Source organism: Thermobia domestica, chromosome 11 (assembly GCF_964235325.1).
Source record: "Thermobia domestica chromosome 11, izTheDome1.hap1.1, whole genome shotgun sequence".
Taxonomy (NCBI): domain Eukaryota; kingdom Metazoa; phylum Arthropoda; class Insecta; order Zygentoma; family Lepismatidae; genus Thermobia; species Thermobia domestica.
This window is the reverse complement of record NC_137464.1, coordinates 166,171,903-166,316,081: the sequence shown is the minus strand read 5'-3', so window position 1 is coordinate 166,316,081 and position 144,179 is coordinate 166,171,903.

Below are 144,179 nucleotides of genomic sequence, written 5' to 3'. Positions count from 1 at the left end.
ACTGAAACTTCTGTCTCAGCACAGGGAGAAACTGCAGTGATTAAAACTCCTGTAATGATAATATTTTTTGGTGTACATTTTGAAACCTCCTAACCAATTAGAATACGCTCTTTAATCAACATGGTGTATCAAAGATACAGTTTTAGATAGGTATTAATTATGTTCAAAAATTTATTTTAAATAAGTATCACTAACTACAAATAACTTTATTGTATTGCGACTAAAAACTGGAAATTTTGAAATTAAAATTATCCCCCCACTCTTTAAAACTGGAAATTTTATAAAGCTGCGCAACGATTCCACTTACTTTTAATCAGGTGTTTATCTACCGACATTCATTTTGCTAGCTTCAGTAGCTGGTGAAATACTATGTGAAATATTCTCTTCCTCTCGCTAGACGATCACAAATATCACACAACATTTTTTCAAAGAAGTGAAAAATATATAAAATTTACCGATTAAACTTGCAATTTTGAAAACGTTCAGACATTTGTCTGTTTATTTGTAAGGAGTAGTTAATATACCGAGTTTCATCTTCCAATTAGACAGCTCGTGAGCTACTCAATTCTTTGCCTAAATTAACCCATCGACTCGTTACAATATTTATCACATTGAAGTTGACTTACTGAGTGCTCCAGAGCTAAACTTCTCTTCCTATTATAATATCTATTGGACTGTCACCAAACAAGATGTTCCAGTTCCTAAAACTGAATTGAAAGTGACCGTTGCTAATTGGGATTCCAAGTGTTTACGCTTATCCTATCGAAAACTTGGCTTCCTATTTCAGATGTTATTAGTATTATTATTTTACAATGCTACATGGGTAACATACTAAAAAAAGTAAAATTATCAGTTCAGATTTAAGACGTTCATTGAATAGTACTGAATTTTGTCTACATTTATTTGTGAGGGCGTCCAAATGGGCTACAAGGTTTTCGTTTCCATGCATTGTTTCATATTTTAATACATTCTTCTCGAGTAACAAGTTGGGAGTTAGGAAACTGCTACTTTTTCCTTTCATTCGTTATATTCTTTTCACTCCAGAAGAAACTGCTGATAGTAGTGGTGATTACTCGATGTCCAATGTTCATTGATGCTGTAACCATAATGAAAGCTTTCTTTTTTCAACTGAGATATTTACTCTCTCAAAGTATAACTTATAATCAATCTCTCACTGGTTTTATGATTTGTCTACTTTTCACTGCAACATAGAAATCACCAACATATAGGTAAATTTCTATGGATTGTATGAAAATATTGGTGTTACCGACTTACACCAGGCTAGTATGGTTTTGTTACACAACTGAATTAAATAATCTTAATGCAAGTTGAAAGAATAAGTTTTTCTCATTTTTGTAATGGACGTATTTTTCGTTTTTATTTTATCTGTTTCAATAAAATTGCTGTAGGAGAGAAAACGACATACATTGGAATTGAAAGTAATATTTATTTATCAACTCAACAATTAAAATATTATTGCACCAGAATAAAACACAATGTTTTCCAGAGTCCTTACGTTTGGCACAAACGATATATACTGAGTACTTTTGAAAGATGGGTTAGAGCCCGCAGAGCATGTTATTTTCTATATTTCTTACAGCTAAATGGGAAGGGGACTTGTGTTCTAGAACCTTGCCACCATGTAGGTTATGTACTTACCGTTACATTGAAAAGTGTAACTTTCTCCACCTTTTTCTCTGTTCTGCCATTCAACATTTGTTCGTATGTTCTGATTAATGATGTCCATAAAACAAGATTTGAGCCTGTCTCGTTTCGTGAGCATAACTAACTTTGATGTTCTGTCAGTAAATGCTCTAATCTCCACATGCATCAACGGATATGAAGAGAATCTTTTAAAAATGTACTACGCTTTTCACAGTTTACAATTTACGTTTAAATATGAATACGTTAAAGCAATATCTGGTTACACGGGTTAGAAGTACCTTTATCACTAGTAATCTTTACTGGATTGGTTTGAATCAAAATTACTCAAAGATTATTCAGATTTTCACCATTATTTTCTTAGAGCATAGGTTTTCTCCGGATGGTAAAAATCATATATTTTTTTCGGGATAATTTTTGTTACTTTTTATCTAAATAGACTTTTCGATACTCGTTCGAAACGGGATTTCTACTAATTATTCTCTGCATGAAACGTACTTTCGTGCTGTGTAGTGATACAACGAAGCAGCTCCTCAAATGGATCTAGTTCCTTGGTTTCGACACCGAAATAGCATCATTCATTGGTGGCAGTTCATTTTTCCCTTAATTTAGATTTAAAGTAGCTATTTCCATTTAAAAAAAAAATATTTAAATTTTAATTTAAATCAATCCATAATTTTTTTTCTTATATTTTAGGTAGACAATATTAACATATAAAGAAAGGCATTCATCATGGATGGACGTCGCAAGCCTATACATGAATTGTCCGAAAGGTGGCTACGAAAACTTGCGCAAACGGACACGAATCTTGAAAATGATTACGACGAAACGCATAGAGCAACTACGTCGAGCAACAACAACACAGCGAACAAGTAGGTGAGGAAGACACCAGATATATTACTTAAAGACTCCTCCGAAAGTTGTCGAGTAACAACCTAGCTCAAAAGTATAGCTGGCTTGGAGCGAAGGGAAAAACTGTTCTATCTACTTTAAGAATAGGACAAATCATACTTGGTATTTTCTATGTGTATTTTTTTCTTGATAATAAATGTTTAACCTATAGACATTATAGTAGTTCTGCGAACGATAGTCCTCGCTTATTTCGCACATAGAGTTTCAATACTGGTCTGGCATATTGGATTGGGGATAGCCAATTTCTCATTTCGTATGTGTTTTTCCTAATTCATCTCAAATTTGTTTTCTCTAGCTCCAGTTTTGTGGGCTGAAAATTTACGCAAGTCAGCACTACTAACTCAATTTGCACTTTTAAGGGGTGTTTTCCCCTGAGACGATTTCCGTTGTTTTTAAATCACGTTTGTAGACTTCGTATTTTACTTAACAGTAGAAGAGTTGCAAACATGTAATATGAAGAAAGCTGAGAATCGAACTCGTCAAACACTATTGATAGGAAGAGGAAGAAAAATAAAATTTGACATTTTTTCATATGCTTGATTTATTTACCGTTTATTTTTAGCTATTAGATATCTATTTTTTCATAATTTTTTACCCTACATTAACTTTTAGGTAGAGTGGGCAATGACGATATATCAGACAAAATATATGAAAACTTGACGCACTGCAACGTAGTAAAATGAATAAAAGTAGTTTCGTTCACTTCATATTACCTTCGTCAGTTGTATTAAAAATGGATATACAGGTCTGGAGTGAGATATGGTTACGAAATGAAAGGAATAAAATCAGGAAGAGAGATGTTCAGCATTTCAGATCACTACAGCACCTAACTTCATACTGTGGTGGCCTCAAGTAATGAAAAATACTCTTCCTGATTTTATTCCTTTCATTTCTTAACCACGTCTCATTCCGGATTGTGCATGTTTCTTTTTTAAAACTACAACTGACGGTGATGTGAAGTCAATGAAACTACTTTTATTCATTTTAATACAATGTGGTATATATTTAATCTTACATTTATTTTGTCTTACATTCGTTGTTTTTTCATAGGTGTTCGTGTGCACGCTTGCGAAGCTACGGATGCTCAAATTGTAGAACCGATCCAGCTCTGGCAAGTAAAGGCGAGACAAGGAGCAATGAAGGAAAAGGAGTACATATAAAATTCCACTATTAGATTGAACATATGCACCTAACACTTCTTATCCCACAATAAAATTTTGATGGCTGAAAACAGTTATCTTAATGTGTAGGAGTAGGGAAGATAAAATACTTTAAATCTGAAGAAAGCAAAAAAGTGTGTAATATATATCCTTATGTATATAAGTGCGCCGTGATTTCAATGTATGAACATGGCCGTTGACAACAAGATAGGAGTTACTTGCTATTTTTTGTGCCTAAGTTAAAAGGTTGTCCTATCATGGTTTCTTAAGAGTAATTCCCTTTTAACCATGTTGTTTCTTAAACATTTACATAAATTTTTACATTTACATAAATTGTTACATTTACACTTACTTTATTTCAAGAGCCCAAAGACATAGACTTAGTAAATTTATAGAACGGCCATCTCAAGGTGTGATTTTTTTTAAATCTTTGGTCAATATATAATCTATGCCCCCCTTAGCTGTACTCAGTCCCGAATTGCTATATGTTTTATTTGTGGTAGACAGCGTGGGACTGTGTTGCATGTAATGTAGAGAGTTACAGAGACATGTTCACAGATTTTTTTTGCCAGCATTAGACGTAGGCAAGATTTGAGCACAGCAGCATGGCTCTACGTGCCACCGAAGCCGTCTCACAATCACTCTTTTGCAGAGTAATTTCAATAATCGTATCAGCAGTTTTCGTGATTTCCCCTCGGTGAAACTACGATTTGATACCTTTTTGGGGGGGTTGGCAGGGTGACATTAAAGATCCGTTTTTCCTGACAATCCAGAACGTATTCAGATACTTAAGCATAATATTGAGCAAGCTGTTTGTGAAATCACGCCACAAACCATCTAACAAACATATACTGCAAATTCAAGTTGACAAGATTCGCTATTGCCAAGCAATCTTAGGCAGGTATTTGAATGAAATTATCGCCCATACCTAATCCGAAGGATACAATTTACAATAAAGCTACAAACGATCAATCATGCTGAACAGTGTTTCTTTGCGACTTTTAAATAGAAACCAGCCGATGGTTTATCCTTTCCGTTGAAATAATTAAGATTTGAGAAATGATTTTTTTTAGATCTTAAAGAATTAGAATAAAAATATAAATATTATTTAGTGTAGCTTCTCGCACACGGTTTAGATTTTGGTATTCATTTCATACTTCACTAGGAATAAAATCTCAAACTACTTTTACAGAACATAGTAATTATTTATTCACGTAATAAGATCATTGTAATATTACAACTTAAAAAAAGTAATGTCAAATTTTTAAAAAGCACTAGATATTTCTTATTCTTGCAAGGATTTTGTCTCCTTTCTATAAACTTCATTTATTATGTACTTATTTTGAAGCTCAGTTAAGAGGAATTTGAACTATGAAAAGCTCAACATTACAGGAAATGTTTTCACTAGATACTTAATATCCTGTTACAAGTTCAATTCAATTCAAATTTGTTTATTCTTCTGATATTACACACAATTTAAGAATGCTATGAGAGGAGAAGGATGTATCTTTTTCCATTTTGAATAGAAAACGAAATTTATGTTTAAATAGTGTGAACTTACAAGCTAATCATTATTATTTGATGTATTACTTCTTTCCTTTTCTTAAAGAGGCATCAATCCCAAGAAAAAATGTGAAGAGGAAAGCGTGGGGATGCTACTATAAATCCGTAGGCCAACCTGAAGATTAGTGGGGCAAAAGACGAATTCTCTAAGCAACAGTGTACGGTTATGTTGATTCCAGTGAATTATAGAGAAGAGATTTTGGAGAACCATCTAAAGTAGCGAGTGATCATTATTGCACATGAGTAATATATTATTGTGCAAAATGATTAAGTTTGTGCTAGAGTGCTCATGTTTGATAGAACGTGTTGAAACAAAATGGTTACCAATATTTGAGGTGCACGTACTTTACTATTTGAAAAAGTGAAAATCTGCATTACTTCCTTTACTAGTTTCTTACAGAAGATTCTTGCGATCATCAGATTATTTGTAAGTTGCAAAATGAGTATGTGACAACTAATATTGTTTGTTAACTCTTAAACTTGTAAAATATCTCAAGAAAATAAGAAAAAGATCTCTTCGTTAGCTATTTTCAATAACTAATATATAGTTAGCAAATATTATAAGTACATAGTTACATAGGCCGAGAAAAAATGTAAATAAACGTAAGTACTCACATGCTAGTAAGTAATTTTTCAATTTTATTTTATTTTTGTACGTATCAAAAATTAAACAAAAAAGTACATATTACTCATAGTCTATTCAATACAGTATGTAATCTATATAGCTTTCTTAATATTATTTTCCAGGATAGTTGTGATCATCCATGGTTAGCACAATTTATAAATGGATAAATAAAGAAATCAAGAATTTCGGTCTAGTAACTTTCTCAAAGCCTAGGTTCCTTTCCTACATGTTATTTTCAGAAAATTAATTTTATGGAATGTTTTTACTTCGAGCAGAACAGTGGCAAGATTCAGAAATGAATATGCAATAAAATCTTTGAACATAGTAGAAGGGTGCATGTTATTACTTGAAACATTCACGTACAAGGAATATTTTTTTCTACATTAAAAAGGAAATATGCTACAGAAGCACTAACCAACCTTAGTTTCGCGAGTATTGTTTTACGAAATAGTTATGTTCTTGCACTCATAATGTGGAGCAGTATTCTGGAAGTATCTCTTAAAGAGTACTTTAGAAAAGAATTTACCCTCACACTGCTTCTGCTCAAAGTAGAGTTCCCATTTGTGAGAACGTAAATTATTTTAAAGTTGCGTATCGATACTTAAAGTAAGAACATGAAGTATTTTAAGCGTACATCAATATGAATGTAAACTATACGTAAAATATGTGAAGTTAAGCGTAAAATTATACTAAATTTACATAAATGTCGAAATTTCGGCAGGTCCGGATCCTCCAAAATCCTCTTTCGTAGCCACGGGGTCGCGGTGGCTCAGTGGTAGAGCGTTCACCTCCGGTGCTTGGAGTCCCTGGTTGGATCCCAGCTTGCGCCGTGTGGATTTTGTGGTGGACAAACACTGTGCTTTGGGTTTCTTCCGTTTCCTCCCACTTTCTTCATTTCTCATCATCACCGTCACAAGTGTGCAACGGAAAACTGAAAGATATCTTTTCCTTTCGTACACCACTTCCTGTGGTATATATTATACTTGACATATACGACACACACACACATTACCCTAAGGCAGTGCTGTTCAACCTTATTTTCTCACGTACCCCTAGTCAGAATTCATCATCCAATTGTGTACCCCTGAAGCTGTTTAAAAGAAATTAATTCGAAATGACCTTATTAAACCTAATACACACGTTCTGTTGATTAAAAATGGAGACAAATAGAGTACCAACAAATGGTCAATCAGTGTTCCAATCAAAAGACTATTTACAGGAGGATAAAGTGCACATCCCCAAAAAATTAACATGGGAAATTTCAAAATATGCTTATTTTAGGATTACGTATCCCCAGAGGTACGCGTACCTCCGGTTGAATAGCACTGCCCTATGGAACATTACTCACATGCCTAGTACACTCCTGGTACATGCCAGTAAATGTGTGAAGTACACAGCCAGTACGTGATATGCACATAGTAGATACATTCCTCGATATGTGTCATGCACATACTTTAGGGCGGAAGTAACCTTATTTCATACATGTGAATTTCACATGATTTCTCTATTCACGTACCTATCGTGTACATTCCAATGTACCTCGAGGAACATTATTTACACATGACTAGTATGTACTTATGTTGGGTGGAAATTACGTCATATATAATAACCAATTACTATTAACTAATAATTTATACTATATAAATATATACATTCGAAAGACAGTACGTAATCGTATGTATGAATTACGAAAAACATGCTACATACGATATGAAGGTTGTTATGTTGAAAATAATAAAGATAGAAGAAAAATATTAACATATGTAAATAATTAGGTTTGATAGGTTACAAAGGAGAGGAAGTTATCCTTATTTTCTACGCCAATTGAATTGTTAACCAGCGAGCTTCTCCAACTTATGAGCCTCCAGAAAGACCTGAAAGAAAGAAAACAAATAATTAAAGATATACAAACGTAAATAAGTTACAAATTATGACATTTAACTAAAACTAATAAAATTACTGTCCTATAACTTAAACTTAAAACCAAACGCCTTAAAAAAAAAAGAAAGAAAGAAAGAAAAAAGAATGTCACCGCTGAGACTGTTCCTATTGTATCATAACTGTAGTGTTATACAATGGAATCAAATTATAAGTAGTATCGATTTAAACTATGAAATATTCACTGACTTTATCTGAAAATTTATGACGTTATTTAGTTGTTACTTACGTTGCAAACGTAAACACGGATTACTATTATCTATTTGTATTTTAAACCTAGTACAAAAATATACTTACCTCAACATCTAAGGGACTAAACTTCATTTTGCTTGATATCTCATTGAATTTAACAAAACACCTGCACAACCTTCTTTTGTTTATTACGTTATGTCTCTTCTCGATTGTTTATACATGGCATTGTGAGTATGGAACTCGGGCAGGAGTATATTGTCATGCGAATGGTCCAAGCCAATTTTTCTTATCTCAGTTTCTTCCAAATCCAGTAACGACGTACCCACTGGACTGGAAAGAGATTCAATCTTTTAGCGAATGTTGATTTCTTCAGAATGACTGTACCATACACATAAGACGACATTATTGTGCGTACAATTGAATTTCCCTTTCCAGGAATTCTGGTTTCGTTTGTTCTGTCCGACTATTGCAACATAAATATAATGAATAAACATAAAGCATCCCTATTACTAATTGAAGCTTTACATGACATCTCCACCAACTATTATAGTATTAGTCTAGGGGCCAGACATACGTTCTGTTGTAAGGTTCGCGTATAGAGAATTTGACTTCTGGCATGTGTTCTGGGATGTTAAAGGACAAGAATTGGCTTGGTAACATCATCATTATCATGTGAGTTTTTTAAAATATAGCTGCCAATCATAGTGCCCGCTAGTAACTTGAGAAAAATTGCAGACCTTGATTTCCACAGCTCTTGTGGAGCTCCTGATTAACGTAGCGCAATGAATCGTACACCGTTGTAACGCTGAAGGAATGAAGGTTCCTATTCCACAATGATAACAATTATATTTATCTAGTCCATTCTGCTCACGAGGCAGACTAAAAAATTCGAATTTTTTATATTATTCTGGAAAAAAAATTAAGAATAACCTCTTCTGGCAACACTGTTATTTTGCATACAGCGGCTACACAAAATTAATAAATGCATTAAACATCTGTGCACATTATACGCAGGGATCGGGTAGATTTTTTAAAAGACAAAGGTGCAAAGAATGGGATATCCGATTATAGTACGACATAGTATCGGTTCAGTCTCGGTTCAGACGTGCAGAAAAGTCTGTTGCGGGCCCGCAACAGAGTTTTCTGTTGCGGACCCGCGCGAGCCGGAAATACATTGGTTCTTATCATTCATGCCACACGTGCAGACTTTCCCGCACGACTCTGCTGCGGGCCCGCAGCGGGCGAAAATTGAGCTGCGGGGACTGCTGGCTCGCAGCGTGTCCGCACAGGTGTTGCGGGCCGGAAAACCATTGCTGGCAATGAGTCAAGCCACACGTGCAGACTTTCCCGCGCCCGCAGAAATGGAAAGCGAAGAACTGGACATAGAACTGTTCATTAACGAAATACAAAAATATCACGAAATATGGAATTTAAAGTGCGAAATGTATAGAGACAGATATAAAAAACGGGATGCATGGAATGAGGTGTGTGAAACCTTATGTGAGAAATTTAATGAAAAAACAGAAGAAGAAAAAACAGCATTGGTATGTATTATTATTACTTTTCAATGTAAAAATCTAATAAAGTAGTGTTTACATTTGATTTTTGTTTGGCGTCCCTTTCCAGCAGAGAGGCTATGAATACTTTTTTGTGATAACAATAGACAACAAATACGCTTGGAGAAAAAGCCTTTATTGTTAATGCAGTTTCTTTGAGATTTCTTGTCACTCCTCCGGAATAAACCGACTGTTTATAACCTACGTTGCATTATACTTTAGGTCGAGGCAAGGGCGCCCATCAGGGGGGGCAAGGTGGGGCGTTGCCCCCCTTAAGAGGAAATTGTATTTGGGAATATCGAAAACCCAATAGAATTTTTACATTAGTTGTAGCAAAAAATGAAACTATATTTGAAAAGTCGCTTATATTTGCCCCCTTGAAAACCACAACGTGGGCGCTCTTGGGTCGAGGTCACGTATTATATAGCTTCTGTGTTCAAAAGGGACGCCGAAGTCCAAAACAACCATCAACATAATAGCAGAACAGAAAAGAAAGAAAAAAACATCGTTTTTTGGCTGGCAATTGTTGTCTTTATTTGTTAATGTACTAAATTTAAACAAAATAGACTTAACACGAAAATGGTTGGACATCAGGGTACTCGTGTGGTTAAAAAAATAAAAAAAAAACATGCTCGAGATGTAACAGAAATATTTATGTTTCTCGTGCATTTGATAATATTGTGCACGTCGTTGTTATTCTAGAGATAACAACTGAATGTTTTCTTACATAAAGAACAACTTGAACAAAGTTATCTTGCCATGGAACTCTACCTATGTCGCTTACAAAATAATCAGCCCATCTGTTTCTGCTTCCGTTTGCTGTCTTGCCTTCTTTTGGTGTGCCACACGTATTGGGGATTTCCTCAAAATCTTCTATCGTTAAATGTCACAATTATAAAAATGTTTCCTGTTTCTCACCTTAGAAATGGATTATTCGGAAACACTAAATCCATTATTTTTATTTAAGAGTTTACATTAAGAATTTCACATCTCCAATCTAAGCGAGTCCTATACTTTCTCAATATATAACGGGAAATGTCACTACTATAGGAATGAAATGAAATCCTTGATTTTTACGTCGCACGATTATACCGGGTAGGCTAAAGGAAATAATGATGATGATGATAAATGAATGAAATGGTGGAATGAATAAAGTGGGAGGAAACGGGAGAACTCCGAAAAAACTCACGCACACGGTGCTTCTCGCACCACAAAGTCCACTTGACGCAAGCTGGTATCGAACCAGAGGTGAACACACTATCACTGAGCCACCGGATCCCACTACTATAGAAATCCCCCATCTCTCCTTCAAGAGAAAATTTTCAAAGACGCTGAAACCTGTGCTCCATTATTTTTAATATGAGTTTACATGCCGAATTTTACATCTCTAACTGAAGCGAATCCTCACATTCGGTAATTTGTGAATAAATAAAGGGAAATTTTACTATTATTGAAACGCTCCCTCTTGAGCGGGATATTCGGGAAGTCTCAAATAAATGTCTCATTTTTAATTTAAAGCCACCAACTATGTCAAAAAATCGAAATTAGTAACGCAATTGTTAAACTACGCCAGTGGCCGCTAATAACGTCTGAAAATGTCTATGAATAGTTCTCCGAATGTTTAACTTTCTATGCTCTTACAAACGATAATTAGTTAACATAATTAACTTACCTTAATGTAACCGCCAGAGCTCCTCCGTGGCTAAGCGGTTAGCGTACCCGCCTTTGGCGTGGGAGGCGCGGGTTCGATTCTCGTCGGGAGCTCATGTGGTTCGAATTCCACGTTAATCAATAGGTCCACGTCTCATATAGCCTTGCTGATGAACGGGCCGTTAAACTCAAAATCAACTCATTAATGTAACAGCCAACATTTCAATTGGTGGTATCGCAAGTCTCATGAAAGTATCTTCTGCTTTAATTTTATCACTTCTTTTCGATAAGAGTTCATCAAATGAAGTGATGCTCATGCGAAAATAATTAAAGGTCTTTTCTTCGTCATTGCGCAAATCAATAGACATGGAAGAAAATTCACCTTTAAGCAGTCGTGAGCTTACGTACGGATGAACCCAGTATCGTCTCTGTTTCTTCCTTAGGATTTTACTGGCTAATTATACAAAAACAGCACGTTTTTTTCTTTCAATTTCCATCTTCATTCAACTGCAGCTGAAAATAAAATGAGCTGTTTTCTATGTCTATGTGAAGTGGTTGGGCTGAGACGCCCGCACGAGTCTGTTGCGGGCCCGCAGCAGACTTTTCTGCACGTCTGAACTGGTTGATCTTTGACGCCCGCACGAGTCTGCTGCGAGTCTGTTGCGGGCCCGCAACAGAAAACTCTGTTGCGGACCCGCGCGAGCCGGAAATACATTGGTTCTTATCATTCATGCCACACGTGCAGACTTTCCCGCACGACTCTGCTGCGGACCCGCAGCGGGCAAAAATTGAGTTGCGGGGACTGCTAGCTCGCAGCGAGTCCGCACAAGTGTTGCGGGTCGGAAAACCATTGCTAGCAATGAGGCAAGCCACACACGTGCAGACTTTCCCGCGCCCGCAGAAATGGAAAGCGAAGAACTGAATGAAGAACTATTCATTAACGAAATACAAAAATATCACGAGATATGGAATTTAAAGTGCGAAATGTATAGAGATAGAAATAAAAAAAACAGGATGCATGGAATAAGGTGTGTGAAACCTTATGTGAGAAATTTAACGAAAAAACAGAAGAAGAAAAAAACAGCATAGGTATGTATTATTATTACTTTTCAATGTAAAAATCTAATATTCATGTAGCGTTTACAATTGATTTTCGTTTAGCGTCCCTTTCCAGCAGAGACGCTATGAATACTTTTTTGTGATAACAATAGACAACAAATACGCTTGGAGAAGAAGTCTTTATTGTTAATGCAGTTTCTTTGATGAGATTTCTTGTCACTCACTCCGGAATGAACCGACTGTTTATAACGTACGTTGCATTATACTTTAGGTCGAGGCAAGGGCGCCCATCAGGGGGGCAAGGTGGGGCATTCGCCCCCCTGAGAGGAAATTGTACTTGGGAATATCGAAAACCCAATTGAATTTTTATATTAGTTGTAGCAAAAAATGAAACTATATTTGAAAAGTCGCTTATATTTGCCCCCCATTGCAAACAACAACATGGGTGCTCTTGGGTCGAGGTCACGTATTATACGTATAGCTTCTGTCTCAAAAGGGACGCTGAAGTCTAAAACAACCATCAACATAATAGCAGAACAGAAAAGAAAGAAAAAACATCGTTTTTCGGCTGACAATTGTTGTCTTTATTTGTGAATGTACATTTTTTTTTTAAATAGAGTTAACAAGAAAATTGTTTAAGATCACGGTACTCATGTGGTTAAAAAATAAAAAGCATGCTCGAGATGTAACAAATATTTTTGTTTCTCGTTCAATTGATAATATTGTGCACGTCGTTGCTATTCTAGAGATAACAACTGAATGTTTTCTTACATAAAGAACAACTTAAACAAAGTTATCTTGCCATGGAACTCTACCTATGTCGCTTACAAAATAATCAGCCCATCTGTTTCTGCTTCCGTTTGCTACATTGCCTCCTTTTGGTGTGCTACACGTATTGGGGATTTCCTCAAAACCTTCTATCGTTAAATGTCACAATTATAAAAATGTTTCCTTTTCTCACCTTAGAAATGGATTATTCGGAAACACTAAATGCATTATTTTTATTTAAGAGTTTACATTAAGAATTTCACATCTCCAATATAAGCGAGTCCTATACTTTCTCAATATATAACGGGAAATGTCACTACTATAGGAATGAAATGAAATCCTTGAGTTTTACGTCGCACGCTTATACCGGGTAGGCTAAAGGAAATAATGATGATGATGATACATGAATGAAAGGGTGGAATGAATAAAGTGGGAGGAAACGGGGGGACCCCGAGAAAACTCACGCGCACGGTGCTTCTGGCACCACAAAGCCCACTTGACGCAAGCTGGGATCGAACCAGAGGTGGACACACTATCACTGAGCCACTGGATCCCACTACTATAGAAATCCCCCATCTCCCCTTCAAGAGAAAATTTTCAAAGACGCTGAAACCTGTGCTCCATTATTTTTAATATGAGTTTATACGCCGAATTTTACATCTCTAACTGAAGCGAATCCTCACATTCGATAATTTGTGAATAAATAAAGGGAATTTTACCATTATTGAAACGCTCCCTCTTGAACGGGATATTCGGGAAGTCTCAAATAAATGTCTCATTTTTAATTTAAAGCCACCAACTATGTCAAAAAATCGAAATTAGTCACGCAGTTCTTAAACTATGCCAGTGGCCGCTAATAACGTCTGAAAATGTCTATGAATAGCTCTCCGAATGTTTAATTCTCTGTGCTCTTACAAACGACAATTAGTTAACATAATTAACTTGCCTTAATGTAACAGCCAGAGCTCCTCCGTGGCTAAGCGGTTAGCGTACCCGCCTTTGGCGTGGGAGGCGCGGGTTCGATTCTCGTCGGGAGTTCATATGGTTCGGATTCCACGTTAATCAGTAGGTCCACGTATCATATAGCCTCGCTGCTGAACGGGACGTTAAACTCAAAATCAACTCATTAATGTAACAGCCAACATTACAATTGGTGGTATCGCAAGTCTCATGAAAGTATCTTCTGCTTTAATTTTATGAGTTATTTTCGATAAGAGTTCATCAAATGAAGTGATGCTCATGCGAAAATAATTAAAGGTCTTTTCTTCGTCATTGCGCAAATCAATAAACATGGAACAAAATTCACCTTTAAGTAGTCGTGAGCTTACGTACGGATGAACCCAGTATCGTGTCCGTTTCTTCCTAAGGATTTTACTGGCTAAGTATACAAAAAACAGCACGTTTTCTTCTTTCAATTTCCATCTTCATTCAACTGCAGCTGAAAATAAAATAAGCTGTTTTCTATGTCTATGTGAAGTGGTTGGGCTGAGACGCCCGCACGAGTCTGCTGCGAGTCTGTTGTGGGCCTGCAACAGAGTTTTCTGCACGTCTGAACCGGGCCTTAAGGTTTCCCAAAACTATGACCTTAAATACTGGTAGGTGACCACTTTATCTTGCCGCCTCCCCTTGATGGAGTGCACAGATGGAAGTGAAAGCGGGCGTGAGAGCTTACTCCGTTCTTCCCGGAAGTGTCAAGACAATCTGCTAGAAAATGTTTATCTAAGCTATCTATCTATCTGTCTATATATATCTATCTGTCTATACGGTCTAAGGAAACCGTAAAACGAAACCACAGGAAAATATTGACAAGTAGTAACTGAAGTGGTAAAGCGTTGGCTTATCTTTCAGGAGGTCGTTGGTTTGATTCCCGCTGCCGACTATCCTGACTGGAGTTTTCCTGGGTTTTCCTCTGTTTTACCAGGCAAATGTTGAGGTGGTATCTGCTAAACAGGCCCTGGCCGATACCTTCCCAAATCCTTTCCATCGTTGGTTGTTGTTGTTAGGTATCCAGTATACAGTAGCCTCTGAACTGTATCTGGTGATTGTTAAATAAATAAAGATTCGCGTGATGTTGGACAGTGGATAAGTTATACAACTCATCGTGTTCTGTGCAGTATAAAGGACGTGAGTGCACCTGTAAGTAAGTGTTTTATATGTTATAGCAAATGTAACAGATGTAATAGAAAACTTTACTGAATATGTGAAAGAGACAGACCATCCCAGTTCTTAGTCGCATCTAGCTATTTTCAAGATGAAGTATATATTCGAACAAGTATATTAACAGATTAGAGTAACGTGTTTGCTAGTGATGTTATTTATCAGTCTCATTGTATGAGTTCTTATTTACTAAAATATAGGAGGGCGGTTGAGAATAAGTAGACGGAACAGGAGAGTGATATTGTTACAGCTGCATTTCAAAAATTACTATGAAAATTGGCATTCCCTTCTAAAAGTTATGCTGATTTTTGCACCTTCATGAATGCAGAATATCTGCCATCAGTCTGTTAGCAACAAGCAGCTCAGAACTTTACTGATTAACCTCTTCGGTGAAGGAATAATGTTCTGTATCCAAAGGAAAGAATTAAATCACAGTTTGTCTTCTCTTCTCATGTTCAATTATCAAACATTGTAGAAAAAATAAGTGCAGAGAGGTCTAAACAGACAGCTGAGAAATTCGCAGAAATAATCAAGCAATGGGATTTTGAACTTGAGAACACATTTTGTGATACAAGCTATTTAGAGTCATCATTGAAGAAGTTTCAAGAAAATCTACCAAAAGAGTGGGAGGAGTTTATTTCTAATCTTAACTATGGATCATCGTTAGCGATACCTAGATGTGATGTTAGTTTTCCAAGTTAATTACTACACACTTCATGGTGGAAGTAAGATAACACCACTACATGTGAGTACAACTGAAGCAATCTATGAAACTTGCAGTTATAAGACTCTGATAGCATGTTTTAATCACTTAGGACTTTGCATAAGCTACGACAACTTGCAGCGACAAGATCATTTACAAAGGTAACCAAGAGAATTCTGTCGCTTTTTCACCCAGCATCTTAGAACATTGATATGTCACCTAAGACGTTACTTGAAGATCAAAATTCTCCTGTAAACACAACTACCAATACACTTGATTACTTCAACTTTCGAGGAAGATATAAAACTTTCACTGAAGTGTTAGAATGTCAGAAGTTAGTGCAATTTCAAAAACCGCTGACTCGTGGTTACACTCCACAAGACCTTACCGCTGGTGAAATGATACCATTATATGATATACGTAATACACCGTCAGAACTTGATCGTATCTGGTTGTTCAGTCGTTTCCTCCAGCTAACAAACTTTCCTGACAGTGACCTCCCGGTCGTAACTAGTGTTCCTTCTTGCAGTGCTTTCCACTCGTTATTGTGTGACAAAGTTCTTACGAAAACGAAATCAACGTGTGCACCAGTTTTACCATATGCTGCTACAGATTTATCTTCTGCAAACACAACCATGTTGAACTTTCAAGATGCGCTGTCCCAAACAATTGATGCTCAGAGATATATTGATATAGCACGTGAACGAGGATATTCTGTCGATCAACTGCTCTGCTGAGAGCTACTTCTTTTTTCTTGACAAAAGATGGAATTCTCCAGAAAACAAATCAGAAATAGTTCATGAACTCGAAAGAGAATTGCTTGCAGACAGAATCCCACAGCAACTTTGTTTGATTTCATTCTTCACGCAAGAGTAGTTCCATCATCAATTGGCAAATCATTGAAAACTTTTGGAACTCTTGTGAAGCAGATATTACAGCGATTTTGTCAAATATCGAGCTTCTTCGAGGATGAATATTGTAATGGCTGTCTAGAAAGATGGAAGCATTAAATCATCAGAAAGAAATAGAACGATGACATGTAATCCAATTGAGGTCACCATATTTGGCATGAAAACTCCTCTCCCGAAACATATGAATACATTCTGGGTTTCTTCTCGAAACAAATACAAATTACAAAAGGTTTTTTTTGACTGTATTCAAAAGGAGCATGGTCAGTTAAACAGTGTTATCGCTTACCTTGGAGGTTTTGAAGTTAATAGAAGGAAAAGCATACGCTTATGCAAGTTTGGCACTAAAAATGCTGCTTTGAAACTTCCTAAAGAACATCTTCTATCACATTTTGGAAAGGAAGAATTAAGTTGCTTTTTAAGTTTAACGTCCCGTTTAGCAGCGAGGCTATATGAGACGCGGACCACCTGATTAACGTGGAATCCGAACCACATGAGCTTCCTCCGGGAATTGAAACCGGGTCTCCCACACCAATGGAAAGGAAGACTTAAATAACACCATGATTCAGGATACCAAAAGATTTGCCGTTTCCCTGTAAATGCAAAAAATGTACCCGAGAAACTGTATATGCTTACTATGCAAAAATTGTTTGTTGTTCCAACTTTTGTGGCTGCAGCAGCAGTACTAGTTACGAAAACAATCCAATGTAAAGTACAGGATAACGATTTTTGTCAGAGAGCTTTTCATTAAATTTTTGCAACCATTTGGATGCAATATGATCATTACTTTTGGTGATTTACGTACGTACGCTTTTAATAAAACAAAGATTTGATAATTACTATATGCAACTGTTTATTTTTTTGTCAATTCCTCTTCGTCTTTACTTGACTAGTAAGACTACCAGCATTATATTTAAATATTCTTTTCATTTTTATAATGCCCTTTTAAAGTTTACCAGCTTTAGAAAGTGCATAACTTTTCTGAGGAAGGACATTGAACGTTCTGATGTCCAAAGAGAAACACACATAGCTTTGGAACGTTCTAAACCAGCTGTTGGTAGACCACGGATAATTTAGGTCTTCAAATGTTTGCAAAGGAACCGAGCTACTGTTGATATGCACCACATTCATCTGTGCACTCCATCAAAAAGAGGCGACAAGTAAAAATGGTTACCTACCAGTATTTGAGGTCATATTTTTGGGACAGCTTATGTCGTACTATAATCGGATATCCCATTCTTTGCACCTTTGTCTTTTTTAAAAATCTATCTGATCCCAGCGTATAATGTACACAGATGCTTGACGTATTTATTAGTGTTGTGTAGCCACTGTATGCATAATAGTGTTGCCAGCTTAGGTTATTCTTAAGTTTTTTTCAGAATAATGTAAAAAAAATGAAGATTTTAGTCTGACTCTTGAGCAGAATGGACTTGATAGATATAAATATTATAATTTTGGAATATACATTTCTTCAGCTTTACAACGGTGTGTGGTTCATTACGCTACGCTAATCAAGAGCTGCACAAAAGCTGTGGAAATCAAAGTTTGCAATTTGTCTCAAGTTACTAGCGGGCGCCATGATTGGCGACCATATTGAAAAAAGATCACATGATAATGGTGATGTGACGAAGCGAAATCTTGTCTTTAACATCCCAGAACACATTCTAGAAGTCAAATTCTCTATACGCGAATCTTCCAACAGGACCATGTCTGCGCCTAAACTATATCTCCATCACAAGAAATAGTACCTTCTTTACACTGCACAGTGGGCCAGAATCAGAATCTGACTGGAAAAAAGTAGTTTTGGCAACTATGTCTAATCTACATTCGAACAGCACAGTTGTGTTAAGTAATAAACAAGGTTTCTTGCTGCGTATCAGTAAACACGGATAACAGCATATAGTGGCGGCAGCAGTACTTCAAATTTGATAGTTCATTATCTGTTTTATAGCGCGCTGAATTGGGGTAGTATGAACGTAAGGTTTGTGGTTTAATTGCGCATGTGAAAAGGCAAGGAACAATCGCAAAATAAGCTATGAGTAAAGGTACGTATATGTACTTGCTGTTTGACTAAAGTTTTGATGATTGGTTTACGTAGCTTTTCTGTAGAAGCATTTCTAGAGAGTCGAATTATTCACGTATTGAAGAACTGCTATTGGAAATTGAAATTGAACTTTAAAAATGTACGTTCATGTCTGTAGCGAGATTTTTCGACATGCTGTAGTATGATATATGTATTTCGAAATACAGTTGTGATCTGGTGCCCATTCTTGCCCGATTTTTATATTTATCTTATTTTCAAAGATAGGTGTAGAGAGCTGGACATGTTCGTGGTGGCATGCAAGGACCTGTACGAGGTGCCACGTTCTAAGCCATCAAACGAAGCACTTTATAATTATGTTACGAACAAATATGGAATGGAAAGCCTTTCTGCGGATGTTCTTTCCAATGTGAAAGTGACTTTAAGTGCCTTCAAAGTGATTTCGAGAAGCGTTGGAAGCTGTGTAATAGAATGACTGATAGATTTTTATCCCAATATAATGATTTTTTGGAAGGACATATTAAGTTCACTGGTAAAATTTTTAATGCTTTCAAAACGATCTCTTGAAGCCAAGAGCATAGGCCTTTGACAAGCAAAGCAGGCAGACCTAGTAAACTCTTCGAAGATCCGGAAACAAAGTCGAAGAAAAAACGTGTACAACCACTCGTTACAAAGCATTCTGAGTAAGAGCTGGTGTTGGCTACCCAATGTTCATTGAGATCTGCTGGAAAAAGAGATGCCGCGATTGTATTAGGAGAAAGCACTCAAACGACACCTAAAGGAGCAACGAAAGACAAAAAGGCTTATCATTTGCCAAAACTCTCTCAAACACTTATTCTCTGGATGAAGTTGTGGCACTTATAGATAACAACTTAACAAAAAGACAGTATGCACATTTGAGACTAGGTGCAAAGGCAAAACATTGTGACATATATCCGTCGCATAAAGTGGTGTGGGAAGCAAAATTAAAGTGTTATCCCAGAGAAAAGAATATTATAGTAACTAACACGTCAGCCGAAGATAATTTACAAGCAATAGTAAATCAGACAATTGAGCGCATCGTGATTTTACATGAAGATTATATTAAACAGTGCATCAAAGATGGAGACATAATGAAATTAGTGTGTGAGTGGGGTTGCGATGGAAGCAGTTGTCATAATGTACATAAGCAGAAAGTTCAAACAGAAGATAAATTGAACTAGTGGCTCAGATATTTTTGCTATCTCCTTCGTTCCCTTGTCAACATCAGATGAGGAGGTTGACAAACAATTTTATGGCAAAATCCCAAACCATCGTCTCCTAGATTTTGTCGATCCATTAAATTATTGTACCAAAAAAGAGAACTGAACTGTCGAGAAAAGAGGTATGTTCAATGGAAACGCAAATACGTAATTTAAAGCCTACTAATGTACGAATTCAGGAGAAGGAAGTAAATGATATCCCTAAACTTGTGTTCACAATGGTGAATAGGAAGATGTGAAACTCTATTACAGAAACTTCCTCTCAAACGTACTATATATGTGGATCTACTCCTAAGACTATGAACAATATTGAATTACGAACAAAAGCAATAGATATTGGCAGATGTGGATTTGGAATCATCCCCTTACATGCTTGGATCCGATTTTTCGAATACCTAATTCACACATACAGCGATACTATAATTAATCTGTACCCATTTTATCAACATTGATCAGAGGCGCAATAATTAAACAGATAACTTAGATATAATTAAAAGAAAGAACGTTGTTATTGATTCGTTGTCATGAGTAAGATTATTGTTTTATGATGGATAGGACATGTTGGTATTATCAAGATCATTATTTGCTATGATTGCTGCTGACATTTTATGTACGTATACTACAGAGGAATAAATCGAAGATTTTTGGATGCAATTCATGTTTATGGTCAGTAAATTAGTAGTTGATATGTTTACTATAATAACGTAATAACTTAAAAGATACGTAAAGCGAATCAGGGCTAAAACGAAGTGATATCGTTTTATCTGGTGCCGAAGACACGGGACCATACTATTTAGTTCCGAAGAATAGTAAGAACTGAGTTTATGTGCATAAGTACATATACCTTTTTATGAGTTTCACTATTTTAAGAAGCGGGAAGAGAATACAAAGAATTGTTAATATGCAGGATTCTGAGATTGAAGAAGTACCCAGTGTTTCAAACGAAACCATATCTGGAAATGCAACAGCTGTGTCTGAACATTCCTATTCTAACCTTATTGATATGTTTAGTCGACTACTTGATGAAAAACTAGAACAGAAATTTGATCAACAAGATAAAAAGCTAGAACAGAAATTTGATCAACAAGATGAAAAGCTAGAAAAGCTAGAACAGAAATTTGATCAACAAGATGAAAAGCTAGAACAGAAATTTGATCAACAACAAAAATTGTACGATGATAAGTTAGAACAGATACTAGTGCAGCATAAATCTCTTGCAGATAAAGTACAAGGTGTGCAAGAAAATTTTGATCGCTTGCAATACAGTTTGAAAGAAAATTTGCAAGTATTAGCTAATGAAGTTACCGTCAAAATTACAAATGATATGACGCGAGAACTTGATACTAGGTTTCAACAATTTAGTAACAAATGGCAAGATAGACAGGATCAACTAGCTCTAGAAACAGAGTCGATAAAGAAAGCCGTTGAAGCGGTGGAATCGACGACAGCCCAACAAAAAAATCAGATAGTGAATATTACTGCCCAGGTTAATTCACATAGCATACTGATATCCAACTTACAAGAGGGAGTCAGATCGTTACAAGAGAGGGAATGTGGCTACAATGATCTTATGTATAAGGAGGCTTTGGGTACTCCCAATCAACAGGAAATATTGCATCATCAACAGGAAGCATTGCATCACCGCCCGAGAACTCCATTAATAGAAACTGACGGGATATTTTCTTCTAAGAGTTCTGTTGATGATGGTTTAGTTGTGGAAGATCACAGTAGGCGATTCCAAAGTCCAGATCGCAAAAGAAGAAGGCAGATACATGAGAGCGAAAGGGTTCCAGACCATTATCAACGCCAACAAAATCATAATCATAGTAAAATAAACGTTAAGGTCAGTGAAATTAAGGCCATGACTAAATTCAGCGGTAAGTGTGACGAAACCGCAAGCTCGTTCTTAGAGAAGTTTGAAGCAGAGTGTGAAATTATGGGTGTGGATCAATCTAAATTTATGAAGTTGTTACCACATCTGTTACTTCCCCCTTGCTCCTTGTGGTTTAAAGCTATTCGCGATCATGTCAAATCCTACGAAGAATTTAAACGGGCCCTGTTGGCTAATTACGAAAATGATTTCTTGTTAGCTAACCGTGATGCGATGGTGCGAACCCGACACTATTCACCTCGGGTCGATAAATCTCTTACAGATTTTACGATTAATGCCTATAATGAACTTAAACTTGTCAATCCGTTTCAGCCCGAATCCAGAATAATCGCTTCCGTACGCATTTTATTGCCATATAAATTACAACAGATACTGTTGTCTGCTCAATGCGTAAACTTCAATCATCTGATAATTTTAGTTCAGAACTTCGAGAATCAATTCCCGAACCCTAGCGGAAGTAATCGTAATCCACCCAATCCAATTCCTGTCAGAAACCTGAATATAACTAGTGAAAATATCGAAAACCTTCGCAGCGATGAGAGGTCACGTGATAATACTGGCATTGGAATTAGTGAAAGATCCGTTATACGTACTGGAACTGGGGCTAATGGAAGATTCAATTCTAGCGGCAGAAATGGAACGAATTATGGTAATCCGAGGAACAGTTGGACGAACGGAAGAAACTTTCGTGGAAGACGTAATTACAGTAACAATGTCATGCATACCAGTGTGACTCAAAACAGATTCAATTGGAGATCTCGAGATGGCAGGAACTGTCGGAATAGGACCGAAGTAATAAATGAAACGGGAAATGGATCAAGAGAGAATAACCAAGATTGTGGTGTTCAATGTACTTTAATTGACTCATTTGTTAATCATAATTTAAACTAAAACCCGCTGATATGGTTGGGGTTAATCCCATATCAGCTGAAGGTTCTCACGATTATTCATCTCAATGTTCATCTAATAGTTTACTTGCGAACGACGGTAATTTATTTAAGGATAACTATGATGATAAATATAAATTTGATGTAGTAAATAGACGTTGTGTATATCAATATTTACCCATTGCAAATTGTTACTGGGAAACCGATGATGACTTTGATGATGCATATAATTATGACAATGATTTTGTATTTTTGAAGTCGTTCTGTACGGCAAGAATTCCTGTGAAAGTTAATGGAATTTCTCTAAACGCTTTACTTGATACGGGAGCTAACGCGTCGTTGTTGTCTTTTTCATTTTGGAGTAAGATTGCTAAAGAATATTCAAATCCCAGATTGGAAAAGCTTGAAAATTTGATACTAGTTGATTATACAGGGAAACATAAAAAGCGAGTTATGGGCAGAACTCATATTGTCTTATCTGTGCAAGAACGGGATATTAATCTTCCTATTCTAGTAATAAATGAGTTAAATGAAAACCTTTTGATTGGACTCGACTTCATAACACAATTTCGTGTAATTTTAAACTTTGAGAACCAAACATTTACCTTACCTGGGTTAACTGACAGAATAACACAAAAATTAATTTCTCATATGGAAGAAAGCTCACTTCAATGCAATATGGTAAATAATTTAGTTGATGAAGGTGAGGGGACGTATCCGTTCGATCTTTATGTCCAAAAAATTTCACATGATTTGGAAATTAAAGACCCAGATATAACTTCACAATTTGTACAGATTTTGCATAAACACCGAAAGGTATTTTCTAACCGCCCAGGTTGTTGTAAAGATTTCCTATATTCACTTGAGGTACATAACAAAAACCCAATTGTCACTAAACCCTATATAATTCCCTACAGGTTCAGGGAAAATGTAAGGAAACAAATCTCAGAAATGTTGCGTGACGGGATAATTAGTCCGTCCCAAAGTGTCCACTTAAACCCCATTCATGTTGTACCGAAAAAGGATGGACGCCTGAGAATTGTTTTAGATATGCGTAAATTGAATTCGTGTATAAAATTACAACAAGTCAGATACCCACCTGTAGAAGAAATTTTAAGTACATTACAAGGGAACGTTATTTTTGGGAATCTCGATTTGGTCATGGCGTATAACCAAATCCTGCTAGATAAGGAATCACGACCCTACACGGCCTTTTCCTTCGAAGGACATCTATACGAATATAATCGAGTAGTTTTTGGTCTGATCAATGGAAGTGCAGCGTTAGCATCATGCTTAAATCGAGTTCTGGGTCAAGATCTGAGGAGTAATGTAATAGTGTATGCTGACGACATATTAATTATGGGAAAAGATTATCAAAATTATTTGAAATATCTGGATATTGTGTTAAAACGTTTAGAAGTGTCTGGGTTTACTTTAAATCTGGAAAAATCAAAGTTTTTCAAAACGTCAATAGAATTTCTTGGTTATCAGATCGATTCAGAGGGTTTGTGTTTCAGCGAGTCCAAAGTTCAGGCTATTAACGATCTGCCTCCGCCAACCAATGTAAAACAAACTCGTCAAATTCTAGGATTGTTCAATTGGTTTCGAAAATCGATTCCCCGTTTTGCTGAAATTGCACAACCTTTATTCACTATTACCAAAAAGGGAATACCATGGCAGTGGGGTGTGTTGCAGGAACGAAGTTTCAACCAACTGAAGGACTGTGTAATGCGAAATATTCGTTTAAATCATCCGAATTATGATATGCCTTTTTTTGTGCAGTGTGATGGTTCTCTAGCGGGAATATCTGGAATTCTTTGGCAACCCAATCCTTCAATGGAAAGTCCCGCTGTCATACATTGTGTGAGTCGGACACTCAAGAAAGCAGAAAAGGGGTATACTACTACTGAAATCGAACTGTTAGCAATACGTTTTTCGATCCAAAAGTTTGCTCCATATATTAGTGGGTGCCATTTTACGATAATCACCGATCACAGTTCGTTACGATATCTTCGCAGTATACGAGGGTACAACAATAGATTATTAAGATGGTCGCTAGAACTCCAGTCCTTCGATTTCGAAGTACAGCATATAAAAGGGATAAATAATGGTCCCGTGGATGCATTGTCAAGAATATTCCCTGGTGAAGAACAGCGCATCTTAAGTATAAACGTCTTTAAGATTCTTCAGGATGAAATTGTTCATGTAGATTTAGAAGACTTGATAAAGAATCAAAGAGATCATGAGGATTATATGAAAATTATCAACCATCTGTCGTCATGTGCCCCAGGTTGTAATTGCCCTAAAGGGTGGAATACCACGTTCGTGCTTTCAAATGATGTGTTGTTGATTAAAGACTTTAAATTTAAAAATCGCAAGAAAATCTGCGTTCCTCCTGCATTAATTCCTAAGATACTGAAGGCGTATCACGACGATTTTGGGCATTTTGGTTATCGAAAGGTTTTTGACCTAATCAATAAATCCTTTTATTGGAAATCCATTAGACGTACTATTAAAACATATATTAGTGATTGTGAAGAGTGTATGCGTATTAAACATAATAACCGTGCTGTCAATAAGCCGATGCTTTCAATACTACCTGATAGACCTCACTACTTCCTGTCGATAGATTTATATGGTCCTTTACCAAGGGCATCTTCTGGAGAATCTTACTTGCTTACAGTGATGGATATATTTTCCCGTTATGTTGTGGCTTATCCTTTTAGAAAAGCGACGTCTTCAGCCATTATATACCGTATATTGAACGTATACATACCTCATTGTGGAACAGTAGAACATATTTTATGCGACAATGGTCCACAGTTTCGTAGCGACTCATTTATAAGATCAATGGCTAATGCGGGTATCAAAGTCCATTTTGTTACCCCATACCATCCGAGCAGTTCCGTGGTGGAGAATATCCATCGCCATTTTGGCACACTTTTCAGACACTTGTGTAAAGACAAACATTCGGATTGGGTAAAATATGTTACTCAAGTTACTTATTTCTTAAATTATTCTATCTCTGATTCGCTCGGAGTGGCACCGGCAAATATACATAACGGAACAGATATAATATACTCCATTGAACATCATTTTGATATAAAGTTAAGAGATTCGGAGGATTTGGAACCCTCACATTTGATAAGTATGGTACAAACTCGTCGATCTCGAAAATTCCAACGGCGCAATGAAAAAGTAAAGGAAGAACACGAGAATAAGTACCAGATCAGAACTGGCGACATGGTGTTTCTGAAGCTCCATCCGCAAAGCAATGCTAGTTTAAAGCGAATTTATAAGTTTTGTGATGTCTATGCTGGTCCTTACCTATGTGTTAAGGAAATCAATCCTAAAGTGTTTGAATTAGTTGATGCTAAAACAGGCAAATCTATAGGGTTGCGCAATATTGACGAACTAAAGGTATGGCAACCTTCGAAAATCACGAAAAACAAATGGTTGAAACTAGTTGAAGCTTTAGTTAAACCTGATATGTTAACTAAATTAAACTTAGATAACAATTCTTAATTTTATTATCTCAGATATTACGAGTTGTGTTGTGAATACTTCATTTGGACTTTATGTTTGTGCAACATGTTATGATGTGATTAATTTATTTTATCTTTGTATTAACTTTGAGTGTTATGTTTACCTTTATTTTACTTTACATGTTCAAAACAGATTTGATTATGTTAAATTGAAATCCATGACATTGATCTTAAATTGAAGCTTTTAAATGTAATTATTGCCTTCTGATCTTGTTGTTGTTTTGATAAGATGACGATCTTAATTATAAATAATGTTGTTTGTATATGGATGTTATCGCTCAATGTAAAAGAGGAACAATTAACTAGTAACTCTGCGTAAGTCATCAATTACCTATAATTTTGGATAGACCCATAAATGATATTTGTAATGAATCGACGTTTATGATATGTAATTAGTAATAAAAGAAAAATATTGTTATAAATGAATTGATATATATATATGGAGAAAGAAGAGAAAAGAAAAATATTTATATTGATGTAATAATGATTAGTACGAGGGCTATTCAAAAAGTAAGTGTTCTGAAAATATCCAGGGTTCTTTCCTTCTCCGTGAATACTGTTACGGAATTCCCGTTCTGGGCGACATTTACAGCGATACTATAATTAATCTGTACCCATTTTATCAACATTGATCAGAGGCGCAATAATTAAACAGATAACTTAGATATAATTAAAAGAAAGAACGTTGTTATTGATTCGTTGTCATGAGTAAGATTATTGTTTTATGATGGATAGGACATGTTGGTATTATCAAGATCATTATTTGCTATGATTGCTGCTGACATTTTATGTACGTATACTACAGAGGAATAAATCGAAGATTTTTGGATGCAATTCATGTTTATGGTCAGTAAATTAGTAGTTGATATGTTTACTATAATAACGTAATAACTTAAAAGATACGTAAAGCGAATCAGGGCTAAAACGAAGTGATATCGTTTTACACAGCTATTCGGTTGAACATTCACAAATGACATTTTAGGGATCCCAAAGACAAAGTCAAATTGTCTGCACGGAAGGAGCAAATTATTCAAGCGTTCCGAACTAAAATGGAGTTAATTGTATATCAGCTTAAACCTGGAGGAGTACGAAATTCTAATTATGGAAATACAGCGTTTCTTCCAAGATCCATCAAAATCCACTGAGATTACAGGAATTTATGAAGAAATAATTCGGCAATTTGGTATTATATTGCGAACTAAATCATGTGGTTTTCCAATTAATGTAGAAAGATTTGATGGATTCGCATTAGAAACTCCTAAACAGTATCTTAGTCTATATCCATGGTTCTTCAAGCCGGTTTCTGTTCATAAAATTCTAATTCATGGAGGAAGAACTATTGAGGTAGTCATTTTGCCTATAGGAATGGTCTCCGAGGAAGCTCAAGAAACAACACATAAGCACATTAGAGCAAATAGGGCAGCTCATGTAAGAAAAACTTCTCGAAAAGAGATCATTCGCGATGTATTGCACATGCTCCTCCTCAAGTCCGATCTTATAATATCAAGTCAATCTCCTTTCCGAAGCAAAAACTCATTCGCCCCTGATGTCAGGAAGTTGCTTACAGAACCTGCTGTTAAATGTGCAGCATCTCAGGAAGATGAAACAGAACATGACCAAGATTGCGATAGTGAAAATTGTAAAGATGATGGTGATGATGATGTCGATAATAATAATAATAATAATAATAATAATAATAATAATAATAATAATAATAATAATATTAATAATAACGATGCAGACGGCGACAACGAAGACTACAGTGATGAGTTCTAGGCCCCTGAAAGAAGATTAGGTGCTTTATCTCTCCAATCGTTGCAGGTAAAGTACATTATTGTTCTATTTGGTTAATTTATTTTTGTCGTTTTCTATATTTTAGCTTTTGGTTCATTACTTCTCTCTCACGTATTGTTTTTCAGTTCTTTTAAATATATTGTGATCACTCATGGCACCAACTAATAATAATACTGGTATAGTGACCATATATTACATGCATAGTAGGATTACTAATTTTTTGCAGTCAGATTATGCATCTGGCCCACTGTGCACTGGTATGTAGCAATCTCCATAGGCTCGTAGTAGTGTCCATATACAGTAATTAAAATGTATAAGTTATGATTTCTAAAGAGAATCACGGAAATAACTGGATCCACAGTTGGAAACCACTGGTTTAAGCAATGGGATTGAATACATATGGGTTCGAAGATCGAACCTTTTACGGAAATTGATATAATAGTCACTCATCTACACACAATCACTAACAGTGAAGAAACTTTATTAGAAATTTTGAATACAAAACTTAGGAAACTAACCATACACCCATACGATATAACATTGGCTAAAACTCAAGAAGTTTATTTTTTGTTTATAAATGTACGATATCTTCCACGTTCGTTTTGAACATTTTATTAACGCTAATTTCAGTACTGCTTTCTACAGAATGCTTGAATATACGTGCGATGTAAATCTTGGAAAGAATTTATCTAGATTTTATTTTTCTTTCTTACTGACTTGCTTTCAGTAAATTCTCAATCGGTTCTTTTTTTTTTTTTTTTTTTTTTTTTTTTTTGACTCGCCTGTCACAGAAAGTGTATATGTTGCTTTTCTTTTAAGCCCGGTAGAGATATCGGTCTCGAGCATCTCTTTACTGATTGTTACTGGAGCTGGAAGCAGGTTGGAGAAATGGTTCCAGGTTCTTTGGTCGGTTGGTTGCAGCCACGTGATCCAATCGAACCCCGGTCTGTGGGCAGAAGCTGCGTCCCAAGGCAAGTTCTATTTTCTTCTCTCTTTTACGTCTCTGCCTTCTGTTTTCTTTTCGTTGTATTGTTCTACCAGTGCTAGAAATACTACCACCAGCCCAGTAACAGTGACAAGAAGGATTGGTCTGTTTCCTTTCGAAATTGCCTAAAGGAGAGCAATGTTGCCAAGTTTTTACGCAGTGTATTTTCTTACTTTGGGCTAAAGAGCTTCTTTTACTTACAAATCCAAATAGTTATATCGCGTTATTTATACGTCGCAAACAAATGCAAATATAGTTCTATTATAAGATCTTATGTGATACTATTTATTATAAAATTATGGAAAATCTTATTTAAAAAAAATCAACCCACATGTGTCTGTACAATCGACGATGATAAAATTTTCTGTTGAATCTACCATTGTGTGGGCTACTTTGGACACCTATATATTGTACACTGGTTTTAATGTAATTGCATACAATTGAACGTGTTGAAACACAGACCATTTCCAGTTGATTTATTCGTTAATTGATTTGGACGTTAGTGTCCTATTCAGTACTGAGGCTGCACGAGATGTGAACATACAGTTTACAGTAAGATATACTTGAGTTTTCCAGTTTCCTTCCAACTTTTTATTTCACCATTTCATTCATTATTATCACCTACTCTTTATTAGCCTCTGCACACAATCGTTAAACTTTAAATTAAAAATTTCATTTTATTTTTCACCATGAGAACAAGCCTTATTGCACCAAAGGCGCATACGCTAACATTATAGCAATTGTGACCATTTCCATACGATTTTGACATGGTAGACTACAGTAAGTCCGGTAGAGACTGACCACTCTTTTCTGCCTCCAATAACTCGAATAATTATGCATGTAGAGCATGTTTCTCTGCACGAAATCCAAGAAAGGATTTTTGTAATCATAACCAAAGATTTTTAGGATCAAAATATATATTTCTACCGAAATGCAAGCTTGAGAAAATGGCTCACTAATCCATCTATCCTGTAGTACTGTGGGTTAGATGGACCGTATGCAGAACCTAAACACTAAAGAAATAAATAGATAATTTGGAACAGTTTTGTCTTTAAATACATTATATTAATAATGTACCTATTATACAGCTACCAAGTTTTTACTGGAATCTAATATTGAATCATATAATTTAATATTGATTACACTAATGTAAGATAGAAATAGAGAAAATCTACAAGATGTTTCATCGTGCAATCTAGAAAAGACACATTTGCAAATTTCAATAATACATAGGTTTCATGTTTTAAGCAGAAAAATGACTGCAAGTAATTACATTGTTTCATGGTGCATCTTGTTTTATATATTTGAAAACTTTGCTACACAAGTCACAAACATTCTTATATTTCGAGCAATCCTCGTGTAAATAGCGTTCGCATATAATACACTGTATCCAGTCGTCTTCTTTTCTTGTTTCATTATAACTTTTGCCCCATCCAACACATCGTTTTCATCATACTCCTCCATATCATTACTATCAACAAATATTATCTATGAATCATCATCGCTGGAAAAAGATCAAGAGATGAACGGAATTCTCTCCTTCTTGTTTCTTGTTCCTTGTATTTTGTGATCGATTAGGTCCACTTAACCTTGCTCTTCTTGTTTCTCAGTAAGTTGATGTGATGCATTTCTACCAAAATGCCAGTGGTTCATTTTTCCCAAAAAGGAGAGATAAGGATAATATACTTGTTGTAGTTTCTGAACGAGGGAAACTTCATTGTTTGCATTCTGGTATGAGAAAATACGCTAGTAAAAATCAAAACTGAGGAAATCTACGTCAAGAAAGTTGAATATTGCTTCGAATGAAGTGTATTAGGAAAAAAAAAAGTTTTGGCTCAAGTAAAATAAAAGAAATCGTCTACTGAAGAAATGTTCCGACTTGTGCTTCAGAAAAACACCGCCATAACACTACATTAATATTCACGCTGCACTCTGGTGGATAGTTTATGAATTATGGCCTTAGATCGTATAATCCTGTGGGTCCATCCCTTCCGGACTGGCCATATATAGAGTATATATGTTACTGCACTTTTATTTCGATTGAAAGTGATTTGTATATAAACAAAATTTTCTATACAATCGATTAAGGTGTTTAAAATTAATTTAAAAATTCGCGCCCAATGCGCAATTCAAACAAATTTTGCCTCAGGGAACATGTATAAAGGGTGTGCTGAATTTTTTTCAAGATACAATCACACCAGTTAACGGAGCGGAGAATAGACTGATCGTATCCTCTGCAGAGTACATGTTGTTAGTAATTTGAGAAGTGAGGTTGTTAGTAAGAATCAGGCTGTGTCAGAATTCCAGCAGCACACAATTATTTTGTGATTAAGTTACTTCTAGAGTGTGTGTGTGTAGTAGGAATGAGAGAGGAGATGGTCCTTCCAGAGAATACACGCTTGCAAAATTCGTGAAATATCCAGTCCCACCAGTAATTTATACGGTGGAAACCAGAAAACAACCTTGCGAAAAAACGGAGATCGTCTGGACAGAAATATTGTACGCCCACTCAGGACTGCGTGCTCTATTGCAATCAAGGCCAGTGTTCCTGCATGTGAGAACGCTAACACTAAACAAACGATTGTTTTGAATATACTTCAGTTTCTGCGTTCTCTCACGTGCAACATCTCTGACCTGTTATTGCTAGGAGTATCCGAGGTGAATTTGAGAGAGAGACTGAAGTGTGGAGGCAAATGGTTGAGGTAATTTTCATCGATGAAAGTAATTTTTGCCTCAGATATAGTGAGATGAACTGGGAAATCTAGTTTCTTTACACTCACCACATAAGACACACACTTCATTCATTAGTATGGAGGAGCGACAATTAACTACTGATGTTACTGACTTTCACTTCATTGTATACTCTCCGTTTCTAGTATTGCAACTAGTCTACACTCCTGCTGTGCTCATTCGTATTCTCAGACCGTATATGGACACTTAGTATGCCTCATCTTTCACCAGGATGGCAAGTCCGAACACTACCACGGGATCCCAGTGTAATATACTTAGCATACGCTTTCTACAAGTGATTACTGTGCCACAGAGCCTAAGCTATGTAACACGTATACCTATATGATATCCTGGAAGGATGATTGATCAGTTCCCCGAAGCCGTCAACAATAATTTTCCATCTACGTGAAGATTTACATCGAGTGTAAGCAGGCTCGGACTGTCCAGGGCAAGATGGCAGGAATCCCTGCCGGGGCCTTCTCTAAATATATATAAATAATGAATATTAATTAACATGGAATGTAAGATCAACACATGTCTGTTGTTTTCGAACATAGTTACTCGTTGTAGTTTGTTCCGTTCCCAGAATTCGGTGGCCCCCAGCATTGAATGTAGTCTTGTGATCCCATTATTGGAATGAAACTAACAGTATTATAAAGTCCTGTTTGGGGCCCTTTGTTTGTTGCCTATTAAGAATATATTTCAACAATATGAAGAATGGGACCCAGTATTGTTCAAATGTGTACTGGAGCCCCATAAATGTCGAAATGAGACTGACTTTTATAAAATACTGCCGGGGCTTTCTGTTAGTCGTTTGACAATTTATTGCAACACCATAAGGAAAACAGAATAGGTCCCCACACTGGGATCGCATTACCCTGTAAATAAAGGTGACAGCAAGAAAGGCTATCCTTCCACCATGGCAAGGGAAGAGGGGCCCTCCAAGTGAGGCTTCTGCCGAAGCCCTATATCCCCAGTTCGAAACTGAGTGTAAGTATCATTTCCCAAATATGCATTTAGCAGTGCACGACCGGATCACTACCTGCTCAAACATCTGTCCTGTAGCCACGTGAGTATTATACGAATGCCATTAAACCGTGTGCGTGGGTTTTCTCGGGGTCCTCCCGTTTCCTCCCACTTTCTTCATTCCACCATTTCATTCATTACTCATCATCACCGTCTCCTTTAGCCTAACCGGCATAACCGTGGGACGTAAAACTTAAAGATTTCATTTCATTTTTTACGAATGCCATTAAAGTAACTATGCTATTATATAACATTTAAGGAGTCTAGGAAAATTCGGTGTAGGAAAATTCGGTGTACAGAAAATACGGTGTACGGAAAACTCGGTGTGGGGAAATTTTGGTTTAAGATAGATTCGGTGTAATATATACTGAATATTACCACTTACGATAATTTACGACACTTCATATTTTCAAAACGAAAACCATATAATGTAACGAATAAAATGTTATTACCTATTTCAAGAAAAGCAAATTTGTTTTTCTGCCTTGAGTCAAATACCTCTTGCATGTCTTTTGCGGGGTATTACTATAAACTACTTTTCATCACACAGTGAAGCTGACACTTTTTGTCAGAAATAAAACAATCACAACTATAAGTTCAGAGAATAGTTATAGGAACAAGCAAAAACACCTTTCCTATAAGGTGCATCATAGAACATATACAAGGTGATTCTTTAAAAACTCAAGGATTTAATTTGGGTCTAGAATTTCTAACTGAAGTCCGATTTTCATGCGATTTGTGGCAAATGATCAAGGAACGTTGGGAGATTTATGGAACTATGTTTACTGGTTTAAATTAATTTGGGGTAATATCGGGTAAGTTTGAGCTTAAGTTTCAACTTAAAACTAATACGCTCATTTATCCTCGAAGTTGAGTTTTTTTAAATAAATCCTACAGTCTACTACAACGAATCTTTCTTTACACCGAACATTCCCCACACCGAGTTTTCCGTACACCGAATTTTCTGTACACCGAATTTTCCTACACCGAAATTTCCTACACCGAATTTTCCTGCTCCCACATTTAAGAGGTCTCTCGTGCGCTGGGAAAAATGAACGTATGTGACGTACGTAAAAACGTAGGTTACATGTGTAAATCCTGTAGTTTTTGGACTTAACGTACAGCAAATGTACAAGTACGACGTAAAAAGGTATATTTTACACTTTCCATATAAGTGTTCCGAATAAACGTACTCTCTGTACGATCGAAAAAAACTGTATATACGTAGTCAAGATCTCAGATACAGATAGACGAATGTAACGACGTATATAACATACGTAAACGTATGTAATATACAAAAGACTGTTAGATGTCAGTCATCCTGCAACAGCATGATGTAACTCCTAAGGGCAGTGCGTATGTAGCATATGGATAATGTATGCTTCACACTGATTTCTGTAGCAAACATAAGGATTCCATATATTTGTACAATATACAACTGTCCTTATAACAGATTTTTCTCAGTGTGGCAATGTAGATAGCATACGCACCTTCGGTGTGAGAGATGTGAAGCTGTAGTTCCAAGTCTCATATGGGTTCACTGCAGAACAGGACGCGAAACTCAAAAATCCAATATAACATTTGAATATCCTGTATATAGCATGTTTGGAATGCCCAACGGTTACCAAATTGATATCACTGCCAACAATACAACTTATCCTTGTATATGAACTTTCCTTCATATTCTTGAACGCCTATTGGGGGGAGGGAGGGCTCTTAGATTTCTTTCCATCAATGAATAAACGATCACGACAGTTTCCGTTTGAAAAAGTGAAATGAAATTTTTGAGTTTTACGTCCCACGGTTATGCCGGTTAGGCTAAAGGAGACGGTGATGATGAGAAATGAATGAAATGGTGGAATGAAGAAAGTGGTAGGAACCGGGAGAACCCCGAGAAAACCCACACACACGGTTTTCCACAAAGTTCACTTGGCGGGAGCAGGGTTTGAACCCGAGACCCCTAGCACCAGAGGTGAATGCTCTACCACTGAGCCACCGCGGCCCCCTAGTTTCCTTTTGAATATGATACCGTATTCTAACACTTATATAACCTCTATAATCTTACATATTTAGTTTTATTTCCGCATAAATTTGATTTATAGAAACGCAAATTTTGTCAGCAACTTCTGGAGGAAAGATTGGTGGTATAGATAGATTGTAACATGGTGAGTGGGCCGTTTAACGTGAGTAAATATGATTTTTGAAAAAAAAAAAAAGAATTCGCAATGTATCGATACATTGTTGGTACACGGTGGCTCAATAGTAGAACGTTCCCTTCAGGTATGAATGGTGCCTAGCTCGATCCTAAATCACGTGATTTCGTAATTGGAATATCATGTCTGTGGATATTTTCAAGATTTTTCGTTATTACCACACTTCACTACATCAATTCTTTTGTTATAATTAACTTGCATCAATTATCCGCTTTCTAGGGCCTAAAGGGCATAATCAAGGGACGTTAAACTAAAAGTTTCATTGTTCCTCTGTACAGTGATATTTTTAGATAATCTTACCAAAACATATTGTCCCGGAATCAGATTGAATTCATGTTTTGTTCAAGTGCATTCTGTGCATCAAACTTCGTTACGTTGTTGTGGAACAAACGTAAGCACAATATTGACTCCTACTTTACGTAGGTTTCAATAAACAAGAAAGGTTTTCTATATTTTTTAAATTTCTATCTAGGAACTAGAGTATCATCTATTTAAAAGCGGGTAGTGATATGTCATTCAGGTATGTTTCTCTTAACCTGTAAACGTATCAATACGTATTGATTGAGTTTACCGAGTAAATTGCTTTCTATCTGTTAATAAGATTTTAGTATTAACGTAAAGGCTAAAACAATTTAGTTAATATACGGTATCAGTGTAATGAATATTTGTTCAATTTTACTTCCATTAACCATATATTTTGTCATAGCCTCAAAGGCATAATTAATTTCCATCGTTCCGATATTTCCAGATAGCTATTTTTGTCTTTCGGCACTTTTCGTGTCTAATTGTAATTTATGCCCATAAAGAGTTTTAAATGCATGGGAACGAGAGACAATCAATTCCGTAGTATAATCATAACATCATTTTAGAAAAAAAGAAAACACTATTATTGACGCATCTACGAAAATCAATTAAAATGAGTCCAAATAATTCCATTCTTTTGGTAAACAATTTGAGGATATTAAAAATGTACTACAGCATAGCTGTGTAATTTATCGAGATCCACTTGTAGTGGAATTTATGGAATTTAAATGAGGTAGGATTAAACACAAGTGTTTATTGAGAATTTCTGATGCAAACTATTACGAAGAGAGCTCCAAGAGAGCTGATGTGAAATACACACACACACAAAAAAAGCAGGTGGAATAATTTCCCATTAAATTACTTCGAGTACTTTCACAACACGTGATATAACAACACTTGACTAACGGTCAAGTATTCGAGTCCTTTGTTGATTCATCCGGTCAAGTTGGCGTTCTATTTGACTATGTTAAGTATCTGGTTACGAATTATACAGAAAACATATCAGTAAATCCATTTTAAGCGCATGCAAGGTCAGGCAATAATATTCTTGAAATACAGTTTTAAATGTTGGTCAATAAATACTTCAAACTGTTACGTTTTATTTATGTTTTTTTTCTACGCAGAAGTTTATTTATTTAATATAAATTGATTAAATGGTTACAAATGTAGGTTGTGATTTTGTTATAAATTTGATCTTGAACCCTGAGATTAGGAAATTCACTACCGACAACAAAATTATTGGCTGATCCAAGGGAGGTATTTAGGGCAACTGCACCCAAATTTTCCAGCACCTTCCGACTTAATTAAGAGTTTTAAATGTTTAAAAGGCACAATTTCTAACGAAATCGATAAATGCATTATCATTCTCTTTGCAAATCAGACAGGACACTATAGAACTTAATATATGGAACTTATATTATAATATAGAACTTATAGTATAAAACTTATAATATAGAACTTACAGAACTTATAATATAGAACTTATATTATAAAACTTAATTAAAAAGGAAAATGAACCTACTTCCTTTCACCTTGTGGCTATTAGTCAGCTATTTACATAACACACGAAATCTGGTACACGCTGTTCTGTGGTTCCTTTGATTCGTACATGATTCCCAACCACATTATTATGTTTGATTCTTCGTCTTCCTCTTTGCAATACTGAATAACACGTTTCTGTTGTAAATCTTGATTTAAAATGTTGATTTGAGATATATAATAGTCTGACATGGTGTCATATGACAAAATACAACTTGATGTTGGGTTGCCAACGCTGTTAATCTAGTTCTATTGCAATGTATGTTAAACAATGTATCCTTTTTGATATTTGTATGGTACGAAATTCCAACATTTTGTACATATTATTTTAAAAGTTACAAGGAAATAGAAAGACAAATTATCCACCCTTTAGGGTGGTCCTTATTTATATGGGCAAAAATAAATTTAGGAATTTCCTTGGACTCACCCCCTAAAATGGTTCCATATGGAACAAAATTAAGCCAGGAGAAATATTAGATCCATTGAATAACTTTAAATGGTGCCCCAAACGACCTAAAATTTTGAATGCGTTTACAATACATAATATATGGGGAAAGGCTGGAATAAACACTTGTAATTTACAAACGACTTAAGGGAATGGAAAGATATCTTGGATAATAGAACTAGAAGAAATGACCAACCTAATTTTGTATAGCATTATTATCGTTGCCATCTCGAAGTCCGCCATCTTGAATTCAGGTCAAAATTTTCAAATAAGAAGAGGGTCATATTACATATCATTTTGAGGTGGCGTTTTCCCAGAAGCACAAATCTCGTATTATTTTTAAGCTGCCAATAATCCTGTAAGAGTTATTACGTGTGAAAAACAAAATGCTTCGATGTAATGTTATTTTATTGTAGTTATGGACCATAGATTTGCAAGAATTTTGGAAGTATTTTACATAAACTGGAAACAAACTGCTAGAGAGAGTTAAATCTTTGTTTCCCCATGAACTACCAATAAGTTTTTCCATCAAGATGATTTATAGACCATTATGAGGGAAAAGAAAAAAGATAACATGGAAGAAATTGAAATATCCCTTACTCATGTAGTACTGTAGCTTTGTGGTAAGTTTTCAATAGGTTTTCAATCTTATATACTACACAGTTCACTTTTGTCACATCTAGGAAAAGATTATCTATGAGAATTCACTATGTGCAAAATATCCTTTTTTCTGATACTCATTTTTCGTAAAAACGATGTTGTAATCTTCTGTTTGTTTCACTCCCCTTTCTGCTGCATCGTTTATTACGGAGATGAATTTAACTATTGCATTTCCTTGAAGATAGTCATTGTTATCTGACCATGAAATCGGATCACACTCAAGAAACCCTTTGGGTATTTTAAAGCTCACGAGAAAAAAATGTTTGTTGTATCAAAATCACTGATTTCTCTTCTCGCAAGAATTTTTATGATATTATTCTTGCGTCAAGACTCTTTGCTGCTTCACGGTCTCTCCTGCAGTTTTAATTCTTTCAACTTTTTTTTGTTTTTCCACTATGTTAACTTCATCATCAAAAAACTCCAATGCTACGTATTCCTCCTTCAAGTACCAGAGATGCCGAGAAAATTTAGAAAGAGCCACTTCAGATAACTCATTATCTATTTGCTATGCTTTCAAAAATTGCAGGTCTTGTAATGGTTAATGGGATACTTGATCACATTTAAATCAAGCTTGGACATATAGTCGTATCAGAAAAATTCATGCATTCCGAAGACCCGTTTCCATTTGCTTCATTAAACGAAAATGTTGGCGAAAGAGAAATATTTTTAAACAGTATATTGCTTTTCCCATCTACCTTGCATAGTGAATTGCTCCAGGCAAACGAAAGAAAACTCTTCGAGGAGGTATGCCATCCAAGAATGTCAGTTCTAAAAATTTACTGTAATCTTCTCTGCGGTGTCCTGCTTCTACAAGTTTGATAGCAAAATTCAATACTTCATTTCTTACATCAGAAATGTTGTTCCTTACGTCATTATCATCATCAATTCTGGAATCAAGTTAGTATAATCTATTTTAGACCAATCGTTCTGAAAATGCTTAAATAGGGGTCCAGATGCAAACGAAACACAACACTTGTCAAATACACATTTTAAAACCAATTCATAAATGTAGTGTCTACAAGGAAGGTTTAGAAGATCATTTTGGAGCATCTGCTCTAGCAGAATGAAAGCACCGTTCACATGATACATATTGCAGGGAATAGTGTGACAACAAACTGCCTGCACGAACTTTACCAAGTTCCATTCTTCAAGCTAATGAACTGTAGTAGAAATAATATGTTCGTTCTCCTCTTCATGATGACATATTGAGAACACCAATTAGCCTCTCATGAGCATCTCCGGTAATAAATATTGATAACCCGTCGATAGTCTCTCTACCAGTCAAATTCGGTAGTAGTTTCCCATCTCATTGCACAACTAACGCACTTGATGCACTCCGAAATTGTTTTTGTGGTCTTATGCAACTTCGCTACGGATTTTCTCTCAGCATCGATGCATATTTATTACTAGTTCCTTTACATTATGGCCTGATGTTTCTGCCGTCGCTGTCAGAATGTGTATTCTCGTTCTGTCAGTGGACTTGTATCGATCAAGAGCAGTAACCTGTCTTGGAGTTTTAAAATTAGTTTTTCCCCTTTTACATCTCTTGCAGGGTCCGGGCGCACACAGGCACATATTTACATTTTATCTTACATATTCAACTGGGTTTTCCTCTTTATTTCTTGAAATGCTTACCTCCGTGTAATTTGGTGTAAAATTCATTAAAATCATTTTCAGAGGTGCATTTTTCTTTTGCGTTCCTCTTTCTAATGAAGCCGCGCATATCCCTTTTGTTCTTTTCGAGCCAAACTCATGTCTTTACATTTAGTTGTGTAAGAGTTATTACTTGTGAAAAAGAGAAGTATTTTCACAGGTAATGATTCTTAGACGACTAAAGCTATCTTTACAATAGTGCAAGATTTGTGTTTCTGGTGCAATGCCACCTGAAAACGATATATCACATGATTCTCTTCCTATTTGAACATTTTGATCTGAATCCAAGAGGGTGGACTTGAAGATGGCCGCTGTGACAATACTATACAACACTAGATGTGTTTCTTCCTCTAGTTCCATTATCCAGGGAATTTTTTGCGTTCCCTTAAGCCGTTTCTAAATTACAAGATTTTATTCCAGATTTTTCCCATATTATGTACTGTAATCGGATTCAAAATTTTAGGTCGCTTGGGGCACCATTTAATATTATTCAATGAAGTTAATTTTTCTCCTTCCTTAATTTGGTTCCATATGGAACCATTTTAGGGAATGAGTCCAAAGAAATTAGGAAATCAAAAATTAAGGACCACCCTAATATATATATATATATATATATATATATATATATATATATATATATGGTGATACAGGAGGAATATCCCATAATTTGAGAGGTGGATTCTATATGTGAAAATATACTGGAAAAGTACTATGACTTTGTGTCCGATTTTCGATACTCACGAAACTGGAGCGGGTTGAAAACTACTGTAATGAAATTTTAAGATTTTTTTAAAATCATATTTCATAAAACATACTGAGAAGTTTTATTCTAATGTTAAATAATCATTTAAGTTATCAATATTATTTTTAAGGTTAAAGTGATTTAAGTAATCAATGTTACTGTTCTAATGTATTTAGAAATGACAAGTGTTAAAAATATGAAAAAACTTCTTTAATTAGGTGATGGAAATCTAAATGAAACAAAAAGGAGCTTTAGGTAAACAGTATTAATGTGTTGTTTGCTAATGAAGTTTTCAGACAATCACGTATCATTGAAAGTCATTAAAGGAAAAAGATAAGAAAAACAAAGTTATTATAGAGAACCTCAGGGTTCAGAATAATGTAAATTATCAAATATAAAAAGGTGCGCGAGAAACCAGGCACTTATTCAGATTTCAAATTTAAATTCAGATACAGATCCAAACTCGGATATGGGTAGGACAACGAAAAACTGGACAACCGCTCTTGATCTTAATGTAAGTTGTATTTTTCATCCCTGTATATTAAATGCTGTCAATTGAGAGTTCTAATTTTCACGTTTTGATTTCCCGTGTAATGACAGAAAGTTGTTTTATTAGCTACTCTTTTATATCATTTCTCTTTAATTTTCATGAAAATAAAGCCTTTTATTTTGTAGAAAATTAAAGAAAAACATTAGTTTGATTAACTTTGATTTAATTTTACCTTACATATAGTTCAATATATGACATTATCATCATACTAGGTATTCTGCCCTTATTGGCAGGTCACTTACCGCAGCTGAGAAGCTTCTATGCTCCACGGTCCTCCGCTAACCTCTTCGTCTTCACGTATGATCTTTCTGTTTTTATATCATCCATTAATTGTAGTCTTCTTCGCCTCCTCTCTCTCTTTCCCACCACCATACCCTCTAGGACGTCTCTCATGATAGAATTTCTTCTTAGGTAATGTCCCAACCAGTTTCTGAGTGCCTGTCGTGGAGTGTTGCACCGATTCACTGTACCAGACAAGCACCCCCAGTATCTAAATCAGACATTTCCTCAACAGTGGATTGACCGTGGCGGACCAATTAACTGGCCTCGCAGATCACCTGACCTAACCCTATTAGACTTCTGTTTATGGGGCTAGTTGAAGGGGAATGTGTACGCTACAAAAGTGGATACACTTGAAGAAATTGTCGCTGGTATCACCGACGCTGTTGTTCGCGTTAAAACACAACTTCCAACGTGCTGAGAAGTGCATTGAGATTGGTAAGACTTTTTGAACACCTCTTTTAGGATGGACCAGTCTCTGTCCCACCATTATTCTGTCCACCACAGCACCTACACGGCATTTAGGTAAGTAATATTCACACTTGTCCTCATAATCCTCATAATCATTATAGATGTGCGTAGTCTTCAACCCGCTCCAGTTCTGTAAGGATTGAAAGTTGGATACAAGTTCATAGGGCTTTTCCGGTTTATTTTCATACACACACACACACACACACACACACATATATATATATATATATATATATATATATATATATATATATATATATATATATATATATATATACTTTTTCGGTTTAGAATAATCACCTCACAAATTATGTGACTTCCTCTTGAGTCACCTGAGAAAAGCATCGTAAAACACATTTATATTTTTTATTTTGAAATGTATTCTTCAAATATTTGACTGATTTTAATCTGATGCAGTGGCTGATTCGGAAGCCTAAAAGAAAGAACACTTCATGTTGAGTCGAAAATCGAATCATTTTTGTAAGAGCCATCAAAGAAAATTATTTTCTTAACATCATGTTGTTTAAATGATGAAACGTCGAAATTTTGAGGGAACTTACCAAACTTCACCAACTTATCCTTGACAGATTTCAACTACAAATATTGGGGTTGATTGGGACACCTTAAAAAGTAGGCACTACGTTTCATCGAATTCAATTTTTTTCACACACTTTATACCAGAAAATAATTTTTAAGCTTAAAAATAACCAGCATTGCTAAATTTCATCCTCTTTTATCCATTATTTTTGATGGATTCTTCCAATATCAAAGAATAATATTATTTTGAAATATTGGAAGAAGGCATATACCGAGTTTCATTACAATTGAAGAAGTTTTAAAATAGTTCTGATGAGACAGACAGACTAAGAAACACAGACACAAATGCTGGATGAGTCAAATAGTAGAAACTTGCTCCGTCTCCTTTAGCCTAACCGGCATAAACGTGGGACGTAAAACTCAAAGATTTACTTTCATTTTTTTTAGAAACTTGCTATGCTTGATTATATTACATGTATATTTAGTTTTGATATAATCCTATTTCTATATTTTATTAATCTTACAAAAATCTAAAACACCCTCACTTTTAGATTAAAATAATAGTTTTTCTTTATATTATTGTCTTATCAAACAAAAAATCTAACAAGAATAAACTAGATCTAAAACTGTAATACTACATTTCATAGTAATTCTTTTGACGAAACAAAAAAGGAAAAAAGAGTACCCTGATGAAGATTCGAATAAGGGCCGCCTGATTAATAGGTAATAATGATACTTACTACGACATATATTCACATGCGTTAGTCTTGCGTTAAACTTTAAACATTCAAGTGAATTTTGTATTTCCAGTGTGCGGAACTTCATACAGTATATAACAGTTTACCCTGTTTGTGACACTATTTCTGTTATATGTTGCGTAATCTGTTTTTGCAAACGTAATATATTTTGTTATTTTACACAGATTCACAGCCTTTAAAGTTCTAATAAGGTCTTTTAAATTATGAAGTGAACAGATTTTCTCATACAGGCATCTTCCATTGCTACAAGGAGCAAAAAATACTATCTCGTGAAAAACTTGCATTTTTATATTGTGACAGATAATACATTTGAATATCACTTTTCAATTCCTTGTTACTAGTTATATTTTCTTCTTTTTTGTTTTATTTTCTTTAGCAGTTCTTTTGCGCATTCACAGCTCATTCATCCACCCATCCTTACTCATCTTTCCATCTTTTATCCTTTTATTTCCGCGTTCGCTTTCATTGCTAAGGTCCGTTTTCTGACGTATTTCATTGTAGCATTAAACCGTTTCTGGGCTGGAACATTTACGTCTGTGTTTATTGCGCACTTTCCCTGATTTAAAACGCTGGAAAATGGCGCCTGCCTGTCCGAATTTATATATATTATATATATCTAGAACGCGCACACATACGCACTCATACTTTCGTACTACAATCCTCATTCGGTTTTACGTGTACAAGTAGAGCACGGAACGACTAACAACGAGTTGGTTTGCGGGCCACAACCGGCTTTGTAACTCCGTTTCGCTCTGCAATTTGCAATGAATAAAAATTATTCTCGGAGAAGTCGTCGTCGTTGGTATAGAAAAAAAAAGGGGGGGATACTGGGATGAGATGAGATGAGATGGTGAATAAAACTGTATGTGTTGATGGGGACATAAGTTTATTCACTGTCACATTTTTTCTTGGTTCTCTTAAATTTTCCGCTCTTCTCTTCTTTTTTTCTTCTTCATTTCTCTGTGAAATGTCTGCTTCTTTTTTCTTTGTTAGCTTGGAAATTGCTAATTTCTTTACAATTACCGTAAATGGCACGTATTATTCTTTTCTTTCTTCTTCTTTTAGTTTAGACGGCGAGAACTGAAATTAACTTTTCTCCTTCTGGGAATATAACCCATTCAGAGCTTGTCTAAAATTAAGGGAATGCTTTCTTTTATCTGCTCACGTTCATTTACACAATTTGAAAAACAATTTCTATTTGGTTTAGTATATACTTACTTGGTCTAATCCGTTTACTTAACGTAGCAAGTAAAAAGTTGAAACTTAGTAGAGTAGAGATGGGATGGTTCAAAATATTACATCGACATGTGTAGCCATTCTCGTTGGTCCAGTGCAGGGGTGGCCAAACTTTTTGCTTTAGCGATCTACCTCAGACTATGAAAAATCGATGGTGATCTGTTACAGTCCTTTTGGCGATTTACCTTTGTGCAATTGTCACTGACACTGTACTTTCATTTCATTTAAATTTACTTTTGTAAGGGAAGTCTTAGTTATACTTCTCCTTTTCTAAATGGAGTAGTATATTTTAAAATTGCTTTTCGTTATTAGAGCAACAGAAACTTTGAAAGACATTCGTTTATTCTTTAACTGAACAAGGGAGTAATGTTGTCAGTCTCCATGGGATTAGGTGTTGGCAACTTACGTGAATTTTGGTTCGTAGAAAGAATGCTATCATGATTTTTTCTTTCAAACAGAAGTTCAGTTAATGATTATTACTCGTTTCTCTCACAGAGAGTGTTAGACTTCATTGAGATTATGTTGAATAGAGAAAGACGTGAAGTAATAACAGAAATTATGATGAACATCGAAGCTGAATTATTGGCTCTGATGCAGAGGCTGAGACGCAGGAACACGTTCTTTCTCTTCGATTCTTTAATGTAAGAGAAGTTAATATGTTTGATAAGAAAATATCAAAGAATATGACAGAAACAACGATTGTTTTTACTATAGGTCGCTCCTAATTAGATTTATGGTGGAAGAGTGCTAGTAGTTCAAATTCTACTTTAAACTGTTGAGCTTGTCCTACATAACTTCACTGTTAACAAACGACGTAAATACAAATCAGTCATTCAATCAACGGAAACCTCTAAGTTATGAAACTGAAGTGAAAAAGAAATGTAAAAAATAACATTACGTTCTTCATTGCACGAAATTTAACTTGCCTACGTCAATCGATGTTTTCTCTTTAGCATAAATACTAAATCTTTGACGGAAGTTGATTATATTTAATTGATTATTATATTCATGCGCAATAGTTCCGATTGTTTTCAAACTTATATAGACAATTTACATATTAGCTTGTTTGGTCTTACTTACATAAATATTTAAGATTTAAAATAGTACTTCACATGAATAATATTTAATATTTTATTTGGTTTTCTGAAGATTTTTCTACAGGCTCTTTCTTTACATCTTAGCCCTATAATTTATTTCCTTCTTTTCAGTCTTCAACCTATATTGGAACAAAAACAGATGCGGCTCATGAGGAAAGTCACATTTAGTCCAGTCAAATTAAACAAAAAAAGAGAGCTAAACCCAGAAAAAAATCATAACAAGCTAAACTTTTACACATTTCTTTGGGAAGGTATATATAAGAATATATACTAAAAGTCCTGAAATATCCGGTGACGGGTTTGGATGCCATATGGAAAAATGCCCGCCAAAGTGTAGTTTTTCAACATAATAACTAATTCTTACTTTAATAGCTATAACTCACGTTGTATTTGCACAATTGATGTTATTTTTACTTCATTCGAATAACAAAGGACTACGCTTAAACATCGGGTATTACATTTAACAGTTTACTTCACATGCGGTAAGTAACGGAGGGATTTCCTTTTAAAACTCCCTAAAATTTCCCTTATTCTAATTAGTTTTCTTATAAATATTTAAGATTTCAAATAGTTTTCTTATACATTACCGAAGAAAAAATCATAACAAGCTGAAAGTTTGCACATACCTTTGAGAAGATGTATAAAAAACATACTAAAATTAAGAAATATCCGGTGACAGGTTTGAACGCCATAGTGGAAAATGACCGCTAAATAGTGGTTTTTAAAGGAAATAACTGGTTCTCACTTTAATAGCTATAACTGACGTTGGATTTCTACTATTGATGTTACTTTTAGTTCATTCGAGTAAGTAAGGACTACGCTTACAGGCACTTGCCAGTCTACCACACACATGAGAAAGTAACGGAGGTATTTTTTAAAGATCTCCAAATTTTCACTTCTTCCGATTACTTTGTCTTAACCAGTAGACAACGCTGTCTTCTGACAGTGAGAGTAGCAATTAAACTTACATTAAATACACCATAATACACAAAATATAACATCCAAGTTCATTGAAATCATAGTGATAGAATCGGAATAACAAATGAAATTTCGTTAAGTACTACTCCTTGACTACGCATACAGCGAATATGGCGTTCTGTGAAGCTACATTCCTCAAATGTTAACTTCTTCAACGTCAGTTTTTACATCTCAAGAGAAGTTTCTTGCGAAGCTGAAGAACAAATCTGGATTTATTGAAATACTTTCTAAGCATCTCACGGATGCTGACACCAGTGTTCTTCAAGCTTCTCTAGATGCAGATACCTAGGTTGAGCGTACACCAATAGCACTCTCTCAAACAGTCACGTCCAGTATCAATAATTGAGAAAAATATTGATCTGCTTGTACTTTTGGCCTTATTAGCACGTGAGGTAATATAAAAATAACCAAGAAAGTTCTCGCCTTTTGTGGAGGTCTGTGTTCAGTTGGTTCTCACACCGCGAGTTGAATGTGAATGGATATAAAGTGAAGATCAGTTGTTGGTGTGGGTATATCCAACACATTACTTGGTTGTGGCAGTTCGGTTACACCTTGAAATTGCGTAAGGACAGAGGGAACATCGGACCTCCACAGAACGTCATAAGAGCATGTATGCTGTACGAGTTCAAACTGGGTTCAAACGCTGCTGCAGCGTGGCGGAAGATATACCAAGTTTTTGGTGAGGGTGTCATGCTTACGCGGACGGTGCAGGGGTGGCTTAACAAGTTTAAGGACGTGACGAAACACTCGAAGACGCACCACGTTTTGGAAGACCAAAACATGCACAAAACCAAGATCTTCAAGCAGCAATTGAGGCGAACAGTGGCCAGGCATGTAAAGAATTGGGACTACAATTCAGTATGAGTAGTGAAACCAATCGGCAGCTCCACCATCAACTTGGGATGCACTACAAGTTGATTCGATGGGTTCCACGTGATTTGACTCCGGGCCAGAAAGCAATGCGAGCAGACACCTATTTTCTTTTTGCTATCTCGTTTGTGGAAGGAGCCACTTCTGGACAAGGTGTTGACATGTGATTGGAAGTAGATCCTGTACAAGGCTCCGCGGCGCCGTCATCATTAGTTAGCATCCATAAACCGGTTCCAAAACAGCCGAAACCAGAAGAAGGTCCAATTGTGTGTTTGGTGGACTGTTCGCAGCATCGTGCATCGGGAACTTCTACCAATTGGTCAAAGGATCAATGCAACTGTGTACTATCTGCAGTTGAACCGTGTTCAAGAAAAACTAAAACCTCTGGAGTAGCACACTTCTGAATTGCAAAGGGGTTCTCCCGTTACAGGACAACGCTAATTCTTATGTGGCTAGGATGACCGGGGACACAATTCTACGCCTTGGATGGGGAACTATTGCATCCGCCATACTTCCTGGACATTACACTGACCGATTATCACCTGTTCAATTCCTTGGACAATCACCTTAGGGAACGCCAGTTCAAACTCCCAGTAGAGGTCCAAAATGCTCTTGATACCTTCTTCGCTTCAAGACCCAATGGACCGTGATGGAATCCATGACCTTCCAGAACGTTGACAGAAGGTCGTTGATGGTGATGGGAAATATTTTTGATCTTCCTGGCACATCTTAGGTAACGTATCAATGTTCGAAGGTGTTGGGTGAAGAAGCAGCAGAAGTTTCTTGGTTATCTTTGTAGATGTTACATTAAACCTGGCAGGGGAAAAGTCCCTTCTGTTGGCTTCGGTTCAAGAAAATTACAAGAAAATCTTGGAAACATGAATACATATTTAACATTTTTACATGCTGTCACAGGTGCGATACATCTCCAGCTCGTTACCGCTAAGGAAAGCAAGAGGCATACCATTTGCTGAAGGAACGCAAAGCCCTACAGAAACCAGACAGCATTTTCAACGATGAGAATGTGATCCCTGAACCCCTCACTGCTCCTAGTGGCTTGTTTCTTCTTACTTTGTACGGTGCTGAAAGGTGCAACGTACCCCGTCCCATATAATATGGAATAGCAGTGACGTTGGGTGGAAGTGAGCCGGAACAATTAAAACTGCTCTACAAAACTCACTACACTGAAATTACAATTGAATTTAAATTGTTTTAGAATAATGATTATATGATTTAATAAAATATAACAAGCTACGAATCTAATTAACTCAATACCTATCGGGTTCATAGGTCAAATGAATATATTAATTGTAATTTTACTGCAAAGAAAAAGCTGTATATGATCGAAAATATTTATATGACAACTTGAATAGATAGATATATATATTACAAACGCTATTCATACAACAGAATTTAATCTATATGTATTATCAAAACATATAATTGAGTCACTTACCAATGAGTAAAACTGCTTGTCCCTTTTACAACACATATATGGGTGTTTCAGTATTCCTCTCTAAATATTATATTTTTACACTTCTTCATAGAATCAAATGTTCTTACGAGAAATAGAGAGAAAATTCTTTTCTATATGTCGTGGAATTTCTATTTAACGAACAAATAAGTAATGCAAACTGGCCAACCATTAATCACATCACTCGAAAAGAATCAATTTCTTCAATACGGAATGTAGCTTCACCCACAAAATGTCTCCTTAGGAATGAAACCTTATAGGAGGAACATAACACAATAATATTTTAACGCAGAATATAATATAAATCACACTCAAAAGTAAGGTTTCTTTTCACGGTGTTAATCCACTTTACGTTAATGTCCCTTCGAACCATAGCTATGCGTATTCTATTTAACAAGGCAAAGCTTCAAAATTCGATGTGTTCCACCTGATACTTTAAGTAGCTATATCAACCCGAATCCGAATCCGCTACCAACAGACATCGTAGTTCCATTTTCTGGCACTACGGCGCTGCGAAACTGAAATAATATCATAAGTCTCGAGTTCTGCTTTTTTTTTTAAATCTTTCTCTCTCATTCTCTCTTCCAAATATCGTTACAAAGGTGAATACTTACCTTATATCAGCTGCGTTATCGAGCATTCATGAAAGTTATTGCGAAATATCCCGTCAGAAGGGAAATTGAGTTGGAAGCTTTGCCACCTAGCACTTCAGCAGCCCATCAGCACTTATTTCGGGTTTACCATCAGGTACAACTCTGGAAGGTTAACAAGCTACCTCCTACTACCTGGGGATCGCAGAGGATTGACATATGATTGGAACCAATCATGACAGTGAAAAATCCAGCTCTGGACTCTCTATTTTAACTTATATATCGTAGCTGCAAGATGGGATGTGAACGCATATTTAAGTGCTGAAAAATAGGATTGATATATATCGCGTTGTGTGTATATTCTAATGGAGTGGTTGCACCTATTCCTATTATGAGGAAATCAATCCCGATGAAATACGAACATTGACACTATTGAAAGGTAATAATCGTAATTAAAAATCCAGACTGCATTTTGAAACACTGTGTACTGTAAGACACTATATTCTTAACGAACCCTTCAATTATGATTACGTTTCATTCCGGATACATGAAAACATCGTAAAAGCCTCTTTAATTGGAACTATTGTAGACTGTGTACAATATCAGATTTTTTAATTTCTTATAGTGTTACTATTAATAAATTAGAGATAATTTGACTCGTAGATGATTTGCCTAAGATTAGGGGTATACTGGCCTCTGATATAACTCTGCTACACCTGTTGTATAAATATTTGTTATTTTTTCTATCATTATGAGCCCAATGAAACTTGGAAGTTCTATTTTGCGTATTATTGCGGAAGTTTTATTTAATGAAACTTTAATTGCTACTTTCAGAGGACGAGAATGTCAACTGATTAAGATAAAGTAATCGGAAGAAGGGAAAGTTTGTGGATTCTTTTTAAAAAATCCAACAGTTACTACCCTTATGTGTAGTAGACTGGTAAGTGTCTGTGAGCGTAGTTCTTTGTTATTCGAATGAAGTAAAAATAACATCAATAGTGCAAATACAACGTGAGTTATAGCTATTACAGTGAGAATGAGTTATTATTTTTAGAATAATGGTTTGGCGGACATTTTCCAATATGGCGGCCAAACAAGTCACCGGATATTTCAGGACTTTTAATATGTTGTTATATGCACCTTCCCAAAGACATGTGCAAAATTTCATCTTGTTGTGATTTTTTTCTGGGCTAATATATAAGAAAACTAATTGAAAGAAGGGAACTTTTGATGATTTTTAAAAGGAAATCCCTTCGTTAGTTCCCGCATGTGAAGTAAACTGGTAAGTGTAATACCTGGTGTGTAAGGCTATTAGTTTGTTATTCGAATGATGTAAAAATAATATCAATAGTGCAGATACAACGCGAGTTATAGCTATTAAAATGAGAACCAGTTATTACCTTTAAAAAGAAACACGGTTTTGCGGTCATTTTTCAATCTGGTGTCCAAACCCGTCACCGGAAAATTCAGGAGTTTTAGTATGTTGTTGTATACATCTTTTGAAAGGTATGTGCAAAATTTTAGCTTATGATTTTTTTCTGTGTTTATATTTAAGAACACTAATCGGAAGAAGAAGAATTTTAGGGGGTTTTAAAAAGAAATCCCACTATTACTTCCCCCATGTGCAGTAAATTGGTAAGTGTAATGCATGGTCTGCAAGTCTAATCCTTTGTTATTCAAATGAAGTAAAAGTAATATCAATAGTGCAGATAGAACATGATTTATAGCTATTAAAGTGAGGACCTGCTGTTACTTTAAAAGAAACGGTTTCGTGGCCACTTTCCAATATGGCGGGCAAACCCGTCACCGCATTTTTCAGATATAAACCTTCCCAAAGATATCTGCAAAATTTCAGCTTGTTATAATTGTTTTTCCGGGTTAATGTACATATTGGCTGGACTAATTGGCAACAATTAAAGTTTTATTGCTTGAAACTAAGAGGATAAATGCTGTCTAATATATATTAAGTACAACAATTAGTACATTGGGGAAGTTATTTTCTTTTAGTTCCTAGTGAACGCTACATTCTTACCAGTGTAACTTACCTCATAAGCTGCCACCAGGGCCGCAACTAGGGGGGGGGAGCAGAGGGGGCACGTGCCCCGGGCGCGTGGTTGGAGGGGGCGCCGGAAAGAAGATATATCAATTGTTTTAAAAATCGCACTCTTTCCCTTAAGAACTTATTCTAGAGCTTAAAAGAAATCAAAAGTTTATATATATATATATATATATATATATATATATATATATATATATATATATATATATATATATATATATATATAGAGAGAGAGAGAGAGAGAGAGAGAGAGAGAGAGAGAGAGGGAGAGAGAGTCTCATCTATATAGGTGTAATGTCATACATTAAAAACCTAATATTGCATGCATTTGTTCCCTTTGGTGACCACAGAGAATCCGCCCCCTTTCCTTTTCCTACCACAAGGAGCTGTTTGTTTGTATAATTCCATTGAGAACAGCTCTGAAGTTTAAAACGCTGTTATCAATAGGGGCGGGGGCGAAAAGTTCCCGATTTTTGTTGCTTGCTGGTGGTTGAAGAGTTTAGCTCAGACGCGCCCCCTGTAATGTTACGCAATTGCTGTAATGTTTTTAAACTAGAGGGCAGTTTTGTGGCGGAAAAGATAATTTACACGCCTCGGTGTATTTAATTGTTTCTTGTAGGCCTACCAAGAGATTTTGCGAGTGAAGGCTGTATGAAGCTTTATCTATTAGTTTTGCTTGAGAGCTCTTCGAGGCATTTTGAATTGTTATCTATCAGTCCAACTTATGCTTTATTATGCTTTATTGTTAATTTCAATCATTTTTACATTAATCGTTTATAATGTATAATATTTACTATACATTAAATAATCTAAATATCTTGATCTATTTATTAATATTTTAGAAAGCAATTTCTTTCATATTTAATGAACTTTCTAGTTAATGCACTGCAAAGAGAGATGCTTTGCTCGAATCAGTTTTTTCTATCACTTGTGTCAGTGCACCTTAGAGGTGCACATATACAGATAGAGAAAGTATACAGAAAGGTGCCCAAAAGGTACAGAAAGTGCTCAAGTTCGAGAAGTACACATAACAATATAGTGTGGAGTTCTTGTGTGCTTCATTGTTGATGGAAAGTTTTCTTCTTTTCTCCACATCAAAGGATTACACCGAAAAATTTACAGAAATAAAAATAAGCTTTTCATTGTTGCATTGTTATGTTCTCAATGATTTTGGATCGTAAATATTGGTTTTAAAGACATTTCTCATCAGAATTGGCATTTTGTAAACTGATCAACACTCAAACTATAATGAAAAAACTTTGACGCTTTGGAACACCCGTGACATCAATAGTCTCGCGGGCTACAGATGTAGCTCATGAAACTTTCAAGCAGAATAACAATGAGTTCCTTTCGATTTTACGTTTGACCACACCCTAAACACGCAGAATGATATTTGATAGAAAGGTATACAGACATGGGCGTCTCTGGCGGGGGGACGGGGGGACGCGTCCCCCCCAATATTTTGAAACACGAAATATTCAATATTTTATTTTAATTTAATTTATTTAGATACTCACTAGTAGTTAGATCATTTCCTTTGATGTCCCCCCCAAATTTTACATGCCAGAGACGCCAATGTATACAGACACCCTTTGAGTTATCATCTCGAATTACTTTGCGGCAAGGAAAATAAAAACGCTGGGCTACAATGGTAGCCCGCGCGCGTATTGGAGGGTTAAAGTACTTAAAAATCGATATAACTGTTTTCATTAAGAATGTTATTTACAGTTGCAATCCATAAGTGATACTTTTCGACTAAACCTTGGGGGGGGGAGGGGGCGCCGAATTGTGTTTGCCCCGGGTGACAGAAGCCCTAGTTGCGGGCCTGGCTGCCACTGAACACAAATGAAGTTATGAGTCTTCAAAGGAACGTCATATCTACTACGTAACACTTCAAATCTTCACTGCATTTATCATTTTTGCTTTGTTATGTTTCGTAAACAAGCCAACAACACCGTGGAGTATAAGTTTGTAAACTTGGCCCTTTAGTACTACTATAATGCTACTTAATATATATGTGGGAAATTTAACTCATGTTCCTTACGCTGATATTTTTCCCTTGCGTAAGAACCGTGGGATGTGATAAGGGCAGCGAGGAGTCCTGATCAAGAATGAATATAAGAAAGAGTAGGGTGAGTCTAACAACTTCTCAAGGGATTCATGGATTGTAAATGAAATATAGGAGTTGATTAGTGTCTGTCTGAGACAGAAGATATCCACGAATGGCAACATTAAAGAAAAAATATATAAAGTTATGCTGGGTTGCGTTCGGAAGGAAGAATTACGTATTGAAAAGTCAAATACCAATTTAAGTATATCATGCCATTTTCAATGAATGTAATCTTCCTTTTTGGACATTTGGATCAGAGACGTGGATACTAACAATATTTAATATTTGTCGCTTCCAGACTATACCGCGAACCGTAAAAAGGTTGTACCTTAGAATTTTCTCACAAATATAGAAAAAGTGCCATATAGATCAGACAGGTATATATATAGCACATATAACATATAGCATAGATAAATATAACACATTACAAATAGTACATCGACTCACTCGTCCGACTCAACCGATTCCCTCACCCTCAGCCACCCCCACCCTAAGCCGCCCTTACCCTCAGTCGACTCCCTTAGCCATCATCACCCTCAGTCGTCGCCCTCACACTCACACTTACTTTCATGTACTAAATAAACAATAAATAAGGGTAAATAAGGTAATAAAAAAGCTCACTGGACATAAGTTCACCGGCAGAAAGCTCACCGGCTGTCTTATATTACCGGGGCGGACAAAAGCTCACCGATAGCAAATATAAGCTCCCTTGAAGGACTTGTAATAAAATTCACCGAATATTGAAATTTAGGTTTTGGCTACTTCCTAAGCGGAAAATGGAGCTACTATCTTATATGACTTATCAGAGGAGTTGCGTTGTATTAAACGTGGACAGACCTTGAGGAACTTCTAACAAAATGCCCTAGATATTAAAATCTAGCATTTGACTACAATTACAAATAGGCATAATAAGTCAGTATAAAGTAGAGCTACTAATGTCGTATAGCAGTTATCAGATATCAGAATAAATTAGGGATGTTGCAAGTTTAACGTGTTAAGCATGGGCGACAGTAGGCCTAATTTTCGCCTTGGAAATTTTGGAACCAAATTTTTCTTATAGGCCGGACAATTTATCACTGCATTAAAATAATTTCATGATTAGGCATTAATACTTACATGGTAGAATTTGCTCACTTAACAGGATTCTTGATTCTGGTTTGTGAATTATTATTTTTTTAAACGAATTCATCATACTCAGATGTATTTAGACCTTGCTTCTTAGTGCTGTCGTCGTGTATCCAGACCAACACTCAAAGAAATCTCTTTCGTATTTACTAACACTAATTTTTTTTCGTTCATAAGTTGTTATTTTGTTCTTAATAAATAAAATAAGAAAGAGATTCATTTGATGAGTATTGGTCTGCAAGTATAATGACCGTTTTAAGACTTGAACTCTGCTACATTCTTAATATTTTATTCTGATGTCTCATAACTCCTATATGACATTAGTCATATAGCCTACTTTCTATTCAAAAGGTAGGCCTACTAGTAATCAAAGCCCAGATTTAAATGCCTGGAGCATTTTAGTACAAGTTCCTCAAAGCCAACCCACGTTTAACACATTAAACCCTGCAACATTCTTATTATTTTAGTCTGATATCTGACAACTGATATATAGCATTACTAGCTCTATTTTCTACTGAATTAGGCCTACTACTAGTCAAAGTCTAGATTATAACACCTCTTCATACCCATCATACGTTTCTCTAAAGGGCTGCCGCGGTGGCTCAGTGGCAGAGCGTTCACCTCTGTTGTTTGGGGTCCCGGGTTCCATCCCAGCTCCCGCCAAGTGAATCTTGTGATGGACAAACACCGTTACGTGGGTTTCCTCGGGGTTCTCCCGTTTCCTCCCACTTTCATCACCGTCTCCTTTAGCCTAAAAGGCATAACCGTTGGACGTAAAACTCAAAGATTTCATTTCATTTCATTTTTTCTGACTTGATATCAGCCATAGTGGGAAAAACAACAAGGAGATACTCTTTCACCAAAATTTCGTTTACCAATATTTCTGTGCTGCAAAATTTCCTGCACCGAAAGTTTCAGCACAGGGGAGGGGGTTGGATTGTTTTCTTCAGTAAAAGAAAGTAGTATTTTTTTTTGTTTGTCCAAATCTGTTTTCAATTTATATTTTAGTATTCAAAATCTACTTCATATTAATATTCAAAGTCTGGTTTTCATTTTTGTCATAATTTCCGTTTGCCATTTTTCCTTTGCTTTTTTAAAAATTTTATCCAGGTTTATTTTCATTTGCAATTCAATTAGTTAACCTATAAATGTATTTAGCTATCATTATTGTACTCTTTATTGCATTAATTATCTTATAATATAATTATATTATTAGTGGTGAGCTTATGTCCGGGCAGCTTTTGTCCGCTTTCGCATTAACAAAGGTGAGCTTATGTCCGGTGAGCTTTTGAGATGGGCTTCACTCAGAAAGGCTTTTTTTTTTTAGAAATCGTGGACGTTTTTTGGGGGGCGGAGGCTTGAAGTTTATACGAATAGGAATTACTAACATTATTTACCAAAAAAAGAAAAAGAAAAGAAAAAGAAGGAAAAAGAAATCCTGCTATTTGGGTGGACTTCAGCCTGAAAGCCCCAAACCCTGTAAATCTGCCAATGATTATGGTTGAGATTATAATCTTGAACACAAAGAGCAACCAAGGGAAATAAATTCACGGAGATTTTTTTTCGTTCCTCATTTGACATTGTTATGGGATATATGGTTAACTATCAGAATGTGGTTCCTGTGCCGGTACCAGAAAATACATAATTTTCTTCAAAATATCGATAATTCATACAAAGTACTGATATCAGTACCAAATTCTAATATCAATATTTGTAGATTGCGTGCAGTTTTGTGCAGGAAATGAAATGTATAAATACTGAAGACAAAACATTGCACAGAAACATTATGTTCGTATGTATAACGTATTTTTTGTATGTGGCGCAAAGTATCCTCACCTATGGGGTTACTTTATACCAAATTTTGTATTTCAAGAAAATTATTACTACTGGCATCCCCTGCCTTCTAATTTTAGGTAAATTTCCTATTTAGGTAGATGCTGGAATAGATTTATTGTTGGAAAATAAATTACGAATGTTGGCAGATCCAGAAAAAAATAGTTTGAGATGGGTTTTACTCAGAAAGGCTTCGTTTTTTTTTTTTTTTAAGAGAAGAAATCGCTTGACTTTTGGGGGGGGGCTTGAAGCTTATGCGCATAGGAATTACTAACATTATTTTTTAAATGAAAGAAATCCTGCAATTTGGGTGGGCTTCAGCGTGAAAGCTCCAAACCCCGTAAATCTTCCAGTGATTACGGTTGAGATTATATTCTTGGACACAAAGAACAACCAAGGTAAATAAGTTCACAGGACGTTCCTCAGTTGACATTTTGTGGGATATATGGTAAACTATCAGAATTTGGTTCCTGTGTCGGTACCAGAAAATACATATTTTTCTTTACAAATAATCGATAATTCATACAAAGTACTTCCATAATTCTAATATCAATATTTGTAGATTGCGTGCAGTTTTGTGTAGGAAGAAGTGAAATACTGAAAGGAAAACATTGCACAGAAACAATATGTTTGCATGTTTAACTTTTTTTTTTTTTTTTTTGTATGTGGTGCAAAGTATCCTCACCTATCGGTTTACTTTGCACCAAAGTTTATATTCCAATAATCACGGTCATACTGAATGTTTACTAATGCACTTGCACTAATGTTTTCCTTTTATATCTAGCTATTATACGTATGTTTAAAATACAATGTTCTAAATCATTACGTTTATAAGCTGCATGTGATTTTCCTTAAAATTCCTTACATCTGGTGCAAAGTAACCACTCACGAAGCAGTACGCATTTCTTAGAAAAGCCGTTTGAATGAACATTCACTTTACGGTACCCGAAGAAAAGCTTTTATCTGTATCTATAACGCCTACAGGTAATATATGACTGGAACCCGGGACGGGCTTCTCGGAGGGCGGCAGTGAAACATTTCTCCGATTGTCTGAAGCTGACGCAAAATATTGTCGCCAGTGGGGAGGGGCGAATAACCTGGGGAGGGGCGAATAACCCTTCGTACTGTAATGACGCAGAAATTTCTTTGAATTTAATGCAGGTGTCTTCTGTGATGCGTAAAAATAATAACTTCTAGACACAAAAGTGACATTTGTATTCAAACTTTAAAAAGTGGGTCAAAAATTTTTCCACATAAGAAATATGTACCACATAGACCTATTGCAAAGGGTATTCTTGCTGGAATTTTTAACGAAATTCACTAAACTAATTTCGTGCAAATAACTAACTCATTTCCTTATATAAATCTTATACATCTACGAAATCGAAAGATGTAAAGGAATCTATTCAAATTTTATCTGAACATATTCATGGTAATATTAAGCGTGGGTTAGCCAATGATTTCAGTAAATAGTAGTAGGTATTATTTTGGAGGTGGGGATGACTACGAATTTTCACTCATCGGTTTTTAACTTAGAAATCGGTAAGCGCACTCAAAACTATGGAACTCATATTTTTCTTTCCAATTGCAGCCTCTTTACTACATGGTGGTGTATCAGAGCGGAATAAGTGTGTTAATTCTTCCTTTATATTTCCTGAGCTCCTAATGATACTCACGTCGGTGTTTCTTCCAGATACACTTCGCGGATGGGGTTGGGACAAAGTCCCCGGAACTAAGATAAATTATAAATTGCGAACATCTGTATCTATAACGTTGTTGTGAACGTTGTTTTAGGAAATAGTGTGCCAGTGCAGCCCTTAACATTTTGATGTCGCCCCCTCAAAATTTTCTTGAAGAAAGACTGATCCTACTAAAATAGGATATTTGTAAGTACTCATTCTCAATGTTGAGCTCCTCCGTGGCTAAGCGGTTAGCATACGCACCTTTGGCGTGGGAGACCCGGGTTCGATTCCCGGCGGGAGCTCATGTGGTTCGGATTCCACGTTAATCAGTAGGTCCACGTCTCATATAGCCTCGCTGCTGAACGGGACGTTAAACTCAAAATCAACTCAACTCATTCTCACTGTCATGTACATTCACAGATAAATTAGATAATTTCCATTTGCACACTCACTTTTATCCAAAATTTTGAATTGTTTTACTCCTCGAAGTTAATTTGCTTACGGCAGATAAAGCTTTGAGATTCCTAATCAACACCAGGCTGAAAATTAGGTGTTTTTTAAAAAAATATTTCTCATCACATGAGGGGAAATCTCAAAGAAGGCAAATCTCATAACTGTTTTACCTTTTAATTTGCAGCCTCTATTATATTTCCTACGTGCGAGAAATGTTTCATCTACTTCCACAATTGTTCGGAATTTTCCTATTTGGATATTTTTAAAAAGCCATTTTTAAAAAGAGCAATTTCTTGACTTGGACTCTTGGAGAAAGGGGACGGAGTGTTCTAGAACTTTGCTGCTTTTAGTTTCGTGCTATACCTAGGTAGAGCCATGTAATTATTACACTGTGATAAAATAATGAATTCAGCCCTTTTTGTTCTAATTTGGTACTATTTTTCAGCCCATTCCAGACCTAGTACTGTGGCAACACTTTTCTCGTGTGAATGTTTTGATTTCTCGTGGCTACAGCAGATCGATGTGGTGATCCACAATTTATTTCGTCTCTTTTTTCCTTTGTTCTTTTATCGTCTATTATATTGTTTACAGGCTTATCAGTTAGCTTGCGAGAAAGTGTTGTAGTCGAAGATTGAAATACAGGTAGAAATGATATTAAACAATAAATAAAATAATTATAATTGAAACAAATTTTTGCGTTGTATTCAGAAAACTAAGGGCTCTTTACTAAATTGCGGTTCTGAAATTAAAATATCGCAATCATTCGTTAATACATACCGTACCGTGCATGTTGGTTCTCAGTCTTCGTACAACTTGGAATCGTTTAACATGAGTTTTACGGGAAGAAAAAGGGACATCATTTCGAGTAAACCGAAGAAACTAATTTTATACGTTTCGAATAAACTTGGGTTCAGGATAAATTTGGCTCCAACTTAGGGCTTTTTAAAAATATTTTGATATGGGTCGTTCAGAGCACAAGGATCCAAGTCCATTTTCAAAAAGGTTCATTTTTACTCAGCAAACATAGTATCTTCGTAGCGAAGAGTCCGAAATAAATGAACCAAAAGCCACGTGAAAAGCTGTAGTGTGGGCTAGAGTTTCATAGGACAACCGGTAGACAAAGGCGTTTCTAGAACGGGGGAACAGGAGGACTAATTTCCTTCTCCCTGCTCATAAATTTAAGATATTGGGTACGCTGCAGATTGAGAATGATTAATAAGTCCAGTTCCAAATGTCATAGTCAATTATGCATAATTACATTAAATAAATGCAGGGTGTGTCAAAAAGAATACACCGACGGAAAACGTCATATATTCGCAACCAAGAATCCGAAAAGACTAGGTGTCAAGGTGGAATCTAGAGCTTTTATATGACTACAGCTAGAGAGGGACGTCCGTTTAGAGGTCATCCGCCCTCCTAACGCCTACCCTGAATTTCAAATTGTGGGAAGTAATGCAGATTTAGAAACCTTTTGCTGAGCAAAGTCCAACAGAACAAAATTAAAGTCCTTACATGGAATAAATACGGAGTTTGATCACTTAAAATCCATTTCCATTGACTGCAAGGGGGTATAGGCTTATATTACTCTTTTGTATTTTTTTTTTCTTTTTGAGCCAAGGATTCCAAAGGAGGCTCTACTTACGAGTTTCGGGCCTGCTTAAAATTCTGGAAATTGTGGCTAAGCAACTTTCCAGTTTTGATCATCTATATTTCCTCCGTATTTATTCGGTGTAAGGATTTCAAACTTGTTCTGTTGGACTTTGCTTATCTAAAAGTTTCTAAATCTGCCTTACTACCCCCAAACTCTGAAGTTGAGAGTGGAGGTGGTCGCGGCTGCCCTCCTGCCCCCACTGGCGCCCCTGTCTAGCGGCCGTCATATGGAACTAGCTCACGTCCTTTCACGTGGTTTCAGTTTCATTTATTTCGTACTTTTGACTGCTAAGATATTACATTTTGAAATAGCGTTCATTTGCTGAGCAAAACTGAACATTATTGAAACTAGACTTGGATTCATTGTGCTCTGAATGTCCCAAATATTGTTTTTCTTCAATACAATTATTGATTTAAACAACAACCAATATACAGAATTGCAGAAAATATTCTAAAGTTAGCACAACATGAAGTGTGCTTGAAGCATCACTTTTCGAAAATGTATTATTTTAAAATAATTTTATTACCATCAATATTCCGAAATAGCAATCAAAGCTTTGCAACTACAATTTCACCCGGCTCCAGGTAATCAATTGAGTAAAAATTATGTACATGTGTGCAAAATTTTAATAATAATACAATTATTTCAACCAAACACCGTAAAAAATGTCATATTAAATCCAATGGTCATTCGAAAGTCCATTGCAAACCACTGGTGTTACACAAATTAAATTAGGTTATGAAAAAATCAAAGGTGCGTTATCAGTTATAGCTTACGGAAATACAAATTCAGCATTTTGAATCCGAAACGGACACTCAAAAGTCATTTCCAAACCCGCTGATGCTACAAAAACGAAATTTGATATGTTAAGGTGCATTATCAGTGTACTACGAAAATATTTAATCTTTTGTCGATAATCATCTTGAACAACAAGTGGCCAATAAAAATTCATTAAAAGAACTATATAAAAGCCAGTTTTAGTCAAACGATTTTATTTCTGTTACCAATGTTGCATTAATCAGTATATACAGAATGAATCTGGTTGAGAGTAAAGAGTAAAAAGTATTAAGAAATAAGTTATTACACGATTTTGAAATATGTTTTAAACTGTTCAAAATGTGTAAAACATGTTTTTTTTTCGTTCTTGTTTTAAAACACCTATAAAACATTTTGCACATCTTTTTCATGTTTTAAACATATGTTTTGTTACTTTTTTTTTAAAAAAAAATATTTTTATCAACCCTGATGCCTACTACACAAAACTCGATAAATTTACTGGTATCTCCTTTTTTGTACTGAAAAATACTATTTTCGAGCATCTATCTCGGAGAGCAGAAACATATTATATTTAAGTTTTATCATTGAATGCCACAGCAGTAGATAGAAATACTCTTTCCAAATTGGATGCTTTGGCCCGGTAAGGGGTGTCACTTCAAACGATTGTCTTCATCATCGAAACTTATAGTTTAATCTGGAGTAGAAACTTATTTTAGGATCTAGTCTCCATGATTTCTACCCGAAATACGAAGATGATTATGTAGAAAATTATTGAGTTTTAATAAGTCCTTCTTCTTCATTTGCGTATTAAGTTTATCTCATTTCTTCTTTCTTATAACATTTCAATGTATTTTTGTCTTCAAAGAAAAGTAAAAACATCAAACTTAAATGTTTAATAATAATCAATTCATAAGAACTAGCAATGCCTTTAAATAATATAAACTTATCTCCAAACGAAATTCTTTTTCTTTGTACAGAAGAAGTGATGTGATCACCAGTGGGAAGTCATCTGATTTAAATTCCAAATTAATATAGAGTTTCACCTTTCATAAACCTCGTTAAACTTAATCAATCAACTTAGCTTTATTAAGCTGAACGATCGTAATTTATGCATCCACTGTAAACGTTTATTTACAGATAATTCTCTTGAAAATGATTTGAATTATATTGACCAAATTTAGCGCGATCATAGTGATCGTTCATGTGGTTTCAAAATTAATTGGATACAAGTCCCATTTAAGGGGTGTATGTCAATTTGATGCGTTGTCGCCATTATTATTTAACTTTGTGCTGGAATACGCCATAAGGAAAATCAAAGATAGCAACCAGGGCCTAGAGTTGAACGGCATTCACCAGGTTATGGCATATGCTGATGATGTAAATTTAATAGGGGATGATAGGAGAACAGTAGAAATAAATGCAGAGATCTTATTAAACGCTTGCAGGGACATGGGTTTATAAGTAAATGCAGAGAAAACTAAATACATGGAAGTGCGTCGGGACCGTAATACGGCAAATTGTGGAGGCGTTAAAATATTAAATAATACTTTTGATAAAGTGGATACTTTCAAATATTTAGGATCAATATTAACAGACGAAAATCATATTCACGAAGAAATTAAATGTCGACTAAAAGCAGGGAATTCGTGTTACTATTCGGTTCAAAATCTCTTGTCGTCGCGAATTCTGTCGAGGAATTTGAAGCTTAAAGTATATAAAACGATAATCATGCCTGTTGTTCTGTATGGTTGTGAACCATGGTCGCTTACTCTGAGGGAAGAACATAGAATGAAAGTATTTGAGAACAGGATCCTGAGAAGAATATTCGGACCCAACAGGAACGAGAATGGGGAATGGCGGAAGCTTCATAACGAGGAACTACATAGTTTATACGGTTTACCCAACATTGTTAGGGTCGTCAAATCTAGGAGGCTTAGGTGGGCAGGTCATGTGCTAGAATGGAAGAAAGTAGAAACGCTTTCAAAGTCTTAACTGGTAGACCCATAGGAAAACGACCATTAGGAAGACCTAGGCGCAGATGGGAGGACAATATTAAGATGGATCTCGCAGAGATAGGAATACAAAGTAGAAACTGGATGCAATTAGCTAAGGATAGAAGTCAGTGGAGAGCTTTTGTGAACGCGACACTGAACCTCCGGGTTCCATAGGCCATAGAGTTAGTTAGTTAGTTAGTTTTATGTCAATTTGACACCGAATAATTTGCACCAAATTTCCTTATACCGGAAAATGTGCCACCTCCATTCTGAACAATTTGCCGAATTTAGGTAATTTTGCCACCAAAATATTAGCATGTAGGTAATTTCATTACCGGAAATTTTTACACAGTAATTTCATCATCGATAAATTTATCACCATAGGCACGTATTACTATATATAGGCACGTTTTAAATAGAGAATGGAAGAAAATAGCCACTGAAATGGGAATGTCAGATAAGTTATTTATTTGAAAATTATACTGTAGCTTAGTATTATACTTACAAGGCAGTGGCGGTCGCAGGGAGGGAGCTTTCGGACTGAAATCCATAAATTGTAGAAGTTTTAAAGAAAAAAAAAACAAGCTACTGTTAATCATATCTATGCTTTAAAACTCCACGCCCCCTCCCCAAATTCCGAGGTTAATAAAAGGAGTTTCTTCTAAATTCGTTATTGATATAAGGTAAAGAAATACATGTAAAGACAGGCACATATCCATAGGGAGGAAACGTCGAATAATGGAATTGCAGTGCCGAAACTTCATTTGCTGCAGTTAATACCCCCTCCACCTCGAAACCTGAACATATACTTGATTTATTTATTAAATTTTACTGGGAAACGATTTCTATCCTGAGTGCTGAAAGAGGGCATTTTCTTCACAGAAAATTGAATAAAAGGTAAAAATCTTTGATTTAGAATATTGATAGAGATGAACAAGAGATGATACTCAAATATTTTTGCGAAAGAAGAGACGAGACTTTAGCATTTTTCATGTCTCGCGTCCCTCTCTATTTATAAACTGTTTGGTCCTTTCAATTTCAAAATGTGGTTTCGCAGTGATTTTTAAGCACTCACGGAATAATTTCACATGTGTCACAGCAATGTTCCTTCTTAAACTGAGAACGTAACAGCGAGGGTGCAACCTCTTCGCTATGTGCGCACTTCATCCATCGCGACATAAACATCGAGGTAGCGACCGCGACCTAAACCTCGACTTCGATCGCGAGATATCTTCGGCATGTCCCTACCCTTAGACCATCCATGGGAAATTGTTCCACCAACTAACGTATAACATAATAGTAACAAATTTTGAGCGAGGCATGTAATTTCAGTAATTTCTGTTAATATTCGGCACGAGACCAAGACTTTCCAGATTGAGCTTGGTCTTGTCTTAGCATGTCTCGAAATTAGTGATGAGCAAATGCAAGACCAAGACCAAGACCCAGGTGGTCTTGGTCTTGGTGTTGCACACCCCGTCTTGGTCTTGGTCTTGCATTCGAACTCTCGGTCTTGATCTTGGTCTTGATCTTGCACACCCAGTCTTGGTCTTGCTCTTGCTGGTCTTGCTTTTGAGACAACTTATGCTCTTCATAGGTAAATTTTACTCTGGATATAAGGGGCAATACATTCTACAATGCGCCAATAGTAACGGAAATACAATGTATGTTTCTAATTGTAATATAGTTTACCTTCTTGTAAGTATGATGAAAGTGTATGTACAACATAGGCGATTGCCTTCTTTTTTTAATGTGTGCCCACAGCACAAACTTTGTATTTTTTAAATATATTTAACAGATCCAATACTCTACTGGTTCCCAAACTGGGCAAGCTACCTTGAGACGCATGAAAGAAAATCAAGACGGCACAGATTACTGAAATACCATGAATTGCAAAATTATTTTTACACTCTAATGGCATCAGATTTTTTTTTTCAACCACGATTAGTCTCTCTTTGTATTCAACAAAGTCCCAATTAAATATTGAGATATTGCTTTACTGATTCCAATATGCACTCTAAAGGGCAGAAACATGGACATTACGCAAAAGCGATTAAAAACATTGTAGGCTTTCGAAACGTGGGCATGGAGGAAAAGGGAGAGAATCATCTGGGTTGAAGGGAGAATGAATGAGAAGGTGTTAGAAATAGTAACAGTAGGTGAGAAAAGAAGAATTTTAGATGTAATTAAGAGGAGGGAGAGGAACTGGTAGGGACATTGGCTGAGGAGGAACGTGCTATGAGGAAAGTGCTAGAGGAGGAAAGAGAAGGAGGGGGCAAAGGAGACTGTAGTTGAAGGAAGGTATTAAAACAAAATTGCTACATCAAAGTGAAGAGACTAGCTGAGAATCGTTGTACATCTAAGCTTCTCAGTTGCAGCAAGGACCTGATAAATAATGACAGAATAGCTATGATGATGGTGGCGGTGATATGTTTACCAATATTGGCCAAAAAGAGAGAAAAAAATAAAAAAAATAAAAATTATAATTAAACTCCTTAATATTTTAGAATAGTTTGAGTGAAAACTGAAAATGACTCAACTGTCTACGCCTTTTAAGTAAACTCAATTTATATAGGGTGCGGCAGCCTTCATAGCGTAATTTGACTTGCGTAGTACAATCACGTACTGCATGAATGCGCGCCAGCTCGTGCCGCATTCGTGTACTAATAGTGTGACAGTGATATGGAGCGGTGGAGTGCACAGCATCGTGCCTTTGCTGTTGAAAGTTATTTCAAGAATAACGACTCTGTTATTGCTACCCAGCGTCTATTTCGGCAACATTTCAACTTGGGACGTCCTGGGAAAGTTCCAGATGGACAGACCATTGTGAGGTGGGTACGTGCATTTCGAACAGCAGGTTCTGTTTGCAATGGCAAATCGGGAAGAAGTGAAAGAACTGTGCGGATACCAGAAGCCGAGACCATTGTGAGGTGGGTACGTGCATTTCGAACAACAGGTTCTGTTTGCAATGGCAAATCGGGAAGAAGTGAAAGAACTGTGCGGATACCAGAAGCCGAGGAAAATGTTCGTGCTGCAATATTTCGTAGCCCAAAAACATCTGCTCGTCGTCATTAGCAACGCTCATTCAGGAGAATATTGCACGAAAGTCTCCATTTTCACCCATATAAGCTGCAGATTGTTCAGGAAATTAGGCCTCGCGATTGGGTTTCACGAGAAACATTCTGCTTAACCATGCGTGATCTCCTTCGCCAAAATGCACAAATGTTGCACACCATCCTGATGACAAATGAAGCTCACTTCGAGTTATGTGGTTCAGTGAATAAACAGAATATGCGTTATTGGATTGACGTAAACCCGCATGAAGTGCACATCAAGTCCTTGCACAGTTCTCGTGTCACAGTGTGGTGTGGAGTTGCTTCCTTTGGGATTATTGGCCCTTACTTCCTTGAGGATAACTGCGGTGTTGCTGTAACTGTCACCAGTGAACGCTACCTAAAGATGCTGAAAGACTTCGTTCATCCCCAATTAGGTGTGGTCGATGTGGATGTGGAACAATTATCGTATCAACAAGACAGAGCGACCTCACATGCACCCAGAATTTGCATGGATTTCTTGCGACAGACATTTCCAGGTAGAGTAATTTCCTTTTTGGTGACATTTCCTGGCCGCCTCGCTCACCTGATCTTTCACGTGCAGACTTTTTCCTTTGGGGCTACCTGAAGCAAGAAGTTTTCCAAACACGTTGTATCACCATTCCTGAGTTGAAGGATCGCATCAGAACTGCCGTCAGCAATGTCCCAGGGAATACGTTCCGCCGAGTTATGGAAAGCTTCCAACACAGCCTGGATGAATGTGTTGTGTAGAGACATTTGACAGGAGTCATATTCAAAAAGTTATCCACGCAATGGACAATGACTTACACATTAGTAAATGGCATACCTTTAACTATTAATTGACATAAAAGGTAATAAATAAATTTCAGTTACTGCCTGATGCTGTGTTTTTAATATCCTACTATGAACGCTGCAGCACCCTTTATAAATACTTTTGACCAGTGGCGTATATAGGTGGGCTATCGGGCTCAAGCCCCCCCAAAATAAGTTTATTATATGCGCAATTTCATTTAAAATTTTGTAGGAACTCAAAAGGAAAAATATAAGTACTTATTCTTGTGTTGTGCATAGGCCCTCGGAACAAAATCCTAAATACGCCACTGCTTTTGACCTATATTAAAAATCCAAAATAACGGCATCAAACTCCAAGTTATTTGAAATAACTGTACAAAATCACTCTTACTTATGAATATGGATTAGTTATTATTGTATAATGTTATATCGTTCAATCCTCGATGTGCAGTATACCAAAGGAAGCTAAAAGTTATACTGATAAACAATTAGGGTCTATTTAATGTATAAGCATCCACCCATGAAATGAAACTTACGGTCATATGCAGTAAGTTTTTTTAATGTCATGAAAATTTTATTTCGATATTAATTTTATGAGCACACATTAAAAATTTCCAACGGGTGCTTGAGCCTCGGAGCTAAGGCTATATATCTATGTAGTCGGCACTTTTGGTGTACGGAATTACCCTGTTCAATATTACATTTCTCTGGAAGGACACCACTAATATGTTTTAAATGAAATGAAATATCTAGTTTAATGTCCCACGTTTATGCACCGAGGCTAAGGGAGACGGCGATGATGAGAAATGAATGAAATGGTGGAATGAAGAAAATAGAGGGAAACGGGAAAACCCCGAGAATTAAAATCCAAGATGTTAAACATCAATGCTTTTGTTTCGAAGCTAACTGATCAGTGCTGAATAAGAAATACTTTTTCAGTTTCGCATTCAGTTCCTTACTGAACGTTTGTGGCATTTCATCAGCGGACTGCTTGAAGCAAAGCAACTGAAGGGTGAAAATCAAATCCCTCTTTTGCTATATTCATCTCAGGACGAGCCGACAAACTTTACTAGCTCGAAGGTCAAAAGTTTAAATTTACTCCAGATAACACACACATGTAGAATAGTGTCAGATTTCCCGATAAGCAATTATCATTGTTTAAAATGCAGGAATGCATCATAATCCAGCACCAATGACTCATTTCTTTGTGTGTGACAAGCTTTGATTACAATGACACCTGTGTAGCTTGAAATAACTAGAGAAAACGCGAACAACCGATTCAGAAAACGACATATTATAGCTATGCTACAGGGGTAGATCTACTCACAGGATTGCATAAATTACTGGGAACATATTCACTAAACTGACATTTTTACTGAAGCCAAGAAATTCAAGTGAAAGATGTAATGATTTTCCCCCTTTTGATATTCTATTTAAAAAAATCAAGTAGTACCGGTACTTGTGCAAGACTCTTGCGCCAGAGTCTTGGTCTTGGTCTTGGTCTTGCACCCCTTGGTCTTGGTCTTGATGTTGCATGCAAGATTCTTGCACAAACTGCATGACCAAGACTCTTGCGCTCATCACTACTCGAAATACAATATACAACTATCTGTATCGTTCACGGTTTTGTTTCGGACTCTCGACTAAGGCTCGATATGTTGAATCTCGGTCTCGTTTCGATTTACTAAAGTCTGTCTCGAACTCGGTGCCGTCTCGAAATTTCAAGACGAGAAACAAGATACTTGGAGTAGTGTCGCTCTCGGTATCATCCCTAGAGTATGTTGTGTGTATGTTCAAGCATAATTCTGGAACGCTAGGAGCAATTTCAATCGAGTTTCATACACATATGACATACGATCAGAAAAGAATATTGTAGGGATAAGACATCTCCAGTCCCCATAGCGGCGGACAGGAGTGACATGTAAAAATAATCGAGAACGACCTATATTTATGTCGAATCCACATTTTTAAGTCTCTAAGCTGATTGGTGAGAACCCAGATGACATTCAAGGTCAAGTTTAGTCTAATAGAACAATAGATCTTCGTACAACCTTATGATAACTTTTACAGATAAAATAGAACTATTGAACCTACCAGAAAATTTTGAAAACAAATAAATTTTTCTTCAAATATACATTTCGAATATTTTGAATAAACCTCTTATTCTTCCGTGTATACAGTTCAAAGACTAAACCATATTCGATTTGCTCATTAAACAAAAAGTATAAAAAAATCAAATTTCTTAATTTAACGTCCCACCATTATGGTCTTTCGGTTGAATGAGATAAATGGTTAATTAAAGTGAATGATGATGAAAAATTAAACTTTCTACTCTCCTACCGGGAATCAAACCTGGAAACACGTACAATAAAGGAAATACGCGCCAGCCACTACCCCAGCAGATTGGACTGCTTACTGCAATTGTTCGGAGCATCCCTTTGAGTACCAAGGTTATATGATACGGCGACCTTCAATTTAAGGTAGAGTCGTAAGCAACGTAATACAATCAAATTTCAAGGCTCTTCTCATCAGGACTTGAACCCTGGACACGGTGTAAGGAAGACGCATATGGATGATTGTAAATATTTTGCCGTAATTTAAAAGTAAATTATGAGTATTCATGTAGTTTTTGGCCAAGAAGAAAAGAAAGGTTGTATGTTGTATGCTGTTGTAGGTTTATTCATTGTTTATAGCAGTTTCAAATTCTAATATATATATATATATATATATGTATATATGTATATATATATCTTCCACTGAACTTTAGCTACATACATTAATTCATACTATCCTTCGATATGGACAAGAAAACCATGTGTAAAAATGCTGCTGCTCTGTGACAATAGATAGCAATTTCCAAGAATTGTCTCACTTCGTTCCATGCAGTGTTCCTTCAACCGTAAAATACAAGAATCATTTGATCTCTTCATCTTTAGAAACGATTGGAGAATTTTGGAAATGTTACGTCTAATTTAGAGCTTAGAAAGTGTCAAGCTCGTTTGAACCCGCGAAAGTCAAGTGAGATCGAGCCACGAAATACATATTGTCAACTGAATGCCAAAACCGAAAATGTGCTACATTTGACTTTGAGTTACAAGCATTTTAATATCCAACTTACCCCGAAAAAACAGTATATGGACTTAGAATATATGTTTTAGGAATTGACAATAACTTCTAATTAATATACTCATATTTCACAAATGTAACTTTGATATGGGAATCTGTGTGCCCCAAATAACATGAAACTGCACTTAAGTGAAAATAGCAAAATTTGCACATCCGCGGTTTAGGCATTGAAACGAATAATGATAACTAAATCTTAATATAAAGTTAGTCTATTTTCAATGTAAATACTACCAACTTTCAAGAAAATAAATTTAAGTTAATTTACAGAAGTGTCACTACATTTGTAGAACAGTAACATACGGAAAGGCTACGACAGGGAAAATGACACTACCATGACTGGTCGCATACCAATTTTAGAAGTTTCCGTTATCATCGTTAATATCTAGTTATAATCCATTAATAGAATCTTCTGTCTGTGTCCATATGTTATATCGCGTACGTCGGGATACCAATCTCTTCCAAAATAATAAATTAATGAACTTACTACTTTTCATTCATTGTATAACTTTCTGCAATATGAAACATGAGCCTTCACGTTAAAGTAGAATCTGAACCACATGAGCTCCCAACGTCAAATCGATCCTGGGTCTCCTGCGCCAAAGACACGTAAGCAAACCCTTTCCTGCATTTCCGTTCCAACTCTCCATCCATGAACTTGAATCATAACTTATGACAATCTATGTTCTGACCAAATTTGGTAGTAATTCCTCAAGGAGTTCTTGAATTATTTCTTTCGAACTGACAAACACACAGAGTAAATATGAAATGATGGTAAACCAAGCTCCTTAAATACGAAATGAAATTTGTTAGTTTAACGTTAAACGGCTATGCCCTTTAGCCTAAAGGAGATGGGCAACTACGGCAAATGAATAATGGTAAAATTAAGTCCTTGTGTTCTCTCGCCGAGAGTTGAACCTGAGACCCTGTGCACCACTGATGCACACGCTAACCACTAGACTAGCGATGAGGAGGGTTAGAAAATAAATAGCAGTAGTTTGAGTTGTATTAGTTAAAGTTAAACTAACCGTTAATTTTATTTTTATATGGGAGTGGCAAAACATGATATGTACTGTACATTTAAACAGGCAACCAAATTTCAAACTTATGAATTGAATTTAAATACTTTAAGTTCAGTGGTGAAAATTATATATATATATATATATATATATATATATATATATATATATATATATATATATATATATATATATATATATAAACAGGTTGTCCAATATACAATGCAACCCGGAGTTTGGGATAGTAGAACTTTTGCACCTGAAGCGATATACAAATAATGATTATACCAAAATGAAGCTTTGTTCATGCACATATTTTTAAACTAGGAAGCAACGATGGAAGTGCACTAGGAACCACACAGTGTTACCAGATGTAGCTGAAGGTGTAAATCAACTTTTTTTTTTTTGCAAAACATGTAAATTGACTCATAACTCATACCTATGAATGTTTTGTCGTTAATTTTCAATTTGTTTAGTTAAATTAGCTTGGAAACAACCGAGCAGAAAAGATAATTTTTCATTTCCACCGATAACTAATCGTATGAGGCCTCTGTAAGGGGGAACTAGGGAAATGTAGTTTTCATAAATTAACACTCTGAATTCGCAAGATTGCTGATGTTTGAGTGCATCAAAAGGTGTCTTAAGGACGTCTCTACATTATGAAATACCTGAAAAGAACGAAAAAGAAACTTTGAAATTACCATGATATAAATTTTACTTACATGCACCCTGCAACACTGCTATTCATTTCTGTGGGGCTACTTAAAGCAAAGTATACGAGAACAATTCTCGAACTATACAAGACCTGGAAACGAACATTACTTCTACTCTTCGTAAAGTTGCTGCCAACATGGTAAAACGTGTGAACCAGTGTTTGAATCAAAACAGGGGGTACTTTCAGCATCTGCTAAAGAACTGATATCTCATTGCGCGGTAGTAGCAGTATTGTCGGATGCATGAAAGTAAAAGTTTTATCATGGTAATTTCAAAGTTTCTTTTTCATTCTTTTTAGGAACTGCATAAGGTCCTAAAAAGAATGCACTGAAACATCAGCTATGTTGCCAATTCAGACTGTTATTTTATGAAAACTACGATGTTCCTAGTTCCTCCTTACAGAGGCCCCATCCGATTAGTTATCGGTGGAAGTAAAAAAATCTCTTTTTCTGCTCTATAGTTTCTAAACTACTCCAACTAAACAAAATGAAAATTAACGACAGAACATCCATACGTATGAGTTATGAGTCAATTTTCATGTTTTGCAAAAAAGTTGATTTACATCTTCGGCTACATCTTGTAACACTGTGTGGTTCCTAGTGTACTTCAATCGTCGCTTCCTAGTTTAAAAGATATGTGCATGAACAAAGCTTTATTTTGGTATTACCATTATTTGTGTATCGCTTCAGGTTCAAAAGTTCTACTATCCCAAGCTTCGGGTTGCATTGTATGGACACTCTGTATATATATATATATATATACATATATATATATATATATATATATATATATATATATATATATATATATATATATATATATATATATATATATATATATATATATATATACGTATATATATATATATATATATATATATATATATATATATGTATATATATATATATATATAGGGGTAAACGTGCTGGGGTTTCCATCCCCCACTTCTAAAAAATTAAAATGGGTAGAGATTGGTAGGAGGACAGCGTGACGTCATGCCGCTACGTACTGTCCCCCTACCTTTTCAGACAAAAAGAGTGTGTTCTCCGCATGAGTAAGAAACTATCCCAAGAAACAGTGTGTGATTCTAACGACTGTAAAAATGTTTATAACCTGTTTTAAGTCAGATATAAGTTAAATGCTATGTTTCTGTTTTGTTACATAAAATACGCTGTTATCTTTTCTATCTATATGACCACCCGAAAAAATCCTAGAGTGTGGGGAAAGTGAAAATGTTCTTTAGGGAGGTAACAGTTTTTGTCACAGGAAATATCCCTTTCACCTTCCCCTTCAATTCGTACACCGGATCAGCCGATGTTTTATGACCTAACTACGTCACTCTGTGCCAACCAGGTTGCTACTCTATTTGAAGTTCACAAGAAAGTGCTATTTCAATCATTTTCCAAAGAAATAACTTTCAAACATATTTCAGGAATTCATTCTGGTGATGGGGATTTTTGCTAACCCTCACTCACCCTCACCCTCAATCAATTCCTTCACCCTCACCCTCCGTCACCCTCAATCGGCTCCCTCACCCTCAGCCACCCTCACCCTCAGCCACCCTCACCCTCAGCCATCCTCACACTCAATCGACACCCTCACCCTCACCTTCAATCGACACCCTCACCCTCAGTCACCCTCACCCTCAATCGACTCCCTCACCCTCAATCGACAACTCAATTTACCTTTACGCAAGGAATATGCAGATTACCTTTTTCATTTCTTTAGCGCCTAAGTACTTTATTTTAGTTGTGTGAGGGCATGTTCGTTAATAATTCGTTAATGTGAGTAATTTTATACATTTTACTTTCATAATGATTTAGGAACTCTTCGCTCATTTGTCAACTTTTTTTTTTCACGAAATGACCCAGAACTCATCACGAGGAAGTGGTTCGAGTTTCATCCACATCCTACTCAACTCTCCTACCAATTAGGGTGAGCTAAATTATGTTGAAACACCGTGTGCGTGGGTCTTCTCAGGGTTCTCCCGTTTCCTCCCACTTTCTTCATTCCACCATTTCATTCCTCTCTCATTATCACCGTCTCCTTTAGCCTAACCGGCATAATCGTGGGACGTGAAACTCACAAATTTCATTTCATTTCATTTCAAATTATGTTGATTTAGTCAAAACTGTTATCTTAAATTCAGATTTTTAAATTAAATTTTGGCATTGTGAGTCTTGAGAGCAAAGTTTCTCTAATGTAGCTATCTCTGGTTTCTAGTCCACACACTTTTCCTATAATCTCCGTAACAATTTGATACCTTTCGACTTCCTTATCTTTATCTTTACAAGGAATATACAGATTTGTTTTGTTTTTACTTCTATAGCGTTTAAATACTTTATTTTAGTTGTGTGAAGGCATGTTTGTTAACAATTCATAATGATTTATTAGCTCTTGGCTCATTTGTCAATGTTTCATTTTTTTTCATGAAATGGCCCAGAACTTATCTCGAGGAAGTGGCTACAATTCGAGTTCAACCCACATCCTACTCAACCCTCCTACCAATTACGGTGTGCTAAATTAGGTTGACTTAGTCACGGACGATGTCTTAAATTCAGATTTTTAATCGCATTTTTTTCATTGTGAGTCTTGAGAGCAAATTTGCTCTAATGTTGCCGTCTCTGTTTTCTTGTCCTTACACTTTTCTTGCAGACTATGTGACAAGTTTGACACATCTTTCAACTTCCTGAGTATGACCTGGAAAATGGAAGACATCAAACTCGTGGAAGACATCTGTCAGCGTGTGTGTGTGTGTGTGATGACAGCTTCCCTTGATGACAGCTTTCACTCTCGCAGGCATACTTTCAATCAGGTACTGGAAGATTTCTTGGGGAATGGCAGCCCATTCTTCACGGAGTGCTGAACTGAGGGGAGGTATTCTATAGGATTCAAATCAGGACTCTGTGCAGGCCAGTCCATTACAGGGATATTATGGTCGTGTAACCACTCCGACACAGGCTGTGCAGTATGAACAGGTGCTCGATCGTGTTGAAAGATGCAATCGCCATCCCCAAATTGCTCTTCAACAGTGGGAAAGAAGAAGGTGCTTAAAACATCAATGTAGGCCTGCGCTGAGAGGATGCCACGTAAAACAAGGGGTGCAAGCCCCCTTAAAGAAAAACACGAATACACCATAACACCACCACCTACAAATTTCACTGTTGCCACTACACACGCTGACAGATGACGTTCATCGGGCATTGGCCATACCCACACTCTGCCATCGGATCGCCACATTGTGTACCGTGATTCCGTGATTCATCACTCCACACAACGTTTTTCCACTGTTCAATCGACCAATGTTTACGCTCATTACGCCAAGCGAGGCGTCGTTTGGCATTGACCTTCGTGATGTGTGGCTTATGAGCAGCCGCTCGACCATGAAATCCAGGTTTTCTCATCTCACACGTAACTGTCATAGTACTTGGAGTGGATCCTGATGCAGTTTGGAATTCCTGTATGATGGTCTGGATAGATATCTGGCTATTACACTTTACGATCCTGTTCAACTGTCGGCGGTCTCTGTCAGTCAACAGACGAGGTCGGCCTGTACGCTTTTCTGCAGTCCTTGTCCCTTCACGTTTCCACTTCACTGCCACATCAGACACAGTACACCTAGATATGTTTAGGGGTGTGGAAATCTCGCGTACAGACTTCTGACACAAGTGACACCCTATCACCTGACCACGTTCGAAGTCCATGAGTTCCGCGGAGCGCCCCATTCTGCTTTCTTACGATGTCTAATGGCTACTGAGGTCACTGATAACAAGTACCTGGCAATAGGTGGCAGCACAATGCACCTAATATGTTTTTGGGGGTGTGCGGATACTTTTAATCACATAGTGTGTATATATAAATACACATTTATTCATGATTTTACCCTGGGAAAATATTTTTCTCACTGAGTTGAGGAGGAGAGATTGCGAAAATTTTTTAAATGGATTGTAAAAATGTAAATTATATTTAATTATGAATGATTACTTTAGTACACAGGTTGATTTATAATTTTAAGCAGGGTGGTTGAGACGGAAAGAGCGAAAGTTTTTTTTTTCTTTATGCTGCAACTTTTATACTTTAAAGGCAAAATGACGTCATTGTTTATAATTCTTAATATAAGTAGGGAGTACAGGATGCTTTTATAAGTGTCAACTAGGTTTCAAACAGGTTCAACTTTCATTTGATTCCCGGGTGGGGGTTGAACCCGGGAGAGGGCACGGCACACTGATTGCATGACTCGTTATGCAAAACTTTCAGTAGGCAGCTAGCTAGACAAACATTGCAGTGACGATTGTTCGGGTATCACCCAGTGGGGATCCAGAAAGGGGGCGCAAGGCTCGCGCTCCTCTCCATGAGGAGTAAAATATATAAATTAGTCCCTAAAAAAGGGCTTGTTCAAAGGCCGAGAATAAAAACTTTTGAAATGTTTCTCAAAAGGAAGATTCTGAATGTATTTTCCACTCATTGCAGATAATGAGTGCGTTTGCAGTTCATTTTAATCCTGGATTCCCTAGTGTTGAACAACATGACTTTCCTCAATGCCGCCTCGAGAAGGGCGGACATAAATACAGGTGTATGTATTATGAAGCACTACAGTCCACATTTTTAGCGAACAAAATATCGAAAAATGTCCCAAGTTTATTTTGCAGACCTGTGTCACATCTCAAAAGTTCGTGGATCCGCCGCCGGTTTCGGCTGTTGCCAATTAACTGCTAATAGTCATAGCGTACCTTTTGAAATGTTTTCAAACGTTGTTTACATAAGGAACAGTTTTCCACCTTCATTTTTCTTCGTCCTTGCACCCTTTTACTGTGCGACCTGGAGCAACTGCTGCACTCGTTCCATTGTAATTACGCCACTGTCCCTCCCCCAAATTACGAGGCTTAATTTGATTTAAACAACATCGGATGTGCCATTGTTTGTCTCAAAGACCCAGAAACCTATGGATTCGTCACCAATATCGTTCATTTTCGATCATTTTTATATATTCCTTCCACCAAACTGCGGGACTCAATTGGGATTTAAACGGCATGGGAAACGTCATTGTTCATTTCAGCGATCCCAAAAAACTATGGATGTGACGCTAATATCGTCAATTTCGGTCATTTTTAAATATATACTCCCCATCCCCTGCCTTGTACCGTCAAAGTGAAATGAAGAAAGTACTCTCAGGCCCGAAGCTTATCCATATTGAAAATTTGATCGATATCGGCCGGGTGATTCAAGAGTTATTAAGTTACAAAGGTAGTCACTTTAATTGTTGTATATTTTTTCCATCTCCTCTCTCCTTTCCTAAGTTGTACCGCCAAAGTAAGGTAAGAAAAAACATTCTAGGTTCGAATCTCATCTAGGTTACAAGTTTGATCGAGATCGGTCTCGTGGTTCAAGATTAATCAAGTTTTATTTATTTTTATATACCCCCTTTTCCCCTCGCTACGTTTTACTGTCAAAGTGAAATGATAGAAACACTCCCATGCCCGAACCTCGTCTATTTTGAAAATTTGATCGAGATCGCTCAGGTTGTTCAATTATTCCTAAGTAAAAACAGTCACCTTCACTGATATATATTATGCAATATATATATATATAGGGCCGGGTTTAGGAGGGCTGCAAAGGTGCACTCTCACCCCCTTGGTTGTAAATATACACCAACTGAAATGAGAAGCTAGCAGTTAAAATAGAAACACTTTCCGAAAATATCTGCAGTCATGTTTCCGTTTGGGATTAAATCAAAGGGAAGTTTTGGAAAAATCAATAGTTTAAGTCAATTTTCTAAAGTATTCACCGAGAACAGACACAGCATTTCCAGGACATCTCCTCATTTACATCAGAGATGGCGAAAGTCATTTAAAGAATTCCAATTCAATTCAAATGTACTGGTAGTTATGTCTTCACCCGCCCTCAGAAAATCCTGGATTCGACAATATATATATAGTCTTTTACAAAAAATAGCACCACTTTGGAAAAACTGTCACATTGTTTATTCCAGCCCTATTTTATACATCTCGTTGGTCACACACTGTTCAACTGATCTTTTAATAGTTCTCTAATGTTTATGTTGTGCTACTATACTACATATACAAACATTATATGAAAACACTCAGTTTTATACACTAAGAAATCCAGTAGCGTAAACCAAGATGTGTGTTTGGTGGGGGGGGGGGGGGAAGGCAAGTGCTGTTATAGGTTTCATATAAAAACATTACAAACAAAAAAATGTATAAACATAAAAATATATATATAAAAATACAAACATCAAAGTACCAAAGTACATTGTCTGACCTCTTTGGGGGGCCTGACCTCTCTGGCCCCCCTTCCCTACGCCACTGAAGGGACCTTATAATCCAAAAATTAAATTTAATGCATATTTTTTACTATCATATTTTTTGTGCAAAGTTTATCACTAAACGGTAGGAAAATTATTGAAAGTAAATGAAAAAACAAAATTGTTTACACCATAATCTTTGTGAAACTTCAGTCTTTTGTTACACCGCCACAGGCAGCTTTTAATGCTTCAAACTAACGGGATATGATGTTCATAAGTGTTTCACTTAATAATATCCAGTTCGAGGCGCCAGATTCGAAACAGTTCGTCAGTGATTAATCTCCTCGCCCAACATATCTTCCTACGTCCTTTTTGTGACATAATATGCCATAGATTCTATATAGGATTAATATCCGGAGAATTTAGTGGCCACCATAATCTTTGGAAATTCATACTTTGAAACCAGTCCGCTACACACCGTGCTCTGTGACATGGCGCATTGTCGTCTTGGAAAATAAATCAACTCAAATTAGGACCTGAGAAATAGTCAACATATGGTCGTAGTAACTTTCAGTTCAGAAGGTCAATGTAATATGCCGCATTAACTTGTTCGTTCTAGATTTATTTCATCCCACTCCATTTGAAGTAAAGCATCCGCACAACATGACACTTTCATCAAATTTTCTTCTATTGGAAACGTACTTTGGCTTCACATTTTCTCCTTTTCTCATTCAAAATTTCATTCCACTGTCATTCCCAACAATTATAAACTTCTCCTCATCCAAGAAAATTACGTGCCACCACTGTTCATCACTCCAGGCACCGTGTCTACTCATGAATACTCTTCTAGCGTTTACATGTTTACCAGTTAAAAGTAGGTTCTTTCTTAGAGTTTTCTTATGTAACCCTTTTTCATTAAATCGTCTGACAACAGTCATCCAACTTATGTTCCTGCATTAGAATAAATAACAACTGCATTTCATGCCTCTGGAACCTTCGTCTGACATAATCAAGCGGAAACCCTTTCAATCCAATGTCGCAGCTGTTTTCATTTTCTGCCACACCGTTCTCATTCAGAAGACATACCAAGCTCTCTTTGCTTCTGTGTTATTCTACCAAAGATAGTATGATGCATACCTAGAATTTTAGAGATTTGTCTATTCGAGTAGCTCTCACTTCGCAATCTCAGAATTCGTATTTGTTTACAAAGGCTTATGACACACACTTTTCTCTTATTTCCAGTTTCTAGGGAATAATTAGATTCTTCAACGTCTTATAATGTAGGTGAAACACTTCTGTTTACAACGTAAACAAAAGAAACATTCAATAATATATAATTATCATTTGCACTTTACACCGCTAGAGAAAAGCAAACAAAACAAGCATTTAAAAAAAAGTCTAAACCACACTTACATCGAGTACAGAGACATCAAACGGAGAGCGTCTCAACTACTGTAACTCAAAATACAGCTCTGATCTTTCCCAAACTTAAAGGCTATTGGAAACAACAAGTAGATACCAGTAGGTCACGGAATGGCTTATTTAAATAGTAAATATAATGAAACCCTTGCACTTGCTCTGAGTGGCGTTATATATATCCCTTTGGAAATAATTATTGGTACATTTAATATTAATGTATAGATGCTGTTCTCTTTATTTTCTAAATTTCTGACTTTCTACACTGTATTTCCGAAATATGTTTAATTCTCTTAGCAATTCCAATAGATTTCAATATGAGTTTTTACAATACATTCTAACTTAATGTTACCTGACCTTACGTTAGTTGAACATGTTATGTTGACCTTATGCTAGATGTTTTAACATGAGTTTTCATTTTACAAAATGTCTTCTTTTTGTATTGTCATGTTAAAAAAATAAGTGAACATCTTTCTTTTGAAGTAGATGTAGGATTAGAAAATAATGGTTAATACTTTGTCAGTTTCAAATTACAATATATGTCAAACTTACGATCAATTAATTTACTGTTACATCAGATGGGTTACCATATATTCAAATGATCTTTGATTATTACAGTCATTAAAAAAGAAAATGCAAAAGAAATCTAATTCGGATTAGTTGCAATTAAATTAATCAATCAATTCAATGCCAAGTGAATCGTTGGATATCAGTTCGTGGACAGTTTATCAAAATCTATCAGAAAGAGTTTAGCCTCCCAAAATGTATCTAAACCAGGGATGCAAATAAGGAACAAAATTTTATTAGCCCAAGAAAATAGCTACTAGCCCACATCCTACAATAGAAATCATTTACTTACATTCGGTATGATATTAAATACTCGCCCGCACAGATTATCATCTCGCCCCGGGCGAGTGGGCGAGTAGTTATTTGTATCCCTGACCTGAACTATTTGAACGTAAAGTTTTGGGCTCGGATATTTGAACACATTATAATATAATATTATTTTCGATAGTTCTATTTGTGGATGGAGTCGATAACCTAGTATACTACAAGCAGTGGCGTATTTAGAGGGGTGACTATCGGACTCAAGTCCCCTCTGAAATACATTTCTTATATGCACGAATTCATTAATGTTTGTCGGCACCCAAAAAGAAAAATATCAGTGCTTATTCACGTGTTGTGCATAGCCCCTCCCGAAACAAAATCCTAAATAAGCCACTGACGACAAGAAATGTTAGTGTTCAAGATGTTTTTAGGTGATTAGTTACATATAGGCTTAGATACACAATTTATGCTTAGAAACAAATCCTTTTCCTTTCTCAGCCCGGAACCACTGGTGAAATTTCCAACAACAATTACAAAGGAAGTTAGTTTCTTTTCAAATTGGTAAAATGTGATATGCTTCTAAATGGGCATATAATATTTTAACTGTTTGTAGTAGGTTCACCATTCACTGTGTCAACACAGAAATAAAGGTATAAATGGAATCTGCCCTTGGTGCAATGAATTCATGTTATCACTTATATTTATAAGGAACCGATATTAGGGTCGAATATGTGAAATTTATTATTTATGTTTTCCTAAAAGGAAAAAAAAAAAAAACGAAGACAAGGAATATTCTCGGGACGTTGTCTCATATTAAGAAATAATTTCACCTTATCTCATGCAATTTTTGTTCTCATGCTTATCGACAGACAGATTTATATATATATATATATATATATATATATATATAACGCTTTCCACGTTTAAGCATGAAATAGGTACGGAGTCAAAGAACCTTGTGAAAAAGGAAGAATTTTACTATTTTTAAGCAGAGCTTGTGAAAGTAACCTGACTTCCAAAAATTGAAAGAATTACTTTTTTGCGGTTTTTAGTAAAAACTTTAGTTATATTTACTCTAATACATAGTTGTTTTTGTTGGATGCTTTCAAGTAATTGCCATCTTTTAAGTTCATATATATTTCCTTGCTTCCCTGTTTCTGCACTTGTTCCAGAAGGAAAAGTTTTACAGCCTCCCTGAGAAAACCTTACGACCCAGCAAAAGAAGATTGAGCTACTTGCAGGCGGACGAAGTGTAGCTTGGCTGGATTGGGTGCGATGCCAAGTGCTCGGCCGCTGCGTCCGTGAGAGGTCAGCTAACCAGGAACGAGAGTAGCTCCAACTACGCCTTCGAGACTTGCTCCAAATTTTCCTCCTCTTTTTCCCCATGTTATTTCTCATGTCCAGGGCACTATCTAACAAGGAAAAGGAAATGACACTTCCGGGAGTCGAACTAAGGCAATTTACTTGGACATCTACAAGGAGAAATAGTATAAGAAAATACTACGCTTCCATTTCTTCTCTTTCTAGAAGTTCAGTTAAATCTCTTTATCAGTACATTTTGAAAGTAATTCTTCTGTTGTATGTTCTGTTTTCATATTAAATGTTTTTTTTTTTTTTGTAACGTTACTACTGTACTATCTTGTTTCCGAGTACTTTAAATTACTTTTTAAAACATGCTTATATTTTACTTAAAACGACAATAACAAGTTCTAGAATTGCTAAAGTAAACATTCATGTAAATAAACAGAAAAACACATCACTGTATATAAAGACATACAGTCGTTTATAAGTCAAATTACAATGCAGTAAAACTTTTCGTCGCAAGGAAACACATATCTTACTGCATTTTATTATTTTATTAGAAAATTGTTTTAATGATTAAATTATTTCACTGGGGACATTTCCATGTGTCACGTTTTGCTTTCGTATGTAATAAACGTCTCTCAATCATCAACTTTCTAGAAATGAAAATTAGTAATTCATTGATTTCTACTTAATGCTAGCTTTCAGCTTGAGTTTATACGAGTTGTGAACCTTCATTTTGTCTTGGGATCTGATGAACATGAGCTCCCATCGGAAACCGAACTAGAGTTTTTCCCCTAAAGGATAAAATTCTATCTAATAGCCATCGCGGAGTGTAGAGGGGAACCTGGAGATACATTGATTACATGAAAGTATAGATGAGTATTATGTACTTCCATTGTTTTACTTAAGGACCAAACACTCAAAAGAATATGTACTAAATGGCGTGTGTAAAACTTTAAATTCATAGTCAGAACATTTTACAGAATACAAACTCGACATTTCGTTTGATTTCTCTCACTATAATTAGTGGACAACAAAGAGTACGTGGTATATGTAAACTCTCTAAAACAAATCTGACATTTTACAGGAACAATCAGACATTCCAAGTTGCCAGTGGGTACATAGCAAATTTTCAGAATACTCGCTATATCCTAACGTACACCATTAGCATTTTTACGACGGAATATCTCACAATTGGGAATATCAGATTTTTAAGAAGATTACAAGATATTTTCTAAGAAATGTCATATACGTATTAAGTTCATGTTTCTTGAATAAGATCATTATTGACCAGCGTACCTCAAACTTTCTCACTTCGAGGATCACTTTAAAATAATGTGCATTTTGTTAGACCACAATCATTTTGTAGTGCAAGTAATAAGATATTTTCATGTATACAACGTTATATATACATACGAGGGTTATTACAAAAGCTTTTTGCTTACCTATGAATGGTTCAGCAGAGACTGGACGAAGGTGTAACTTTTCAATATAGCTAGTTTCCTGACAAGTCATTACATTTTGCCCATCTATGTTCCAGTGCGTTAATGCCGCTGATAAAGAAGTGCTTTGTCGAAAGCGTGTAAACTTTCATCTACGGAATGTTTGACGTCATCATTAGTGTTAAAATGAGTACCTTCCAACTTCTTTTTGAAATTTCGAAAGAGATAAAAATCGTAAGGTGCCAAAGCAGCTGAATAAGGTGCGTGGGGAACTTGTCCGTAGCCGCAATCGTGAGTTGCTGCTATTGGGATGACTGATATGTACACTCATGTCCAAAATGATTGTCGCATATCTATATCTGTCTCCTTGTAAGAATATAGTTTGATAATTATTTTGCAGGGTACTTTTAATACTGATACTACGTGTATAATTGGGAAATGTATATTTGTGGTAAATTTCATAGGAAAAGAATTATAAATACGAAAATTAGAACAAGTAAAACAAAATGTTGCTAAATGGACAAAAAAGTTTTATTTTCGTTTTATTGTTCGTACTTATTGCTCTTTTGACATGAAATTTGCCATATATATATGTCTTTGCCGATTATGCACATACTAACATTATAATAAATACCGGCCTGATTCGTTATCATATTATATTCCTACAACATATTTATAGACATGCGACAATAATTTTGGACATGCGTGTACCTAGCAACATTGTCTTGATGGAGAAGCAAACGTTCTGTCAGTTCCCCACATCACTTCTGCCGAATATTGTCATGCAGATGTAGTTGAAGACCTGCACAGTACTCCCCAATCAGAGTTCGTTCCTTTGGAAGGTAATTCACTATCGCTGTCCCATCCGAATCCCAGAAAACTGTAGCCGTTATTTTTCCAGCTGAGGGTACTGACTTGGACTTCATCGGAGGGGGAATGTCGGGTATTTCCATTGCTTGGAACTTTGTTTGTACTCTAGTTGGTAACGACGGACCCAGGCCTCATCCAGGGTTACAAGGCAAGTACGAAAGACATCTAGATTTGTTCCGAAAAGCTAAAGATTGTTCCTTGAAATGTTGCGTCTAGAGAGCTTTTGATCAGGTGTGAAAGGTTTTTGCTTCCATCAGGCGAAAACCATTTATACAGGAGTTTTAAATTGTTACAAAATCAAGTTTAGTGTTCACATAGAAATTGCAAAACCCAGCTTCATTAGTAACAAAAAATAAATTATAATTAATTTGCTCAACATAATTATTTCGTCCGCATTTTTCATAATGAAGTTAAATAAAATTTAATTTAACTTAATGGATCCAAACTATACGCTCAAGGCTCACCAGGATTTTGCAGTTCACAGTTTAAGAGTGTGTTGTAGAGCTTTCCGTTTTCAAGTACTTGCAAATTAAATAAAATAGCATACACAGAAAGACTTGTTCAAATGTTCTCAAATTTCAAGTGGTCTTAAGATTGTATACTGGGTTATTCGATAACAGAGAGGGGGCGTGATGGCTCAGTGGTAGAGCGTTCAAATCCGGTGCTTGGGGTCCCTCGTTCGATCCCAGTTCGCGCCGTGTGGACTTTGTGGTCGACAAACGCCGTGCTCGTGGGTTTTATCGGGGTTCTCCCGTTTCCTTCCACTTTCTTCATTCCACCATTTCACTCATTTCTCATCCTCACCGTCTCCTTTAGCCTAACCGGCATAACCGTGGGACGTAAAACTTAAAGATTTCATTTCATTTCATTTTCGATGACAGAGAAAGTATCCTCGGGATAAAGCACTGAAATTCACCTTGATATGCGAGTGAAGCCTTGTTTGAACAATCTTGTTTGCTCCTTCTCGTTAGAAAGCATGTACTCTTATTCATAAGCAGAAGTGAGTCAAATGTATGTATGTTTAAAATACACGTATGTATGTTCTTTTATAAATTAAACTATGTGCGGTTGTGATAATAGGGTACTAAATGTTAAAGACAGGCAGATAGACATTTTCTTTGCAAACAATATTGAAGACTGTTTACACCAAAAATTTCTTCTATAACAAACTAGTGTATAATAATTAAAATTTTCTCAAAGTTAGTTTCAGAAAATTAGAGACAGTTAGGTTAGGTTAGGTAATAATTTAAATTCACATTCCGTACTCCACGTGAATAAAGAAAGACTTCTTAAATTGTGCAAGTAACTCAGATATTCATATGGAATTTATGCAATATTCAATTCTTCAAATGAGCTCCCTCGTGGTTAAGCGGTTAGCATACGCGCCTTTGGCGTGGGAGACCCGGGTTCGATTCCCGGCGGGAGCTCATGTGGTTCGGATTCCACGTTAATCAGTAGGTCCACGTCTCATATAGCCTCGCTGCTGAACGGGACGCTAAAACTAAAATCAACTCAACTCAACTCAATTCTTCAAATTTCGGGCCTTTATGCGCCGTGGTTCAAACATGCTCTTTCTCCACTCTTTTGCGCCAGGACAGGTGGAGTAGTTCTGTGATTCTGTATTCTTCAAGGCGAGATAATATAGTGAGGAACTATATATAATATGGTGGTTTATCTTACACAATGATCTCATCATCCGTCAACTTCACCGGATTAGGTCCAGTTCATGGTTCGAAACAAACGTTGTAGTAGGTTTTGACCTTTATAATTGAGGTGTTTCTTACGAATATGTAAGTAAAAAGTGTATTTGATGATTTCGGCTTAAAATATATTAAATTTCTAAGAACTAATTCGGCATTTCTATCCGTGTACGGAAGTGCTGACTCATAGTAAAGTCCATAATTTTACTTTGAAGAATTTACAAAAATCCTCTCTACCTGCACTTTTTAATGTTAAAATGAACTCACTATATGTATTAAATTTAGTAGATATAATGAGCAGCATACAATTTAGACATTTCATCGCAACACTACCAAACGCGAAACACATTATCATAATTCCAGATATACGAGGGAGGACGCAAAATAAACCGGACTTTCGTTCTAAATTGCATTGTTTACAAAATTCTTTCCGTCTCCTTCAAAGTACTCTCCATTAAATGGGATTCATTTTTCCCATCTTCTTTCCCACTGTTTGAAGCACCTCTGGAACTCTGGAATTTTTATATCATCCAATGCGCTCTGCGAAGTTCTTTTTACAGCCTCTACACCATCAAAGCATTTCCCTTTTAGATTTTGTTTAATTCTCGGAAAATGTCATCATGTTGGTCAAAAAGTTTGGATCACTTTCAATCTGATTTTTCAAGTCCTGGCTCAAATTCAGACAAATGATTTGATCCTGTGTGAGCAGGCGAGAAACAAACTTAGCGGCAACATATCTCATTTGAAAAACCTCACGCTGACACGAACTCCAACTCACTCCTGCCTGTTTTGAAATATCATCGATCATGAAACGACGATTCTCGCTTATTTTGGGGCAGATTTGTTCAATGTTTTCGTCGTTTCGAAATGATGAAGAGCACCCAGAACGAGCATGATCTTCAACACTCATCTCACCACACTTAAAGCGCCCAAACCACTCAAAAAATTGTGTGCAGTTCATAGTATCCTTCTTGAAAGAGCGTTGAAGCATTTGGTAAGTTTTCGTTTCCGATTTTCCAAGTAGGAAGCAAACACACTCCTTGTTGCTTTGAATCTACCATAACAATTTCGCAGGCGACAAACGAGAATAGTTGAAAAAAAAAAAAACAATAATACGATCAAACGTTAACCTTCTACGAAGACGCCGCTTGGCCAACTGATCTGGGAAGGTCTCTACTAGACCCACCTAGCAGGAGAACTCTCCACTACGCCTAGGAACGTTAGCGCTCTTTCAATCCGGTTTCTTTTGAGTCCCCCCTCGTATTGTCTTTCGAAACGGAGACATGGTGATACAGTTGTAGAGCGCTAATTTCTGGTGTGACGGACTCCTGGTTCGATCCTAATTCATGTAAGATTGTGGGAAAAACCAAAGAATTTTCGAAGTTCTCCATCTTCCTCCCACATTCTCATCCCATCATTTGACTCATAATCAGTCACTTTCATCAGTGATAAGTTTCCTTTACACTTTAGGAACTAAACGTGGGGCGTAAATCTAGATACTCTATTTAATTTCAGTACAGGTTTCATTTTCTTTTTTGCAGAATGAATAATTTGTAAATCTTTTCAGAAATAAGTAAATTTGAAAATAACTCATTTACATAGTGATATAACTCGATGTCCATGCTAACATGTGTTGCATTATACCTATCCAGCTTAACTTAAAGGAAAGCATTTCTGAACATTAGGGACAAAGCTCAGCTCGTCAGAGATCTGTAACAGACTTGAAAATATCTTCTTGAGTGTTGCCATTAGACAATTTCTAGGAATTAGAAATGAAACTTTTGTTTCGACTCATTTGAAATTGCGTCTGACATCATATCATAGCAAAATAGAACTAGAATTACTTTGTCTTACAATGCCTCTTGATAGTAACGGTGGAATATTTTAGTCATTATATCTATCTCAACGTTGAAATGTAATGTAGTACTCACTAGATCGATCAATCTGCTGCAATGAACCTCATGCTATTCAAACTTCACACTCTCTGTTCTAGCTTTTAACTCCCGAGCTAATTCTCTATGACCTCCAAGATCCATCGTTTTCCAGGATCTCTAAGCTTCCTCAAACTCCTTAGTGGCAACGTAGTGATTAGTTAAAATCTCCTTATGAAACTCCATACGATGTCTATGTGATGCTTATGTTACCTCTTACGTTTCCTTAAACAACTAATTTATTTGTAGTTTCCGTTTTATACATTTTCAAAATGAAAGTAAGAAATTATTACATTTTGGTTACTCTACGATACTAACTTACTACTAATTTACGAATTAAATAAATATGAATTTAGAAACAATATAAATATATTCTTTCATAAATATGTTATATTTGAACATTCTTAACAGAATGTAAGACATAATTTAAGTTACCATCTCTGAAATTCGTTTACATCAGAAATACACTTATTATTATTCTCGGTTTTAGCTTATTATTAAGTTCTCTCTTTAATAGTCTTACCTCGTGACAAAACAATTTATAAATTTCGAGAACAAATTTCTTTTGTGTGATTATGTTTGCTTACAAAGATAAATATATTTAACTCTTATTTATTTGTTTTTCTTTTTCTAAGAAAGAAGGAAAGAAAGAAAATTAATTTTGCTTTGTTTATTCTTTGAATAAAAACTAAGAAGTAAAAAAGAAATAGGGTTAGAAGGGCGGAGAATAAGAAAATAAAAAGACAAAATCCCTTTCTGTTTGTAAGGAAAGGAAATTGGTACAGTGTGGTGGTGGTGATGGTAAATGCAAGGGCTCCACCCGACAGATTATGAGATAATTATATCAGAACTAAAGGCATTTTAGGGAGAAAGAATTAATTGAATTGGAAAATATGTAGGGAAGAACGAGAGAGAGAGAAAGTACCCCGTCAGAAAATAGGATAACAGGAAGGAAAAAGGGATGAAGAAAAAGAAGTTAAGAGGGAAAAATAAGCAACAGGAAAGAAAAGAGAGACTACGGTTAATCTATACGAATTGAAAAAGCGAAGAAAGAGAAAGAAAAACTTCCAAGAAAAGGATTAAGAACTTTCTGTCTTCAGTGTCTTTCTTTTGCTCTGCGCTACTCTCGGCAGAAGATTCCATACTTTCTCTGTCTTATATATAAATATATATATATATATATATATATATATATATATATATATATATATATATATATATATATATATATATATAAAACTTGTTTGTTTGTTCAATCGAATAGGAAAAGGTCTCCTTTCTGAAACGTATATACCATAATTAAAACGAAAACGAATCTGCCATCCTTTTCCGTCGTATTCTGCAATTCGATACTGCACACACAATAGAACGATAAAAAGTTGTTGTCTATATTAATATATAATAGAGTAGAGATGACTGATTCATCATCAACCAGAACATACTACTATAGGTATTAACGTGACATTTAAGAAAACATTTCTCTTGTAGTGAAAATAAGAGAACGAAGGATTAAAAAAAAAGAAAAAAAAAACACTTAAGAGAGTAGAGGGAGGTTCAAATCTTACGAATCGCTGGCGTTAAAAAGATGAAACTCAGCTTATAAACTCTTTATTAAAAATAAGACAATATGTGTTTCAGCGTTTTCTAAATTTCGATCTAAAGGAGAAAAGGGAGTCGTTTCTATAACATTCAAGATTACGTTTCTTTAATTTGATAGTACCCATTTATAGGATTCACTCAAGTTGGGGGTGTGGAATTTGTTTTATAAACTCTTAACTAGATATAAAATAATGCGTGCTTCAGCGGTTATGCAAATTCCACTCTTAACGGAAAACAGGATATATTTCTATAATACTGAACTTTGACTTTATTTATTTACAAACAACAGAATGTGATCATTCGTTGAAGATTAAAAATTCGGTAAAAAACATTTTTATATAAATATGGAACACATATTGTACGTTTTCGAACACTCCGGGGCATAAGAGTGCTAACTGGGGTCGATTGTTTATAGGGAAAGCGTCTAATTTGAGGATTTGCTTAAGTTGAAGTTGTAAATGAAATCTTTTCAGTTTTACATCCCACGATTACGCCTGCTAGGCTAAAGGAGACGATGATGATTAGAAATGAATGTAATAGTGGAATGAATAAAGTGGGAGGAAACGGGAGAACCCCGAGAAAACCCACGCATACGTTGCTCCTCCACGGACACCATGCACCAGAGGTGAACTCTCTATCACTGAGCCACTGCGGCCCCTTGAAGATGTACAATTCAGTATATATATATATATATATATATATATATATATATATATATATATATATATATATATATATATATATATATATATATATATATATATATATATATATATATATATACTCATATATGAAAAAAGGGAAAACATATTTCAAAAAAATCCTAGGTCATAATAGTGTAAACTAGGATCGATTGACTAACACTAAAATTTTTCTTTGTTTATAGAGAAAATGTCTAAATAGAGAATTCGCTTAAGTTGAAGATATAACAGTTTGTACTTACACTCATAAATAGAAGTATATAAGAAGAAAAACACCTCAGCGTTTTTGAAATTCCACACATAGGAGGAACATCCCAATTTCCCTTCTTCTTTTTATGAATGTTTACTTACTTGTTGAGTTGATTTGAAAGAGTTTGAATGTATATACCGAGTGCTTCGTACGGTACATTGGGTTTGACTAGTTCCGTGAATTGGTCTGTGATCTGGATACGATTAGAAGACTGGAATGTTGCGATTTACGATGAATTTGGCAAGCAACTGTATAATAATTAGTGTATTCTAGTTTTCCGATACTATAGGAGTATAATAAATGAAGAAAATATTATTAATAAGAGCTTGGTGAAATGTAGACAGTGATAAGTGAGTACTGAACATGGTATCCTTAAGGTTGTGATTTATGATGCTTTTGTGCATTATACATTTTCAGGATGTACGGGGGTTTTTCTAAATACCTAAATATAAACTACTAGCATCAATTACCTGCTTCGCTGGATAAAATTAAGAAAAAATAGTAATATGTTATGTTAGTCACTTTTTACTATTACTAAAGCGCTCCTTAATATTGCTCATTTTGATTTTATACATATATATATATCCCCAACCCACAATTTTTGTGGAGCTGAATTTGGATTTAAATGGCATCAGAAGTGTCACTGTTCATCTCAGCGATCTCAGAAACTATAGATTCGACACTAATATCGGTCATTTTCGATCATTTGTAAATGTCTTTCTCCTTCTTTAAGTTACATCGCCAAAGTGATATGACAAAAATCATCTCATGTTCGAACTTCATATAGGTTGAAAATTTGATCGAGATCGGTCCGGTGCTTCAAGACTTATTAAGTTTTATTTATTTTTATATATCTCCCCATCCTACCTCCTCCCCTAACTTCTATCGTTAAACTGAATAGACAAATACCATCCCAGGCCCTAACCTCATCTATGTTGAAAATTTGATCGAGTAATAATAATAATAATAATAATAATAATAATAATAATAATAATAATAATAATAATAATAATAATAATAAGAAGAAGAAGAAGAAGAAGAAGAAGAAGAAGAAGAACAGAAGTCAAACAGTCTCCAAATAATAATTGATTTAGCAAATCTATTGGCGTTAATCATTGGTCGTCGAAGCTAAATAGAATTTTAACGTTCTACTTGCAGTAGACAGTAGCGAAGAGGCGGGTAATTATGGTGTACTGCACTTCCTTCGCAACCCTCTGTGCATGTGCTCCTCAACACATTGTCACAATATAAATCTAGATAAAGTTCAACAATCCGATTATTTTGTTCCCTTTAATGAAATTCTTAGTGTTGGAATATTCAAACTATTACGGGCGAAAATTGAAAACGAATTTATTTCATTATTGCGCCAACGCATATTGTGAAACTCATCATTCTCTGTAACTATTTCAAACAACAAGAAAAGATCGTGAATTTATAGTAATTAAAGTCTTTTTTCACAGCATATGTAACATGAAAATTCATTAAAATTTATACTAAAACGAAATAAAGGTATGCATAAAATAAGTTTTCATTATTATTTTCTATTGTGTTAAAAATTTCCCCCATCGAAGAGGGGTAGTAAACCCGCGACTAGGGTAGGCGCGGAAAGATCAAGTGTGCATGGTTCTTCTGATCAGCATCTTTTTTCTTTCTTTCTTTCTTTCTTTTCTTTTTTTTTTTTACAACATATACATACCTTGGCAACGAGATACATTGGCAACCTTGTGTGGTGACCGCCACTGCAGTGTCCCCGTACGAAGGCTACAATTTAAAGCAATGCTTTTCCTCCAGTGGCGGACACTGAGAGTTGCTCGAGACAGTTGCGCGAGAGCGGTCGGTGGCGGCAGCCGTTTTAGTGGAAGCAACTGCAGTTACCTCGTACGAACGCAGCAATTTAAAGCAATGCTTCAGAAGCAGTTGCGCCACCGAGTTGAATATGAAGGCTGTGTAAGGGACCTTAGCCAACTAATCACCATCAAGCAACTTAGCCACTAAGTTAAGTAGCCAATTAATCACCATCAAAACGCCGAACATGTATTTCAGACTTTGACCGTTTCTTATTTTGAAAACGCTCCTCCATACACTATAAGTTATTGCTCGGCATCTTTATCACATCATCATTAAGAAACCATATATAATATATTTTCTATGTAACAAGGAAAAAAGTTGTTGGAACTGTTTTCAAACATTTGGGTTGTGAGTAGAATGACCAGGATTTTTTTTTACCAACTGCATTTCTTTGCAAGCCTACAACAATATTTATTTAATAGAGCGCCAATTCTTTTACTAGGCAGCGTCATTTATTCTCTTACAACACTTTTTTCTACATGCTCGTTTAGCGCCCTCTTGTTATCAGCGCCCGAGGAACCGCCTGGTGGCTCAGTGCAATGTGACGGAGAAAATCAAGCAGCTATTTACAAGGCCTTGGCGTGGGTCAATGAAAACTTGACCCACGACCCACTGACCCACCGCCCACCATGACCCACTCTGACCCACGGCCCACCACCCACCGTGACCCACCATTACCCACCACCCACCGTGACCCACCATGACCCACTACCCACAGTGACCCACCACCCACCATGTAGCACTCTCATCCACTGCGACCTACTCTAATTCACCAAAATCCATCGTCATCAACTCTGACACATGATCCACGGCCTCTTCTCTACTGATAAAGAGTTTACACTTATAATAAAACAAGACTGTGAAATTGTCACTAACCGGCGCTTGAATTTCTACGGTCAATTGCTCAAGCACCACTCTGTTACAATAACAGTGGATCTGACCTTTACGATACAAAATGGTAAAGTGTATATCAGTGAGGAAATTGAAGCACTTGGAGGTGGGAGGAAATTAGTGTATGCCTAAAATATACTTGTACTAAGAGACTATCCTTGCAAGTGTTAATTTCTCAAAGCATTCCAAAAGAAACTTCTTTTCGCAGGAAAATACCCCTATACAATATGAAAAATCATAATCTTTTCAAAGTGTTCTCAGTTCACAGTATTTTTCTCACAAAAGACTTGAAAAATCAGTTTTTTATAGAGTATAAAGGTGCTCGGGTACCCTCTGTGAGAGCATCTCCATAAAGTATGCTCATAATTGTAATTTGTGTAATCACTAAAACAGCACGTTAAATTTAAGTTACAAATATGCATAATTGCAATTATTATGAGTATTTATTCAAGGTAGTTTACCTTCTAGTTTATAAAAAGCAAAGAAGATACATTAAAAATAAGGTACAAAGTTGAATAACACAAATAAGCCATTAATAATACAAGTATACATTTTCCATAACTCGTAATTTACCACATTGAAACAAATGTGAAATCGGGCTTATTTCCTGTTCGCCTTCAGGACTTTTTCGTTTTAAATCATCCACAGCGGAATGATGTCCATCCTTCAGCCAAGAAATAACTTAATAATACTTCTATCCGAGTAGTGGAAATTAATAATACTTCTACCCGACGTAGATATTTCTGCAACTCCTTATCGACAATCTGCTTGTTAGACTTAAGTCTGAAAACGATTTTTCTTGATCAGTTTTGAAATACTCAGCAAGAAGTACCACCTCTCTTTCACCATACAACATCTTTTCCATATCGACGATGTCAGTTGGCAATGTCGACTCATGGAGAACAGAAACTTCATCTATCACACCTTCGATAGGGAATCTTGTGCATAAATTATCAATTAAAGCCTGATAAACTGATGATTTCTTATTTGTTTATAAATTTAATGTTCCATCTCTGTCCTTCACCATCACTGCCAACATTCGCATTTTGACATGCCAATTACTTCTCATCAGGTCGTTCACCTTGTCAATAAGTTCGGACGTGATTACCATGTTTGCCTAGTCTGGTCTCGGGCCATCACTTAAACTCTCCCGCACTTCACGAAAACGGACACTCCACTTTCTTACTGACTTGTCGGACACGTAGTCTACGCCGTACACAGTCACCATTTGGCGATGAATAGCGGGTTTAATCCCTTCCGCAGTCAGAACTCTGAAAACACCTCGTGAATCCCCAATCGTCAAATTTTTCAACTTGAACGCCATGATTTCCTGAGATGCACTGCCGTGTCAATTGGACGGAACACAGAAGTGCCTACTGTGGAGTACAGGGGAAGAAGAGAGAAATCTCCGTATTGAAATCATATATAAATATCTCTCTTACTACCTCTGTACCTACAGGAATGTTTTATCATCCAAATTTAAAGAAAATTTAATGACATGCCAAATAAAATAATAGGAATTAATGAAATTTAGGTGAAAGTCGGTAGAGCCCAAAAAATCTTGATATAATTTTTATACTGCAATTCCTGTAAGTGTGAGTTCCTTATTTAAAGTCTTGTAGCCCCTTTCGGACTTTCTTTGATATGTAGACTTACGCATGAATTATCTAGTTTCGAACATCTGATATTGAAGAACATGGAATCCAGCAAGCCTGAAAGAAACAAACAAATTATTCTGTACTTACCATACCAGCCGAAATTCTGTTAGGGAAGGTGATAACTCCGTGTGGCTTAATAAACACTTTTATTTTTAACACAACACTTATTCACTTAAACCAAAGCACTTAATTTATATCGATATACTATATGCACACAGTTGAACCGAAAGAATTATTTTATGACTTTTTTATCACTGGTTCATATTTAGTAACATATATTTATATCCACTGCACAGTTCATCACCTTTAATTCCCAGGTACGTATGTCCGTTACTTCACAGCGTTAATCCCGATTTTAGTGTCTCTTTTTTCTTGGTGATAATTTTCTTTTAGCAAGGTTTCCGTAGCATCCAGACGTAGTAGATTAAGTCCTTGGTGCCTGATTATAACTTTAATGCCACTACATTCCAACCACTTGAAACTTTGCACTTAATTGCACTTATGCGCTTAATGGCACTTTTAATTGCACTAATATATTTTTTGATTGTTTGTTGCTGCAGACGCTAGATGCTTTATTTTGTTGACAGTATTGTTAACTTGGATCTCAACATCCATATGGTCTGAATTAAAATTGTCCTGAACATTAAAACAGTTCATCAAACTTATTTTTAACACTAATAATGCAACTTCTCGTGCTTCCTTAAACTCAACTTGAATATAGATATATTCACCTATCTTCAATTACAACTAACTCTGTTGAATATGTAGTGTTCATGCTGAAACGACTATTGTCACACGAGCAGCAACTGCACCGACTCAATCTAACCGCCAACTGCCTTGTTCTTCTCCAGATTTTCGGTTTTGTAAAAGGGGTAAGACGCACAAGAGTCGTGTCTCGCACCAATGCTACTGGCCTTTCAATAGAGATAACCTTTTCTATTTTATATCTACCTGCTCACGGAACTTTGGGAGGAAGTATGCTTATTTTTATTTACATTGACTTTATACTCAAATAATCCACTTCTTATAGATTGTCACCTCGTCTCGAATCAAGCACTAAAATCTGCATGCTTTGTCCTTTCGTTAGATACGAAATATGCTATAGTCTCCTTCTGATATAACCTTAAAATGTTGCATTTAAAATAGGCCGATTAATGTTTTTCACCACCTGACATTTTCTTTTCTTATATTTGTCTATTCACTGGTGCCCTCTAGCGGAAAGAATTCAAAATGACGCTGCTAACCATAACACTTTGGAGTTTTCTGCTTCCGGGAGACAATTTTACAAGTTATTAATTATAGAATGAAATTAAACATACATCTACTTTACCTACAAGTATATACATAACTTTGCTACCACATATATATACAGGGTTTTCATAAAGTCTGGACGGATTTAATTTTCTTATAATTTTCATAAAAATGCTCATAATGAAATCAAATAAAGTGCCAACGGTAGCGGAAGGATTAAATTTTTAGTTGGCAACACTGTTAGATAAGCGGCAACTCTGAACACGTTGAGAGAGGGAGAGGGAGGGCAAGGCCAATTCTGGTGTGTCGAAAGTTCACCAAAGAGTTCAAAAAGCCGGCACCGACTGAGAGTGCAATCCGAAAGTGGCATGCTAAGTTCTTGGAGACAGGAAGCGTCCTGGACCGTCCTCGAAGTGGGAGGCCGCCAACATCGCCTGCAACAGTGAGCAAGGTAAGGGAAAGCATCATCAGCAGCCCACAGAAGTCGATTGCTAGACGGTCCTACGCGAATGTGTGGACGTAAATGGCGCCCAGTTGGATGTGTGGCGGTGAATGAACTGAGCTGATGCAGATTACAGGTAAAAATTTAATCCTTCCGCTACCGTTTGCACTTTATTTGATTTCAATATGAGCATTTTTATGTAAATTATAAGCGAATTAAATCCGTCCATACTTTATGAAAACCCTGTATATATGTATATATATATATATATATATATATATATATATATATATATATATATATATATATATATATATATATATATATATATATATGTGTGTGTGTGTGTGTGTGTGTGTGTGTGTGTGTGTATGTATGTATGTATATATATGTGGCATGGAGTTGTCATCCTCTATTAACTGTATTTGAATCAATTTCTTAGGGTACGGATTACCAGTCTCTGTCTGTCCCCAGCAGAAAGCCAAAACTCCACCTATTCCAATACCAACCAGTACTTTTTTTTCTCGCGGCTGAAAGTTTCCTTTATGATACGATATACGGAAGGACGGAAAAGGTAAACAAACAAAAGTTTACGCGTAGCTTTCCAAGACAAAATTGTCTCTTAAACACAATAATTCTTACATATTTTATTATTATTATTATTATTATTATTATTATTATTATTATTATTATTATTATTATTATTATTTGATATTACAAACTGCTTCATGTCTGAAACCTGGAACGAATTCATAGCCTGTTTTGATAGATTCGCTACGCCAGCTAGAATTCTTGTGAAATTGGTGGTTATCTCTTGGTTTTCACACGTCTTTGTCCTTCTGTTTTTATATCTATGTGTTAAATTTTGACAATAGAAAATATCCGTCTTTCTGTTGCCTTTTCGGTAGTGTCACAACTCAGGGTGTTTTATAGTTTTTCAGTTCTATATAGTATTCTTATAGCTGCTTAACAGAAATAAAACAGTAAATTTTAGTTTCCACTCACAATATAGTTGGCAAGGCTGACCAAGCATAGGTGACTGACCTTTAGAGCGTAGTTGTCTTCTGCAAGCCTGACTAAGAAAAAAATCTCTAACTCACTAGATTCTATCTTTCTATATATGAAATCCAACATCTGTCGTTACATCCTCGATATAAACTTGAATATTACCAATATTTATGAAATAAAAATAAATATGATTCTAAGTTAATTAATAATATAATAATATATGAAAATAAGGAAAACCATTTCCGTTTTGATATGCAAATTAATGGAAAAGTCTAAATGTACTACTATATAAAATTTATTAATAAAATTAATAAAGACTGCGCGTTATACTACTTCTCTCCTGCATTATATGATGGGCGTCACGCATGAGCACAACAACGCCGAACACTATGTTATCTTTCCTAGATGTCGTACTACGTTCTTTTAATGTGGCATATTCCTATTTCAACCGGTTAAGTTTGTACGACGTTTCGTACCTTTTCGTAGTATAATTAAAAGTAGAAATTAAACCGTTGAAAACGTTTGATAAATATATTTTAACATTATAAATGGGACGTAATTTTTCAAAGTAATATCTGCCCTGTGTTTAATGTTAAATAATAAAGTTATTAGAGGTATTCATCGTCTTAAGACCGACTTCAGCTCATGCTGCACGGTATAGTACAGTACAGCATAAAGTACCGTTTTGATCAATCGTCAGCCGACGATTTAGTCTAAGGTTAGACTAGGGGTAAAAGTGAAGGGGATCGCAGGAAGACGCCATTTTCACACTTCCAAAAAATATCTATGGTGTCCCCCTTCTAAAAAATGACAATGGCAAAGATAGGCGGGGGGACGGGTGACGTCATCCGTCCCCCTACCTGTCCAGGTCCACTTTTACCTCTGGATTATACTATTCCAGTAATTAATGTTTTTCACATACAAAAGTGTTTATATTTTTGTAGTCGTAATAAATAGCTTTTTTCTATATTAGGAATATGTATATTATTGATAATATTAATTTATTACTGTTATTGGTTAGCTAATTGGTAATACTAACTAATGAAATTAACCTATATATCTGATCGTAAGTGCTGGTAGCCATGTGACAGGTTAGATCGTAAGTCGAAAACTACCTGTATTTTGTCAATGTACAAATTATCCAAGCATTGTATTTGTGTACAAGTCTTCCTGTTAAAGGAAAACCAAATACCCTGGTTTATTTATGTTCAGAAGTTTAAAATATAAGTATACGGGTGACTTTTCTTTCAGACTGTAAAACAATAGTAAATTTTCAAACTACGTGAATTCGATGTCGAAATCGGAGTTAGCTGGTCTTTAACTTATAGTTGGGATGAGTCAAAGAAGGAATTTTATCTTAGGTCTTAAAATGACTCATAACCGAAAGCATACTTTCGCCACCGTTTGCAGAAAACTGCTTTTCGCTATCTGCTACAGAGTTCTCTTTATGTGATAAACGATACAACAGGAAATGAAAATTGTTGATTTCTAAAACTTTGAGTTTAAATAGTGTGTTAGCGGAATAGATTGAACCTAATCCTCGTACGCTGAGTACATTTAAAAAAGTGTCTAAATATATCTTATTCTTTCTGCTCTACATGTTCAATATTGAAACAGAAGTGGTAATGGTTTTATGCCACTTCCGGTTTTAATGGAGAAATAAGAGTGGATATAGAGAATATTGTTGAGTTCCTGAATTGATTCCAGAAAACAATTGTCGTTATCTGTGATCGTTTCTGTCTTACGGCGATCAATGGCATGATTATAAGTTGCTAATTTTAATGCTTTCGACTTGAATTGAAGGTTAATGGAGGACATGGAACCTATTCTTGAGCCTTGAGACGCTGAGGTGATTGACACGACTTGATAGCTCTTAACATGTTTGCTCTGATATATGTGGAGATATTTACTGATGCAGAGACGAATAGACAAGCAGATGGACATAGTTGTTCTAAAATACGTCCGATACTTATGCATAGCATAGTCTGGGTGTAGAATATTATAATAATGAAACAAGGAAAGCACTTTTGGATATGAAACCCACTTTATTCCAGCATTCGTCTATTACAGGCAGCGGGAATGCTTAAGAAAAAAAAAAAGAAATATTGAGAATGTGTACTTGTGAGATTCTAAATTGAGACCTGCCGATTACTGACATATACTATAGGTTTATGTATATACATCCGCTTATATGCTTCGTAACAAAGATTAGCTGTATAATACACTTACGTAACAAAGCGATCTGCTAACGCATTACAATATGCTCAATCTACATTTAGTAGTGTGCTCTACTATGTGTACTTGTTACACAAAGCAAAAAATACGATAAATCGTATTGATACAGTTGAGAAGACAGTGAATAAATGGATCATCAGTAGGCTTACTTAGGTATAAAATGTTTAATTAAAAGGGAAACACTCAGGTAATTCACAACCTACACATTTCAAATAGGTGGAAAGACGTGTTCTTTTTATCAACTTCATACAACTTTTTCCATTGATATATCAGGGAAATGTTTTTCAGTCCTTTGGCGGTTGTTGCGACGAATGTGAGTCAACATATATGAATACCCTACACTCCTACAGTATCCTTTTTAGTACAGCATTCCTCTCCGATCCTCATGTAATTCTCCACGACTGATTGCCTTCCCAGTCTGTTGAGAGTGCAGTAATAGGATTGTGTGGTGGAAGAATAAGCGGCTAAGAGGAAGAGGAAAATCTCATCCCTTTCCCTCAGTGTCCCTCGCTCCCTTTCCCTTATTCCCCATCTCTCACACACATACACAAGTATATACAAACACGCAGCGAGGAAGTTAGGCTCACACTAACATATTCACCCTACGTCTTCCTTATGAAGTTTCGAGATTTTTGGCATGCGGTTAGAAGCAGTTGTATACTTTCAGACTGAAAACATATTTCACAGCATCTGTAGAAGATAAACTAAGGGGAGAAGCTTGTTTAGTGTGTTTGAAGTTCATTCACAGACAATGAAAACGTCGTCAAAATGAAATCACACGTAAGCTTTGAGAGCAGAAGAAAGATATCAAATATTTTATGATAAGCAATAAAAATGAATGGCTCGTAGATATAAAGATGAAAATATATTGCAAATTTTTATAGACTACTACGGCATGTACATTTTGCTTTTCCTTTGTTCATTTTCTCTCACTTACGGCATCATATTTACCTGAAAGTCTGGGTTCGATTTCAACTAGCGTACGCGTGGTTGAAATCCATGTTTAGCAGCACATTCTCTTCTCTTGTGAAGTACTGTAAAGGAACACTTAAATGCAGTCTCTCTGTTTAACCTGGGCTCGTACATGGAAACGACGAAATTGTTAACGTATCCGCTTTTCTTACATATGGTGGCAAATTTGTTCCTCGGTAGGAATATATGTGATATGGCCTGCTCCATTAAGTTGTTGGTCTCGTATCTTATAGTATTAGATGTATCTTATAGAGATAAATTATATTTGTAATAAATGATTCCACATACCTCTACTACCTAAGATGGTCTAATTTATACATGGGTAATAAGTAAAATGTTTAATGGATTTTATGTTAGTGAAAAGGAAACTCCTTACAATCCCCCAAATATTTGAGAAAAAAAATCGTTTCCAATATAATTCATTGTTTAGAGCCTTTTGATAAATATGATTTTTTTTTCTGAATTGTATTGATAATTGTTGTGATTTCTTAGATTCTTTTAGACTTTAGATTAGAGTATTATATGAATCAATATTTGTTAAAACAATGTCAGTCACGAAAACTATATACATATAACTAAGAAAAATTAGAATTACAAGTTAGAATTACATAATATTTATAAATATCAAGAGCATTACATAATTTGTTGAGTTTTAATAATGTTATAGATTAAATTCCATTTTCACAAGAAATGTACTCGATATTGATTATCTTTAATTTTTTTAAACTAAACTTTGTTTTAACAAATCGTATATTATAATCAATACTTACCGTCAAATATGCATGTTGAATACTATTAAATTTTCAAAATTCAGAAGCCTATTTCAGCAGAATACTATATGTTCAAATCAGATGTGTACGTTACGTAGATTATAAATTTATTTCTACGTTTTTGTCTAGTTTAAACAATATGTAGTCTACGTGTACCATTCCGTGTAGAATATACATAAACAATGTATAAATTATGAATAATACACACATATATAAATATATGAATAAATAAATGTAAATTATGAATAATGCACACATATTTACTTATACATACACAGGGAGTGCTAAAGCGGGTATACAGTTCATGTAATTACCGTATTTATTATTTTGCTAGGTAATCGTGGCTGGTAATTTAATCAGTGAACAAGATAAATGGATAATCAAACAGTATTGGAAGACATAGTATGCTGAAAAGATTTGACAGAAATTTGATGCAGACTTTGATACAGGGTCTGAGACCAATTATGTTCTAACGCGACTTTATATCGCAACGCATTCACTCTAGGCATGTTCGATGCAGGGGGAAGTAAGCCTTAAAGCACAATTAGCGTCAGTTGTCTAAGAGTCTGTACGATTCGTATTTTTGTTTATTCGTATCCCTTTTCTATAGGATATGTTGAAGATGAAAAATGCAACTTTCTATCAAAAGTTTTAGGCCATTAAATTCTATGTGAGAATCGGAAACGCGGGTATAGAGACATTGGCCATCACGTTGCAAGTGTTTAGGAGTGAAATCTTATTATCAGCGGCTGATTTCAAACTGCACAGGTACTTCGAAGACTGTCGAAAGATTCCACGTTGCCAGACCAGTCAGTTGGAAAAGCAGGAGATTCGAAGATAAAAAACAGGAGAAAGCAGTAGACAAATACAGTGGTGGCGTTTGTATGTAAATCGGGGGGCAATAAAATTTGCCATTATTAAGAGAGCAGTAGTCAAAACAAGCAATCCAGAACTCATTTCCAATGAACTACGTTGACCAAATGAAAGTGAAAAGTCCCGATTTATTAATATTATTTGATACAAACATGTGTGAAGTAAAACGTAGTGAAAGAGCAAAGTGGAGTGGGAAAATGTCTTTTTATGCACGTAGCGATAACGTAGCTATATTGTGCAGTCACACGTGACCGTGGCGTAACACGATTTCTTGCTGACGGTCGCGGAGAAACGATCTAAGTCACTCTTCCAGCCCAAGTCCCAATTTAAACAACATTTACTTGTAAATCTTACAGAAAGTCATAGTTGTATTCTTTGGATTCATAATATATGCAGTAAAGCTCTAACTATATGCTCTACATAGCTTTGTGTATTATAACAGAGAAATTTCGTCTTTTTATGTGAGGAAACATTAAAAATTCAATATTAATAATAATAATATTTCTTCAACTTCTCGAAGTAAGGAAAAAGCAGGAGATTGTTCACTTTTCATTTTCTTTCGCAGTAGACCAGTAGAACGTAGAAAAAGCAGGAGATCTCCTGCAAAATCAGTAGATCTGGCAACACTGGTGTGGAAAACAAACCCTGCGCATGACGCTAGATCACAAGCAGAAAGAAGAACAATGTGCAACAGGTGCATGTTTTGAACTTACGCCGGCGGTTAAGTTTCCGATTGGTTCAGATCGCGTATACATTTATAAAACGACACGCAGATGAGAAAAATATATGTCAAGCTCATGCCAAAGCTTGACAGATGATCAAAGCAAAACCGTGTACTTGTGTTCGAAGATCTTTCGCAGAGCGATCAAACGCATAGTTTTTGAACAATGTGATAAGCAGCGACGAAATGTGGTGTTTGAGTTCTACCCACTGTCAAAACACCGAAGTGCCAAATGGCACACAACAATATCTTCTTCCCCAAGCAAGGCACGAATGAGCAGGTCGAAGCCCTAGGCCATGCTCATTGTCATCTCTGATACCAAGGGTATGATCCACCACGAATTTGTACCTGAGGGACAGACCGTCAAGAATGCTTTCTACCCGGAAATGTTTAAAATATTGAAGGGAAGGATCAACCGAGTGAGGAGAGATATTGCCGTCAATTGGAAATCGTATCATGATAATGCACCATGCAATTCCTGCTTTGTTGTCAACGACTATCTGGCTATAAACGGTATCGCTATGCTTAATCAGTCCCCCTATAGTCCCGATCTGGCCCCAGTAGACTTTTTCCTGTTTTTTCAAATGAAGAAAGCTCTCAAAGTACACAGCCTTTGGACTGTAGCAGAGGTCAAAGAAATTTCGACCGCTGCTTGAAGGACATTCTGGAAAAGATCTTATAGGGTGTAGAATTCCTTCCAAGTGTGAAAAACTCGTTGGCAGAAGTGTATCGATCGAAAACATATTTTAAAATATTTTAATGATTTTGAACGTACTGTTCAATACATTCCTCACAGGATTTGTTCTCAATACTTTTTATACAACCCTGTGCACCTGCACTAAGTAGACTAACAATTTCCAGATTACAGAATGAATTTAATTTGATGGAACTGGCTCCATCTTAATGCATCAAAACGTGGTCGACTAGTCAGTGCTATTGCATAGGATAATGAAATGTTAGTTGTGCAGCTCTTTATCCAAAGTCCCCCGCAAAAAAGTCCATGAGGAGAGTCTCTCTTGCGTTAGACAATTCCCGTAGATCTTTGGGGTATCAGGTGGAACGTTTACGTTGAGAATGTATTGGCAAAGATTACTTGATGGATTACTACAGAATGATTCAAATATCAGATAACAATTCTGCGAGGTAATGTACGAAGCAGAAAGAGAACATGAGAGCATCATTGCAAAAGGTGTCGGTCACAGGAATCGAATTTTAAAGTTTCAGGCACTGTTAATACGCACAACTGAGTATATTACGTATTAGAAAACCCACCATATAATACTTGAACAGTAATTGAATCAATCTGGGGTTACAGTTTTGGCTAGCCTTTCTTGTAAAGGAGCCATTAAGCCTTTTTAATATAACAGTTACCCACTACTTATATCTGAACTTGCTACAAGAAAATGTAATTCCACAATTATGGCAAAGAAAAACATGATGATGACGATATTTACTTACAGCAATATAGAATTCCACCCCACTATGCTGTAGCAGTAAACAATATTCCTGACAACAAATTAGCCAATCGTTGGATAGGTTGACCAAAGCAAGATGAAAGGCCACCACAATCAGTAGATTTCCCCTAAATAGACTTTTTTCTTTGGGGTGTGTCAAAGAACAAAATCGAGGAAACCACACACTATTAACGATATTAATAATTTCATAAGCGAAGCGTGCCAGAGTGTAGGAAGTAGAACATAGGAATGTATAAACACTGAAGAGTAGCACTTTGAGAACCTCAGAGATTATGTTTAATTACAATTCCTGTATCATCGTCATATAATGCACTATAGGCGTTCAGAGGAAGACCGACAGTTTGGGAATACTATGACACTTCTAACTAGGGACATCACCCAATTGGCCGGCTCCGATTTCGATGATTTTTTTCTTTTTTCTTTTTCTTTTTTTCCCTGATAGAGGACATGTATTCATTATTTCTGATGACAGAAATTTTTGCCAAGGTGCATGTCTTCTGTTTTTTTAAATAATTTTTAAGAGTTGTGATGTGGTTATCAGAGATTAGTGAAGAAGTCCCTTACTACCCTTTTAAACGGAGTGTTAATGAAAGAACAACTATGTAGATACCTATAAGGCCTAGGGGGAAGTCGTATGGGAGGTATGACCTTGACGACAGCCATCTTTAAATCAGCCATTTTAAATTAAAGTCAAGTTTTCTAAATGGGAATAGGGTAATATGATACATAGTTTCGAGCTAGAATTTCATCAAAAAGACAATGGTGAAGTTAGTTTTAAGATACGCCCAATTTGGGGAAAAGTTACAGGCATATTAATTGTTTATACTTACTACGTGCGTACGTCCCTTACCTCCGCTTCTAATCCATGTATTAATGAGTGAATAAAATACATACATATTATTCGGTAATACATATTATGCCTAGAGGGAAGTGATACGGTAAGGGTATCCTTGAAGGCATCCAACTTGAAATCCGCCATTTTGAATTAAAGTGAAATTTTGAAAAATGAAAACCATACTATGTGACACCTCATTTTAATAGTAAATTTTCCCAAAAAGCCAATGGAATGCATATTTTAGTTCTATAGTCAACCAGTCTGAATTTAGTACTGCTTCTAACGTGCACCAAACGTCCATTATTCGATCTTTCAAATTGGCAATACTCATAATTTTTACCGCAGATTCCAACTGGCACTTTGCAATTGTTGTCATATGTTTTCTACTTTTATAACATTTTTTTAAGAGTTGCGATTTGTCAGTTCATGAATAGTGTTGGAATAAGCATCCAGAAATCTTTCTGGATTTTGAAGACTTGTCATGTAATTATTTATTTCCTATGCCATGTAATTATTTATTTCCTATACCTGTCCTTCAAAAACTCGTTTACTGACATGAATCATCGCACAATGAAACAACTCCAACTTTGCATTCAGGTAATACCGAAGACATAGCTTGTAATGGATAAATAGATGAGACGAGAAATCAAAAGAAAATTCACTTCAAAAAGGGAAACGAAATATGATTGTTGTGTAAACCAATGGTCTTTTGTTTTGTTTTATATTTGTTTCTTTATTGTTTCTTTATTTATTTATTTATTTTCTATGGCAATCTTTTAACGAATCAGACAAATAGTCATTCGTTTCCTAGCGATTGTTGTTGATGGTTCATATTTGTATGATTTATAATCAGTATTGATCGGCAGGGGGCGCCGCAAACTGAGATTCGAAAGCATATGAACTATGCCGAACACGTGTGGCGTCATGAGGTAAGCACAGCCAAGCCAGTGATGCCAGTTTGTGGGAAATTTCCCGTAAAGTGCGAAATTCTGAGCACTGGCGGGAATTTTTCTTTAAAATAGGCTGGAAACGGGAAATGGAGACATTCTCAACTTTTTTAAATACGCTATAGACGAACAAATATTCCATCATATATTGTATCAAATATTTTATCAAAGTGGAATTTGAACATTTATGATACCAAGTTGTATGCAACTTTTGGGTTTGTTACAACATTTGACACAACTGCTCTAAATTAGAACTTGTTCTATTTCTATCTAACATTATATCAAAGAAAACAAACGAAAATCGCTATGCGGTGGCACTAAAATTGAGTATGTGGACACGGAAAGCAATTGACATTATTGTGATGCATACTAGCAGTAATCTGTTTGGAATAACTATAAAATTAAAGCATATTAGGGCTAAGTACCACAGGCGACTTCCCAAAAATTGGCGTAGATTGAGAGTATTCCGTGACTTTTATTTTTTAAAAAAGCAAACATTTTTTTTTTTCACTTTTCTTGATTTAAAAGATTTCTTAAGACGTTCTGGCATGTTATTACTTTGGCGTTGCGCAACATGTAGGCTACATTTCGTGATAATTTTGTGTTCGTATAACACAAATTTGTTATAATTTCATTTGTATTTCTTTTCGTCACATAGGTCCATAGTTTCCTCATGTATTCTGGTTTAAAATAAATAATTACATTGCCAGTCTTCAAAATTCAGAAAGATTGCTGGATGCTTATCCCAACATTATTCACGAACTGACAAATCGCAACTCTTAAAGAATGTAATAAATTTAGAAAACATAAGCCATGGCAACAATTTATTGCAAAATGCTAGTTGGAATCTTAAAACATGCGGTGAAAATTGGAAGTGTTGCCAGTTTGAAATATTGAATAATGGACGTTTGGTGCACATTAGAAGCAGTCTTAAATTCATACTAGTTAACTATAGAACAAAAATAAGCATACTATTGGCTTTTTGGGAAAATTTACTATTAAAATGTGGTGTCACATGCTATGATTTTCATTATTCAAAACTTCACTTTAATTCAAAATGGCGGATTTAAAGATGGCTGCAGTCAAGGTCATACCAACCATACGACTTCCTCCTAGACCTTATATGTATCTACATAGTTGTTCTTTCATTAACACTCCGTTTACAAAGGGTATTAAGCGACTTCTGAACTAATCTCTAATAGCCACATCACAAATCTTAAAAATTATTTTTAAAAAAATAGAAAACATGCACCATGGCAAAAATTTCTGTCATCACAAATAATGAATACATGTCTTGTATCAGCAAGAAAAAAAATATCGAAATCGGAGCCGGACAATTACGTGATGTCCCTTGTAAGCTTACAACACTGTCAATTCTACAATCACTACTAAACCACAACTTAAATTTTCTGACTCATGGCCTTTTCAAAGCTAGTGGTTCAATTAAGAGTTAAAGAAACTTTATGCTATATCTCATTGATCATATTACTTTGTAGCATAATTATATAAAGGGCTTAATGAAGGTATGTTTCAGCATAAGTCTCATTTTAATGTGTCATGATTCTCAAACACAGTCAATTTTTTACGTTAAAAATGAATTTCGTTCTTCTGTTTATTATTTTTAAAAAAATCAATACGAATACCACTTTGTTCAGGCTAAAAAGGATCTACGGATTGGTGGATAACTAACCTTACTATAAGTTTCCTGTTAAAAACTAACAATCTTATAGAAGTGAAGAATTTAAACTTTCTGGGCCACGATGGCTAAATAATAGAGCGCTCACCTCTATAGCGAAGTGTCTCTCGTTCGATCTCGATCATGCTAATTTGTGCTACTGTGTCCATGAATTTTCTCGAGGTTCTTTCCATTCTCATTCTATAAATACTTAATTCTTCAAACTCATTAACCGCTCCCCTTCTCTGTTCTAAAGAACATAACAAACAGTTGTAAAAGTAAAAATTTCATTTCGTATCAATTGTTTACTTTACGTATTATTGATCATAGATGCAAAACAAAACAAAACAAACAAACAATCAAACAAACAAACAAAAAAAAACGCAGACAATATAGTGACTGAAATAAGACACAATTCAAAATAAATCGATATCTGGTACTGGATTGTCTTGTAATTATACAAAAATATTAAATCATATTAAATCACATTTTTTAGACAATTATATTTTTGAAAGGAAGTTTCATAATAATAATTAGATCTATTACATAAAGGATAGATACTCTACATGTTTAATTTCTAATTATTATTCAGATAGTTCCTTTTGGAGGAACTGTTTCAAGATATCATCTTCATTCTACTCAATCGATCCGAGGTCAACCGAAGAGAAATTCCGAAAGTAAAGAAGTAGAGGAAGAAGAAGTTAAGGAAACAAGACGGAATTTTATGAACCAGGTGCTGGCCCAAAGACTTGGCCAATAGTTCAATAACTCACCACCAGAAGTAGCTGCTGTAGCAGTAAATCAGAACCTCTGTTCCAATATAAGAAGTGAAGTGACTTTCTCTTCGCTTTCACTCTCTTCTTTTTTTTCTTTCTGATTCAGGAAGGAAAGGAAAAGGGAGGCAAAAAGTTGTCTTAAAAAATGGTTCCAATTTAGGCAATACGGAAGTAAATGTAATAAAGAAGAATTAATGGGAAACTTTCTGATTCTCAGTTTCTTTCTTTCTCTCTCTTTTTTTAAGTGTGTGTGTGTGTTTAAGAAACCTCTTGATTAATACTATCGTATTCTATTACAGGAACCGCAATTTGCAGTGCAAACAAAAAAAGGAAATTGGTGGTATGTGTAGTACTGTCAACAAAACTTATTTCTAACATTTCTTTCAAGAGGACCCTAATTGAACTGCAGTTTGTACAGCTGTACGCTCCTGAAACAATTTAGTTGAAAGTTATACATTTTACATCCAACTTAAAATTGCAATCTTGTTATTGTACTTACAAATTCAATGCACACACATACACACACACACACACACACACATATATATATATATATATATATATATATATATATATATATATATATATATATATATATATATATATATATATATATAAACAAACAAATTTTTGAAAGGACAACAACGTAAAGTAGAAGGAAACACACCATTGTCCGTAGATTTTGTACCATCCTTTGTGAAGTAAATGTGTAGCAAAAATTATGAAGGAGAGTGTATGGTATTTCCTTCCTGTTCTTATTATGTTATTTCTTATAAATACTAAACAATTGCAGGAATTGGTTCATTATTATTCATTATCACCTGCAGGGGCTAATTTATCGTGCAAGACGTGTTGTACGGATTATCTGGTAATGAGCACTTAAACAAATAACGTATGAAAATATGCTGTAATATTATTATCACTTAGTACTACTATTACTAACAATTAATATTCCACCATAATTACTATCATTATATATGCGCTACTACCAGAAACTACAGTATTCTCTTAACTTTCACGTGTTGGTATTGAAATGACCTGTGGACGTATCTTGACATACATAAATATTATTTGGCTTCACAACCTTATGCTTGGTTGGAAACATTTTTAATATGATGCTATTGCTGAGTATAACAAACAGTCTCCCTTTATCGATGTTAGCATCATTCAGAATTTCAGCAATTATCATATGTTAGTTTTGAGGAAATTCGAAGACTAAGCATCGCTGAGCGAAAGTTTATACACCCTATTAAACTCAGTAAACTAGTGATGACTATACAGTATAGTAGATTATATATCCAAAATATTATCAAGTAACTGATCTTTAATCGCACTTTTAACCTAATCTGTTCCAACCTTCAGTGCAGACCTCAAGGCTTCTAAGGATATCGAGAGATTTATTAATCGCTAGCAGAAGTATTTTGCTGCCATGGTCAATTATTTTGATTCAATATATGTTTTGGTAACAACGGTATTGCTTTTTCACTTCTCGTCCTCAAATGATTCGCTCTGTGTATACAGACACGGAAGCAGGTTTTGACCTAGGAGTTGCTAAATAGTGTGTTTATCATTTTATCTGTAAGTACTATTTTATACAGTGTAGATGAGACAGTGTAGATCTACAGCCTGTAGAACCCAACATTGATCCGAGTGTTTCTACCAGTATATTCATTCCAAAAATACACTATAAATGTGCTTTTGATATGAGTTGTCTTTTGTCACGAAAATGCAGTTACCATCGTTTGAGTAACCATTTTAGTAGTGTAAGTAAATTTGTTATTAACTTCTAATAAGGAAGTGGATAAAAAAAAGAAACTCAATTAAGAACTGTTCATTTAGCCTGCTTCCTCTTACTTTCAATTTACTGAATTATTTTTCATTACCGTCATTCAATTTCTTCTCTGCCTAATTATTCATACGAACCCACTCATTTCCAATATTAAACTATGAACATACCAAGACGGTCTGTTCTTTATACTTTTCTCTGAAAATATTTTCTTCTATTTTATTTTGCTTTTGATTTCCTCCTGCATCCAATTTCCTCTGCTTTTTCTGTGTATACATTCTTTCTCTCCCTCTCTCACTTCAATTTTCCCTTGCAATTTGTTCCTTTTCTTTTTTTCCTATTTTTTCCTGTTCTTTTTGCTGGCTTTGCCAATTTCCTCTGTGTGTTCCGTCGCCTTCATTAAGAACACAATAAAGTTGGGGATGGGCTTAGTCTGCTGCGTGTTTTGTAATTCCCTTGACGATTTGGGTATGTTATTGCATTAGAAGAGTCTGTCATACTTGCGAATAATAATAGAAAAAAGAGCTTTACTTAATCAAGTGCATAGTTTAAGGAAACAAAATTGAGAGCAAAAATTTGTACAATTTACTGAAGCGTATTGATAAGAATTGTCAATTATTAACTATGTAAGCAAGCACCGATTAATCATTGTATAACTTACACATGAAATTGAATTTTGTTATAAATACGAGTAGCATTCGTCCCATTTAACCAGAGCAGCCCCGATTTGAAGGATTTTGTCCTTGTGTTCGGCAGGTTTACATTTTTTCAGGTTTTCAGTTGTAACAACAGTTTCAGGTCTTTTTGTCTGTTCTATCCTCATTGCAATATTCTAAATATTACTTAGGTACGTACTATGTACTGATACATTAACACTTACTGAAGTAATCTTAATTTAAAATACGATTTAATGTTAGTATAGCACGATACTTACTAGCACATTGGGTTTTTATGCTATCTTTGGATCTAACATTCATTTTACTTTCCGGCCACCATTAATTACGCATCCAACTATGGTCGTCCGTAGCGGAAAGGAAGGGCAGTTGCCACATTGGAGTTTTGAAGAAGGTGAGGTGAAGTGAATTTGAGTTTAATGTGCCTTTCAGCAGCAAGGCTATAAGAGACGTGGACCTACTGATTAACGTGGAAACCGAACCACATAAGCTCCCGCCGGGAATCGAACCCGGATCTCACACGCAGAAGTGCGTACGCTAACCGCTTAGCCACGAAGGAACTCTGGATTTTCGAAGGATGTCCATTTCTTGAGAATACATGTTAAAGCACACTAATTTGCTCGCACCTACTATGGCACTAGTATATTTACACCAGATTATCATAAAATAAGTATCGCTCTTCCGAGAACTCTGGAGATATAACCATTAGACAGAATGCAACCAATCTTGGTAGGACTATATTTGGGAACGTGCAGAAGCGATTGTTGTAGAAAACAAAATTAGTTCCAGTTTTTACCACCAGATGTAGCTGTGGCGCTGCACAATGCCAACTAAGTGCAGGGTGGAAGAGAAACAACACTAGTGATGCTAAATGAAAATGAAAGGTTGTAATTACTCTTCCTGTGAGTCTCGTGGCATTGTTGCGCTATTGACATCGGGTGGACAGTGGTGGACGTACGAGAAATTTTAGACTGAAGTTTTCCTCAAAGTATCAGGATGCCTTAAGAAAACAAACGAAGTAAACGTTAGTCTTTCTTATGCTCATAAGCGTCGATCTCCCCCTCCCCCCTCTGCCAATTCCATGATTTGTAAAAAAAAATCGCTTGTGGAGAAAACACTCAAATGTTGTTCCACTACTTACAGAGGTTTGGTGGCGAGGTAAGAAGAGACGCGTTAACAAAATGGAAGATAAAGCTAGAATTGGGAGGGAAGCACTTTAGTGAGGAGCAATCAACGGCACAGCACAATGCAAACAGTGTACTCATGGCTTAATCTGCATGTGCAGAATGAGGTATGAGATACTGTTCAATTGGAGCTCCTTCCTAATGTTCTATAAAGAGAATTGGAACTACTGCATTTTCAATTGCAGAACGCAGTTGACCGCCAGAAACAGCCTGGACGTACTAAATAAGGTTTGGACGCAAAATCTTCAGAGTCGGAACGTCCCTGATAGACTGGAAATTTTAGATATCTCCACAAACAGGCCCGTATCCATGGGGGATCTAAGGACCCCCCCTAAATGTTGGTTGCTCCTCCTAAAATTTTCACGGTAGGTTTGCAAATGAACTATAATACGGTGATTAATTATAATATGGTTAAATCGGGGCCCCCTACATGTTTGGGCTGGCTACAGGCCTGCCCACAACCAAAAGTCACGTGGAGTTAATTCGGGTGATCGGGCTGGCCATGGAAAGGCAAAAAAACTGCTAAGAATTCGGTCTTCTGTGAAGTGTTTGTGAGAAACCTACCATACGTTACGCACCACATGCGGCGTCGCTCCGTCCTTCATGTAAATGGTTGATTCGAGACAGCTGCATTGCTGCAACTGTGGAATGATAAATGTGGTCAGCAAGTTGGCATATCTCTGCGAAGTGATGAAGCTTGTCACTGTCCCATTTGGACCATGGTCCTGAAAGAAGTACGGTCCGAGGATAAACTAAGCAGTAAACCAACACGACACAGTTACTTTAGGTTAATGTATTGGTTCTTCGTGTATTTCATATGGGTTTTCGCTAGCCCATATGCGGCAGTTGTGGGTGTTCACAATTCCGTGAAGGTAAAACTGAGCCTCGTCACTCCATAGAATATTCCATGGACAAGTATTGTCCACTTCCATTCATGCATGAAATGTCAATGCGAATGTCATACGATCATTGGCATCTGCGGAGCGCAATTGATCTTTTATTGTTACCTTGTAAGGATACCAATGAAGCACTTTGCGAAGAATTTTTCACAGTTAAATTAGGCATGTCCAGATGTTTTGACACTGCCTTTGCACTTACAACGCAATTGTTATTCATGGTTTTCTCCACGACGGCAGTAGAATATTTTGTACTTGTTCCTATTTTATACTCTTGCGACCTCTTCCTGGTCTCAATCCTGATATGTCGGCCTTTCTTTCATTGAAAATCAATAATATCATTTGTCTTCCACACTGCACTTACCATACTTGTCAATGAACAACACCACAATTGCTTCTGGAGGAGAGATTTGACACTAATTTTTTCCCGTAATTTTGGACGGAGCTTGCACTTTATGAGCATAGGAAAGACTAACATTCAAAAGCTTTCGTTTTTTTTTAAGATATCCAGAAATTTTCAGGGAACTTTTAGCCCAAAGGCTCCCCGTAAATCCTCGACTGACCACGGGGTATTAATAGCGTTGATAACCAATACCACAAGACCCACAGAAGAGATAATTACAGCCTCTCTTATCATTTAACATCAGTAGTGCCTTTTTTCTTCCACAATGTACTTACTTGGCGTTGTACAGCGCTACAATTACTTCTAGTGGCAAAATTGAAACTATTTTTGTTTTCTACACCAATCTCTTCTGCATGTTTTCAAATATAGTCCTACCAAGTTTAGTTGAATTCTGTCAAGTCTCCGGAGTTCTCTGAACAGCGATATTTATTTTATGATAACCTGGTACTATAGTACTATTGTAATTAATAAAGACATATGGGTAAATAATTGTTGTTTTAGTTAGTACAATATGTGAATATGCAATAAATGTGTTTGTGTTCGTTACTGTGCTTGCATAATGGTATTTTGCCTACTTGGAATCGATCCTTTGCCTTCTCTTAAAGCCCGTCTTTTTGCCTCTTAGAGAAAAAAAGAAAATTACGGGCGTTCCTGTATCCAACATGAATAAACCAAAAATGATTCTAGTACTATTTAGGTTTTAATTTCACTTTCTACTTTTTCCACTATTTCATTCATTCTCATCATCACCTTCCCCTTTTCCCGTGAGACGTTAAAAATTAAAAAAAAAAAGAGTGAAAGTAATCCGTTAAGTGTCTCAATTCGGAATGTTTACCTTTCTCCGAGCAGACAGGTGGACGCTTGCTGTAAATGGTACGATAAATGAATTCGAACTCAAACTCTGAGAATTATTTACTTTACCATTCTGTACTATAGTTATAATATAATTGTTAGATTATTGGTAGATTGCCGAGGGATTTGCATTTAAACAACATAAACTACTATTATGTTATTGGTTTTGCTCTTGAACAATATTTATGCGATTGGACTGTATGAGTATTCTTGTTGCAGAATTGCAAATATAGCACAAAAATAAAGAGTAATTTCAAATATGAACACGAAAGAATAAAGTAAAAAATAAGTTCTGTTATGATGCGTGCTTAAAGAAATGGCAAATTACTGCCTTACATATTACTACATTACTCAATTGGAGTTTTTTTTAAAAAAAATCCAATTTTCATCTGTTTTTTACTACTAAATAACAAGTTTAATGCTTTTTCTCGAAGTTTCTTTGAAACCAATCCGTTAGAAAATACAGGATTTTTGGATGTGCTGGAATAGCGCACATGCAAATTAAAGGGAGTCTACTGAAGTGGGTCTACATACTATACAGTTCAGGAGCGTGATTTGAATGCGCGACAGATATATCTTGCGATCAATAGAATAATTCCTTAGGCTGCCGTTTCATGCGTAATTTGGAAAGTAAACGAACATACACCCTCAGGATCTTCTACTGGTAATCTAGAGAATTAAAAAAAATAAAACCCTGAAAATACTGAAATTTGAGGAAAAGATAAAATGCCTGATATTGAGCACATTACATTTTAGTAAATAGATATAATATACTTGATTAATAATAATAATAATAATAATAATAATAATAATAATAATAATAATAATAATAATAATAATAATAATAATAATAATAATAATAATTTCGGCTATTATTATTCATTTATTCTACTGACCACGGACTCCTATATAATAATTAGCAATAAACATCTACTATAGTGAAAAATGAGTTCTGTTTCACATTGTGAAATCACGGTACATTTCCAAACTATGCCAATTTGAAATTGCGAAACCATATCTAATAAGTAGATCTATTAACTTCCAGTCGTAATAGAGGGATAAGTTAAAGACGCAACTTATTATTGGAACGCTGAAGCAATATCATAAAGTCGATGTTCTCTATATCTTACTGATTTTGGACTATAAAAATTAATTTGCAAACTGGAATTGGTAATTTTCAACCACATTCATTTTCAGTAGAGAGATTAGAATATAGACGAAATCTATTCTTAAGACGTTTAATCGATTGCAGAAAAGCTCTTCTCTATATATTTATTAGATTTTCTACAAACATTGTTTCTTAGGGGAGGAGAAAGGAGAAGGTCGAGAAAAGAAATTCATGTGTCGAAATTCACTTTATGCAGGCTTAACCATTACGAGTGCAATAAAAGGTAGAAGGTAAGGAATTGTTTCTTACATGTGGTCATGGATTTCTTAAAAAAAGAGTAGAAAAAATATGCAATGTTTATATGCATTCTCTTCGTTTACACGTTAATGTGCCTGCTCCTTACGAAAAAATTCCTGCGTCACTGCGCGGGTCCACAAACTTTGCTCTGCCCTTATGCGAGTTATATTCAAATTTTGTTTTTAATAGACATCCATCACAAATTGGTCTAGATTTTTGCACTATACTGCCGTCGAAAACATTCATCTCGAGCGAAGAACGTGCATTTCAGCTAGTAATAATAATAAGAACAATATACCCAATATTAATAGTTTTGTAGGAAGGAACATGCTGAATGTTTAATGGAACAAGACGTAGTCTTCGTATCAACTCAACATCATTTCGGTATATTCAGAAGTATCCTCTTTAACAATACCACAAATCAATCTAGAATACATTGATCCATATCTCGGTAATGAAAGTGTAAGATAAGAGTTGCACATTACAATACATGAGAATATTTCATTTTACTAGTCAAAGAGTAATAGGCAGGTATTTACGTATAAATTTATTCGGGGTCAAAGCTTTACGGGGGGTGGGGGGGACTTTAATATGACGATAAATTACAATAAAATTTGGAATATCATCCCTATAATTAGACCGAATTTACAGAGAAGTCTAGATTTTGGAAGAGTCCTGGCCCCCAGAACTCACCTACTGCGTACATTCCTCGAACAGAGTCTCTCTTGTTTAAGTAACTACCTGATAACATTAAGAAGGGACCACGAACTGGTTTTACAGGAATTTTCTTTGCGTGATATTTGTACATTTTTACTACTACTGCTATTACTACTACTACTACTACTACTACTACTACTACTACTACTACTACTACTACTACTACTAATAATAATAATAATAATAATAATAATAAGAAGAAGAAGAAGAAGAAGAAGAAGAATTGAAAATTATGGCTATAGTTTGATTGTAGGGGAACAACTAAAGTTGATGGAGATTTGTTGACATTTATTACTACTCCCGGTTTTAATACTGATTTCCGGATGGCACACATGGTAAGAGTAATCAAGATGCATTTGTTTTCAGGTGATTTAGCTTCGCAAGAGTGGGTTCTTTCTCGCCTCTTAACCATTTATTCAACTCGGAATTGGATCAAATTAACGATTTCCAGTTTCAACCTTTATCGTCGTAGAACAAGAACAACAAGACATAGCGAGTAATGGCTTTTAAATGTGGATTCAGAATCCGAGCATTCTATATTTGATTTAATAATCTACTGCAACAAGTAGCTATAGGTTGATGGACGACTTGAGTATTGAATTCCCATAGTTTGCATGTCTCAGTTTCACACTGTGAAACGAATCTCATTTGTTGTTCATTTCGGACATATTTCAGCTTTTAAATCTATGTCTAGTTGCTTCCAGAGCTTAAATGATTCATGTCTAGATATTGTAAATAACTCTTAGACCTATGATATGATCTACCTATCTACGGATTGACATAATATCAATCTACATGTAAGCTTTTCGGTGAACTTTACTTAATCACTCTGTATGAACATGTATTGATATTTGATTTCATTTCGGCTTGAATGCTCTAGTTATTGTATATTTTAAAATAGACATTAACATTATTAGTGATAACTTTTAATCAATTATGATTATAATTAGTCCTGATCATTACTTAGGTATTTTAGAATCACAAACAGGAGCATGCCTTTCTCTTCTATGTTTATGCGAAAATAATTTATTGCTAAGCCAAACACATTAACAGCTCATAAAATCATCATTGAAATGTATTTATATTAGAAATTAATTTGTTAGGTTTAGCACGACTTCAATTCTTTTCATATAGATAATAGTAATACATAACTTTCGGCTTTATTATTGTCATTGGTTGCTCTTTCAGCACTTCAATAATTATTTACCTTTTAGTTCCTTTTTTTGTTTTTCAAAACTCGGTTCATATTTTGAAAGAAAATATAGATGTTACGGGTGACACGATATTTTACTTGAGATGCTAATTCGAGCAAATTGTTTTTCGCTATATACTGCTGTTTTCATTTAATTCCAATTAATGTTGGAACAAGAAATAATAGTAATTGTTTTTACAACTTCCTTTTCTAGTAGAATACGGTTGAAAATTATATTTGTTGAGACATTGAATCGATTCCAGAAAACTACTTCTCGATATTTATTAACGTTTTGTTGTATGGTGATATTCATTTAAACTGTAAACGGTTGGTTTTCTTTAATTTCCAGTTTAACTTTATGGTTAACGGAGAAGGTGGAATATATTTCGTGGCATGCTGAATCGACTTCAAAAATCTGTTTCTTGCTACCTCTTACTGTTTTTGCTCTGACATTTGTCAATAAATGGTTGGGTGAACATAGTGGTTCTATAATTTCCCCCACTGTTACACAACGTTGTTTGAAAGTATAATAATTACGTACGTACCATTTAGTTTACAAAAATCACGTTAGCTCAGTGGGATACATTTATGCCTGGTGCGTAGAGTTCATGTGTCGGTTGTAGATCGCGCCAACTATATTTTGTGGTGAACAAACTTAGCACATCATTCATTCTACAATTTTATTTCTATTTCCTTTAGCATATTTACAGTATATACAATATTTTCTTTAGAGCTTTCCAATTACTCTCATTACTTGGGGTTGAAGTTTGACAAAAATGAAAAGATGAATTTACTCTGCCTCCACAATTTAGGAAAAATGTTTTACAATGATTTTATTTTCAAAAAGTATTTGGATTTGACATAATATTTAGTATGTTTTTGTTAAGGCTTTCCCGTAATTCACGTAGCTTAGAGGTAAAATTACTCAAGAGCAAGGATTGAATTGACTCACAATGAGGGTTGAATTAACTCTCACTCATTTAAGAATATATTTTGCAATATCTCTAGTAAAAGACATTCGATTTTATATTATATAGTGCACGTGATATTTCAGGCTTTTTCGCAATCGCCTGGCTTGGAATTACTATATATAAAATAATTTGATCAAAATGAGGAAGTGAATTCAACCGTACCTCTACTGATGTTAAAATTAAATTTTCTGTTAAAATTTCGCAAAATTCTGTGATTTTATAAAACATAGGTTTTGTTTTTAAACATGGGGGATTATTGCTGTTGTTAAGGTCGAATTTGATCAGAGAGAAGAGGATTGGTTCACGCCATTTCGTGAAGCAAGTTAACAATAACTTAGGAAACATTCCGTATGTTTTCTTTTACTCGTCGAAATGGGTTCTATCAACGTAAATGAAGAGGCATCTTTTTTAACTTCTATGTCATATTTAATGGAAACTGAAGTAATAATAAATAAATATTTATAAATCATGAAACAAGGCATGTATTTTCTTGGAAGCTTAATAATTTATCCTACTTGTTGGGATTAAAGTTGTTAACCGTCTTAAGGAACTAAAAACATGTATTGGTCATTTACGATTAGAATTCAATTCTGGCCCACTTTGCTTTGCTGCTAACTAGGGGCACCTATTCACTTTGGTACAATTGACACCCCTAAATTTACTTCACATGGTCCCCCAAAGCAACACTTGTTGCTACTAGGGACGATGGAATGGTCCAGTTCTCTTTAAGGTGGTATAGTGTGGTGATGAATGGCATATGCTGTGAGAATTGATCTTGCGGATGGTCTTCCTACTCCGAACTACACAAGATTCAAGCCCAGGTCGTAGTTTGGGAGCCTAAGTTCAAAACCACAAAGTTGAATAAGGACATAAAACTCAGAAACCCAAATTCAGTTATTGATTCGAAACTGATTCAATGACTAATATTTCCTATATCCCATCCCTAACCCTGAGTACGGTCTTCGTTAGAAGTATTGTGCTTACATTATTTCTACTCATTGTTCTGTACGTATATTTACAAATTTCTCATAAGTTTCAATATCTTTGCTTTGAAGAATACCCTAAACTTTCAATGACGTATTGTGAGTTATAAACTATTTACCCATGTGCGTATCCTAGCTACAAACCACAAACTTGAAAGTTCGATATAACATGGTGGTATTCGCTATCAATTCCTATTGTTCTTAAAGCATTCTGAGTATGGACACAATGATAGCGGTAGATGAGATTTTAAGACTTCTGATTATGGATTATGATGGATTATTAAGAATTTTGCAATTTAGGGTTTGTACTATTTAGAACTAGTGCCGTTTAGGAGTTATTCCGTTTATTGCTTATGTTACTTAGGTGTTGTACCGTTTAGGGCTTAGGTGTAGTACCGTTTAGTGCTTAGATGTTGTATCGTATAGGACTAATGGAACTAGTTGATGTTTAGATCTTCTGAGGTTTAGGTTGCGGTCTTTTACTGTTAGAGCTAGTGCCACATCTCCGTTTCAGCCACCTGTTAATAACACGAGAAGGTAGGAGTGATATAAGAATAAAATAAATTCACTTTTCCATCTTTGCTTTGCTAACAAAGAAGTCCTCTGTCATATGAAGAATGTAAGTACGAAATCAGGTTGCAGCATTCATGCAACTAGACACAAGCCTCTCTTTCTTTCTGCTTTTGCATATGAATTCTGAAAGATGTAACATTATCTTGTACCGAAAAACAAAAATATTCTCTTCTCCCAAGACACTAATGCAGTACTACAAAAACGTTTTATGGGATGTAGTATTACGCTGTTGGCAACCACAATGTCTGTCGACCAGTTTTTATGTTGGCATATTTTGATTGTCCAATTTAAAAATATTGTTTCCGGTAATAGGAAATTAAATATCGACTAAAAACGGGGAATTCATGTTATGCTGTATCATTACAAGACGGGACCGCTTACTTTTAAAGAAGAACACATACTAATAATATTTTAAAATAAAACCCTTGAGGAAGGGACCCAAGAGAGACGGTAATGGGAAGTAGTGCAAACTTCATACTGAGGAATTGCATAATATAGAATATACCGTTACATAATATCGTGAAGTTTATGAAGTGTAGGATATTCAAAATGGCAGCACATACAGCCAAATGGAAGAGAGTAGGAACGCCTTCAAAATTTTAATTCAAAACTCGATAGGAAAATACCCGTTAGGAATACCTTGGCGTAAATGGGAGGACTATATTGAAATGATCTCGCAGAGATAGTAGTACAAAATAAAATAATAAATAGTCGAGTAAGAACAAACCGAATGAGGAGCTCTTTCGAAACTTTCTAATGTGAGAGTAGTTTCGGAAACTATTGAAACTTTCGGTTTCATACTGCATCGAATTAGTTACTTGTATTCTTTGATATTGGTAAAATTATTATCCGGGAATGAACTCTGTGCTTCGTTATAAAAACAACTACATATTCTTTTTATATTTTTTAAATCTTACGTCTGCGTTTCAGGCAGAGAGTTAAGATTACGTTAGATTTTTAAGAGGTAGTAATATGCTAGAAAAACTAAGATCATTTCTACCGATGGTTCAAAGAATCGATTAACATAGTGAGACATGATTTAATGTAGTTGGGTAAAAAAAAATATTAAAGGTTCGGTATTGAATTTTAGTGCCCTCTACATTCCGTGAGTGTCTTGAATAAATAATTAGTTAAATTTGTGTAGTCGTAAGACCTCGTCCTCCATTTGAATTTTGTTCTTTATATAACTTAGGAATCAAAAGTTTGCTTATCATAATATTACAGAAGCTTGTGTAACTTTTGTAATACTTGTAAAACAGAACACTTTTCCCATCATACGAAACATCATTCAGATCGAAAAAGTTCGAGTAACTCGTGCAATAGTATCGATGTCACTGTGAGTGATTTTTGAAAAACAAAAAACAAATGACAAGTGAAAGACGAAACAATTTAAGTTAATTAAGAAGTTATTGCCATTACACAAATATTCTTGTATTAAATAAAATACACAAGACAAATATTTATAAATAATATCACTGGGAAAGGGCTTTTCTCTCGCTTAACTATTATATAAATTTTATTTGTATCTCTAATTCGTTTCACCTTCAGGAAAAAAAGCGTGTTTGTAATAACGTGAAAGCCATTTTAAGAGACGATAAAAAAGAAATGCTTGTAACTTATATGATAAAAACTGAGAATGTTTGGTAAATCTTGTTTTCGGTATTTTCTTTTGATACGTGACACAACGCAGTCTGTGACGTGGTTGATAACGGGAAGTGAAGAATGATCTGTCAGACGCTCCTCTCCGCATTCTGGGTAGAAGCCATGTTTAATGTCCCTTGTCGACTATTTTTCACCACCAATTCATGCACGATGCAAACCCTAAGGTGTATTCATCACACTTTACGCACACACACCCATACACGTATTCATGAAAACTCTCCACGAACAAACAATATTAAGTTTTAAAGATAAACCTACGAAAGAATATGGGTGTCATTAAGAAAAGATATATACCTGCAATATGTAATTTGTCTTTGTAGAAGCTATATTGTAACACTATATATTTGAATGCACAATATATTTTGAGAGATATTGCTTAATTAAGAAAATGTAATGTACATTTGTTTCAACAAAAATCATGTTTTGAGAAAGTAAAGTCATCTTAGTAAATGGCTATATAAAGATGGAATATTAATTACCTTAGTAAAAAGTTAATAGTAAGACAATTACACATATTATAATACAATTAGTTATTACGTTCACCTTCGGCATGCTGTATATTGTAGGCTAAAATCGTGATGAATTAAATGTTCCAATTGTTTATATTTAAGAAAGTTATCTATTTCATTTACTTATTAGTTTAATTTGCCCACTATCAAACTTAGGGTTCCATAATAATAAAATATAAATACAATTATGGGTTTTGTCCTACTAATAAACAAGAAAGTACATTCACTGTTAAATATCATCAGCAAGGAATTTGATATGAATAAATTGAGGTAGTCCGAACAAATATAACAAAGAAAACACAAAAAATTGGGAAAAAAACTATGTTTGTTTCTCAACATAGTCTTCTTTTATCTCGATACACTTTTCCCAGGGATGTTTAGTAGGTTGAATACCCTGTTTATAGTGCGAACCGTTAAGTTCCTCAAAATACACGTGTTGTTGGAAGTCTTTGAATACCATCGATACATTTTTTTCAAGTTCAGAAAAAGTAAATAATCCGAGCGGCTAAGCCTAGTGCGTGATGAAGCAAATTGAATTTAAATTCATTCTTTTTGGCCACTGCGATAAATGATGTATAAACTGGTGCATTGTCTTCATGAAATAACACTTTCTTTTTCAACAAATATGGCATTATTTATTGATTTCATTACTGTAGTAAGTTGATTATTTGTCCCTTTTAAAGATAATCAATGAACATTATTACATAAGCATCGCTCCTGGAAAAAATAATTGACGCAAAGAGCTTGCCACTAGATGGAACTGTCTTCGTCTTCTTTGTAGCCTATTCTCCCTTTTCAAAAATGAAACGAAAATTAAATTAAATCTTTGAGTTTTACATCCCACGCTTATGCCGGCCGGTCTAAAGAAAAGGTGGTGATGAGAAATGGATAAAATGGTAGAATGAAAAAAGTGTGAGGAAATGGGAGAAGCCCGAGAAAACCCACGCACACGGTGTTTGTCCACTACAAAGTTCACATGGTGTGATCTGCGATCGAAACAAGGACCCCATGCACAAGAAGTGAACGCTCTACCACTGAGTCCCCTTTCGGTCCATGATTTGACAACTCTTAAATCTCAAGTGTGAAGTGAAGGAACTATGGTTATGAAGCAACGCAAAAACTCCCTTTTATTACTGTGAAACATCGCTAAAGACTCGATTAAAACATGCTTACTAGGCTGTATTTGTTCCGTTTGGTGAGCAAACACGCCTCCCATATCATGCACAATCTTCTCATACCCAGATTTTCAGTTAATATGCGAGGTACAGCACTTGTTGAACAGCCTACCATATTTGCCAGCTCTCGTACTTTCAGTTGACTGCTATCCGTTGCCATTTTGTGGATTTTCTTCACCATATTGGCGTAGTTACCTCATTTGGTCAATCATTGCGATGGTTATTTCTGCAACTCGTACGGCTTCATTTGAACTCTGTGATACAAGGCTGTTGTAAACCAAGGTGATGAAGACCTCCTAGAGTAGAATCTAGCTCGGATTTGAAATTGATTGATCTAATGAAATCTTTCAAATAATAGTATTGTATCACATAACTATGACCGATTTTTCCATGTCTTCTAATTCACTGGGAACATTTACTATTCATGCCTGCCACACATACACTACACAACGTAATGTCTTCAAACTTCAAACTTGAATTTTATAAGGAATGTGTCTAATTTACTGATCATAACATTTTCTTGGCTACCAACTTTCACTCAGATATCTCAATATTTACTATATATCTATATAAAAATCTCTTGAAATTTTGGCATAAATTGGCCACCACCAAAACTATAAGGGCCACCAGCTTCAAACTTTCAAGAAATATATCATTCAATACAACCAATACATCCACAAGCTTTCATTCAGATATCCTAATATTTACTATATATCTGTATGAAAAGGCCACCGCCAAAACTTTTAGAGCCACCAACTTCAAACTGTGAGGAAACATATAATTTAACACCGCCAACACATCCGCCAATTTTCATTCAGATATCTCAATATTTACTATATATCTATATTAAAAATCGGTTAAAATTTTGGCTTAAATTGGCCACCGTTAAAACTCTGAGGACAAACTCTTGACGTTTATAGCATTCTTTTAGGATAATTATTGTAGGTTTCGATAAGTTTCAATTTAGTCCCACGAGAGCTATTTACTAATATCTCCTAAACTATCATAGCACTAATGTTAGTGTTTATTGTAGTAATGTGCAGTAACGAGCACTAACCATGTGAAATTTTTTGGTAGTATTTGAGATATGTACAGAGCTAAATTTAGACACTTGATATTTTCCATTTTGTAATATTCCCGCCAATTTTAAAAGCACTAATGACCATATATAGTGTAATGGTTACTATTACGTTAGTAGGTTCTATTGTAGAACTCAACATTAGGGCTTCAATCGTATTGACGCTAGAAGATGAATATCTTTGGAAGCAAACTATACGCTAGTCCCTCTCCACAAAAGCATTTATGACAAGAAACACTAATGTCCGGATTTTATGCCCAACAAGCACTAACGATTCCACTAGAAGGGATCATTACTGCTTTTGAATTTGGTGGGAAACCAATAAAAATTCCCCATGTAATACTTATGGGAGTTAGGTGATATATTTTTTCCCTATCTACACCAATAATGAAGGACTAACAAAACTATTAGTGTTTTCTAGAAGCACGAACGATGTTCTAACGAATGGCACTATTTTTTCTTAGTACTTGAAGGGGGGAAGTCAGCGTGTAATTACTCTCTATTATTGCTTTGGTTCTAGAGTCCTATAATACTGAAGTACTAGAAGTTGGTGCACTAAGAAGCACGAACGACACTCTAAAACATGGCACTATTCTTTCGTTAATGCTTGAAGTGGGAGCAAAGTGAACTTGCCTCCAAATGTTTTTTACTGAAGTGCTCTCAACGGGTCGGGTCAGGTCGGGTTGAAGACCGACCCGACCCGACCCGTGATCCGACCCGAGTTCAACCGACCCGACCCGACCCGTTTGAGAGCACGTCATTACACTGGGTGAACGATAAAATGCACTCCCATTGGGAATTAAACCCGGACCACGTGTACCGAAGTCTTACACGTTGACCACTAGGTAGATCAAGCGGGGGATTTGTATATGCAACTTAGGGAATATTTGGCACTTTTGAAGTTTGGTTATTTCTTTTTATAACTGATACCAATGTCCGATGTGGGAGAATTTTTTTTCTTGCTTTAGTTTTATGTAATGACATTTTTCTTCTCAGTTCTGGAACGAAAGGTCAGTGTTCTCACCTGCTCGGAAGGTAAGGAATCTTCTCGGAAGGCAGTAGCAAGAGTCTCTTGGTGGAGACAAAAGAAAATCGTTTAATTACAATGATAAGGGTTGAGGAAACGGGAGAACACCTGTGATTTTTTCCAACCCTTCAACTTTCATTCCAAAATAGGTTCTTATGATGCTGGGACAAGCATCACTTTGATTTTAATTTCTCGGTAATTAAAACTATTTTACAGTATATATAGTTGCAAGTAAGAACATACATAATATGGATTTTGTAACTTAAAATTTAAAAATACAGTATGATAATTAATTATAAAGTACTAATTTTATTTCATCACTTTCAGCCCAACAAATGAAATTCAAACAATTCGCACCCTGGGTCTTGGTCATCAATACTGCGTCTTATTCTTTATCTTGCACAGTCAAGTCTTCGTCCTGCATTTCGTAGTCTTGGTGGTTTTTCATGCTATACAAGAGCCAAGAATGCTAGCCTCATCGATACAAATGAACACAAAGTGTGATTTTGATTATGGTCTTTCATACTATACGGAAAGCAAGAAAATATGCTCATCGCTACTTGGTGATCACCAAAAAAATGGCCAAGAGCAAGATTACTATGCACTTCGTCTTGCATATCCAATCTTTACCTTGTTTTTGTATCGATGTTCTTGGGCTTGGTGAAATGAAAGGAAATATTCAGTTTAAGGTCCCTCGATTCTGCACCGAGTCTAAGGGAGATGGTGACCATGAGAAATGAATGAAATGGTGGAATGAAGAAACTGGGAGGAAACAGGAGAACCCCGAGAAAATCCTCTACATGGCGTTTCTCCACCACAAAGCCCACTTAGCACAAGCTGGGGTCGAACCATGGACACCACGCACCAGAGATGAATTATCTACCACTGAGCCACCGCGGCCCTGCTTGGGCTTGGTCGTCCATATCCAATCTTTCTTTTAGCCTTGCTTAAACAATTTCTAGTTTTGTTCTAAATCCAGACTCCATATTGGCGTAGATATTAATATTACAGTCGATTGGTAAAATCAATCTTCCACATTTAAAAATTAAAGTACACGCAAGTACAAAAATAAGCATTTACCATAAAAACACTAGCTGCAAGTGTTCAAAATAGATTTATGGTTTCTATAAAATCAGTTGAAAATTGCTATTTTTAATTAGGTAGGTGTTGAAAAGCAGCAGCTTTCGACTCCAGCCGAGTTTAAACTTAACCTAAACTCGGTTGACCAAAGTGAACTGACCCGAGTGACCCGACCCGACATCCCGACCCGACTGAAACGACCCAGTAACCTGACCAGACTGACCCGACCCAACAACCCGACCCGAGTGACCCGACCCGATAACCCGACCAGAGTAGACTGACCCGATAACCCGACTCTAGTAGCCTGACCCGACAACCCAACCCGAGCTCACCCGACTGACCCGACCCAACAACCCGACCCGACGACCCGACCCGAGTCGACTCGACCCGACCCGTTTGAGAGCACTATTACTGACGAACCAGAAATTCAGGGTTTCGATTTTGTTATCGTCACCATGTTGAAAGTGGTTAGTGGATTCCAAAATCGTGTTCGAATTCTTTTAACATTTGCAGAGATCTTTGCAACGAGGTACTACTCGACCCCCCTTTCTATTTGAAATTTTCGAGTTCAAACCTTACTTTGCACCCCTTTTTTTGGGTCTCGCAGTTTTGGTTTTTTTTAAGACCCTGACTTACCATGTGCCATATCATTGGAAAGCGTGTGTCTTGCACTTCCTGAAACTGTGACGATGTTTACATTATCTTAACTAGTAAACTCCGTATACTCCATTTCGCGTATCTTCGTTTTTTTGAAAAAAAAAAAAAACAATCGGTACACGGAAAATCGGTAGGTAGTACGGACAAATGTTTTGTAGGGCAACCTTATTCTTTACCCACCTTTTGGAATGTGCATTCGAAACATATCGTTCCCATTTGAAAATAGCAAGAACGAGGCATGTGTCCCCACATTACACCATGAAGAGGGGATTTCGGGATTTTGTAAATAATTTCTTTGAACCCACATTTGTGATGCAGAATCTGGCATCAATATTATTAAATATTAATGATGACTTTAAAAGAAAGTTTCCCAATTTCTGATTTAGAGACTAATATAGGATACATCTACCACAAATTGAATCTTATGCCAGGTAAGAGTAGATTAGGTAACAGTCTAGAAATTAGTCAGCATCTTCTTACGAACCACGGATTCTTTTTGTTAATTGGGAGTTGTTGCTACTAAGTAAGGTGTTACTAAGTAAGTTTTATTATTATTATTATTATTATTATTATTATTATTATTATTATTATTATTATTATTATTATTATTATTATTATTAGTAGTAGTAGTAGTAGTAGTAGTAGTAGTAGTAGTAGTAGTAGTAGTAGTAGTTGTTGTTGTTGTAGTATTAAAGGTCAAGTGTTGCTGACCAAAGTAGTATATCTGAAGCTTGACTTTACTTCGAAGATATTTTCTTTAACGATTTGATTACAAGCCTCATTCTGTAAGGGCGCAACTACTGGGTCGACTTTTAGCGAAATGTATATTTCATACAAGTACTTTCAAATGTTACTACTCTGACACTAATTTGCGTAGAGACAGGATATTCAGAAGAAACGAACGATTGAGAAAGTGTATGACCTAGCGACATTTAGCAAACTGTCGCCTCATGAGGGAAATAAAAATGGACACCAAGTGTGATCTTTATATTCCTCGCGATCGCTTCAAAATCATGCGATTCCATGTGCACAATACTATAACATCACATCGAAATATACATGCTAGTACAATGAACAACCTTTAATGCCACGTTAGCAATCTTATAACTCTTACCAAACAGTTCATTATGATTATTAATATAAAATATAGTTTGTAACAGCAGTGATTTCCAAAAGTCATAATTAATACATTGTTTCCTTGTTTCAGGAAATGCTGCTAAATGTAGAGATAACTGTCATAAACTGTCCAAATATGGTTGGACCATAGTTTATCATATTAATTTTTTTCTTCTGGATGTCGAATTTCCTTCTCAAATATCAGCACAAATTAAAAAATTCGAGAATTTTCGAATTTCGAATTTTCTTGTTCCTTTTATCAATGTAGCTCCCTTCGTTGAAGAGATCTCCTTAAGATTTGTCGAGTGGATACCTCGGGGATATACCAATTGTTGAATGAATTGGACCGGCCCGTGAGCAGTGTTGACAACTAGGGAAATTAAAATTTCCCTAAATTTGGACAAAAAATTCGAAATTTTCGAAACTTTTGTTTATAAATCCGCACATGCGTCCGAGTGCAAGTCAACTTACGTCAGTCGAATATTGACCTTTGCTGAATAAAAGCACATACAGATTGTTATAATGGGGTAATTAGGGGCGCACGTAAAATTCGTATGTAGGTTCTAAAACATGATTTTTCTAGTTTTTCACTAATTTTTGTTTTACCGTAATCTGATTTTTTCTTTTTTGTAATTTGAAGCTTTGTTTCTTAAATATCTCCATGATACTTGTAGGATATGTTAGTGGGTACCAGTGTTTATTGTAAGAAAGTTTGCATCTGTCTGGTAGCAGTGTTCCCAGCTACAAAAAAAAAAAAAAAAAAAAAAAAAAAAAATGGGGGAAGATGTTGGAAAATTCCCTTTTTTAAAATCTCTATTATTTCTCTCTTGTTGGCTACATTGAACAAACTTACCACTGTCTGAAAGCCCCGTCCGTAGCCTAGGCAACGCACCATAAAAGGTTTCAGTATTATAATTAGGGGAAGTACAGTTGAGGTTTATAATAAAACAGCTTCTGTAAATAGTAAGAAAATGACGAATTTCAGAGATAGAATAAGAGTTTTTTTTTTTTTTTTTTTAAATCATGCTTACTTTGTTAGATATTGCTATGATACTTGTAGGATATATTAGTGGGAAAAATGAAATGAAATCTTTAAGTTTTACGTCCCACGGTTATGCCGGTTAGGCTAAAGGAGACGGTGATAATGAGAGATGAGTGAAATGGTGGAATGAAGAAAGTGGGAGGAAACGGGAGAACCCCGAGAAAACCCAAGAGCACGGTGTTTGTCCACCACAAAGTCCACACGGCGCGAGCTGGGATCGAACCAGGGACCCCAAGCACCGGAGGTGAACGCTCTACCACTGAGCCGATATATTAGTGGGGTAGCGAGGTTTATTTTAAGATAGCTTGGGTCTGCCTGGTTGCAGTGTTGCCAGCCCAAAAATAATTCCCGATTTTTGGTGGAAAATTCAGAAAATTCTCACTTCTCCTTCCATTATTTCCCTCTGTTGACTAACTGAAACAAACGTAGCACTATCTGCAAGCCTTCTCTTTTGCTTACAGAACTCACCATAAAAAGTTTTAATAGGATAATTAGGGAAGCTATAGCCCCTATATATCTGTTGATTTTTGTTTCTGAATCGTAAAAAGTGTCAGAATTTCATGTGTATGATGACAGGGAATTTTTTCTTTCTCTCTTTGCATGGCAGCCAACGACTTCAGGTTTTCACTGTACCTTGCCAACACACCAAAGACTGTTTTCAGGTGACTTGGACTCATGTGGAAGCAGTGGCGAGAGCTTAAAAGAAATCTTGTAATTCGGTTAGGGATTTTTTTGTAAATATTTACCCCTACATTTCCGTTAATAATTTCCCTTTCATTGGCAACACTGCAATGTAACTTACACCAAAAAATAGCCACGTTGCTCTTCTATAAACAAACCTTAACTACATCACTCGGATAAATAGTTTTTGAGTAATAAGTCACTAACTGTAAATGTAGGAAAACACAAAGTACGATGGAAAGATTACTGCGAGCATAGTAAACATGCCTCTGGAAAGTAAGATAGAATAGTAGAATAGATTTTGCGGGAAGATCAATTTGGATTCTGGAAAAGAAATGGCACCAGATATGTTATTTGATTGATGGGAAGTATATCAGAACGAGTTCTTGACGTCAAGGATAAGTTGTGTTTATGCTTCATCGACTGACAAAATGTATTCGACTGGGTCAGAAAAGGATGTAGTATGACGCCCCAATTATTCAACATTTACATCATCATTATCATAGGTATTCTGCCATAACTGGCAGGTTACTTGTTGTAACTGAGAAGCTTCCAAGCTCCACTGTCTTCTGCTAACCTTTTCGTTTTCACGTGCGATATTTCTATTTTTCTATTGTCCATCAGCTGTAGTTTCCTTCGATCCATCCCTCTTTTTCCTGACACCATACCCTCTAGCACGTTCTTTGTTGGCCATTAATGACATGTTTATAATTTATTTCATATTACAGATGAATATAAAATAAAGAGACGTACATACCATAGCAGAAATGTAAATAATAAAGAAACTACCTTTTCTTTAGTTATTTAAAATATACAAATAAGATATTTTTATCCGGTGGACATTTCATTAGTGTTTATCAGCTTTAGTTTACATGACAGAAAGTTTATACTTGAACACACTCCATCATAAACGTACCAGAAACGACTGCGTTAGAGACGACTTTTAGAATTGTCTGTTTTTTTTAAAGTCCTAGCCAAGTTGAGGTCAAGTTCAGGTAGATTTTCATTTATTATAATGGCGTTAATTTTAACGGGAGAGAGTTCATACTCGGATACTTTCTAGCATAAATTATAATTATTGCCGTAAAGAAACTTTTAAATGCATACTTGGAAACGTCTCGGCTAGCATTATGTCAAGTTGTTCCCTACATTTTCTTTTATTATAACGGTGTTAATTTTATCTGGTTGAAGTTCGTATTCGGGTACTTTTTAGTACAAACAAATGGCCTAAAGATACTTTTAATACGTTTGTTTTTCTAAATGTTCCGAACAACTTGACGTTAACTAGGCCCGGAATTTTCTTTTTTAAATAGCAAAAGTATTTTAATTGCACCAGCGTATCACGTCAGAACCATATCATGTCAGAACATCAGAACCATATCCACGAAGAAATTAAATGTCGAGTGAAAGCAGGAAATCCATGTTATTATTCCATTCAAAATACTGTATTTGACCTTTCCAAATTCTGTCGAGAAATTTAAGCTTAAAATGCATAAAACGATAAATCATGCCTGCTGTACTGTGTTTTTGAGAAATATTGTTGTTTACTCTAGGGTAAGAACGAAGACTGAAAATATTTTAGAATAAAATCTGAAGACGAATATTCGGACCCAAGAGGAACGAGAATGGAGAATGACGGAAACTTCATACCGAAGAACAGGACCGTCACTTGTGGGGGCAGCTGACCTCCAGGGAAGCTCCCCGCCGTTCGAGGGGCACTCATTTTAAGATAAAATTTTCTTACTCAATGTACGATACTAATTTGAAATTATAAATGAAGCATCAAACAAGTTCAGTACATTACATAAACAAAACAGCACACAAAAGGAAAATAAAACAAAAATGAGTCGTGGGTATATTTCAGTAAAAAAAATGTCTACTATTTGGGGCCGTAGAAATAATATTTATTCATATGGATTTGAGATTTGTCAATATTGTAGTAGTACTCCCCCCCGTATGGCCGAATGACTCATCCTTACTCTCTTTTACGACCGGGATTTTTGAACTTCGTTCCCTTTTACGGCTAAGATGAGTGCTTTGGTACCTCGATTCTGATTGGCTGAGAGAAGTCACGTGACGTTAGGCCCCGCCCACGCGGGAAATTCAAACTTTCAGGTCACGTGGTATGACGTCATGAGTCACCCCGACCTCACCCTGGATTTTTGAAATTTGTTCCCTTTTACGGGTAAGATGTGTGATTCTGATTGGTTGATAGCTGTCACGTGATTTTAGACCCTGCGATATTTGAAAATTCGTTCCCTTTTACGGGTAAGATGAATCCTTTGGTACCCCAATGATAGAGGTCACGTGATCTTAAGCCCTGGGATTTTTAAAATTCGTTCCCTTTTTATGGGTAAGATGAGTCCTTTGGTACCTCGATGCTGATTGGCCGACAGAGGTCACGTGATCTTAGACCCGCCACACACCCCATGAGTGAAATATAGAGCAATATGTCGGTGATCACCATAGACCTGGATTTTTTTTATGGTTATCCTTAAAGTTCCCATGGAGGATTCAACCTCCTCCTTAAATAACCCTTTTTTTGGTATCATGATATTGTACTGAAGTTTACCTTAAATATTATCGTTCTCTTTGACAGATAAGATGATTCTTACCTTGATGGAGATCCTGTCCTTGAATTAGTAGCCTATGTCTCTGGAAGTAACAATGGTGAAAGAGGGGTGTCGCTTGTAGATTTCTTATAACACATTGTTGTGAGTTTAAGCGATTTATTGCTCAGTAAGCGCTTCATTAATGGAAACAGTGTTGCCAGATTTTTTCTTACCGAATCTGCTCCGGTTCTTTTCGAAACGGTTCCGCAGAGTACAAGAAATTTTAAACTAAAAATTTTTTCGAACTAAAAAATTTCAAAACTAAAAAATTTTAAACAAAAATTTTCGAACTAAAAAATTTTGAAACAAAAAAAAGTTTCAAACAAAAAAATTTTCGAACCCAAAAAAATTTCGAACTAAAAAAATTGAAACAAAATTTTGTCGAACTAAAACATTTTTAAAAAACAAAAGTTTCGAACTAAAGATGTAAATCACATCTAAAAATTTTCAAATCAAACTTTTTATCGAACTAACTTTTAAAATTTTCGAACTAGAAATTTAAACCGAGTTTTAGAAAAATCCTAAGAAATGTTTCTCCAGGAATCGAACTCAGGTCTTTCAAACCAAAGATGTGTATCCTAACCGCTTAGCTATGAATGAATTCGGTTTTAATCGTGCTTGGTGGGTTTCGAACCATGGTTCTTGAAAAGGATACACATATACTTTAAGAAAATAAATCTGACAGTGTAACGCTTCTCAAATCAAACTTTTTATCGAACTAACTTTTAAAATTTTCGAACTAGAAATTGAAACAAGTTTTAGAAAAATCCTAAGAAATGTTTCTCCAGGAATCGAACTCAGGTCTTTCAAACCAAAGATGTGTATCCTAACCGCTTAGCTATGAATGAATTCGGTTTTAATCGTGCTTGGTGGGTTTCGAACCATGGTTCTTGAAAAGGATACACATATACTTTAAGAAAATAAATCTGACAGTGTAACGCTTCTCAAATCAAACTTTTTATCGAACTAAACTTTTAAAATTTTCGAACTAGAAATTGAAACCAAGTTTTAGAAAAATCCTAAGAAATGTTTCTCCAGGAATCGAACTCAGGTCTTTCAAACCAAAGACGTGTATCCTAACCGATTAGCTATGAATGAATTCGGATTTAATTATGCTTGGTGGGTTTCGAACCATGGTTCTTGAAAAGGATACACATATACTTTAAGAAAATAAATCTGACAGTGTAACGTGGATTAAAATAAAATGCTGATAGACTTCTTTGTGTGACGACATAGAAGCACATATGATTGAAAAAATGCAAACGTCAGCGGATCGCATTACTTTAGTTTTACTACGAACGTGTCAGCATGATTCATGGAAAAAAGCAAACATTGACATTCTCGTATGGAATATGAGGAAAATGAAATGTCGTCACAGTTACGACAAGTAGTGACATGATCCTGACAGAAAGCATTTTGGGATCAGAACTGTGATACTAGATGTTGTAACTATTGAGAAACGTGAATGACGTCACGATCGATTGTTACACATCGTTTTGGTTCGTGATTCATGACGAAAAGCAGCGAGCGTTTTGATTGGTTCGTTGTGATGTCATTTTATAAATTTCCTCGTTTCTGATTGGCTGACGGTGACGTCGTTTTCACAACGACCTAAATAAAAATCTAAATTTCATTTTTCAAATCCTACATCGCTCTCAACTATCGTGTGAAGAAGATCTGTTCTTGAAAAGTGTCTTCATTTAAGAAGCTTCATTGCACCGACTTTTTGTTCATTGAATTTGAGGTAAGTTCAGTGAGATTTTATTTGTCACCCAAGATTCCAAAATCATTTTTATTTTATATTTGTGGGGTGGATCACTCATACACTGTTTTACTTTTAGTACGAAATATTTAGACTATGAATAAATTAGTGGAATGGGAAAGTGGGAGTACGAATCAGGATCCCCACACATTAGAAGTAAGCACGATAAACGATATGGTTTAGCGTCCCTTCAGCGAGCACCCGTCGGGAATTGAACCATGGCCAGAAAAATGTGTGCGCTTAGTTTTGAAAAGAATGCATTACAAAATTTCAGAAACTATGCCTGAGAACAATATGGTTCGATTCCCTTTAAAAGCATTAGCGGCCCCTTCAGCTTAACGTGATATTCGAGCAACCGCCCGAGATTGAACCTGGGCCAGAGGCGTGTACGTCAATCATTTAGCTTAGTTTTGAAAAGAATGTATGATAACGCATGAGAATATTAAATTTCAGAAAAGGCTTGACAGCGATCCGATGTGTGAAAGCAAACCCCACCGAGGATTGAACCAGGGACTTCCATATCCGAAGCATGTACGCTAACCGCTTAGCCACGAGTGTATGAATATGTGATTAAAAAGATTTACGCTATACAGATTTTGTTTTGACAATTACGTATGTGTAACGTTAATGTTCGGTGAATCTCTTCAACTTGCAAACGCATCATTTAAAGGTCGTTGTGAGTAGAAAAAAAATGCTTACGCGTACTTTCTAACATCTCAGTACTGTTGAAACATTCATTCATTTCATGCATTCTTTTTATCACTATAGAATCGTAGGTCAGTTACATGCTGATGTAATGCTCTCGAGTTTGACGACAATAAAACACTCATTTCAGTAACATAATTATTTAAAAAAACTTTGATTTCTAGTACATGTGTTTTCATAATGAGATTCTGAACGTCACCGCCAGGAATCAAACTCAGGACCTTTACATGAATTGCTTAGTTAATTATTTATCATGAATGTTATGATTTCCCGAACTAAGCGGTTAGCATACGCGCCTTTGGCGTGGGAGACCAGGGTTCGATTCCCGGCGGGGAGCTCATGTGGTTCGGATTCCACGTTAATCAGTAGGTCCACGTCTCATATAGCCTCGCTGCTGAAAGGGACGCTAAACTAAAAAAATCAAAAAATCAACTCAAATTCACGCTGCTCAATTCCTTTTTTCCCATTACATATTTGTTTTACCGTACCTGTTTGTTTGTTTTCATTTTTAATCATGGTCCAATCGGTTTTACTGTTTGTAATGAAATCACTCGTCATTATAGACGATTTATGTACGTTTATGTATTATGAGGTGTGCACGTCAACCATTTAGCTTAGTTTTGAAAAGAATGTATGATAACGCGTGAGAATATTAAATTACAGAAAAGGCTTGACATCGACCCCGACGTGGAAAAGCAAACCCACCGAGGCTTGAACCAGGGACTTCCACGTCCGAACCATGTACGCTAACCGCTTAGTCACAATAATAAAAAAAAAAAATACGCTATACAGATTTTGTTTCGACAATTACGTATGTGTTACGCTAATGTTTGATGAGTCTCTTCAACTTGCAAACGCATCATTTAAAGGTCGTTGTGAGTAGAAAAAATGCTTACGCGTACTTTATCACATCTCAGCACTGATGAAACATTTATTCATTTCATGCATTCTTTTTATCACTATAGAATCGTAGGTCAGTTATATGCTGATGTAGTGCTCTCGAGTTTGACAGCAATAAAACACTCATTTCAGTAACATAATTATTTAAAAAAACTTTGATTTCTAGTACACGTGCTTTCATAATGAGATTCTGAACGTCACCGCCAGGGAATCAAACTCAGGACCTTTACATGAATTGTTTAGTTAAGAATTTATCATGAACGTTATGATTTCCTGTTTATCAGGTGATTAAGATTTTTCTTTCTTCTTTTCTTTTGTAGTAAATTCACGCTGCATAATTCCTTTTTTCCCCACATTACATATTTGTTTTACCGTACCTGTTTGTTTGTTTTCTCCTTTTATTAACATGGCCGAATCGGGTTTTACTGTTCGCAATGAAATCACTCGTCATTATAGACGATTTAACATTGAGGGCAGAATGCTCGAAATTCAATTCAACGCACCACCCGTAGGAACCGATATCATACAGTATGTACACAACAGTTTCCAAGCAATGCTGGACCATTTGTTAGCCAATGTCGACGATGAGGCGATGGTTGGTTTATCAGTAATATCGCCACGGAACACGAATAAACCGTTTTGGGTGAGTTTTCGCCAAGCACGAAACTTGACACTGGAAACGATGTGGGCCTCCTTTGAAAGAGTGTTACAAAGTAACAATGCATTTCTCCTGCACGAGCCATTCACCGTTCATTTTCATCGTGTCGATATTCCACGTGGCTATGGCGGTTTGCGGCAAGGAGTACTTCAAAATGAAGAATTGTTACGTTGCAAGCGAGGGATTGTACGTGTACAAAATCAAGACTCAAGGTGCCTGGCGTACGCCATTGTTATTGCTATTGGTCTGAAGGCATACAAGAATGTAGATGTGCAACGTTATAAGCAGTATAAGCGTCAATCGAAATGTATTGTGGACGATGAAGTGAATGCGCTATGTGCAAATGCAGGAGTCAATTTGGATCATGGTGCCAGTGTAAATGAAATTCGACAATTCCAGGCATACCTTAAAGAATATAAAATTACTGTGTATACCAGTTTCTCAGGCCGTGACATCATGTACGAGGGACCGAACGATGAAAATCGCACTCCCATAAATTTGATTTGTTTGGCTGGCCATTTTGACATCATCCAATCTTTAACTGCTTGTTTTGCAACCAAGTTCTACTGTGAAGCGTGCCATAAAAAGTATAGTAAACGCAATGAGCATGTAAAAAATTGTCCTGTAACGTGCTCCAAATGTCTACAGAGACCTCTATGCGACAAGAATCAAACGCCGATATTATGCAACGACTGCAATCGTCAATTTTACGGCGAAGAATGTTTTAACAATCATCGTAATATTGTATATCATCGTGGGGAACCTGTATGCAGAATGGTGCAGCAATGTACTAGATGTTACAGAGTATATTCCTTTGTACGAAGTGGAGAACGCATGCATGATTGCAATGAGATCTTTTGCAATGTTTGTAAGAAGATTGTTCCAGGATCCCATCAATGTTTTATGCTTCCTGATCGACAGTGTTTGAAACCTGGTGTTCCTTCACTCATGCACGCAAAGAAAGCCTTGTTGATATTCTATGATATAGAATCTATGCAGGACACGAATATTGGCGATAATACGTATGTACACATTCCAAATTTATTGGTTGCAGAACAAGTATGTTATGCATGTGTTGAAAACAATAATATCCAGCAGTCTTGCAGTACGTGTGGTCAGCGCCAGCATATTTTCCAAGGAGAGGATCCAGTTTATAATTTTCTTCAGTACTTGCGGGAACGTCGTCCCAATATAAATAGGATTTTCTGTGTCGCGCACAACTCGAAGGGATACGATGGACATTTCATTTTAAAGGCTATGGTAGAACAATGCCAATGGAGACCTGACGTCATATTAAATGGAACCAAGATACTGAGTTTAACGTTGAATAATCTGACGTTCATTGACTCGTTGAACTTCCTACCTATGGCATTAAGTAAATTGTCAAAAGCGTTCAATTTACCCGCAACCAAAGGCTACTTCCCGCATTTCTTCAACACCAAGGAGAATCAATCGTATATTGGACCACTTCCAGAAACGAAGTATTATGGTGCAGATGAAATGGCCGTCGAAGACAGAAACAAGTTCATGCAGTGGTACAACGATCATCGTAATGACACGTTTGATTTTCAGAAAGAAATTCTCAAGTATTGTATTCAAGATGTCAATGTACTGCGACAAGCATGCGTTTCGTTTATGACGTCATTTGAAACAGAAACCAAAGTGAATCCCTTCTTGGAGACGATCACGATTGCCAGTGCTTCTAATTTAGTATTCCGCCGGAATTTCCTTAAACCCAACACCATAGGAATTCTACCGGCACATGGCTATCGATGGAGAAGTACCCAATCGATCGCTGCAATGCAATGGCTGGCCTACATTGAAAAAACCGAAGAAAAACAAATCTTACATGCGGCCCGACAAAAAGAAGTGTTTATTGCGGGATTCCATGTTGATGGTTACTACCAAGATCCTGAGACGTTAGAGGAGCACGTCTACGAGCATGCCGGCTGTTTTTACCACGGGTGTAAAGTATGTTTTACTACAGGCCGTAATCAGCCCATCTACAGCAATCCAGAAGACACCATGGAATTCCGTTATGAACGAACGCAACGCAAAAATGCAAGACTGCGTGAATTGGGGTACATTGTACATGAAATGTGGGAGTGCGAATTTAATCAGTTCTTAAAACAAAATCCTGCAATGGCGACGTATCTGAAGAATCACCCGTACATGAACCGCAGACCATTAAATCCAAGAGATAGCTTTTTTGGAGGAAGGACCAATTGCGTGAAATTGTACCACCAAGTCGACGAAAAAGCGGGGGAAGTAATAAAATATTTCGATATTGTCTCACTTTATCCTTATGTAAATAAGTGTGCTAAATACCCGGTAGGCCATCCACGAATTTATCTACAGGGTGATGAAAATATACCGCCAATAAATAAAGTCAATGGTCTAATCAAAATGACGATATTACCAAGTCGCCATCTTTATCATGGTCTCCTGCCTTACCGATGTAACAAGAAACTACTCTTTCCACTGTGTGCTGCGTGTGCCGAAGAAATGAACCCAGACCCTACAGCAACGTGTACGCACAACGACCAGGAGCGATGCCTCACTGGAACATGGGTATCATATGAAATCCAGAAAGCAATAGAATTGGGATATCAACCAGTGGAAATTTTTGAAATTTGGGATTATGACATTGAACAATATGATCCCATCACGAAAACAGGTGGCTTGTTCACGGAATATATCAATACGTTTTTGAAATCGAAAATGGAAGCGTCTGGCTGGCCCAGTTCCTGTGTGACCGAAGAAGACAAATCAAAATTCATACAAACCGTCCTGGAGCGTGAAGGTATTGCATTGGATCGGTCCAAAATTGAAAATAATCCTACACGAAGAAGCTTATCTAAGCTTTGTCTTAATGCTCTTTGGGGAAAGCTTTCGCAAAGATCAAACTTTAGCCAGACCACAATTATTGATCGGCCGGAAGAATTTTATGAAAAACTCACTTCCCCCGACATTAAACTCCATCAAATTGTACCCATCAATGATACGATGTTGTATGCGTTCTGGGAGTACAATGAACATGTGCCTGTTCAAAACCGAAACACCAATGTCGTGTTAGGTGCATTTACAACATGTCAGGCACGTCTGGAACTGTACAAGTACCTGGAAATGTTGCAGGAACGTGTTTTATATTTCGACACGGATTCTGTAATATTTACGGAGAAGCCCGGGGAGCCAACCATTGAACCTTCAACGTACTTGGGATGCTTATCGAATGAGATGGAGTCTTATGGACCACGAGCATACATCAAGACATTTGTCAGTGGAGGACCAAAAAATTACAGCCTAGAAATATACAATCCGGATACCAACGTCACCAGTTACATATGCAAAATTAGAGGATTTACATTAAATTACAATGCAGGACAACAATTAAATTTCAACACGCTAAAAGAAATGATTACAAATCAATGCCGTGGACAAGTCACCATCACTATCCCCCATAAGATATGCAGGACTAAAGACCATACCATCGTCACACGCAAAGAAGAAAAAATGTACAGTATCCAGTACACAAAACGTCGATTTAAAGAAATCAATTCTTATGATACGGTTCCGTACGGGTACGTTAAAAAACAGAAGATGGAACTGGAAAAAGAAGATGAAGAAGAAAAAACTGTAAATACCCAATAAGGCCGCCATTTCTTTTTTTCCTTTTCCTTTTTCCACTCCTTAACCACAAAGCAGCAACACCAAGAAGAAAATGAAGTACCCACAAGAGTTCATAAACCATCAACACAACCATCAGTGGAAGAAAATGCAGTCATCTCGTACCGAAGGAGGAACCTTGACCATAAAGCAGCAACACCTAGAAAAATGCAGTACCCAGAAAAAAGTTCGTAAACATCCATCGGTGAAAAAAAATGCAGTGATCCTGTACCCGAGGAGGAAGATGAACCTAAACAGATCCATCATTTACGAGTAAGTTTTATTTCTCTCTTATCAATATTGACTCATTTTTATTGTTTCAGAAAAAAAGAAATTCTTAAATTAATCCATCGTTTCTTCTTTTTCTTTCCAGGATACGGCTACAAGATTCGAAGATGATGACGCGTCCAACATATTCATTAACTAGATCCTGTATTTATTATGTTAATAAACATGTATAGGAAGAGCACATACTTTTCGTTAAAATACAACAAGTTGAAAAAAAAATATGTTTTATTATTTCTTGAAACCCTGAACACTTGTTTTCAAATCATGGTAATCTTGAAAATTTAAGGTGGAAAATATATTCAAGATTTGGTTTACATGATTTTGTTCGAAAAATAATTAAATAATTTTTTTAGTGTCCAAAATTTGATTTTTAATTTAGTTCGAAAAAATTTTTAATTTGAAAATTTTCAAATGTGGTTTACATCTTTAGTACGAAACTTATTTTTAAAAATTGGTTCGAAATTTTTTTAAAATTTTTAGTTCGAAAAATTTTGATTTGAAAATTTAGTTCGAAAGTTTTTAGTTTAAAATATTTTTTCGAAAAATTTTTAATTTTTTTTTAGTTCGAATTTTTTTGGGTTCGAAAATTTTTTGTTCGAAAATTTTTTGATTTGAAAATTTAGTTCGAAAGTTTTTAGTTTAAATTTTTTAGTTCGAATTTTTTTGAAATTTTTGTTTCAAAATTTTTTAGTTCGAAAATTTTTTGTTTGAAAATTTTTTAGTTACAAATTTTTTTTTAGTTCGAAAAATTTTTAGTTTAAAATTTCTTGTACTCTGCGGAACCGTTTCGAAAAGAACCGGAGCAGATTCGGTAAGAAAAAATCTGGCAACACTGTTTCCATTAATGAAGCGCTTACTGAGCGTTTAAAAAATCGCTTAAACTCACAACAATGTGTTATAAGAAATCTACAAGCGACACCCCTCTTTCACCATTGTTACTTCCAGAGACATAGGCTACTAATTCAAGGACAGGATCTCCATCAAGGTAAGAATCATCTTATCTGTCAAAGAGAACGATAATATTTAAGGTAAACTTCAGTACAATATCATGATACCAAAAAAAGGGTTATTTAAGGAGGAGGTTGAACCCTTCATGGGAACTTTAAGGATAACCATAAAAAGGGAACAAAATTCTAAAATACAGGTCTAGGGTGATCACCGACATATCGCTCTATATTTCACTCATGGGGTGTGTGGGGGGTCTAAGATCATGTGACCTCTGTCGGCCAATCAGCATCGAGGTACCAAAGCACTCATCTTACTCGTAAAAGGGAACAAATTTCAAAAGTCACAGGGGCTTAAGATCACGTGACCTCTATCAACCAATCAAATTCAAGGTACCAAACCACTCATCTTACCCATAAAAGGGAACGAATTTTAAAAAATCCCTGAGCCTAAGATCACGTGACCTCTGTCAGCCAATCATAAACACTCATCTTACCCGTAAAAGGGAACGAATTTCAAATATCGCAGGGTCTAAAATCACGTGACAGCTATCAACCAATCAGAATCACACATCTTACCCGTAAAAGGGAACAAATTTCAAAAATCCTGGGTGAGGTCGGGGTGACTCATGACGTCATACCACGTGACCTGAAAGTTTGAATTTCCCGCGTGGGCGGGGCCTAACGTCACGTGACTTCTCTCAGCCAATCAGAATCGAGGTACCAAAGCACTCATCTTAGCCGTAAAAGGGAACGAAGTTCAAAAATCCCGGTCGTAAAAGAGAGTGAGGATGAGTCATTCGGCCATACGGGGGGGAGTACTACTATTGTCCCCTTAATGATTTTCTCATGTATTGAACGGGCCCAGGAGCAGAACTAACAGGTTCGGAGACCTTGCCGTGCGAGAAGGACAACAGGCTCGGCGGGGGGAGGGGGTGTAAAGAATAAGAGAAAGATGCTAAGAGGGACCCAAGAATTAGAAAAGCAACTTTTTCTAGGGGGCCAAAAACGCGTATTAATGTTTGCTTCCCAGAAAAAATCTAAGTTACGGCGCTGACGAGGAAGTACATAATTTATGCAGACCAAGTATTCGAGAATAAAATACTAAGACGAATATTCGGATCCAAGAGGAACGGGAAAGAGGAACGGCGGAAACTTCATAACGAGGAACAGTTTAATTTATACCATTTTCGAAACATTGTTAGGGTCATCAAGTCTAGAAGGTTCAGATGGGCGGGTCATGTAGGTACAATGGAAGAAAGTAGCAATGCTTTCAAAGTTTTAACTGAAAATCCAATCGGAAAACGATCATTAGGAAGACCTAGCCGTAGATGGGAGAACAATATTAAGATGGATCTCACAGAAATAGGAATACAAAGGGGAAACTGGATCCAGTTGGCTAAGGATAGAAGTCAATGCAAAACTTTTGTGAACGCGGCATTGAATCTCCGGGTTCCATAGGCCACAGAGTTAATTAATTAGTTAGTTATTAGAAGGCAATAAAGATAAGAAAATTAATGATGAAGAAATCAGTACGTAGATTTCGCAAAACGTCAGTGAAAAAGTACTGGAAACTTAACTATGAAACCTATAAAAGAATTACAAATAAAATCAAAGTTGAGTACTGAAGGAAACTTTGAGGAAACTGTTCTGTACAGAAATAACAGGCATAATGCAGAAGCACAAATTGTATAAATCACAGAATGTTAGGCAGACAAATTACAAATGAAAAACTATCTAACATTCGCAAATCATGTTCCTCACAAGGGAATTATTTATCAAGCGAATAGAGTTTTGATAGCTGAATCCGTAGATCAAAATGTACTTTGATATAAGCCGACGGAAATGATAGATGTTATGGACACTGAATCTAAATTTTCTGCGGCATTGAAGCTTTGGCCTTGCTAAGCTATAAAATAAGCAATTATTTATTATTATTATTATTATTATTATTATTATTATTATTATTATTATTATTATTAATAATAATAATAATAATAATAATAATAATATTGAAGAGATATTGTTATATTTTAATCATACTTTGTTGTTACTGTTTCCATTGATGATTATCTGTACACAGGTTATTCAGTCTACATTTGACCAATTTCGACTTACCTAAAAATTTAGAAGAATCCATGGCGCCAGGTCCGTAAGTGCTCGATATGTTTCCCTTGGTTACTAACAATAGCCCGACAGCGTAATTTATACTGTAATAGGCTTCTCTGAAGAACTGGGAGGGGAATATTGTCCCATTCCCTTTGCACAGCTTTCCAAAGTCCTTCCACAGTTGTCACACGCCGTTTTCCCAAAGCCCGCGTCAGCAATCCAAATCCACAATAGTCCATAGGACTTGCATCTGAAGATTTAACAGGTATCTCATTGAAAGGTATCACCTGTGTACCACTTGCCTCCTCCATCTCCCTGTAGAATGCGAGGGACGATCGTGAGGTAAGTGATGAGGCCTTGTCCATGTGAGTGCGCACCAGATTGGCGTTATTTCCGT